We start from the raw sequence: 144,179 nt of genomic DNA, 5'->3' as shown, positions 1-144,179 counted from the left end.
AGTGTTTTCCCAGTTCCTTTCCTCTACTCTACAAATCTCTCTTCAGTTTTCTTGAGATCCCCACCACCAACCTTTCTTTTCCTTTTTCTTCTATAGCTCCCACACATAAGAAAAAAAATATGACCCTTGACCTTGAGTTTCATTTATTTCACTTAACATAATGTTCTCAAATTCCATCCATTTTCCTACAAATGACATAATTTCGTTCTTTATGGTTGGCTAAAACTCCATTGTGTATCTATACCACTTGTTTAAAAAGCCATTCATCCATTGATGGACACGTAGCCTGGTTCCATAGTTTGGCTACTGTGAACTATGCTGCTATAAACATGGGTATGCACGTATCACTATAGTAAGATGACTTTAATTCTTTAGGATAAATACCAAGGAGTGGTATAGCTAGATCATATGGTAGGTCCATGCCTGGTCTTTTGAGGAACCTCTATACTGATTTCCATAATTGTCGTACTAATTTACAATCCTACCACCAGTGTAAAAGTTTTTCTTTTATCCTCCATATACTATCTAGCATTTATTATTGCTTGTAACTGGAGTGAAATGAAATCTCTTGTAGTTTTGATTTGCATTTCCCTCCTGACTAAGATGTTGAATGGTTTTTCATCTATTTGTTAGTCATTTGTATTTCTCCTTTTGAGAAGTGTCTGTTTAGTTCATTAGTCCATTAATTAATTGGGTTGGTATTATTTTTTGTTGTTAAGTTTTTGAGTTCTTTATGTACTCTGGATGTTAATGCTCTGTCAGAAGAGTAACTAGCAAAGATTTTTCTCCCATTTTGCAGGTTTTCTCTTCATATTTTTGTTTCTTCCATTGTGAGGAAGTTTTAAATTCGATGCCATCTAATTTATTGATTCTTGGTATTATTTCCTGAGCTTTGGGGCTCTGATTGAGAAAGTTGTTGCCTATGCCTATATGTTAGAGTACTGACACAACATTTTCTTTTAGGAGTTCCTAGGTCTTTGATCCATTTTGAGTTGACTTGTGGAGGGTGAGAGGTAGAATCTAGCTTCATTCTTCTACATATAAATAACCAGTTTCCATTTGTTAAAAAGGTTGTCTTTTCTCCAATGAATGTTTTTGGCATCTTTGTCAAGGATCAGATGACTGTACCTGGGTGGGTTTATCTCTGTGTTTTCCATTCTGTACCATTGGTCTATGTGTCTGATTTTATACTAGTACCATGCAATATTTGTTACTATAGTTCTGCAATATAATTTGAAATCAGCCATTGTGATGACCCCAGAATTGATTTCTTGTCTCTGAATTACTTTCACTCTTCTGCGTCTTTTGTTCTTCCAAATGAATTGTAGGACTATTTTTTGTTTTTTTGTTTTCTAGTTCTGTGAAGAATATCATTGGTATTTTGATGGGGAGGGCATGGAATCTGTATATTACTTTTGGTAATATGACCATTTTAACAATATTAATTTTGCCTACCCATGAATGTGGGAGATTTTCCCATCTTCTGTATTGTCTTTAATTTCTTTCTTCAATGTTCTGTAGTGTTTATTAGAGAGGTCTTCCACCTCATTGGTTAGATTTATTCTTGATATTTTTTTTGAGCCTACTGTGAATGGGATTATTTTCCTGACTTCTTTTTCAGCAAATCACTATTGTATAGGAAAGCTATTGATTTTTGTATATTGATTTTGTAATCTGCTACTTTGCTGAATTTGTTTATTAGTTCTAGCAGTCTTCTGGTGGAGCTTTTTGGATCTTCTAAGTGTAGGGTTATATCCTCTGCAAGCAAGGATAATTTGACTTTTCCTTTCCTATTTTTATCCCTTTTATTTCCTTCTCTTGCCTAATTGCTCTGGCTAGAATTTATAGTGCTATATTGTACTGAGGTCTACCTGCATCTTTAATTTGAGTAGTGTCTACTATTTCATTTATTTATTTAGTTAGTTTTGTACTAGAATTGAACCAAGGGCTGCTTAACCACTGAGTCAGTCACTCTCCAGCTCTTTTAATTTATTTTGAGACAGGGTCTCACTAAGTTGCTTAGAGCCTCATTAAGCTGAGTTTGGCCTTGAACTTGTGATTCTCTTCCCTCAGCTTCCCAAGACACTGGAATTATAGGCATTCACTACCATGTTTGGCACCAGCTTTATTATTTAGATGGGCCAATATTTGGGCACAAATATTTACTATCATTCTATCTTCTTGTTGGATTATTTGCTTTACTAGTATGAAATGGTAAAATTATTCAGAAGTCTCTTCTAATTAATTTTGGCTAAAAGTCTGCTTTGTTGGATATGAGGGTAGCTAAGCCTGCTTGTTTATGGGCTCCATTTACCCATCCTTTCACCTTCTCCCTGTGACTGTCTTTGCTGGTAAGGTAAGTCTCTTGCAAACAACATATATTTGGGTCTTATTTCTTAATCCCTTCTGCTAGCCTGTGTCTGAATGGAGAGTTGAGACCCTTTACATCCACCACTATTATAGAGAGATGTTTATTTATGTTTATCATTTTGGTTTACTTTTTAATGTTTAATTTGGCCCCATTTCTCATTTGCTTAGCTAATCTTCAAATGAGATTTTTCCATTTGTGAGTTCTGCTTTTTTAAAAAATTTCTTCTGTGTTAAGTATTTTCTGACAATTTCATTTATACCTTTAAAAGTTTTAGACATTAGGACATAGGCCTTTAGTTTGTTCTTTAGTCCAGACCCCACAAACATTAGGGAAGAAACTGTCCAGGAGATTTGTCCAAACTAGAGTCAGACTGGACAGTCAGTGGAGGGGATATCTGGAGCTGAGGGAGAAGCAAGAGTATGTAAAGAAGCAAGTCCTACATGTGACTGCTTGGTTCAAATCCCAGAACAGTCACCTACTAACTGGAATTTTGAGCACTTCTTTCTGTATCTTGTATTCTCATCTATAAAATATATGGATGTTAAAATTGTCTACCTCAAGGAATTGTTTCTGAGGATCAATTAACTCGAGTGTGTGTGTGTGTGTGTCTGTGTGTGTCTGTGTGTGTGTGTTACTGGGGATTAAACCCAGGGCCTCATGAATGCTAGCTAGGCAAGCAGTCTACTACTGAGCTACATTCCCAGCTCCTGTTCTGAGGATCAAATGAATTCATCCTTGTGAAGCACTTACAGCAGGCCTGGCAGAGCATGAGCTCTCAGTACCAAGGCAGTGGCTGTTATGGGGAAAGACCACAATGCAAGAACAGAAGATACTTAGGGGACTCTCAGAAAGCAAGCCTGGAGAATCAGGGAAGGCAGAGAGGATGCTCCCCCACCCTGCACCCTATATTCTGGCAAGTGGGATGGTAAGTGCTCAGTAAATGTGGATTAGAGAAGGATCCTGGAAAGAAAAACTGGACCACTTAACACACTGAACACAGCAAAAAAGGTCAAATAAGGAGAGTCCTTATGAGAGCCTATTGGATTCATAGGCAGGAAATAACTTTAAAACATGTTTCAATACACAGAAATCAGACTACAATAAATTAAAGAGTGAACAGGTAGACACTTCTTTTTAGTTTAGTTTTATAACTCTAGTGGAAATTATACTTTTTAAAAATTAGATGGTATAAGGAATGATAGAGATAAAATAGCAGCTGGAGGGGATGCAAAGTTGAAAGTTCTTTCCTGTTAGAGTAAATGTGGGCAGACTTGTTGCTAAGAGATGGAAACTAGGAGAAGGAAGAGATGATTAATGGAATAAGAATTCAGAAAGATGGGAGGAGATAGAATCAAGAGAAAAAGACATGGGGTTAGTCTTACCATGCCTGAGGTGAAAGGAAATAGGATCATAGATCAGGATATGGAGAAATTTCGAGGGATGATAAGTTGAAGTTCTGAAAGTTCTTGCAAGGGAACTTGAATTTCTGGAAAAGCAAGCAAACATAGCTGACTTGCAGGGAGCATATTATTTTATCTATTGTGACAGATAATCTTAAATTAGCTGGCTCATTCTGGTCCTTGCCTAGGTTGACTTCCTATGAGTTGAGCAGCGGTTGGCAAGCTATAGTCCACGAGCCAGGTTTAACCTACTGCCTTTTATACAACTTTGAGCTAGGAATCATTTTCACTTTTTTTGGTGATAAAATATACATAACATAAAAATTACCATCTTAACCTATTCTAAGTATACAATTCAGTGGCATTAAGTATATTTTGTAAGGTCGTACGACCATCAGCACTGGCCATTTCCACAATGTCATCGTTCAAACAGAAACTGTGTACCCTTTAAACAATAACTCCCCACATCCTCTCTTGTCCCAGTACTGGAAACCTCTTTTATGTTTTCTGTCTCTGCATTTGCATATTCTTGGTACTTCATGTAGGTGAAATGATGTGATGTTTGTGTTTTTGTGTCTGCCTTACATCACTTAGCACAAAGTTTTGGAGGCTTATCCATGTTGTAGCATGTATTACAATTTTATTGCTTTTTATGAATGAAAAATATTTTATTGTCTGTCTACCACATTCTGCCTATCTACTCATCTGTGGATGGAAACTTAGGTTACTTCCACCATTTGGCTATTGACAGTAATGCTGTTATGAACATGACTATACAAAATATCGATACCCAGAAGAGGAATTTGCTGGATCATATGGTGACCCCATTTTTAGTCTTTTTAGGGATCACTACACCGACACTGTTTTCCAGAGTAAGCATACCATTTTACTTTCCCACCAATGCACAAGCATTCCAAAAACTCCATATCATCACTTGTTATATCCTGGGTTTTTAGAAGTTAGGCCAGCCATTCACTGGTAACCATTCTAATGGGTAGGAGGTAGCATTTCACTCTCTGGTTTTGATTTGCATTTTTCCAATGCTAGTGATACTGAGTATCTTTTCTTATGCTTATTGGCCATCTGTATATCTTCTTTAGAGAAATACCTATTTAAATCTTTTAGCCATTTTTTAAACACGTTGTTTTGTCATTGTTGTTATTGAGTTTTAGGAGTTCTTTATATATTCTGGATAATAATCTCTGACTAGATACATGATTTGCAAGTATTTTTTCCATTCTATCAATTGCCCTTTAACGCTGTTGACTGTATAAACAAGAGTCTGTGTGAGCTGCCACACAAGCTCATTGATGTGAGTTTATGTGTGTTAGATGTGAGCTGATACTCCTTTCATAAATCTCTTCCTGCTCAGCAGCCAGATAGCCTCTGTTGTCTTCTACCAACAAGCCTGACTGATACATTCAGTCAAGACAATCATATTTTAGTTGGTAGTACTTCCTCAAAAGGCAATGTTTTCTGAGGAACTCTAAATTCTAATTGTAACTTTTCTACCAGTGGTCATTGCCCATAAACGTCCAATATCTATAAAACTGGTTTAATAGAATTTACTTATCACAAGGGGAATATGATGAGGATTATCAAAGAATAGACACAAAAAGGTAAGACTAACTGTAGTGGTAGTCTTACCTGAAATGGTACGTTTAGATGTAGGAATTCTACTCCCAAGAGACTTGATTTTCCTGCAACTGATCAAGAGAAACAAACCTGAGGTTAAAAAAATAAAAAAAGAAAAAGAAAAGAAATTAAGTCCCGGGAGTCAAACCTCCCAGAGCAAAATTCTAAGAGTATGTCACAAGAAGGAAGACCGTTTATCCCAGAAGTGATGTCCTGACGCTAGCATGTCTTGGAGGAGATGGAGATGGTGGGGTGAGGGGCGGGGCAGGGGGCAGAGGTAATCATTCAGACCCCGCTAATCTCAGTTGCCCCACGTCCACACTAGGTAAGTTACTTCACTCAGAGCCACTCCTGTTTCTTCCAGCCAATGATTATGCTCTTGAAATAACAAAGTGCTCAAATTAGAATGCTTGCTTTATTGTTATTTATGCTTGATTTCCCACACACCATGCGGGTGAGTAATAGTGATCTCATCCTCAAACAAAACACTTTACGTGAACTCTGCCACAGGAACGCACATGTTTTCAGATCCCTCCTTATTTTCCCTATATGACTTATCTCTCTATTATTAGAGATTTTCACTTTTTCTTCCTAATTTGAACATACTGTTCTTGTCAAGAAAAAAAAAATTCTATCTTGCATTCACCATTCCCATTTAAAAAAAAAATAGTTTTTTTCTAATCTTACTCCTTGTGAGACAATTTGGGAGAAAGAAATGAAGAAAACAATTTAAAATGGAATAAAACAAACAAACCACATACACGTGTTAAAAGCTGACAAGATGATTTTTGAAGAAATCAACTGATCAAGAAGCAAGGCATTGAAAGTAGGCCAGCTAGTACCAAGCAAAAGGTGGACAGGAAGTTGCAGATTCTCCTTGGAGAAAAGTGTGCTCATCTTTTCAAGAATCTCTTCCGCACCTGAAGAAACCTCTGCTGCCTGCAGCCTGCAAAGGTAAGTAGGAGTTTTACCTCTGAGGTCCACACCCAATGGATGTGTCACTCACTCCCGCCCCCACCCCGCCTGCCTTTTGTAGGCAAAGAGCAGCCTTTGCAATTGCTTGGGCCACAAACAGCTAATGACAAGCAACATCAGACATCTGAGAAATAATTGACTGCTTGCCTTCATTTTCAGCCTACAATTAGACAATTGCGGGTGCAATTATTTGTGTGTGCCATTTTCCAACGACAAATAATTATGGCTAAAGAACTACCAGCATTGTGTAAGGGAAGTATAATTGGACCCCCTTTTAATAAGCTAGTGCTTCAAATGTAATCAAGTGTATAATCTGATTAGTGGGAAGACACCCAGGACTTTTGTTATGATTACATTTTTATATTTTAACAACTGCTTTCCCTCACCCGTTTGTGGGCCTCACTGCACGGTCACCGGCTTCACACAATCATCATCAAATATAAGTAAAACATGCCACATATATGAAGAGACAGTAATCCCGTCCAGAGCTCATAGATACCCTAAAGCCGACACAGAAGAGGCACAAATAACAGACCCAAAAGTTGAAGGGTGCAGATTATTGCCTCCTGCTTGAAATAGACAGTAATCAACCACAGGGGACAGAGCACAGCACGGTGTACGGAAGACACCGGGTGTTTCTGGACTGACCCCTGCCGACTCTCCCTCGGTGCTCCACAAGTGGGAATCCTGCCCTTCCTCAGGCCCTCAGTCGCTGCTTTTCTGTTTGCTTGTCTGTTTGTCGTCTTTCCCCACTGCCTTTTGGGTTATTGGAGGACACCATTCATTTTCCTCAGCAGATTTCTGCCTCTGGTGGCAGAAAACCAACTCAAATTAGTTTCCATCGAACAAAACCACAAATGACCGGCCAACAGAGGGGAGCTCTTGGCAGGATTCTCTTTCTTTGTTTCATCTCATGAATCTGCCATCTTCAGTGAACAGGCCTCATTCTCTCTACTGTAAATAGGGTTCTCCATGGGGTAGGCAGATAAGCTAATGACTCTTCAGTCACCTGCCCACCTGTCCCCACCACCTATCCAAAGTACATTATGTAAGCTCTTTGAGTCTAGGTTTTCTCATCTGTAAAATGGGGACAGTAATAGTAACAATACCTATCTGTCCTATAAGGTTGTTGAGAAGGTTAAATGAGATATTATACGCAAGCAACTCATAATAATGTCTGACACATAAAACGTGCTCAATAAATATATGCTTTATTAGTATGGTTTATGTTTATGGAAAAAGCAGGGTGATAGGCATGACATAGGCAATTCTAGGCTTATATCATCCAAACTTAGTGAACCCTAAAAGAAAGAGGAAACATTTGTTTTTAATATTTTTTTCAGTACTAGGTATTAAAATACATCCCATTCCTTTCTATTTTTTTATTTTGAGACAGGGCCTCGCTAAATTGCTGAGGCTGTTCTTGAACTTGCAATCCTCCTCCCTCAGTCACCTGAGTTGCTGGAACACAGTCATGTGCTGTGGGGCCTGGCTAAGAGGGAACATATATATCTAAGCATCTATACAAATGACTGTGGAGATTCACACACTATAGGAGATGCTTTCTATGTATCACCTCGGTTAAGTTTTACCACAACTCCATGATGCAAAGACCATTTTAATCCTTGTTTTATAGAAAAGAGAGAGAGAGAGAGAGGAAAAAAAGAAGTTTAGTACAAGAAACCAAGGACTGGCACACTTTTTACTTAAAAAAAGTCAACATTTTAAGCTCTGCAGGTCAGATGGTCTGTATCACAACTCCTCAACCCAATCATTGTACGTTGGAAGCATCCATAGACAACATGTAAATAAACAAACGTGTTCCCAGAAAACTTTTTTAATGGGTAATGAAATTTGAAGTTCATTTAATTTTTGTGTCTCACAAAATATCATTTTTCTTTTTTTTCCAGTCATTTAAAAATATAAAAACATTTTTAGCTTAAGAACTACACAAGAACAGACAGCAACTGGGTTTAGTCCTTGGGCTTTTTTTTTTTTTTTTTTTTTTTTTAATTTTTTAGTTGTAGATGGATACAATACTTTTATTTTATCTATTTAGTTTTATGTGGTGCTGAGGCTCAAACCCAGGGCCTCACATATGCTAGGCAAGGGCTCTACCACTGAGCCACAACCCCAGTCCAATCTTTGGGCTTTTGTTTTGCTCCCAAAACCACATTGTTAAAAATCATGGCTCTCAGTTTCAGGTCCAAGGGTCAAGACTCTAGGGTTCTGCAACTCAGTTCCTACCTTAGCCTCTTATTTTATAAAAATGTATGACAATTGGAGAATTGAATTAGTAATGCAAAAAAATTAAGACTTTGTAGTAAGCAAAAGAGGCTCCTGGCTATCCTTTCAATGGAATGCCGATGTCCCAGTGACATCTGGGGAGGATATTTTGCAACTCTGTAATGTTGGAGTAAACTAATGATGCAAACAATTCTTGACTATAGACATACAAATAAATTCTATCTGGAAATAGACAATGTTCCTTTCACTATGAAAAAGTCAATTTTTGTATCCGTTTGTAAATTTATTTCAATATTCTTGCATATGCCTGTTCTTTGAATTCTCATTTGAACTAATTGTAACACCTACCTGGTTCCCTCTGCAAATAATGAGTTAAATATTATCTTTAACACATATTTAATTTTATGTATGAATGGCAGTTGGGATTTTACCATTTTTGAAAATTATCTTCCAGCAGTTTTGGAGGTCTTCTACTGAGATGTTCAACAGATTCACTGATAGGGTCTGGCAAACTCAATCGATAGAAATGGTATGACTCATGGGTACCTCATGCCCAGGCACATTTGTTCTTGATTTCTAGGAATGAATCCAAAGTGGCAATAGGAATTCATTTACTCCTGTTTTTTAAATTTTGATTTTTAATCTATTCTCTGTTTTGTTTTTGCTTTTGATCTGTTTATGACTGATAAGTTTTTCCCTATTGGTAGCAGCAATGAGTGAGAATTTGGCTTAAGATCTGATTATCTACAAATGAATTTTTTTTTTTTTTTTTTTTTTTTTTTTTTTTTATGGAAAACCAAGAGGAGAGAGATTGATTTGAAAATGTTACACTGCTGGTTCTGAAGATAGGGGAAGGGGCCATAAGCCAAGGAATATAGTTTTCCTCTAGAGAATTGGAAAGGCAAAGAAATGTATTTTCTCCTAGAGCTTCCAGAAGGAATGCAGCCCCTGAATTTTGACTCTTAAGACCCATTTCAGACTTCTGAACTTCAGGACCACAAAATAACAAATTTGTGTTATTTTAAGCCACATTAATTTGGTCATGTATTACAGTAGTGATAGGAAACTAATACAGAGTCATTTAAATTATGTCCTTTTTTTTTTTTTTTCAGGAAAAACCTATTATGCAGCCAAGGTCCGGAATGGCATTTTGAGAATGACACTCAGATCTTACAAGGACTTTTATGGAACTAATATTGACTCTGTGGAGCCAATGATCACAAAGCCCTTCCAAGAAAACTGTCCTGGCATTTGGCTTAAAAGATCCTGGCCTTCCAGATGAAAAGGAATTTGTCCAAATTTATAAAGGAGGCCCATGCAGTCTGGAGAAGAGTTTTTTGGGCTTGGTTTCCTGGCCTCAGATGAGATAGTCTTTTAGAAGTGCAATGGGCTTCGTTAGGAAAGCTTCTGTTATCAGAATCCTAGACCGGAAGGCCTGGCTCCAAAGGTCCCAACAGCCCACACCTGGCCACCCACTCCACTAAGAAGAATTCAGTCAGCAAAGAGACAAGTGGTGATGAAAGGAGAAAGGAATTTATGTCCCTGTAGCCAGCACCTGGAGGGACAGTGGCCTAGGATGTAAGCACTGTCTGTAGGGTACTGATGATAACTGTGATCATATAGGGAAGAATGAGGGCAGGGGCCAAGACGCATGCATTGGTCAAGCTGGGGTCTGCTGTCATTATCTCAGGTCTGATCACACAGAGTTCTGTTGGCTCCAGGAAGCCTGTTACCACTTGGAGAGCAGTTTGTTCCAATCATGGGGTGTCTACCTGCAAGGCACATTGGCACAATTTTTTCTTGGAATTTGGGGAAGAGAAATAACTTAGAGAACAGGCCAGGGGAACAAAAAGGAGTCAGGACAATAATTGGGCCTTCCTTTGCTTCTAGCAAAGCAAACCTAACATGGACTTTATGGTAAATTAACATTCTTCTTGCACCTATATAAATACTTAAGCCAAACTTAAGGAAACTAGTCTTATTTTGTGATCAAAAATAACCTTTCTGGGGTTGGAGGTGTAACTCACTGGTACAGCACTTGCCTAGTATGCTGGAAGCCCTGGGTTGAATCCCCAGGATCACCCCCACTACCACCAAAAAATTATCTATTTTTGAGATATTTTTCTTTTTAGTCAAAAAAGAGGAGACAGTAAAGAAAAATTTAGACTCCAAAATTGTTTTCAAAAGTACTAAATATTATTTCAACAAAATGCTGGAGCCCTCAGAAAACTGATTCCATAGGGATAAGCACTTGTTTCGACTAGGCTATGTTATAATTCTGTAAGTTATAGAAAAGCAATAGCAATGCAAATAATTTTCACCCATAAATATGTAAATAAGTCTACCTAGTGATGGAGGAAAAAAAGTCAGTTTTGCCTCAATATGAAAATTCGTTTCACCTACTAGAAGAAAAAGTAAGCCCAAATCTTTATCATGTCAGTTTAGGAACTGAATTTCTCAACAAGACTCCAACACAGCAGAAGTAAAATCAAGAGTCAAGAAATGGGATGGTGTCAAATTAAAAAGCTTCTTCTCAGCAAAGGAAATAGTCAAGAACATGAAGAGAGAGCCTACAGAATGGGAGAAAATATTTTCCACCTTCACCTCAGATAGAGCACTAATCTCCAAGATATATAAAGAACTCAAAAAACTCACCACCCAAAAAACAAACAATCCAAAAAAAAAAAAAAACAAAAAAACAATCCAATCAATAAATGGGCTAAGGAACTGAACAGACCCTTCACAGAAGAAGAAATATGATTGGTCACCAAATATATGTAAAACATTCAATATCACTTGCAGTTAGAGAAATGCAAATTAAAACTGCACTGAGACCTCATCTCACTGCCAGTCAGAATGGCAATTATCAAGAATACACGTAACAATAAATGTTGGCGAGGTTGTGGTGAAAAGGGTACACTCATCCATTGCTGGTGGGACTGCAAATTGGTGCAACCACTTTGGAAAGCAGTATGGAGATTCTTCAGAAAACTTGGAATGGAACCACCATTTGACCCAGTTATCCACTCCTTGATATATACCCAAAGGACTTAAAATCAGCATACTCTATTATGAACGTCAATGTTCATAAGCTCAATTCACAATAGCTAAGCTATGGAACCAACCTAGTTGCCCTTCAATAGATGAGTGGATAAAGAAAATGTGGTACATAGGCACAATGAAATATTATTCAGCCATAAAAAGAATGAAATTATGTCATTTGCCAGTAAACGGATGAAACTGGAGGCTATCATGCTAAGTGAGATAAGCTGGTCCCAAAGAAACCAAAGGCTGAATGTTCTCTCTGATGTGTAAATGCTGACTCACAATATGCAGGGGCAAGAAGGGGATGGAGTTTTGCCTGGTTGGACAGGGCGGGTTGCGGGGAGGATTGGGGGGATGGAAATGGGAGAAGGACAGTAGGATGAATGGGACATAACTTTCATATTATGTACAACCACAATTATGGGAAATTTACTCCATGTATATGTAATATGTCAAAATACATTCTTCTGTCATGAATAACTAAAAAGAACAAATAAAATTTTTTTTAAAAAAAAGAAAATTCAGTTCAATATTTCCAATTAAGAAATACATCTCCTTTTTGGTTTCTTCTTTGAACTATTTTTATATCCTCCTGATTCTCAATAAATATGAGTGACATTAAATCTTTAATACGTGCTCATTGTATATCTGAATAATAGTAAGGAAATCATGGTGAGAAGTTTTCAAGTCAGATTGACTTGTCCAGGGTTCAGAGACACATCAAATAATTCTAAAAACACCAAGTACGGCTGCAGAAGTGAAGACCTAAAGAGGCATGAATCTGGACCCAGAGGGAGGCTGTGCAGCTGATGCTCCAGGTAGTGCTTGGTAGACAGAGTAAGCACTCTGAGCTGCCTCTGTCGCTCGGGAGCTAGCCTCTCTTGCCCTCTGGATGGATTTTGCTGTCCTTTTGGTCGAATTTGGTGGACCTCTAGAGAAAAAAACTTCTTTCCTTCTACCATGCAAGCCTTGCCACACAATGCACAATAAGTGGTTTTTATTAAAATTTTTAGCACATATCAATTGCACACATTAATGGATTTCACCGTGACATTTCTACACATGAATATATCACGCTTTGATCATATCTACCCTCAAGGTTTCATTCTTGAAAGGAGTAGGGGACTCGGTGAGCATTAGGATTCCAAACCTTGGCTTCCTATTTTCAATGAAGATTTGCTATTTGTGGAACATCTACATACATTTGCATATAAAGGCATTGGGATTACAGAGGAGAACCAGTCTTCCACTGCCCTTGTCAAGCTTACCATCAGCTCTACTCTGGGTTTTCTCCTCCTTGCCAGAACATTAAGTGAAACCATGCACATAAAGCATATAGATGCTTGGTTAAACAGTAGCTGTCATTATTATTGTTGTTGTTGAACTGAATTTAGAGACAAATGACGATCGTATAATAGTCAAATTATACATGAAGTCCATTGTGAATTCACAGGCATGGCCTGAACCCTTATTATGTACAAGACACTGCACCAGGTAGGGAAATTTAGGGTTAAGAAGACATGTCCAAATCTGCCCCTAGGCTCTTAGAAATTGTGTCAGTCAGTTTTGTGTCTCTGTGACCAATACACCTGACAAGAATAACTTAGAGGAGGGAAAGTTTATTTTGGCTCATGGTTTTAGAGATTTAGTCTATGGTTGACCAAGTCCATTGCTCTGGGTTAAAGATGAAGCAGAGCGTCATGGAGGAAAGGCGTGGTGAAAGAGCACTGCTCCATTTATGGCAACCAGGAAGCAGAGCGAGGAAAGGGGAAAGTACCTCGGGAAGGTGAACCCTGCCAGGGCAAGCCCAGCCTGCCTAGTTACCCCCTGCTCAGTCCATTCACACTGGAATCCAATGAATTAGGCTACACTTCTCATAATCTGATCATTTCATTTCTCGACATTATTGCATTAACACAGGAGCTTTTGGGGGACTCCTCATATCTAAACCATATAAGAAATAATTATCCATATCTTTACAAAGGGATTGATTTGTTCCTTGGCAACACCAGTCTAAAGATAAAAAGAGTCAAAGTTACAGTTCCAGAACTGTACTTCTTGGATTCTGGCCCACCAATTCGATTATAGGGTCCTCAGCTCTTCTCAAATTTCTCCTAAGTTCAATATGTCAACTTTGCTGACCAACTCAGCTATGACATGAAATTTCATTCTTTGGTACGCAAAAACAGATCTCCAGATATTAAGCAAAAATCTCCATTTCCTTCTCTTTTGTTCTAGATGCTAGAAGACCCTTTTATGACACCATATGTTCCTTAACTGGTACTTGGTCCAGACAAAGGCCATGAGTACCTCGAGTTCCCAAATAAATGTGTAGGGTCAGAAAAAGGGAGCGATCCCTCTTCTGCCCATCATAAAAGGTCATGGCCAACATCCCTTTTTACAAAAGACAGGTTAGTAAGAGAAAGGTATACTAAATTTATTTGATCATTGTTTTCCATGTCACAGAAGCCTTCAAATTGAAGACTCAGGGTAAGCTGTTGATTTTTATGCTTAGATTCGGTGAAGCATGGACCATATGTAGTGTACAAATGTGACCGGCCATCGAGGAATGGTAGAGTACTTGCCTAAAAAGTCTAATTGAGAAGGCTTGGAGGAGTCTGACTGAAATTTGGTCAAGGAGAGTCTTGGTCACAATATTGTCTGTATAAAGGTGGATCTTGGAACTAAACGATATAACCCAGACATGATCTGACCAACACAGAGCACAGAAGGGTCATGTCCTTCCTTGAGGTGGATGGTGAATTTCTCCAATGTCTACCTAAGGTATCAGATATGAGATTGCTCTGCAACCACAGAACCCCGCTATATGATTGACTCATAATTAGACTGCAGGCAACTAAAACATCAGATCCTCTCTCAGAAGAACTCTCTCTTTCCAATCTATCACCTTGCTGCCCATGTTATCTTCCTCGAGAATAAACCTGAGCTACCTCCAGTTGCCTACCAAATACAACCCATCTACCTTAGCATAGCAAATAAGCCCATGACAGGTAGTTAATTAGTTTGAGTGAATTCCCCCAATTTGAGAACTTCCAGGTCCAATCCAAACCATCTTTCCTGAAGGGGTGGGACATGAGGTGGTTTGAGGCAGTGGGGGTCCTACTGAAAGTCCCACAGAAATCAGGGCACAGATGCCAAGAGGCATGTTCTGGGGGCTACTGAGGTCCAAAGCAGCAAAGTGCATTCCAGGTTGATCAGGTAGGCTGGGCAGAGAGGAGATGTTGAAATGCTAATTCCCAATTTAAAAAGTTTCAAGGAACCATGAGGGAAAAGGGCTCAGAGTATCCATCAAAGCAGGCAGGGACTCTGGACAAATTGTAGAGATGGGGCTTAGCTCCTGCAAAGGTTTTCCCTTATTATTTAAGCGTGAGTTGTACATACAGGAGAGATTTAGTCACAGGAGCTATAATAGTTCTGACAGAATGGGAACTTTGAGTTTTGAAAACTGAAAGGCTGGGAATTAGACTTAAAGAAGGGAGGCCAAATGGGTTTTATCTCATGTGATGGATCACTGGCTGCCTGAAGCACTGAGTTGAAAAGGATCTTAAGGACACATTTAAACTCAACAACGAAGTATGTCCAAATGGACCAGGGACCTCTGCCAACATTGTGAGGCAGAAAAGTGAGGAGTGACCCGAGAACCATACATCATTACTAAAATTGGCTAAGGCCTGACAAACCCAGACACAAATTTCTTAAATAAAAGTTCCGAAGTTGTGTTTCAAGAAAAACTTTCAGAATCCACTCAAGGACCATTTGGAACTCATTTTTCAAAGAATGGACATGCTTAGAAGAGGCCATCTCATTCAGTCAATAACCTTTATGTGACAAGCTCAAAAATTCCCCAGGCAGAAAGTGATAACTTGCCCAGCAAAGAAACATGCCACCTGTGAAGAAGCATGAAGACCATTTATGCCTGTGCAGAAGACCCCTAAAATTCCCCATCTTGTTATCCAAGTGACACACAACCTCTCCCTTCCTATCCATCCTCTTCCCTCCACAGTCCTCCCTGCCTCCATCGCCATCCCCACTACCAGCCAAGGGGAGTCAGATCTGAGCTTACAGCTCCTGACCCGCTTGCCAGTTGACACATGCAAAAGACCTTTTCCTTTTGCAAATTATGGCACCATAGCAAAGGCTTCTGTGCACCTCAGGCAAGGACCCTTGCTTCATATCACTACACCTGCCATGATATAGCCATGTAAAAGCTCAACCTCAGCCATCATCTGCCATTTCCATACCTACTGCCCTCTGTGTCTTGATTTCTAAACGCTTGCTTTCAACTCCAATGTGTTTTGTTCTTAAGTTTTTCTCATATTCTTATATGCATTTTTTTCTTAGATAACTCAATCCAAAAGTTTCTAGACTTTCCTGTTTGTGGCATTCTTACTTTTCTGGTAACCTTTTCAAGGACTCTAGGTCAAAAGAAAAACGTAACAGTTCTATTTATTATTTAGGTACAAACAACTTAATAAATATTTATGTCCTGACAACTTGGTTTGAAAACACATGGATTGAAAGAAAAAACAATTTATTTTATTCTTACTTTATAGAAAGGGTGTGCCTGTTGACACTGCATGACTTTGGACTTAGACTAGACACCACCCCCTCATTCCCTGGTTCACATGACTCTGCACGTAGTACTACAGATTAGGCCACACAGGATCCAGTTTCATACGTACACTATACCACCAAAAGGAAAATGACACAATCTAACCATGACACTGTCAACTACCTTGAGTTAATAGTTTGTGTGATACCTGAGAGAGGTCGAGCACTGCCATGCATCTCTTAAAATTCTAAAATATCCTGCAGCATCCTTGTGAGTCTGCTGTGACACCCCAGGGCACCTTGGTGCACAGGTTGGGAACCATGAACTTGGTAGGCGCTTCAGTCATGTTATACTTGTTTCCTCTTTAAAACAAACCAAACCAAAACAAAAACAAAAACTTTAGAAATTCGCTTCCTTTTTTTTTTTTTTTTTTTTTATTTGAGGTTTTATTAATTGGCCAGAGTCACTTTACTAGTGTAGGACCCTCAGAAAAGCAAAAGCTCAAAAAGAGGTCATTAGAAGAAAATGTAATTAAAATTTTAAAAAAAGAAACTCAGGAAGTCTTAGAAAATGAAACGAAGAGTCACGATCTTATTAAACCATCCAACATATGTCAAAATGTGTCATAAAAGACATTTTTCCTTTTGAATTATAGCCAACTTCTGTTGTTTTGCTTGGACTGACAGCTCTTGGGTAGACAGCAGCAGCAGGGAGTAGGGGGAACTCAACTCCCAGGTCAAAATTTAGGGATTTTTTGTTTGTTTGTTTTAAATTTTAAAAACAAAATTGAAAGAAGAGTGAGAAGGAGAAAGAGGGGAAGAAGACATCATATATTCAGCAAATATCTGTATTCTCTGTCCCAAAGGCAGTCATGTTTGCTTCAGATACTTCAGTGCGGGATGTTAAAGAGGCCAAAGTCTGATCAGAGCTCAGACTAGAAGGCATTAGAATCTGGGCTTGCACAGACAGCCTTCCCTCTGCTTCATTCTGCCCCAGCTTTCATGAGATGCTATTGTCCAGGCCTGTTCAGTTCTTTACTTTGTTCCACCTGATGCACCTTCATGTGCCGATCTCTGGGTCCACAGGACCACAGCAAGGTGAAGCAAAGCTTCCCAGCAGGATGTGGTTGCTCTGGGTGTGCACATCTGGTCAGTCTTCCTTCATTCAGGAAGAAGCAACGTTGCTCTTTACCCAACAGGAACCTTCATTATCCAAGTGAATGGGCCCTCTTGGGTGGTTCCTTAGAAACTCTATGAGTCATACAACAAAACAGAAAAAGCAGATCCTGAAATCTGTAACAGAGTAGAGTTTCAGAATCATGGGTACATTTTTGCATTTGCTTCCAGATTCCTGAACTTAAGTTTCATTCTATTGAAATCTGAGCTGGTGGTAAAAGGAACAAAAAGGAACCCATTATGAGCCCCGTGGTCCATAATCGGCATTTCCTTGCTGCCTCACGGTAGAACAAGGAGCAGTGGTAAGATTTTGTTCTCATCTCACAAAGCAGCTGTGCTGACATTTCAAGCAGCTGGGTCTAATGTCAGCAATTGATGTTTAACACTGATCATTTCAGGAACTGAGTTAAACACAGGCTAGCTCTACGCACTGGCGATAAGGGGAGCCCTATCAAGGCAAATGCCAGTGAAAAGAACTGCCCTCCGCCCCTGGAGGAGAAAGTTTCCGTTTTTTATGAACTATCTAATGGGGGGAGGGATCATATTTTTAAATTACAAATTGGCTCTTTCATGCTGCAGCCAAAAGCCTTATTTATTGGACTGAACATATCATTGTAATGGTTTTGTTTAATGATGTTTGAAAAGTTAAAAGTCTGCAAAGTGAAAGATTCAACTCATTTGCACCATCATTAAGGAGTGAATTAGAGCCATGGCATTTAAGAGTTGAATGTGGTGCTGTTACACCAGAAAGAAGCATCCTTTGAGTATTTCCCAGGGGCCTCGGCAGGCCTCCAGATTTTGGGAATCAGGAATGACTAAGTCAATGCAATTACTAAAGGTATGGAAATCAAAACATCTGTGCAAAAATGTCTCCTTTTACTTTAGGAACTGTCAGTTTCCAGAGCCAAACTGGGGGATGAACATTTTTTAAAAGACACGGAAGAAAAATCATTTGCCTTTAACCATAGCATTAAACAAGCCTAGCCATGAGACCATTGGAATGAACACAACTTCAGTACGAGAGAAAATGTTTAGGCGTATCTGCGACATAAAATGGAGTCTAGTATAGGCTTGTGTAAGGAAGTTAAATTTAGGAACAGGGAAAATGGAAAGATATGGATTCAATACTCCAAATTCCACCAAAGAGAAAACGAGAAAGAAACATAAGAAATAATTAGTATCTAAACCATGCAGAACTGATAATTTGAGAGTTTGTAGAGGAAGCCAGGAACCAGAGTTGTTTTCTTTCAGGTCCAAATGGACCCTGAGCAGTTGCTCAGACACATATTGGGAGGGTGGAGGGAGACAGAAATGAGTAGAATTCTTGGATTTAGGATCACAAGTGTCAATCCTGATAATAAAAGCAATAATAACAACACACAAACTCTTCCCTCCCTTGTAGCCATTGAACTTGCTCTGCCTTCTGTCTGCAGCATGCCCTTGATCTTTACACGGCTAGCTACTTCTCATCATCCCCACACCCACCCACACCGGGAGCATTTCCCAGCCATTTTCCAACTGCCAGTCACTCTCCACCACATCACTCAGCACCTCAAATTCCTTCATAACTTTTATCACCACCTGAATTTGTTTCACTTAATATCTGTGTATTTGTTAATATCTATCTCCCCAGTGGTGGCAAATGTTTAATAACTGATTGGGGAAAGAGAAATGAGAATAAATAAACACAGCCCATGACCTCCAAATAATAATAGAATATGCAGTACTCTTTATTGTAAATTCCACAGTCAATTGATTCTCACAGAATGCCTTTGTTGATTTTTGCCAGATTCTTATACCTATAGCCAAATGGTGGTTGCAGTTCAACTATGGTTTGACGGATGGCTTCCCAATCTGCTCTTTCCTCTATAAACGTATTATCACTAAATCTATTGTCATCTACTATTAAACTATTCCACACCCTTGTACAAATTCTATTCACAAAATTAAAACCTTTCAGCTTCAGCACTACTAGTTTCAAAAATATTAGCTGTAGTTCTAGGTTTTTGTATAGTTGTAAGAAATGGAACATGATTTAATGATAGCTTGCAAATTTCTTGAAAATGGAATAATTTGCTCTCATGGGCCAACATAAGCCTTGTGTCTCTCCTGCTTGGATGGTAGTAAGTGCTATGAGAATAAAGTTGCCTGGAACATATCAAATATATAAATATCTTTTCTTAATACAAAACATACTTATATTTGGTTTTGAATCTTTTAAATCATTCTATGTCTAACTAGTCTTCCTGGGATATAAAGACTTGAAAAAAGAGTGCTATGATCCCATTCAGCTAAGTTTGTCCAGTTACTGAGGATGGCAGTCACCGCCCTAATTATTAGAGGCTAATCGTCAGAAAATTTGGTCAGGCATGAGACCTGGAACTGCTGACATCCAGAGCAACTCTTTTCACTGTCAGACTCCCTTTTTATAGACATTGTGTCATGGGTTTCAAAATTCAGATAGGGTTTTGACTTCCTGACTCACGTCACTTAATTCTGCCTACTCACAGAAGCCAGCAACTCCCACCCAGCCTCATTATAAGAATGGATGCAGTCTTTTTAAGCTCTTCAGATATATAGATATATTCACTCACTAGTGTTACCATGTCACAGTACCACAAACAGTGGCTTAAATAGCAGAAATATTTTGTCTCACAGTTGCAGATTAGAAGTCCAAGATCAAGGTGTTGGCCAGTTTGCTTCCTTCTGAGGGTTGTGAGAGAGAATCCGTTCCATGCTTCTCTGCTAGCTTCTGATGGTTTGCTGGTAATCTTTGGCAATCCTTGGTTGGTGGACACATTGTCCCTGCTTCATGTTCACGTGTTATTCTTCCTATGTGCATGACTACGTTCAATTTCCCCTTTTTATAAGGATGACAAACACGGGCCCAACCTTCCCCAGTATGACCTCACCTTAACTAATTACATCTGCAATGACCCTGTTTCCAAGGTCACATTCTGAGGCACAGATGGTTAGGACTTCAGTGTTTCAATGTATAAAATTTTTAGAAGACACAATGGAACCCATAATGGTAAGTCTTTTTTTTTTTTTTTTTTTTTTCTTGGTCTAACTCTAAAGACCTTTGAACTAAGATTAGATTCTAAAGTAAGAAAATGTTTTATCTATCTAAGAATTAAATTGTTAAGCTTTATGGAATTTTGCCTTCTTTCATAGCTTTAGGATGTTCCAACTGGTATGGATAATTAAAGATATGCCACATGGTTTGATCTGTCTTGTGAGGAGGTCTTCTGATGTGTGGTTTGAGTTGGTAGTGCAGAGTGCTAAATAACACACTGAGAGCATGCATTACATCTTTGCTATCCACTCTGAAATTTCTGTTCTCTTACTTCTGTAATCCCTCTAGGAATGCACTGTAATCGATTCACTATAAGTGATTACTTAAGATAAATCGATTCTATGATAAACATTTCCCCCATGTTTCAACATTCTGAAACCAGATCTGTTGATGATCCTTGGCACATCATAGTTTAATAGCAGCATTTTTTTCTTTTGTTGTATTACATAAAATAATATGATTTAATTAAGGATGTCAGTTTTGCTGAAATACAGTACTATCTGTTCTGTTCAGACACTGCTATACATCTGAAATGCAAAGAATAGTAACAGCAAAGAAGTGCTACCTTCATGGACTCTTAGGAGAGACAGGTAATAATAAACTTCAATATAGTGGTCTTTGGGGATGACTTTTTCTTTGGGGCTCCTGCTTCTCATTTACCCACGGTTCTTTTTATTCACATTGCATTGTAACTATCAGGTTACTTGCCTAATTCTCCTCTCGCAACTTGAGGGCAATTACTTTATCTTAGTCATCCTTATATTCTTACCACCCAGGATTGTACATGGCCCCAGAGTCAACAATAAAAGATTAAATGAATGGATGGGTCTCCTAAGTCTACATTGTGATGGAAAGTCTCACTAAAGAAAATTTAAAATTTAGTTTTAATTACCATGTCAAGCTTCATTGCCTACTCCAACAGGACTTTCAAGCAGAATACCTCATAATGCTATCAAGTGGCTTTTTGCTGTGGTGTGTGTTAGTCAGCTTCTTGTTACTGTGACCAAAATATCTGACAAGAACAACTTAGAGAAGGAAAGGTTCATTTTAGCTCAGAGTTACTGAGGTTTCAATCCATGGCTGGCTGGCTCCATTGCTTTGGGTCTGAGGTGAGGCAGACCATCATGGTGGCAGGAGTGTGTAGCAGCAGAGGCTGCTCAAATCATGGCAGTCAGGATGCAGGGGTCAGGAGTGGGAGAAGACAAATCCTCCCAGAGCATGCCCCTCATGACCTACTTCCTCTAACTTGGTCCTACCTCCCAGTAGTCCATTCACCCACTGGTGGGCTTAGAGCGCTCATGATGCAATCATTGCCTAAAAGCTCTACCTATGAACCTTTTGTGTCTGGGACCATACTTTCAACATAAGACTGTGGAGGACATTCCAGATCCAACCCATAATAGCTGGTAAAAGTTGGAAAATCATGCTAAACTGTACAGATTTCTCTATAATTGGTATTGATTTCATAGCCAATTGTCAGCTAGACTACAATATCATTCAGAAGTGTGAGAGTGTATAAAGAAATGTAATGAAATGAGGTCTTCCCTCTGTTTTACAGAGGAACTCTGCTGCCTTAATGGTCTTGCTGTGCTCCACCTTAAACTTGTCATTTAAGTAGGTAGAAAGAACACTAATCAAGGAACAAAGTAAAATTAAGATTTAATAATGCAAGGCACAATATGAGGCATAAGAGTTAGTTTTCTTTGCTACATAATAAATTATCACAAACTTAGTAATTTAAAACAACAGATTATATTATCTCAAAGTTTCTGTGGGTCAAGAGTCTGGATGTGGCTTAACTAGGTTCTCTGCTTAGTATCTCACAGGTATCAACCGGGCTACATTTTCATCTGGAGGATCAACTGAAGGAAGATTTGCTTCCTGGCTCCCTTAGAATTCATCATGTTGTGATTGTAGGACCAAGCTCCCTGTTTCCTGCTGGCTCTGACCAGGAGTTGCTCTCAGTTCTAAAGGCCACCTGAATTCCTCCCTGTGTGGTTTCTCCATGCCCTTACAAGATGGAGCTGTATTTCTTCAAAGCCAACAACAGAGAATCTGATGTAAGGGAGAGCCCAACATCTGATTGAATCAGGGAAATTCAGGATAATCTTCCTTTTGATTAATACAAAATCAACTGATTTAGGGCCTTAATTACGTCTACAGAATCCCTTCACCTTTGCCATATGCTATTGACCAGAAGTAGGTCACGAGTCTTATTCAAACTCTAGGGAAGGATGTTACATGAGGTGTCATCATCAAGGGGTAGGAACCATTTCTTAGAATTCTGCCTGTCTTGGCATGTACATACTCTCACTGAACTTCAGGGCAAAGCCGTGGAAAAATAATAAGTATGAGGTTAGCCTCACAGAATACCAGGATTGTAAAGGACCTCCAGAGTCAGTCTCTGCCTCTATATAAATAATCCTCAACCTGAAAAAATGAATGCTTATTCTTTCATAGACCTCCAGGAAAAGTGATTCTCTTTGTAATCAGTACTCTATCAATAACATAAGTTAACATTGTCCGGGGGAAATAGATTTCTTATTTCACACCAGGTCCAATTACTTGGTGGTAGCTTTCTAGTTTTCTAGGTCACAGAGTTAAAAATATTGTGAAACCAATAGGTGAGTGAAAAATAATTCTAGGATCAATTGTTGATGTCTGATCAGGAAGGCATAGTGGAGACAAATATATGTATCATTGCCAATGCTTATAGCAAGAGGATTAGAGTAGGAGACTATTATTTAATTCCAGCTCTACTCTACCAGGTATTATACAAATCACTTACCTCTTTTTTAAAGGCCCACCTCTTAGGGTTTTCATGAAGATCAAATGACATGATGCAGATGAAGGTGCTTTGTAATTATAAATTATTAAACAACTATAAGCTATTATTGCCCTCTAACTTTATGAAAGAAATCATACCAGTCCATCTTCTGACGCAGCCTTTGTCCTAAGCACTCTATTTTCACCTTCTTCAAATCTCAAGTGGAAAATATCCTTTTCAAACTTGGACTCGGGAAACTGATAACTACCTGAAATAGATGCCTGGATTTTCATAAGCAGGATAACATCATCATGACTGGTGAGTCAACACTAGTGTCTTTTGACTATATTAAAATCATTGTTCACCCAAAGAAACAAACAAACTGCTCTCCTTTAATATCATGGTGTGAGCCCTGGGGTTGCTACAAGTATGCACTATGAAGATACTGGAGGACAGTTGTGGAATCGGAAAAGCATACACCATCGTGCATGGCTTAATGATGGAGATACGTTCTGAGAAACACACCGTTAGGTGAGTTCATCATTATGCAACCATCGTAGGGTATACTTACACCACCCTGGCTGGGACAGGTCAACCACTCAACGTGGCTTTTGATGCAGTCAAGGGACACAGTTAACACGAGATGTATGAGGCTCCTATTGGTGTAGTGTCATACTGTTTCATAGCAAATGTCCTTCATTAATAGAAGGAGAACACTCTAAATTGATAAGAAAGGCTCTTCCTGCTCCCTGGCTGCCGTGAGCTAAGTGGCTTTCCTCTGCCACGCCCTCTCACCATGACATTCTGCCTCACCTCAGGCCCAGAGCTGTGGAGAAGGCCGACCACAGACTAAGCCTCTGAAGCTTATGGTGCTGGACGCTGAGAGACACAGCAGTGACAAAGAAACACTGTATCTACAAACTCATCTCTCAGACTCTGAATGGTCATTCAGATCTCTTCAGTTAAAAAAAAGGGGGGGGGATAGTCCATTTAAATCTCCAAGAAAATGACTCGCTGACACTTAAAAGGAACAACAGTATTTTCAAGAGGTTTTTTTTTTTTTTTTTTTTTCCTTCTTCAGAAGAGCTACACTGGGCCTATGACTGCATTCTGACCCTGAGAAATGTATCAGAAAAACCCAAATTGAGAGCATGTTCTACAAAATACCTGGCAAGAATCAATAAATGAGATGAACTCAAACTAAAAAGCTTTTCTCAGCAAAGGATACAATCAATAATGTGAAAAGAGAGCCTACAGAGTAGGAGAAAATCTTTTCCAGGTGCACTTCAGATAGAGCACTAATCTGAAAAATTTATAAAGAACTTACAAAACTTTACACCAAAAATACAAAGAACCCAATCAATAAATGGGTCAAGGAACTGGACAGACACTTTACAGAAGAAGACATACAGGCGATTAATAAATATATGAAAACATGTTCAACATCTCTAGTAATTAGAGAAATACAAATTAAAACAACTCTAAGAGTTCATCTTACTCCAATTAGAATGGCTATTCTATCAAGAACACAAACAATAATAGATGTTGGCGTGGATGTGGGCAAAAAGGCACACTTTTACATTGCTGGTGGAGTTGCAAATTGGCACAGTCACTTTGGAAAGTAGTGTGGAGAATCCTCAGAAAACTTGGAATGGACCACCTTTTGACCCAGTTATCCCACTCCTCGGTTTATGCCCAAAGGACTTAAAATCAGCAAACTACAGTCACACAGCCACATCAATGTTTATAGCAGCTCAATTCACAATAGTTAGATTGTGGAACCAACCTAGATGCCCTTCAACAGATGAATGGATAAAGAAACCATGGTATATGTACACAATGAAATATTACTCAGCCATAAAGAAGAATAATATTATGACATTTGCAAATAAATGGATGGAAATGGAGAATATCATGCTAAGATAAGTCAATTTTGAGATAAGTCAATCCCAAAAAACCAAAGGTTAAATGTTTTCCCTGATAAGTGAATGATGATATATAATGGGGGTTGAGGGGGTGGGGAGTGAGAGAAGAATGGAGGAACTTTATATGTAGAAGGAAATGAGAGGGAGTGGGGAATGAAAAATGGTGGAATGGTTCAGACATCACTACCCTATGTACATGTATGATTACATGAATGGTATGAATCTACATTGTATAAAACCATAAAAACTAAATGATGTACCCCATTTGTGTACAATGAATCAAAATGCAGTCTGTAAAAAATAAATAAATAAATAAATAATTTTTTAAAAAACCTGACCAGTATTCCTCAAAAGGTTATCAAAACCTAAGGAAAGTCTGAGACACTGTCACAACCCAGAGGATACTAAGAAAACATGACAAAGAAAAATAATAGAAAAAAGGACTTTGGGAGAAACTTGTGAATCCTGAATAAACTATGGAATATAGTTGATAGTAGTATACAGATTTTGGTTCCTTACTTGTGACAAATGTACCACAGTACTGTAAGAAGACTTGGTACTGGGTATTTGAAAACTCTGTGCTATTGTTTCAGCTTTTCTGTAAAACGACTCTTCTAAATTTTTTAAGTTTATTAAAAAAAAAAGTTGATGATGAAAGTATAGATAATAAATACATAAACCTGAAATAATTGTTTATTATCATCAAATATTGTATCCTACATATAATTGTATGTGCTACACTTGAATGTAACTGACAGTGCTGTGAATTTGTTTTAACAGCACCACCACAAATGTCAGTAATGTATTACTCTATGATGACAGGGTGGATCTGATGCCAAAGGTCATAGGGACTTTTCAGCTCCATTATAATCTTATGGGACCACTGTTGTATATAGGTCCATCATTGATCAAAACATCATGTGTGGTAGATGATTACATTTGCAAAGTAAATGAAATGCAATTTCCCTGGACTCTTTAAAGATAGGGAATGTCAATTGGGAGCTCATGTCTACAGGTTCTGTTTTCTCCCTTCTTCAGAATTGCAGGAGAGGCAAGAGAGGAAAGTTGTTATCCGCTAAACTTTTGCAACTCAAAGTCTGGCCCATGGACCAACAGCACCACCATCACCTGAGAATTGTTTAAAATGGATAATCTTGGGCTACCCGCAAGATGGGTTGATCAGAATCTGTCTTTTAACAAGACCTCCAGGTTATTTGCATGCACAATTAAGTTTAAGAATCCTGCACTGTATTTTCCAGAGCAATATATACCTTGATCCTCACTAAACAGCTCAGATAGCCAGACTCTGTCAATTGGTCTATACTTTACAACAATTATTGGCATTTTAAACATGATCCAAAATTATTGCTCTGACCACTATTTCACTTTGCTGACAGCAATATAAAATCTGATCTCTTACAACTTTCTATGAAAGATGAGAAAGCAAGCACATTATTAGAATTTTATCAACTTATTTTTAAAAGGTTTCACTTGCAATATGTTTGCTAGAAAACTGTTCAATTAGTAGCCAATAGGACACACTGAGTGACAGTGCAGCACTAACTTTATGGTGCTGCAAAGACTAAAACACCAATATCTTGTGTGTGTGTGTGTGTGTGTGTGTGTGTGTGTGTGTGTTTGTTTGTTTACTGGGGAAGCACACCTCCAGCCTTTTTACTTTTTATTTTTAGACAGGGTCTTCTAAATTGCCCAGGTTGGTCTTGAACTTGTGATTCTCCTGCCTCAGCATCCCAAGTCACTGGGATTATGGGCATGTGCTATCATGTCCAGAGAAATGCCAGTAGCCTTACTGGTTATACTACATAGTAGAATTCACACATATCTGACTGATTCATCCAAAGGTCTATGAGGTTCCAGTGAACTGCCCAGATACACTATCATGTTCACATCTAGATGCCTATAGGGCCTCATAAAGTACAGCTGACCCTTTGTATCTTTGGGTTCTGCAACCATGGATTTGAACAACTGGAGTTGAAATACAGTTGAAAAAAAATGACATCTGTACTGAACATGCACAGACATTTTTCTTGTCATTATTCCCTAACAATACAGTAAACAAATAACTACTATTTATATATAATTTACATTGTTGTTAGTTACCTAGAGAGGACATAAAGTATACAGAAAGATATGTATAGTAATACGCAAAAATGCCATTTTACATAGGGACTTGAACAGCTGTGGATTGTGTATCTTCAGGAGTCCTGGAACCAATCCTCTGAGGACATTAAAGGACAACTGTATTTGGTAACAGAAGTTGAATTACTAAAGACCCAAGCTTGGGGAAAAAGGCTGTAGTTGTAGAAAAGAAAGAAAATTGTGGGAAAAGGGAAAAGAAAAAAGAAAAATGTGACCTGGATTTCACTGATCAATGGTCCAGGTGTCGGGGGTCCTTGTGTTCCTTCCAGCTTTGCGAACAGCTCAGTCATCTGCTCCAAGCAAAGGCTCTTCAAAGCTTCAGAGAACAACACTGATACTATTAGAGATTTTTGTGGGCAACAAAAAACCAAAGGCTTGTATTGCATCTTAAACTGCAAACAACCTAATAAAATTCTCCATCAGAACTTTCTGTTATCCCCCAGGTCTGGGCTGCCCTAGAATGTTGCTCTCTCTCAATCCATTTCCCCCTAGACCCCTAACTTTTCCATATCCCTTAATAGTCATTCTTTCCTGTGAGAACAATGGAGCTCTGTCTCAAATCTCCCAATTTTTTATAACTTCTTGTTAGTTATACTATCCTTAAGAAGGATGATTTCACTTTGTGCTCAGGAAACAAATGATCTTCCAGTTGCTGGACTCTACCCTTCTTATGGGCCTATAGGGGATTATAAGTAATGAATGATTCTGCAGTCTAACTAGTGGTGGGTTTGGTTCTGGTATCAAGACTCTGTTTTGTGACCCTGTGTAAATAACTCGACCCCTCAAAACCTTGATTTCTTAGTCTGTAAAATGAAGTGTGGTCCCTGAATAATAAAGATTGTATGTTGGATAATAAAAATAATATCTACTTTATGCATTTGGAGAAGGTCATATTAGATCTTATATGGCAAGGACTTCCTGATCCCAGGACCTGGTACAAAAGGGTTATTATAATTATCAGTATCTCACTCCCAATCTCAACTGTTCAAAGTATTTGAGGATCTACTAAATTGAACTCCAAATAGTGATTCAATAAGAATCTATTTAATGACTACTGTATGCCTAGTACTTAAAAAAACACAAAAGGATATAGGGAATAAACAAACATCTATTGAGAGCCATCCATGTGCCAAACCTTTGACATATATTATCCGAGTTATTCCTGCAAGTACCTTAATGAGAAAGATTAGGGTCCTCACTTCTGTAGATGAGGACACAAAGCTTTGAGAGGTTATATAACTTGCCCATAAGGCACAAATCTGAGTTTGTACCCAGGTCCCTGTGACTCAAGAGCCCTTTCCCATCTATAAATTGCTGTGCCTCGAAAATAGAATATATGTCTTACATTGTCCACATATTAAATTGTAAAGAAAAAGGGTGAGCCAAATGGGATGGAGAGAGGAGAGAGAAGGGTAGGAAGGGGGGAAAAGAATCAATGTTCAGGAAGTGATAAGAAAGCAGTAAAAGCCCAGTATAGTGGCACATGACTATAATTCCAGTGATTCAGGAGGCTGAGGCAAGAGGATCACAAGTTCAAAGTCAGCCTCAGCAACTTAGTAAGGCCCTAAGCAACTTAGCAAGACCCTGTCTCTAAATAAAAAAATAAAAAAAGGTTGGGGATGTGGCTCAGTGGTTAAGTGCCCCCCATACCAAAAAGATAGAGAAAGGAAAGAAAGAAAGAAAGAAAGAAAGAAAGAAAGAAAGAAAGAAAGAAAGAAAGAAAGAAAGAAAGAAAGAAAGAAAGAAAGAAAGAAAGAAAGAAAGAGACAAGCAGGAAGAACCTGGGAGTCAGCTCTCTAGTCCCATCCACTGCGGTGGCTGGTGGTGAGCCAGCACCCTGAACTTATCCTTATCTTCACAGGTGATGAGTCCCTGCCAAGTGAGCCAGGGCCAAGAGGAAATTCATCACTTCTGTGGTTTCCTGACAACTCCAGCTAAGAACAACTGATCCCCCCCGCTTTGGGAAGCTCAGACAGAAGCACTGTAGCCTTCTATGGAGACTCTAACTCCCTGCTCTGTTTGCAGTTTATTTTCGTACTTCCCCAAAGTTGTCTCACATGGTTATCCCAATCTCCAAACCAGACTACAAAATACTCATCACATGCATTTTAGATTACTCTTCTGTAGTAAGGCAGTCATGGATCAGAACACCACTAAATTTCTTGAAATGTTATTAAGAAACTGAAAATGTCCCACAGAGGTTGGGATAGGCACTCATAGATAGTTGTTGGGGTGGAGAGAATTATTTGAAGTAGATAAAAGATTTTAGAAATATATTGCCAGATATTATGGGAATATCTCACAAGTCCCATGAGGGTGGGAGTGACCTTTGAAGGAAATGACCCCTATCAGCTACCCTCAAAAAGGTCAATTCGAGTAGGGATTAGAGGCCCTGGAAGGAGTTCAATATGGTGGAAGGAGATACTTTCTTTGTTCTGGATCTGGCCAACCCTTAGTGCAGTCTTTTTATGGAATTGCCTGGAGCAAATCTGTTGGTGGGTGGCTTTCCTTGTTCCAGGAAGATAACCTAGGAGGGAGGCAGGGGCAGGACCCAGGAAAGGGCCTCAGGCTGGTCCTGATGCAGTAGGTCTGACTCACTCTCTGTGCCACGTATCCTTCATCATCTGCACATCCTGTCTTACGCTGGGTCAGGGAGAGGTCCACACCAAGTGAGGTCAAAGTGATACAGGGAAATGCTGGGTCTCTTCCCTTGGGGTCAGATGGCAACAGGGCTAGGCAGCTGCCAAAGCACTCACTCGTGGTTACCTTGAGCAAGACACTTAACCAAAGCATCATGTCTCACTTCCCCATTGGTAATATGAACAGAAACAATGTCTACCTCTCAGGGTTGTCATGAGGATTAGTGCAAATATATGCAAAGTAACTAGAATTGTATACGTTTGTTCACCTCATTCCACATCTTTGTAACCACTCTATGCCAAGCATCAGGCAGAAGGAATACAGCAGTGAGTGAGACAGAGCAGGGTACAGATCAAACAGTGATCACGTTCTGTTGAGGAGTGGGGCAGACAGAAACTTTTTTTCTTTATCTTTCATTTTCTTTCTTTATTATGTATGTATTTGGGTTTTGGCTCTGGGGATTGAACCCAGGGATGCTTCACTACTGAGTTACATCCCCAGTCCCTTTATTCTTTATTTTGAGATAGGGTCTCACCTCTCACCAAGTCATCCAGGCTGGCCTTAAACTTGGGGTCCTCCTACCTCGGTCTCCCAAGTCTTGGGATGACAAGCCTACACCACCACACCTGCCAGATATAAACCTTTTAAAAATATTTTCCAGCTTCACAACTTGTTGTTTGGTAAACATCATGCAAAATTTTAGGATCACTGTCAAGTTTAGGGGCAACCTCTAAATTTCTCTCCTATATGAACCATAAGTTTTGAAAAGAAGCCCTACAAACTAGTTTCTGACTCCTCACGTTTCAAACTCACTTTCCTCCCATATGTTCTGCATCTTCTGTTGCCTAGTGTCCAAAGACATGTTCACGTTGAGATGCCTGCACATGATGAGAATCAAACGGGATGGGCAGGGAGTGACCAGAGAATTCCAGGGAATCATGGTTGTCCCAGGGTGCCTCAGGACAACATCACCGTACCCGCAAGGGACTGCGAACCTCTTAAATAGTTCCTCTCAACTCAAACTAAATGAATCCCTAAATCAACAACCCCTCCCCCAGGGCCCCCAAATGCCCATCATCCTCTAATGCATGACAAGAAGCATGAGGGAGGGAAATTGGGGTGAAAAGATGCTGTATCCTTTAATTTTAGCTGACTGTGGTTAAAGTATTTTACTACTGCAACGTTTCCCAAAACTCACAGGCGAGTGACTAGATGACGAGTGTCCCTCTCAGGACTTAGAAGGGACCGGTACCGGTGAGGGACTCTGAAATGTAAGCTTCTCGAACTTCATCAATCCACCTCTGTCAGTGAGCCACTCTCTGAGGGCTGATAAATAAGCTGAGAGCACTAAGATGACACTCAGCAAATTATTAGTAATGGGGACTCATGGTGAATCCACTGTGGTCTTTGAAGGCAGAGATGACTGACTCCAACCTGAGACTCAGACCAACTTAGGAAAGGACAGAAATATAGCACTTCCCCAGGAAGGCCTCTAAATAGAAGTTGCTTGCGTCAGAACCTCCTGCCCCCAAAATTACCCTATGGTCACTGGCCACTCATGCACACAGAGGATGAAATGGTAACGGGGCGCCTCTGCAGCACTGTTGGAATTAGTAAAAGATTTAAAATCAGCGCCTTGTTCAACTGTGATTTGTTGTCGTTCTTCTTGGTCTAGCTCTGGGTCTCTGAGTGAGGGAGTCCCTTGTGCCTGCCAGGTGTTCTTGATTAGAGAATGATTCTCCCAGTCTTGTCATTATTTGTTTGTTTGCCTATCTCATTTGCAAAAATGAGCTGTGCCAGGGCAGGGGCCCGTCTCATTTCTGTTTGCATCCTCAGGGTCTGCACACAGCCCAGCAGATAGACAACAGTAGATCCAAGCTGCCAGATGAATACATAACTGTCCATTCAGGAGCATTGTTAAGAAGGGAAAAATCATTCTACTAGTTTCTTTATTTTATCTCAGATTCCCAGTAATAGGTAAGTTCATTCTTTATTCAATTTGGTCAATAATATAATGCTTGACTCTGAACTACTTAAGAATATTTCTGATTTTCAGGTCATCTGCAGAAAGCATGAGCAAGTTTACATAAATAATTGTCATTGTCTCATGGCTGCATTCACAAAATAAAGGAGAAATAACGTACAATATGCAGTTTTAATCCTGATTACACTGCACCAAAATATGGGACAGATTCTCTTTCTTATTTTTGAGAAGGACAAGAGAGCTGCTTGTGCAGAATCACTGTTCCCTTTGTCAATAAATAAAAGGTCCTTGTGTTTGCAAAGATTTCACATGATGTACTATAAAAAAAAGAGAGAGAGAGAGAGAAAATGAAAAAGGCGTGTAAAGTTTTTTCAGAGCAAGTGTGCTTGCTGAATTTGGTTAAACCTCCTAATTACTGAGATTCAGGGGCAATCCACTTGTGTGCAGTACTATTAGAAAGGTCATAGATGTCTGAGTTTTTTCCTCTGGGTTACCTCTTTCCTTTCTAGCTTTCATAGATTTAAAAACAAAACAAAACACTTATTTTTAAATTAAAGCTGAAAATTTAAAGCTGACTTCCAAGGGACTAACAATATCTGATATCAAGCTAAATTAATAGTAGGGAAAATTTTTCCTGTATTTTAACTACCAACGGTGTTTAGCAACAGCAACTTCAATCCTTTATAAAGTTTTCAGAATCCTCAAATAATCACTGGACTAAGATAAAAGTCTACCTAACTCCAAATATGTTAAAGGAGTGAAGTAATATAAATATTTCCTTAATAAAATCTAGACAAATCCGAAACTAGTAAATGAAGATTAACTCTGGATATTTGGAAAAGATCAACACCTGTCAAATATCTATGTTTGTAAGACAAGAAAAGTCTTACTTTATTTATTTTGGTACCAGGGATTGAACCCAGGAGCATTTAACCTCTGAGTCACATCCCCAGTCCTTTTTAGTTTTTATTTAGAGACAGGGCCTCGCTAAGTTGCTTAGGGCCTTGCTAAGTTGCTGAGGCTGGCTTTGAACTCGTGATCCTCCTGCCTCAGCCTTTGGAGCCGCTGGGATTATAGGCATAAGCCAGCAAGTCTTACTTTTATTAATAAAGGAATAATAAGGGCTGGTAATTTTCTTTATTAAGTTGAGGTCAAGGGAGTGGGGATGGGAATAGGAAAGACAGAATGAATTGGACATAACTTTCCTATATTCATATATGAATATACCACCAGTGAAACCACATCATACACAAATATCCTAATTGGAGTAAGTTATACTCCATGTATGTATAATATGTCAAAATACACTCTAAAAATAACAAAAAAAATCTTTGAAAACAACAATGTTTTTTCTATAATGGTTCTGTTATTAAAATACTGATCCAACCAAAAAAAAAAAAAAAAAAAAAAAGGTCAATTCATGTAGTTTCAGGTGAAGTTGCTCTAACTCACTGCCCTATTTCTAAGGATAATTTTGAGTGACATTGGAAGTTTTTGTCTAATTCCCCTTAACTATTTCTACCCACAAGTCTACTACATATGTGAAATTCCCGGCATCTACCTCATTATTGGGCTCTGCTAAAATACATTAACTTTTATCAATCACTAACACCTTAAGTTGACATTTGCACTGGGAAGGACGTGAAAGAAAGAACAGCATGTTGGCAGGTGGGCTACAGGGTCAGGAAAGGGGACACACCCAATGGTGTCCTAAGACCAGTAAAAGAGACCATCTCTAGGAAAGAGATATCCCCTCCCTGGGTGGAACTTACAGAAGGAGGGGGTCCAGAATGACTACCCAGCCTGTGATCAACTCACACAAATCAGGCCTTCCAGAAGGCTTTCCAGGAGATGACAGATACCCTTCTCCAGGGCCTGTGTTTCCTTCTTTCTCAATGTGGTATTATAGTAGCCAAACCCATGGACTCTGCAGCCAGACTGAGATTCAGTCCTCAATCACGATTTCAGCTCTATGACCCTAGATGAGACACATTATTTAATTATTTGTTTTTGTTTAAGCATGCCAGTCCCATTAAAGTGTAACTTTATGAGGACTTTTGTTCAGAGCTATAGAAGAGAGTTTCCTGCACGATAGCTACTTAATACTTATTACTCGAAAGAATAAATGAACAATAAGTGAATGAGATGGAAGGATGAAGTGCTTAATCTCTCCAGGTCTAGTTTTCTTGTTTGTAAAATGAAAACAGTAATAGTACCCAATATGACATCAGCACAGGTAGCAACCAGTGTCAGAATGCAGGAATGGGCTTAGCTAGCAAGGGGTCCTTTATGTTCTTCCTGTTTTGGGAGAGCACAGTTTCCAGATGTGTAGCTACTGACAAAAGGGCAAAGGTCGAAGCAACTGCAGGTGGCTCCTGTTAGGCACCTTCTAATTGTGGCTATTCGGAAATTCACCCCGGCCTTTCAAGGAGAGGATTCGGTCATACAAATGTCCTTAGGTTGCGCTCTTATTTTTGTTTCCATGAAACAGTCATTTGTATTTAATGAAGTGAAAAATGATTCAAATAATATAAGATTGAAGAAGGAAGGAAGGAGCAAAACTTTCCAGTTACTGCTCATAGGTCTCCTTTTCATTTGGCCTAATAACTTCGGTAGGAAAATATTTTTAGAATACAGTATGCTCAGTTATAAACTAAGTGTAGAAACATTGGCATCTTTCCTACATATGACTGTGTTCAATTGGAAAAAAATAATGGATATAGTTTTGCAATGCCATAACTAAATATTAAACACTAGTGGATAAACTTAACGAGGAATATAAAGGCCTGTATAAAGGATGAAACTTTACTGACAGACATAAAAGAAAATAATGAAAAGACACACTTTTCATTTCCGGATAAAAAAATTCATTATTTGTAAAGCCATCAATTGCCAAATTATTTTACAATGTGAAAATTTCCGCAGCATTTATCTTGGACCTATTCAAAGCAATTTTAAGCATCATCTAAAAGACTGAACTTATAAGAATAATCAATATTACTTTTAATAATTAGAAGAAGATGGTTAAAGGAGAATTTGTCTTATCAATTATTAAGTAAAACAAATTATAGAGCTGTGATACCTGAAAGTATAATAATTAAGGTTGTTAATCATGATCCTCTTCAGTTTATTTTATAGCCTACTGAGGGCTATGAACTGAAGTTTGAAAAACAATTCTTTATAAATAGCCTCAAATGAACGATTTGGTTATATGTATTATAGTGTAGTCACAATGCAGAATATATGTAACTATTAAAAATAATGTTGTAGAACTATATTTATTGGTATGCAAAGATGTGGACAATGTTGGTAACTAAGTAATTTTTTAGAATCACCCATTTTGAAAGAACAAAATACCATATATGCTTATATATGCAGATAAAAAGAATATAGACAAATGACTTCCAAAATATTAACAATGGTTATAGCCCATTTGTCTCTAGATGCTAAGTACATGAATGAGTGAAATCTTTTTACTTACCTGAACTGAATATGTATTAATAATTCAAATATAAATGTTAAACATTTTAGATTGTTATATAATATATAAATTCTGTTTATTCTTTTTAGTCTAACTTTCAGGAAGAAATGCAGATTTGACCCTTAATACATAATTAATATTTATTACATGATACCCTATCAAAGATATAGCTTCAACAAAAAATTTAATACAGTCAGCAATTCGTAACCAAGATAAACATATTTTTAGTTGCAAAATAGAAAGCACTTTTCCCAATTCCTGCCACAGAACTTCTCTAAGAATAATACAGCTGCTTAGCTACTCCTGCTTTAAGGGAAAAATATCATCATTCAACTGCTGTTTTGCCTGTATATTCAAGTCCAGTTGCTGCTATGCAACACTGCCTCCTGTCATGCTACCATGCTGCAGTGGTCCAGGCTTACAACTGGTAGAACTCAAGATTTATTTATGCCAGGGCTGCTGAATAAAGCACTTACTCATGGGGACATTCTGACTCCAGGACAAGTACCCAAGGCAATGGGAAGAAGTCACAGACAAACAGTCTGGAGCTATGTGTTTATCTCAGGAGAACAGACACTGAGAGAAAAGACTGGTTGCAGGTTTCCAATGACATCTTTAGCCTGGATGATTAAGTCACCTACATCATTGCTCTTGCCTTCTCTCACTGCTGCCCTGAATTTTACCCATTTGTCTGCTCTCTAGGATAACAGGCTACCGATCATCACCCAAATCATTTGCCTTAAGTTCAACGGAGTCTGGAAGAAAGCTGATTGGTAGTATAAGGTCAATTTCATGCTGTCTTAAACTAATGACATTTCCAAGGGTAAAAATTGATTTGTGAATGAGTTTCATAGATCATGTCTCTAAATCTTACAATTTCACTATATTCAGGAATGCAACTGGAAACAAATTTTATACATATACGAGGTTTCTCTATGGAGGCACTGAGTCAGGACATTGTCTGGCAAATAGGAAGTTCTGTAAGATGGGGAGATTCTCTATAGATAGTTTGTGTCCTGTTTTATTGCTTTACATTGCAACAGTATGCAGTACTCATAATATCAATGTGTTGACAACCTCTTCTTAACAGCACAAGTAATTCTAAAATGTAATTATGCAATTATTATGTAAATCTTACTTATAATTTTTATATTATTGATGATATTATGATTACTAATGTAATAAAATTTTTCCCAAATTTCACAATAACCCTAATAAAGTCCCAGAAATGGAATTATCATAATACATTGCAAAACTGTTTTCTAAAAGGGTTGTAACAATGTTCATTTCTATCAGCAATGTATAAATGACCACTTCCTTGTACTATGACTTATTTTCGGCATCTCATTTTTAAAATATGAATAGATATGATACTTTTTAAAAAGTATTTGCTATTTTGATAGATTAAAATTTTGTTCACTGCTATTTCTAATTTGTATTTCTTTCTATTTACAGTAAGACTGAACACTTTTCCATATGCTACTTAGTCATTTGTATTTCCTCTTTTGTGTATTGTTGTACATGCTTTTGCCTGGACTATTTCCTTTGCAGTAATAATGAACATTAACTATTATCACAATTACTATGACATAATTCTTTTCACTCCCAGATAACATATTTTTCTATAATCTCATATCAAGATTCAGAGTCTAGGGCTGGGGCTGCAGCTCAGTGGCAGAGTGCTTGCCCAACATGTGTGAGGCACTGGGTTCAATCCTCAGCACCACATAATAATAAACAAATAAAATAAAGGCATTCTGTCCATCTGCAACTATAAAAATAAAAATAATTTAAAAATAAAAAGATGCAGGGTCTAGAATCTTCTCTTATCTGAAGTGCTACATTATCATACCCTATAAATTTATTGCAATCATTTATTGACAAAAATATTGTTATGCTGATACTTCAAATTTAAGGACTTTTAAATTTCCTGTTTTACTCTAAATGTCCTTGAAAGTAATTTTAACTGGTATGTTTTAAGAAATTGGATTTATACATCATAATTTTTTATGAACAACACTGAATAAACAAGTTGTTTCAGAAAAAAAATTGAATTTTGTTGTGTTTAATAGACTCCCCCCAAAATAAAATATAATAAGCTGAAGAAGCTGGAACTAACTCTTGATCTATTTTCAGTCGTGGACAGAGCTACCATGAAACCTTCAGAACATACTCGCAGTGCCATGGTGAAGGCAGTCATTATTTTGTTTCCATGAGCTGGGTATTTTATTAAATAAAGGAACTTAAAATCAGTATTTTTCAAACTGTGAGTCATGATCTATTAGTGAATCATGAAATCAGTTAACTGGGTTAGATTGACTTTTTTTAAATGAAATAAAGTGAAAGGGAAAAGAAAAGGGGAAAAACAAGAAAAGAGCATTGTCTATAATAAAGATATTATTTTATGTGATTTTATGTAGATGAACAGGTTGCTATGTAAAATGTATCCATATATGGGCTGTGGTCAGATAAGTTTTGAAAGCACTAAACTTAATAGATTGTGCTCTTAAAAAAAAAAAATGCTACATTAATTTTATCCTCACCCCAACAGTTACTCTCCATTATCATTGGCCTTTAATAACTGAAATTTATTTTACAAAGGATTATTCATTTGCATCTTCCACATGCTTGGAGCTACTCTAGGCATTGAAGACACAGTGTGAATAAACCAAGACCCCTGATCTCCTAGAGCATCCATAGAGTGGAACTCAGATGGAATACATGCCAGACTTGTGAGGGGGTCCTATGAGCACAAGGAAAAGAAGGGAGAATCAAGGGCCAGGGACTTGGGTGCCATTTTATACCGGGAGTTCCAAGAAGGCATCACAGAGAAAGTGACATTTGAATAGAGTTCAACATTTTGTAGTCTAGCATTTGAAAGGCTGTTTTAAAATTAAATGAGGTAGAGTGCTCACTCGCAAGCATAAGGCCCTGGGTTTAACACCCAGCACTGCAGAAAAAAAATGAACAATTTAATAAATAATAGCAATTGCTGAGATTTTAAAAATCTACAAACTATATAAAGCCCTATTATGATGCTTAAATTTTGTTCACTTATTTAAGTAATTTACTCAACATATATGTATTTTATGCTTACTCAGGACTGGCCTCTGTGCTGGGTTCTGGAGACTGAACTGAGAAAAAGACAAACTTAGTTCCTGTTTTCAGAAGTGTCCAGTCTAGTGGGGACTACAAAGAGAGAGAGAGAGAGAGAGAGAGAGAGAGAGAGAGAGAGAGAGAGAGAGAGAGAGAGGATGAAAGGGAAGGAAGGAAGGAAGGAAGGAAGGAAGGAAGGAAGGAAGGAAGGAAGGAAGGAAGGAAGGAAGGAAGGAAGGAAGGAAGGAAGGAAGGAAGGAAGGAAGGAACTAGGTAATTCCCATGTGGGAAGTTTAAGATGGGGGAGTACAGTTTGCAAGTTCCCTTCCTGGGAGATCAGGACAGGCTTCCTGGAGAAATGATATAAAACTTAGATATTTTTGGATACAACCTCATTGTAAATTGTAGTTAAGAGCACAGGTGTTTCAACTGTGCTTAGTAAGAAAACTGGGGTTGTTACAGAAATGGTTTTAACATCACTGAGTTAGTCATTACCCTTTGATAAAAAAAATTGACAGAAGGAGTTTAGATAATGTTTGCACACCTGTTGCCATTAAATTTAAGTTAAATCTATAATGATTCTGTATCTCATAATTATAAAATTAGATTTCTCTCTGTTCAATAAGAAGGGCAAAGAGTTCCTATAATGTTCTGAGGTGTGTTTTTGTGGTTGGAAGGCTGTTGTGCTGTAACCTAGAGACCAGGAGTGCCTGTATTGCAGAACTGTATCTGTCTGCTAGAGTGTTGTAGAGAATCGTGTTTGCTCACTTGAGGTTGTAAACTGTGTTTGTCATATGAGGCCAAGTTTTCTCACCAACCTTGTGAAAATTGACCAGTAATGAAACTGGAGTTTGAGAGGAAACTAGAGTCTCTGCTTAAGCTGGCAGGTGAGGTCTGTGTAAAATGCAGGTCTTTGCAGCTGAGAAAGCCCATTTAAGTGTTAGCAGCTAAGCAGAGCAGAACTGCTGGTGTTAGTTCCAAGGGTCACAGATGGAAAATTCTTCTCCATTGCTATGGAGTAACATGTTACAGCTCTTAATGACAGGCTATGTCCTCCATTATCACAGCAGACCCCAGCACTCACTGCTAATTTCCTTCTGGGCTCCTGTCTTGCAAATTCAAAGAATGAAATCCACAAACAACATTTCTACAGATCATTTTCATAAAGTGGTCTTTACATTAAAAAAAAAAAAAAAAAACTTTCATTGGGGCCTCTTACTATCTTACTCAGTAATATCTCACTGTGGCTGATACATTGAACACAACCAGTATAAAAGACTGAGTTTTCTTGGGGAGAGGAAAATAACTAAAGCTTTTTCCTTCTTGCATATTATGAGAAAAAAAATTAAATAAATAAACAGGTAAAGCAAAACTAATTAATGTTAAGTATGACCCCAAATCTTGTTCTTCCTTAGACATTAATGGGAAAGGTGGAGCCAAGAGTCTAATGTTCCAGATCAAGGGAATTGAATACAGTCAATGACTGAAGGCCAGAACCAGCAGGTTAGTTAGTTTCAGGAACTGAAAGTAGTTCAGATGGAAAGCTTCCAGGTGAAGAGGGCGGATGGAATAGACACATGTTATCTTCCTCCCATCCAAAATTAATCCACTAACACAATACTCTCCCAAAACACATTTCATAACCACCACCACCCAGTTTTCATCCAAAGTGTTTATTACTTTCTAACACACTATGTATTTTATTTTCTAACACACATCCCCATTAGAATGTAAGCTCATGAAGATCAACAATTTTGTCTATTTCTCTAACTAATATGCCAAGATAAGGGCAGAAGACTAAAAACTGATTGGAACTTCAAAGGTTTGGTCTATTAATTTTGGTCTTCATTCTAGGTCCAGGATGGCATGGGTGGACTCTGTGAACTCTCTTCCTTCCCACCTCTAACCTCTTTGGGGCTTAGAATTTCCCTGTTGGGCTTGTTAGGAATTTTTCAAAGAAGAATTTTCCAATCTCCTGCCTGGAGGGTGAGATCTGACAAACTGTCATATTCTGGGAGTTAAGAGGGAAAGAGGTCTGGAAGATTCTGCATCATGGGCAACGGTGCGTAAGCTTTCCACAGAGGGTGCCGTCCCTTCAACTGTGCTTGGGATCTCCACAGAAAATAAACCTCCAGTCTTCAAGGGACCTGAGCCACCCAGAGGTCTGCAGTGGGGCAAAGGATAGTCTGAAACACAGTGGGGGGAAAAGTCACCTTTTTCCTTCTTTCACAATGAATCTAACCCAAAAGGAAAGCAGTTCCATGTGTATTTCTATTTTAAATTGTTAATAGACACCTTGCCACATTAACCAAAGCCAATGAAACCCAGGGAAGCCATTGCTTTACATCCATTAAGAGAGAAGAGCTCCAGCTGCCTTCATAAACATTTGCTTCTTTTGATGTGCTTTTTAGGGCATGATAAATAAGAGGCCTGTCGTGAGACATTAAATACTAAGCTAAGCATTTCATTAAAACTTGAACCCATAAACACAATGGGAGGTGAAGGGTTTGGTTTACATGTTTGTTTGACATCTTACATTTGTACAAAATTGATAATTACAGTAATTATATGTCTGATGGCACAATGAAAAAATTCTATTATCTGTGTTTAGGAAATAGTTGTGAATTGCTCTTGATAACCCATGTTTCCAATTCTCTGGGGAGCACAGAGGAACTAAAAAAATATAGCCACTCCACTTAACAGTTGGCCTGGGGATATTTCTGAACAACCTCAACCTTTTCTCAGTCCTGGTCCTAACACTTTTTTTTAAATTAATTTTTGTTTTGGTTGTAGATGGACGCAATAACTTATTTCATTTATTTATTTTTTTATGCGGTGCTGAGGATTGAACCCAGTGTCTCACACTTGCTAGGCTAATGCTCTGCCACGGAGCTACAGCCCCAGCCCCCCAACACCTCTTATAAAGTGATACTATTTAAACTAAAAGTCTACTTGATTCTTTAGCCAGAATCTCCCATTGCTTGAAGTCCAGGACCTTGGTTAGGTGTACTCACTATGAGGTGAAAATATTCATAGCTGCAGCTGGAGAATAGGGTCCAATGTGTTTTGGAAAAGCTTCCCAAACCAGTAGATCTTAGTGTAGCTGTGTTTCCTGTCACAGTACAGTCCACACGATGCCTGTCTCACTCTACGTGCCCAGAGAAGCAGCAGAACCCAGAGTCCTATTCATTGGCATTCAGCGTATTTTTATCAACTTCTCTACATTGCTTTCTAGACCCATGGGAGCAAACTCACGTCCAAGCTAACTCAGCTCTAGACATGAAGCAAAAAGCTGATTATTTGTCCTGTCTTCCCATTCTATGCTTCCTACTTCTGCCAGTTTCCTTCAATAGTCTGCTGTTCTTAGTTAGGTCCTATACATCAACTAAAATATTGAAGTACCACATGTCTAACACTTAGAGTCTATAACAGGCTCCATTTAGATCTCTGATCTGAGACATCACTTCTCTTTCTTCATTGTCTTTCTACTCCAAATTAGTCACACCTTCTTATTTAGGACAGGAACTGTCCTATATAGGAACAGGACTTATTTCCCTTACACAGGAAACCAGAAGATTCACACAATAATTGAAGGCACATGTATTTCTGATCAGAGAGGATGAGGTGAAGGTAAAAGTAAACAAAGGAACTGACTGGAAGCCTGGGAGTTCCATAAGCAGCATATCCAGGATATTTATGGAAAGTCCATGAATTTCCTTGACTCTATCATATGTACAATAAAGGGTCTATCTGAGTTTGATGAACTTGATCAAACTCCATGCAGTCAAATTAGCAAGAAAAATGGTCTTCAAAATCAAGTCCTTCTTTGCCGAATCTTCCATTAGTTCTACTGGTTCCAAGTTGTAAATACAATTCAAGAGCACTATTTAGCCAGTAGTTAGATGGAAGTCCCTGGAACACTTAGATAAATGATGACACCTTTCTCAAACAATAGTTCATTTTTTACCTACTGATGGTTTGTCTTGCCTTTTAAAAAATTATTTGTTTTTGATTTTAAAGAATTTAAATTTGTTCTAATTAGTTAAGCATGACAGTAGAATGCATTTGACACATTGTACACAAATAGAGCACAACTTCTCATTCCTCTGGCTGTATATGGTGCAGAGTCACACAGGTTGTGTAATAATACACGTACATAGGGTGATAATGATGGCCTCATTCCACCATCCTTTCCACCCCCACACCCCCTCCCCTCCCCTCACTACTTTCTGCCTAATCCAAAGTTCCTCCATTTTTCCCTGATTTGCCACCCCCCCCCCAATATGAATCAGCATCCACTTATCAGAGAAAACATTCAGCCTTAGATTTTTGAGGATTGGCTTATTTCACTTAGCATGATACTCTCCACCTCCATCCATTTACCTTCAAATGCCATAATTTCATACTTCTTGAAGGTTGAGCAATACTCCATTGTGTGTATGTACCACATTTTCTTTATCCAATCATCTGTTGAAGGGAACCTAATTTGGTTCCATAGTTTAGCTAATATGAGTTGAGCTGCTATAAACATTGATGTGGCTGCATAACTGTAGTATGCTGATTTTAAGTCCTTTGTGTATATACCAAGGAGTGGCATTGCCTTTTTTTCTTTAAACCTTGAAGTCAAAACAATCTGCTGTTGATAACAATGGAGAAATTTTATTCAGTAGAATTCCATTTGAGAAAAGCACCACACTTATTAAAAAAAAAAATCTCCATAAACCATTTTGAAAGTACAAAACAAAAAAATAGCATCAAAGTGTCCATCAATGAATGAACAAATAAATGAAATATGATGACAGAGATGAGAACATGCCATCACAAAATATGTCACTTTGACAAAAGGACTATTTTGAGCTGAAGACAATGAAGAAATAGATGCAGAAGAAAACTCTCTACCTTCCCCATGTCTGGTCCAAAGCAGGAAATGATCTCCATTTGTAGATGGAAAGTCCTCTCCCTCTCTAGGACATCTCTCAGCCACCAAGAGAGCAATAGATCTCACTGAGAAGAAGATACATACCAATCTTACTAAACCACCCTCTTCTTCCTTGAATTTTCCCACATATTTCCCTTCCCACAATTTACCATTTCTAGAAACCTCCCCTTATCCTTTGTTTTGTCAAAGAATGTTTCTCTCACCTCCCTTAGGACTGTTCCTGAACTTCTGACCTTTGTATCCCGGTCCTCCTGACCACTGTTCTAGAGAATTCTGTTTGGAAATGATTATTATCACCCTACCAAGGTGACATTAACAAACTTTCCAAATTTTTGCCAGAGATGATAGTTTTCAAAAATAGTTGTGTGACTTTCACTTGTCTGACTGGGTCTAGTAAAAAGTCAAGGTTGGGCTGGGATTGTGACCCAGTGGTAGAGCACTTGCCTAGCATGTGTGAGGCACTGGGTTTGATTCTCAGCACCACATATAAATAAATGAATAAAATAAAGGTCTACCAACATCTAAAAAAATTTTTTAAATCAAGGTATTTTATTCATCTCCTCTTTCTGTCTCTCTCTCTCTCTCTCTTTTCTATACACTTTCCCACTAGGAAACTGGGCCCAAGAAATTCCTGTTACATATGTCTGCAGTAAGCCCAAGAATCTCTACTTTTTAAATTGTCCCCAGGCATTTAATGATGATCTTCAAGGAAAGGGAATGACCAGACTAGATGGGAAGTATTAAAATATTTGCATGGAATACTCAATATATAGAACTATTTGGGACTGATATTTGGAAGTGTTTCCAAAGTTCTTACCAAAAGAGTTCCAAATTTAAACTAGAAGGTTCCCAATATCCTTTACATTAGAAACTTGTTTTAAAGTTTTATTTTCTCTTACTTGAAGATCAAAATTATGTAAAAACTTGATTTCCTCCTTTGTCATAATTAATTGAAAATGTATTGGTCTTTTTACCTGTTCTGCAGATAGGGAAAGGGAAGTTCATGATGATTAATCACCTGAACAAGTCATACTAAAATGGTGTGGAACAAGAACTGGATGGGGCGAGTTCCCTGGGCTTGAGACCTGTACAAGGGATCTTAGGAGAGTGATGCATTTGGTTAAATGTTCTGCTGTTGCCATTTTGAAGTTCTGAATATTTATTTAACAAGGAGCCTGTCTTATTCCATTTTCTATTGCTAACAACTCAGTACCACAGACTGGGTAAATTATAAAGAAAAGATTTGGTGGGGGCATAGTTCTAGAGGTCCAAGGTTGAGGGACATCATCTGGGGGTGACCCTCTTGCTGTCAGAATCCCAAAGTTGTGCAGGATATATTATGCAGTGAGAGAGAGAGCAGGGTATGCCATTCTATACAGACCCACTCTAGGGATAACCCATTAGCCCATTAACCCATTAATCACATGAATGATGAGTAGATTAGTCCATAATATCTCATAAAGGAGAGTAAATTTCAATGAGTTCTGGAGGGGACAAACCATCTTCAAACCATAGTGAGGTCTCATATCTTCATTTTGCACTAGGCCCTGCAAATTATCCCTGGGATTTGGGTCTCTAGTTCCACACTATGATGTTCTAGGTTGAGCAGGAGAAGGGTCATTTGAATAAAGAAGCAACATTATCTCTTTTACGCAAGATTCTAAGTAGCTATTTCATATAAATTTTGTCCTCCTAGTTTTGCAACACTAACACCAACACCCACATTTAAAGAGAAGCTGGAGCCCACTATAGTTACATCCAGTATTTGAAGAAAAATCTTCACAAAGATGGATCTCATTTTCTCATAAATATTTACAAGTTTCAAATAGTTGGACATTAGTCACTGTTTATCTTGCAGTCTCCTTATGAATGAAGCCCATCCAATGTCTACATCTGATTGAGAAAAATCTGTGAAGCTAATGCAGAAAGAAGAACCAAGAGTGCCAAAAATAAACGTTTCCATCCTGAGCCAAAGAATGAATCGCTTGTGCATTCACAAGTTATAGAAAATATGATTCCTTTTTTTCCAGTTTTACAAGCCCAACACCTATCAGAAACAGGAATTCTTACTTTTACTGATTTAGTCTAGGTCTCAAAAGCCATAAAAAGGCCGTTCATGGAAATGAACAAAGAATGTGTTTGTATCTTTATCTGAGAATTCTTGTCAGAATTCATTTTAAATCAGCAGAGTAACATTTGCTTTTACATGTAGATGTTTTAGTGAATTTTATAAACCCTAAAGTTAAAAGACTTTTGCTTGTAGAGAAACAAAACGACCTTAGAAGACTGGGGATATAGCAGAGTTAAAATGTTTGTGCCTTATTTATTAAATATGTTTGCTCTCACTCAAAATCACCAGTCTTCTCAGAAAGTTCTAAGGTGAAGAGTTTGTGTTTCACTTCTTCCTTATTCTAAGTCACCCAACACAATGCTAGCATGCAGAAGGGACTTGACAAACCCTCTCTTCAGCCTCAGGTAATATTTTGTACAATAACAATGATATTTTAAAACAGCAAGCCAATGGAATGAGTCTAAAAGCTGGAATCTCTCACTAGGCCATGGGGATTTTTTTTTTTTTTTTTTTTTTTCCTTTTTTGTGGTGCTGGGGATTGAACCCAGGGCCTTGTGCATGCGAGGCATGCCTTCCTACCCACTGAGCTATATCCTCAGCCTGGCCATGGGGATTTTGCAACACCTCTGATTCTCATTATTTAAGCGGCAGCCTATGAGATACTCATTCCTTCATTTATTCAATTGTCAAACAGGTCCTGAGGACTTCCCTTGTGCCAGGGAATCCTTGCTGCGGGTGCTGGGAACACAATGTTGAACAAGATGGCCAGGTCCTCGTTCTCATTCTAGGCCTGGGGTGGCGTATACAAACAGATAATAATACAGCATTTACTAGTAAGCACTGTGATGAAGATAAGACATGGATGTACAGACTGCTGGAGGCTCGCCTAGGGCTACAGCTGAGTGGCAAAGAAGTCCCTCCGAGGAGGTGAGACCTGAGTGATAAGAAGGAACCAGACTTCCATGGGACGGTCCAGAGGAAGAACACGTCCAGGACAGGGTGGAGCCCAGGACAAGGCCCTCAGAGAGGGCAGCTCCTGTGCTCAGGGTGCTCTGTGGGTGGAATGCAGCATTGCCAGGGAGGTGAGGCTGGGGAGAAGGCGGCGGCTGGTTCCTGTGGGGTCGGAGAGGCCGGAAGAGGCTTTGGGTTTGTTTACTGAGTGTGACTAGGAACCACTGGCGTGGGAACAGAACGTGCTGCTCGTATTTAAAAACAATCTGCTGGCATTTGAGCTGTGACTAGACTATGGGTGACAGAGAGGAAGCAGGGAGAGGATTAGGACAGACAGGACAGTGGCTTAGGCCAGGACTGCACCAGTGGTAGTCAGCAGGGAGGCAGAGCCAACAGGACCTACTGAGGTATTACACATGGAGGGAGGTGGGGGAGGGCAGGAATGAGCAGAGTCAGAGAGGACCCCGGGATTCTGTTTTAAGTAACTGGATGTATGATGGTGTTATTCCTGAGAGTGAAAGGCTGGGGGCTGGGAGTCAGATGGAACTGGTATGGGGTTGGGGGGAGCAAGAGTTACGTTTTTTAAATTTTGTATTTATTATAACTTTAATTTTTGGTACCAGGGATTGAACCCAGGGTTGCTTGGCCACTGAGCCACATCTCCAAACCATTTTTTTAATGCTTTAAGAGAGCTACATTTTTTTAACTGCTGAGTTTGAGATCCCTGCTAGACATCCAAGTAGAATTGTCAAGTGAGAATTAAATATGTCTGCCCAGAACACAGAGGAGAGGTCAGGGGGTAAATATTTAAATCACTGGCATATTGATGAAAGTTAAAACTATTATCTAAAGATTGTGAATGGAGAAGCCAAGGAATCAAGAACACCATCTCTTCCGGGAGAAGTCAGCAAGGGAGCTAGAGAAGGTAGAGTTTTCAAGAAGGGAAAAAAAATTCAGACTGTGTAGCTAGGCTTGGTGGTGCATACCTGTAACCCCAGTAACTGAGGAGTCTGAGGCAGGAGGATCACAAGTTCAAGACCAGACTCAGCAACTTAGTGAGACCCTGTCTCAAAATAAAAAATGAAAAGGGCTTGGGATATGACTCAGTGGTTGAGCACCTCTGGGTTCAATCCCTAGTACCAAAGGGGGAAAAAAATTTTCAGACTATGTGTCTCAGATGCCAAAAGAGGGTAGTGCTTCAAGGTGAGGGAGTACTTTGAAGTATTCTGTCCAGTACCCATGAGAGGTTTCACAGGAGGCAGATAGTGACCCTGGAGGTCTTTGGCAATCTTAACAGGGCAGTTGTAAAGTGATGGGAAGTGGGTGAAGGAGCAGATACCACACTCTCCAGATTGGGCATTACCCCAAAGCTGTGCTAGACCTGGAGCATAAGACGATCTTAAAGGCTTTTAATTTTTTCTTAAAAAAAAAAAAAAAAAATGGCACCCAGAAAATACACAACAAAAAATGCTATAAAATTTTCATTGCCATCCATATAGCTCATAAATCTTGAAATGCCATGAAAGAGCTCCTAAATAACAAGCATTAATAATTTTATGGGGTAACTCTCCAAGACATCATGAAGGAATAACTAATAAAAGCAACTGTAAAAAGCCAAGCAAAAAATAGAAAAACTGGTTGTGAATAACTCATGCTTGATGAATTTCTGTGTTGTAATGCTATCAAAGCTATCCTAAACACAGGACAATGACTTTCGTGGTTAAGGCATTACAGCACATCCCACAAATGGCGAAACATTCGTTTAGAATTGTGACAGACTTCTCTTTCACTTGTTCACAAAGTGCTACTGAAATGGTATCATTTCATTCAACAAAAATTTTTTTTTAGTCCTAGGGATTGAACCCAGGGATACTCTGTCACTGAGCTATATCACCAGTTCTTTTTATTTTTTGAGACAGGGTCCTGCTCAGTTGTTGAGGTTGGCCTTGAACTTGTGATCTTCTTGCCTCAGCGTCCTGAATCTCTGGACGTAGCTCAACAAATATTTTTATTGAGCAGAAGGAAGGAGAAGCTTACTGCTGAGGGAGACACAAAGATGAGTCACAAATGGACCTTGTCTTCAAAATGCTAACAAGAATTCCCTCTTGCTGGGCACAGTGGTGCACGCCTGTAATCCCAGTGGCTCAGGAGGCTTAGGCAGGAGGATCCTGAGTTCAAAGCCAGCCTCAGCAACTTAGTAAATAAGCAACTTTCTAAATAAACTCTCTACATATTTTTTTTAAAAGGTGTGGGGGGGGTGCTGGTGATGTGGCTCAGTGGTAAAGGGCCCTGGGTTCAATCCCTGATACCAAAAAAAAAAAAAAAAAAAAAAAAAGAAAGAAAGAAAAGAAAAAGGAAAGAAAGAATTCCCTCTATCATCAGTCTGCTACCACAATAAGGTCAGCGACTCTATAATAATTTCCACTGTCACTCAATACCTAGATGTAAAAGGGACTCAGTCAATATTAGTGAATAAATGAATGAATTCAAAATAGAGAAAGATAAGTTTATCTAGTACATAGTAGATGCCTAATAAATTACTGAAAAAAATCTTAGAATATTATGATTTGGATATGAGGTGACCCCCAAAAGCTCCTGCATTAAATGCAGGAATGTTCAGAGGTGCTATGATTGGATTGTAAGAGCTGAAACCTAATCTGTCCATCCTAGTTCAAATGGAGTGACCAGGTAGTCACTGTGGGCAAGTGGGGCATGGCTGTAGGATGTGGCTCACTGGGAATGTGCCCTGGAAAGGTGCATCTGCCCTTCCCCCCTCTCAATCTCAATCTCTCTCTCTCTCTCTCTCTCTCTCTCTCTCTCTCTCTCTCTCTCTCTCTCTCTCTCTCTCTTTCTCTCTCTACTTCCTGGTCAACAGGAAGTGAGCAGCACTCCTTTACCAGTCCCTTCTGTCATGATGTGCTGCCTCACCTTGGGCCCAGGGCAGTGGAATCAGCCCACCCTGAACTAAATCTCTGAAACTGTGAGCCAAAATAAACTTTTCCTTCTCTAAGTTGTCCTTATCAGATATTTTGGTCACACTGACACAAAGTTGACTAATACATATATAGAACCAAATAAGCAGGAAAATCATAAACAAAGGGATACGGATACAGACTGTCAGAAAAGATTTTATAAAACTCTTGCCACTTCTAAAATAGGCCTTGAAATTTAGACAGAATGCCAACAGGTAGAGATAAGGAAAGCTATTCCCAGCATGGAGAAAGGAAAAACCTGCTTCTATAAGATTTTTAACCACAAAGGAAGTGCTCAGATTCTCCCATTCTTGCTAAATAAAGGAGAAAAGGTCTACATGCTGAAGAAGGCCCTTTTTAACTAGACTTCTGGCAAGTGCTGTTTTGAGTTCATTTTCTAATATTGGGCCAAATATTCTGTAGGAACAATTTACATGTGAGTATCTTGACGGGGCCTACAGTAATAGTACCCAGAGAATGTTTGTTATGGTTTGGATGTGAGGTGTCCTCCAAAAGTTCACATGTGAGACAGTGCAAGAAGGCTCAGAGGAGAAATGATCTGGTTGTAAGATCATTAACCCAGCCAGTGAATTAATCCCTGATGAGATTAATTGAAGTAGTGGGGTGTGGCTGGAGAAGATTGGAATTGGGGCATGGTTTCGGGATATCTATTTTGTATCTGGAGAGTGGAGACTCTCTCTCTCTCTACTTTCTGATGATGTGAGCTGCTTCCCTCTGCTATGCTTTTCCGCCATGATATTCTGCCTCAGCTTGAGCCCCGAGGAATGGATCCAGCCTTCCATGGACTAAGACCTCGGAAACCATGAACCCTCAATAAACCTTTCCTCCTCTGTAATTGCGCCGGTCAGATTATTAAGTCACAGCAGCAAAAAAGCTGACTAAAATGGTGTTGTTTACTATGAGTTAGCTGGTTCCTACCTCCTCCCTTGTCTGATGTTATCTTCTTGAAAAATAGAGGCAGTTTTGGATAGGTCACCTGTAAATTTGGAGTGAAGATAATCTGTCATCCACCCTCAGCAAGAACCATGCAGGAGACCAGGATATAATGTAGGCAGCAGAGTTCAAGTACCATGTTTTCCTGATCTGCTGTGAGTATGGAGGAGGTATCCATAGTTAGCCATAGATGGCCTCCCTCTCTACTTAGCTTCATGAGGAAACCAAGGCAGGCATCAAGGCATCAAGGGCTCCTGCAGGACTAATGGACAAGATGGCAGCTTCATGGAATCTTGCTCTGTCTACCCCATTCTCAGCAATTGAAAGAAGGCAGAGAGTCTGGGGGACACCGGAAAAGATGATACATGAGACAATCTACAGAAAAATATCTATCTCTCCTCCTTTCAACTGGAACTCTGCCTTAAAAATTCCCCAGACATGTGTTGGAAAGAAGAGGGGAGAGTCAGCATCGTAGTTATGAGAGCTGCACAGTCATTTGGGGCCCTGGGTTTCACAAGACATCATATTTGGTTTAATGTTCTGCTATCATGATCTTGAAACTATTACTAATTTAATTTTTCCCTGGACCAGTCCTGGAGTGGAAGTTAGCAACAACCAGCCTTCAAGCTAAGCAAGCTCAGGCCTGACTCTCCTGGGCCTTGATCTGGTGCTGCTTGACTTTCTCCTCCCAAGTATAACCACTGGCAGAACAAAGGGGACCTCAAACTTAATAACCTGGATCTGAGGGAAGAGCAGGAAGCAGCTCTCCCCAACGAAGACATTTCTTTGAAGGCTCGGAGTTTAATGTTAAAAAAAAATAAAAAATGATATTTGTGTCCTATTCTAAGATATAACTGTTGGTTATATTTTCAAAAGATAGGCTTTTCCACTAAAAGAAATCTGTAAGTAACACTGAAGCTTCAAGAAGACAGTCTCTTCTGGCCCCCAAAATAACCTCGAATGCTGCAGCAGTGGGAGGTGGGGAGGGAGAAGAGAGGAAGGTCCAGGTCAGCAAATACTCAAAGGATTTCAGCTTCCTCTGCCCTTACATGGTCCCCCCATGGTGTTCCCTGGCACGTTATGTAAGTCATGGCATTCAGCTCCCTTTTTTTTCCCCCCCTACTTCCTTCCCCTTTTTCTTACAAATTCACATTGACTTGCAAACATAGCCCTAAAGTAGGTTCCTATTTGCGCTCCCAGCCTAGGGATGCTCTCACAGAAAATCTGGCTGGCTTCTGGCGAGGCCTGCTGGCTCCTGTTGGTGCTCGGCTCTCCCAGGCGTTGCCGTCTTGCAGTCACCACCGCTCCTTGCTGCTCTGGACATAAGATCCATTGGTGGTGGGAGCTGGCACGACCAGGATTTGCTGGTACAAATGCTATGCTACCTGAACTCTAACAACCATGAGAAATGTCAGGGTCCCTTACCTCTCAGGTTTGATTGCACAATACCCTCTTCCTGCCATGATGGAGGAAGACTCCCACCTGTCCTCAGGTCCCAGACACAAGAGGCCACATATGAATGATTCCATTTGTATGAAATATCCAGAAGAGGCAAATCCATGGAGACAGAAAACAGATTCATCCTCAAGAGCAGCAGTTATAAGTTGTCCTCGTCCTCAAAAAGCTAACAAGTCGATCTGTGTGGATAGTCATCCAACATCTGGATATAAAAGGTACTCAGTCAATGCTAGTGAACAAATGAATCAATTCCAAATAGAGAAAGATAAGTTTATCACATAGTAGAGCTAACATTTTAGAATATGTTACCAAATAGACAGGAAAATCATGAACAAAGGGATATAAGATGAGGACTGTGCCAGGCACGGTGGCTCGCACCGGTAAGCCCAGCAGCTTGGGAGGCTGAGACAGCAGGATTGCGAGTTCAAAGCCAGCCTCAGCAACTTAGAGAGGCCCTAAGCAACATAATGATACGTGGTCTCAAAAAAAAAAAAAAAAAAAAAAAAAAAAAAGCTAAGATGTGGCTCAATGGTTAAGCACACCTGGGTTCAATCCTCCTTGGGGAAAAAAAAAAATGAGGACTATGAGCCTGTCATCAGCCTATGTATAGGGCAGGTGGCATCATAGTCAGATGATTCTTCATGGCCAGGGACCTTCAGGCTTCCCATTCCTGGGTTTGGCAAGACAGGAAACCCAGAGAGTTAGAATAAGTTATTTCTGTCCTCCAGAGTCCCAGAGTCCACTGGGAGTCACACATTCACACATGACAAATTGGGTCAAGATAGAATGTGACCAAATGTCCTGAGAGAGGCTCAGGAATCACAAGTACTGAAGGAGGTCTGGCAGAATCTGAAGGGGCTGCTGCCCATGCCCACCAGATGAGCCAGCAGAGCAGTGACGATGGACACAGCTCCAATGGCTCTGGGGCCCGGCACCGACCTTCTGAGCATAAGTAGAATAAGTGCTTCACTCCCGTCTTCCAGACCTTGGGCAGAGCGTCCTCCTGACCCGGTCAACCCACTGCTATGCAGGGAAAGGAATTCTGGGAAACCCAGTTCCAGTTTAGCCAAATTGACACAATGTAAATCTACCTGGCTCCCTCTCCCAGTTGTTTTACTGTTACAAGTTACCAAATGATATTTCCACTGCCTAAAACCCAATGTTTATAACATTAACATAGGGCATGTTAGAGTGTATTAATGCCCTCAAGAACTATTTCCATTACCAATTGCTTCCCATAAATCTCAAGAGAGGAGATCAGTTCTCTCGGTCAGTTCTGATCTTATGTGTGATTTTTCTGGGGCCCCTTCTCCCAAAAAATAACTTGGACGAGTTGTTCCAACTGAATGGGCTGACCCAGAGTGGTTCTCTACATCTTTCAGAACTTGGATCTTATCAAAGAGGAACATCCCCTCCCTCATATCATTGCAATCAAGAATTTGGATTTGTGAAGAGCTCAAGGGATGTAACAGGCCACTATCTTTTCCTACACACTAGTGATTCCCCTTTTTCTAGAACTTGTTCTTCAGCGTGCCCTTCCTCCACTGTCAGTCAATCTGGTTTGGGAATAACTGTCCCCTCCTCCACCCACGCTAGGGGTGAGCACATGGACAAAACCCAAGCCAGTGAGTGCAGTGCCCCCATGGGCCCAGGCACAGGGTCCCCATCCCCAGTATTCAAGCCAGTGAGACTCAGCTCCCAAACACTGAATTGAGTTGGAGAAAAGCAAACCCTTTCACCCAGGTCTTGGGCCTGGGGAGGGCAGCTTGCCTAAGAATGAAGCCAACATACCGAAGGCAGAGCCAGGACAAGAGATAAAAGAAACATCAGCTGATCCCCTGGTGTGCCACCCTGAGCCAGCCTTCCCCAGAATTTTCAGCTGCTGCGCTTACCTGAGTTCTCTTGCCTGAGCTGCAGCAGCATATTCAATAACGAAACAAGCGAATACACTTTTCTTGAGCACCTACTGCACAACCCCCACTAATAACAGCCAGGCACACTGTTGAGCACTTCATGTGGACGATTGCATTTAATCCTTACAATAGCCTTATGAGATAGATGCTATCAATTATCTCCTTTTATACAGGAGAAAACTGAAATAGAGGATTAAAATCAAGGTAGCAGATGAAGGTGGAATATGTGGTAAGTGGTAAATATGTAATTACGACTCTACATAGCAAACCCATGGTCATGTCCAAGTCTCAGGATTTGAACCCTTACCTCTTTGACTCTAGAACCTGTTCTCACAACACCCATCATGGCTTGGTGTGTGTACCAAGGGGTGTGCTTTTACCTCCCCTCCAACCTGCCTCTGGCTGCTGAGTAATGGCTCTAAGGTTAGAGCATCACATTTGGCCATAATGTCCACCAGCAGCTTACTGAGTTGTGTGGCAGTGATGAATGGTCCCTGAACCAAAAGATGCAGGACTCGGGCAATACTGTTTTACTTCTGGGGCAATCCATGGCTTCCTACTCCTTCCTGAATTACCCTGTGCTGTAATTCCTCGTTACTGAAATGTTGAGAGTCTAATCACTAAGACTGTTTGCTACCAGCTCCGCTGCTGCATGCCGGGAAACAAAACTTTATTCAGGTTGGGAATTACACACTTCCTCAGATTTCAAAGCCAAATTCTGGAATTCAAGAAAGAAAACTTGATAGAGCACCCACACACCCACATACACACACACACACACACACACACACACACACACACACACAAATCCCCAAACAAGGAAAATTTCCCTAAAAAATAGCCATTAGAAACTAAATAATTGGATGGGCTTGATCGATAATCCACTAGTTTTATATCCTGAATATTTTTCAATTCCTTTCTTATGCCAGCATTTCATGTCAAAATCTTCTCTAGATGTAGTGTTGAGCACCTGTAATCCAAGCTACTTGGGGGGCCAAGGCAAAAGGATCCCTTGAGCCCCAGAATTCAAGGCCAGTCTAGGCAACATGGCAAGATCTTGTCTAAAAAGCAAAAAAAAAAAAAAAAAAAAAAAAAAAAAATTTAATTCTTTTCTCCCTAAGGCCCACAGAATTACCCCACTGGGTCCTCTTCCATCCCCCACACACTGCTACTTCCATGTTCCCTCGTGAAGGATCAAACATGGTCATAAAACAGTTTCATACTTTCTGTGTAAATTCAAGGAAACGAATTTACAAGTATTTATGTGATTCCTATATTCTAGCTGTCATAATAAAATTCAGGGTGCTTGGAAGCACAGATCAAGGGCAAAATCATAAACTTAAGTTTCAAAGTTTCTGTTGATCCTGGAGAGGTGAAATTGAAATGGCTCATTGGTTGTTTGATGATTTTCCCAGCAGGAGTCAAATTAAGGCCCACCTCAGCAAGGCTCAGAGTCCCTGGAGGGGCTGGTCTATTAATACTTTGGGATGGGAGAACAGCCACAAGATTTGTTTGGAGAATGGGAATGTTAGAAACTGATTAAAAATATGGCATTAGTATAAATCTGTCTTAAGATGAAATTAGCTATTACCTTGATGTTGTTTCTAATGTGTATGAAGAAATATAATAAAAATTGCATGGATTTATAAAATAAAGCATACTATCTGCTCTGCTTAGACCCTCCACTTCTCCATCCTTTAAGTTTCCACTTTCAATGGACATAGCTTCAGGAAACTTCTGTGACCTACTCTTAGGCCCTCCTAATCCTTTGAGTGCTTTCTGTTAGTGTGTCTCCTGATGTCCTGAAATTCCTTTTCTGTAATGTGCTTCAAAATGATACCTGAATGCTTATTTATCTCAGTCCTTCCCACAGAATGCAAACTCTACTAGAATGATGACTATGTTTCTCTTTTTCACTATGATATCCACAATGCTTAGTATATTACTAGTTGCTCAATAAATAATTATGAACAGATTGAATGAGTCGATCAATCATGAGAAAGTCAGAGAATTTGTTTTGAGTGTTGTCTAAGTACATTTACAATCGAAATTTAAGGATACAGACAACAATGGAGGTTATTGTTAAATGGTTTGTTAAATGATTTAGGCTGTTTTCAAAGGGGTCATTGAAAAGTAAATCACCACTGAGAAGTCCAAATTTGAGAGTCTTTATTAAGCCGGCTGACTGACTATCTCACACAATGCCCCAAAAATGGCTATTGGGAGAACAGCCCTGACTATAGGGTTGTAGAGGTTCTTATACCATAGATCAGTACATCAAACATAAGTGTCTGTTGCTATGATTCAAAATTACAAACTAACATCATGGGATCTGGAATCATTAGCAGAGGGGTAAGTGGATCAAAATGACCTTACTTAGGTACAAACCAAAGAATGGTTACTAACATTGAAACAATCACTGTTGACATCACCGTTAACGTGGTATATTGTTTAGGAACCTAGGAATCAAAAAGAGAATTATTTTTCATTATACAAGAATTGCCATTTCATCATTTTGTATTACCAAACAAGTCATGCTAAGCAACTGTTGATGGGTACAGAGGTGGGGTGTTCCCATGGGAGAAGCCTTTCCTACATAACATGGAGTCTAAAGGTAAAATGGAGTCTGTTTAGTCATTACCCATAAAACCTGGCCTATAACATTTCCATGGAGTCAAATATGTCAACCCGTCACACAGGAAGCTCTCAAATCTATTGTACATATATTGTACAGCAGGAAAAGTGGGAATCACTTTTATACTCAAAGATCATGCATTAAGGGCTGGGGAGATAGCTCAGTCGGTAGAGTGCTTGCCTTGTAAGCATTAAGGCCCTGGGTTCGATCCCCAGCACCCAAAAAAAAAAAAAAAAAAGATCATGCATTAAGAGAAAAAGTCACTATTTTAACTATTGCTCCCTAATAGTGGCATCACAATTTATTGTCAATAATGGTCTATTCCACCTTGGGAATATTTTGGAAGGAGATAGAATGTAGAAATAAAATAAAAAGAAGCATATACCATCAATGGTATCCCTTTCTGTCTTGTTCATTTCCATTATGTTGTGGTAAAAATAATAATCATTTATTTTGGGGGACTTATAAAACAATAACAATATGCCAGACACTATATGTTCTAGGCTCTTTGCATATATTAATTCATACATTCAACCCTATATGATTCCTGCAACTCTAAAAAGATCTATGCCATGATTTAGTCCTATTTTCTAGATAAGGACATGAAAGCACAGAGAGATGAAGTAACTTGCTCAAGATCCCTGTGAGTGACAGGTGGGGTATAAACTATGGCAGTGAGGATCCGTAGATTTTGCTGCTAGCAATATTCTACCATAGTTATTATGTATAATCTACTGAAGCTACATCCTTCCTAGAGTAACAAGTTTTCAGTAATGTGCTTGTTGGCTTAAACATTAATCAGTGCCTAGGAAAGTTTGCAGTGTGATAAAAGGACTCTAAAAGAATGTGATAATGAAGGAAATGGAGAGTGGGAGCTGGGCACTTCCCTTATCTCCAATCTGTAGGAGAGGATCTAAACAGAGTGACCTTGGTTGTAAAGCAAAAGAATGTACTCATAAAACATCTGAGGAAATCCACCTGCACAGTGGGCAGCAAACTGTATTCCCCCAGCTTGTAGGCAGAGCATGGCCCTCCACTGTATCTAGGCCCACTGTCATTGAGGAGTAAGTACTCAAATGTCTAAAACCTCTACACTGACTCCTCCACGCTCTTCTTAGAGATTGGTAAACAGTAGGTTTGGGGCTGTTTGCAGCCCTGAGGCCGAATAGCACTCTTTTAATATCCATGCTATATCTATATCCTTCCTATAGTAACAACTATAAACTAGCAAGCTCTGACCTAGAAGTCCTGGGGGAAACAAAACAATATAATGTGATGCCTTACTCAATTTGCGGTATCTTCCTGAACTAAATCAAATTTCACATTTGTTTAGATTTTCCCTGGCAGTGGTTCTCAGCTGATGTTTTTGGACTAACTGTCAGAACAAACTTGGACCTGGTTAAAACAGGTCCACCATCACTATATAGAGTGCTGAATTAAGGTCGTGCAAGGCAGTCTAAAATGTGGTGCAAACCACTGAGAATAGACAGAAGAGGCAGAAGGTCATGCGATACCAGCGCTCTCCCCACAGGAAAGATGGCAGATGTCTTAGAACATGTGAGATTCTCCAGTGGAGAATTTTGGCTCTGGTAGACTGTAAACCACATGAAGGCAGAGATTTGGCCTCTTTTGTTCACAGTTGCATTCCCTCTGAGCTAGTGCAGTCCCTGCCACAGAGTAAGCAATAAATAACTGATAAATGAATGAATGGATAAAAATAAGAGAGTGGGGCACAGCAGAATTAGTATTATTCCCACTGTGACACAGTACAGAAGAGGGATAATAGAAAGTCATAATGATGGTTGCTTTTAAAATCATTGCTGTATATTGTTATTTTCTTCCAGGAACAATGTTGTTTTTTTGATGACTTGGATAGCATTTTATTTACCCCTTTTAATTCTTCCTGTGTGCTATCAAAAGTTCTAGGATTTAGTTCATCAAGAACACAAATGTGTCCACAAATCCTTCATGAATCCCCCAATGGAATGCTAACATGTTTATAGTTGTACACCAAAAATAAAAGAACTATTCTGTTTGGATTTTGATGGACAACTTGCAAAACAAACAGAAAACACAGTCACAATTTCTAGAGAAATGCTTATGAAAAAGACACATAGTTCTAAGAAACTAGGACTATTAATTTTTTTAAAAAGGACAAATTTTTAAAAGATGTAAAACATAGACTACAGAGTCCTTGTTTTAAACAAAGAGTGCTTGAGTTGAACTATGTTCTTTCAATTTCAGGGTTCCACTGCTTAGATATCACTTTGGGATGTTCTAGGGGAAGGATAGAATCTTGGGCCTTAATGAAAAACATGTAGCTTTTCACTAACAATTTCCATACCCCTGGCTAAAAATAGCAATCCTTTTATTCTAACGCATTATGAAATCAATTTCTTCTTTCATTTTTATCAAGAACTAACAAAGCCTATTTTGGTGGAGGTATAGATCTGATTTAGGAGAACTAGTTTGGAGGAAGTAGATACAGTAATGAGGGTGGGATCAGGTGAGACAGGCTTAAGATAAATACCCAACCTGTCCCGCATATGTGGAAGCAGCCGGTGATAGAATCATTGAGCAACACTACAGGCATTGTGTTCTGCATGTTAAGTTTGTTTTTTTTTTTTTTTTTTAGTTTTAAAATTCCTTTTTTTTTTTTTTAATTGTAAACAAATGGGATACACGTTGTTTCTCTGTTTGTACATGGAGTAAAGGCATACCATTTGTGTAACCATAAATTTACATAGGGTAATGTTGTTTGATTCATTCTGTTATTTTTTCCCTTCCCTCCACCCCTCCTACCCCTCTTTTCCCTCTATGCAGTCCTTCCTTCCTCCATTCTTGCCCTCCTCCCTAACCCTAACTCTAACCTTAACAGTAACCCTCCACCCCCCATTATGTGTCATCATCCACTTATCAGCGAGATCATTCGTCCTTTGGTTTTTTGAGATTGGCTTATCTCACTTAGCATGATATCCTCCAATTTCATCCATTTGCCTGCAAATGCCATAATTTTATCATTCTTTATGGCTGAGTATATTCCATTGTATATATATACTACAGTTTCTTTATCCATTCATTATCTGAAGGGCATCTAGGTTGGTTCCACAATCTGGCTATTGTGAATTGAGCAGCTATGAACATTGACGTGGCTGTATCTCTGTAGTATGCTGATTTTAAGTCCTTTGGGTATAGGCCGAGGAGTGGGGTAGCTGGGTCAAATTGTGGTTCCATTCCAAGTTTTCTAAGGAATCTCCACACTGCTTTCCAGAGTGGCTGCACTAATTTGCAGCCCCACCAGCAATGTATAAGTGTACCTTTCTCCCCACATCCTCACCAACACCTGTTGTTGCTTGTATTCTTGATAATCGCCATTCTAATTGGGGTGAGATGGAATCTTAGGGTGGTTTTGATTTGCATTTCTCTTATTACTAGAGATGTTGAACATTTTTTCATATGTTTGTTGATTGCTTGTAGATCTTCTTCTGTGAAGTGTCTGTTCATTTCCTTAGCCCATTTGTCCATTGGGTTATTTGCATTCTTAGTGTAGAGTTTTTTGAGTTCTTTATGGATTCTGGAGATTAGCGCTCTATCTGAAGTATGATTGGCAAAGATTTTCTCCCACTCTGTAGGCTCTTTCTTCGCATTGATGATAGTTTCCTTTGCTGAGAGAAAGCTTTTTAGTTTGAATCTATCCCAGTGGTTGATTCTTGCTTTTATTTCTTGTGCTATGGGAGTCCCGTTGAGGAAGTCTGGTCCTAAGCCGACATGTTGAAGATCTGGACCTACTTTTTCTTCTATAAGATGCAGGGTCTCTGGTCTGATTCTGAGGTCCTTAATCCATTTTGAGTTTAGTTTCGTGCATGGTGAAAGATATGGGTTTAGTTTCATTCTGTTGTATATGGATTTCCAATTCTCCCAGCATCATTTGTTGAAGAGGTTATCTTTTCTCCATTGCATATTTTTGGCCCCTTTGTCTAGTATGAGAAAATTGTATTTATTTGGGTTTGTGTCTGTGTCCTCTATTCTGTACCATTGATCTACCTTTCTATTTTAGTACCAATACCATGCCGTTTTTGTTACTATTGCTTTGTAATAGAGTTGAAGATCTGGTATTGCGATACTCCCTGCTTCGCTCTTTCTACTGAGGATTGCTTTAGCTATTCTGGGTTTCTTATTCTTCCAGATGAATTTCATAATTGCTTGCTCTATTTCTGTAAGGTATGTCATTGGGATTTTAATTGGAATTGCATTGAATCTGTATAGCACTTTTGGTAGTATGGCCATTTTGACAATATTAATTCTGCCTATCCAAGAACATGGGAGATCTTTCCATCTTCTAAGGTTTTCTTTAATTTCTTTCTTTAGTGTACTGTAGTTCTCATTGTAGAGGTCTTTCACCTCTTTGTGAGATTGATTCCCAAGTATTTTATTTTTTTCAAGGCTATTGTGAATGGGGTAGTTTTCCTAATTTCTCTTTCTGAAGATTCATCACTTATGTATAAAAATGCATTGGATTTATGAGCATTGATCTTGTAATCTGCTACTTTACTGAATTCACTTATGAGTTCTAAAAGTTTTCTGGTGGAATTTCCTGGTTCCTCTAAGTATATAATCATATCATCAGCAAATAGGGATAGTTTGAGTTCTTCTTTTCCTATTCATATCCCTTTAATTTCTTTGGTCTGTCTAATTGCTCTGGCTAGAGTTTCAAGGACGATATTGAATAGAAGTGGTGAAAGAGGGCATCCCTGCCTTGTTCCAGTTTTTAGGGGGAATACTTTCAGTTTTTTACCATTTAGAATGATATTAGCCATGGCTTAGCACAAAAAATATGGAATGCTTCACGAATTTGCGTGTCATCCTTGCGCAGGGGCCATGCTAATCTTCTCTGTATCGTTCCAGTTTTAGTATATGTGCTGCCGAAGCAAGCACTCTGCATGTTAAGTTAACTTGTCTTTTTAAAAAAGTTAACTTGTCTTTTTAAAAAAAAAAAAAAAAAAAAAAAAAAAAAACAGGAAAATACTACTTAAAATTTTTTTCTGTACATATTGAGTGAATTATTCCTAAGTAGCAGGCTTTAAAGTTTGACAAGACTGAGTTTCTGTCCTGACTTCCATTTTGTAACTGAGTGACCATTGGCAAGTTATTGAAGTTCTCTGAGCTTCACTTTTCTCATCAAAAGAAGAGAAATAAAGTGCCAGAGACGTTCCTGTTGAGTGTGGATTCCACTGCTGTGCACCCCTGACACTTTCTCAACGTGCACTCCCAATTCCTTTTGGTTCCGAGTCCAAGATGGCAAGTCTCAAGGATCAACTGATTGTGAATCTTCTAAAGCAAGAACAGGTCCCCCAGAATAAGATTACAGTTGTTGGGGTTGGTGCCGTTGGCATGGCCTGTGCCATCCGTATCTAAATGAAGGACTTGGCAGATGAGCTGGCTCTTGTTGATGTCATGGAAGATAAATTGAAGGGAGAGATGTTGGATCTCCAGCATGGCAGCCTTTTCCTTAGAACACCAAAAATTGTCTCTGGCAAAGACTAAAGTGTGACTGTAAACTCTAAGTTCATTATTATCACAGCTGGAGCATGTTGGCAAGAGGGAGAAGGCCATCTCAATTTGGTCCTGCATAATGTGAACATCTTTAAGTTCATCATTCCTAATGTTGTAAAATACAACCCAAATTGCAAATTGCTTGTTGTTTTCAAACCAGTGGATATCTTGACCTATGTGGCTTGGAAGATAAGTGGCTTTCCCAAAAATCGTGTAATTGGAAGTGGTTGCAATCTGGATTCAGCCCCGTTCCATTACCTGATGGGGGAAAGGCACTGATGCAGATAAGGAACATTGGAAAGAGGTTCATAAAAAAAAGAGGTGATTGACAGTGTTTATGAGGTGATCAAACTAAAAGCATCCAGGGCCATTGGACTGTCTGTGGCAGATTTGGCAGAAAATGTAATAAAGAATCTTAGGTGGTGCATCCAATTTCCACCATGATTAAGGTTCTCTATAGAAAAAAGGATGATGTTTTTCTAAGTGTGCCTTGCATCTTGGAACAAAATGGAATCTCAGTTGTTGTGAAGATAAATCTGACTCCTGAGGAAGAGGCATGTTTAAAGAGTACAGATACAGTTTCAGAGATCCAAAAAGAGCTGCAATTTTAATGACTTCTAACATCATACTAATTTCACTATCTAGGGCACAACAGGATTTTAGTTGGAGATGGTGCATGTTGTTCTTTTTATCCGATCTGTGATTAAAGCAGATGACCTGGGGAAAACATCAATTTCCTAAAATTAGAAATAGGAATGGCTTATAAAACCCTACAGATATCCCAATGCTGAATGGTACTTGTGTAGTTCTAAAATAGTTCAGATAAAGTAGTTCCAGCATTTCTGAGATGCCACTGCCAATGTCGTACAGGCTCTAGTTGCCCTTCAAACCAGATGTGTGACATATAACTTCATCAACCACACCTAGTCCAACTTTTTTTTTCATTCAGTCACATTCTGGGATCCAATGTTAAATCCAATATTGCATGTCTTGAGTATAACTGTTCTAAAGGATTTTATTTTGTGTATTATGTGTATCTGTAGTGTACATTTCCATATAATGTAAAAGGAAAGATCTACAAAGGAACAATGCAACCAGCTATCCAAGTGTCATACCAACTGAAATATCAAATAAACCTTGAACAATGAAGAAAATAGGAAAATAACAATCTTTACTTTCTAGGTTGTTAAAAAGGTTCTATAAGATATATCTGCAAATCACTTATCACCTGACATATTCATCTAACAAGTACTTGTTAAGCACCTGCTGAACATCAGGCAGTCTGTTGTACACAACACACAAGAGTAAGGAAGACAATTAAATTTCTTTTCTTGCAGGGCTTGGAATCTAGTAGGAACACTGACAAATAGGCAGATTATTACTTTGTCAGAGTCTGAGATTTTACCCTACTTGTAAGCTAATAAGTTTTCCAGCTAATGTATCACAAACGCTGGCAGAAGACATGAGATTCCTGGATCGGAGACAGAGGACTTTATTACTCATTGTATGATAAGAAACATAAACTTTGTTTTCTTTGGTTTCCCTTGCTCCCCAAGACCAGCAGGGCAACTTGGAGGGGCCCACATGGATATTGCAATGTGGCAGCTTTGTGTAGTAGCTGAGAAGCACCGAGCTTGGGAATTCATGGCCTTTATCATGAGCAGAAACTGGATTATTCTTTGTCCTAAAGACATTATCTCATCTCAAGGCTACTCATGCAAATATAACCCTGATGAGTGGCAGTCAGGGCCTTGAATTCTTGATATACTCTGTAAGGATTTGCAGTGTTATAGCTGGGATATGAGGTGTCCCCCAGAAGTTGTGCTAATGCAGGAATGTTCAGAGGTGAAATGAGTAGATTATAAGAGCTGTAACCTAAATGGTCCAGCCTAGGTAAATTTGTCCCTGATATTGAATGTAATAGTCGAGTAAAATTCCTTCTTTGCCTATTGAGTTCTCAAAATGGGAAAGAGCCATAGGGTTTTGCTACCATTTTATTAAATGTGGGCCTTACAAAAGACAACTACCAACCACTGTAATACTCATTAAAAGTCTCTCTCATACTATATTAGCCAAAGCAATCAATTCAATGTAACCACTATGAAACCCCAATGGTATTTTTCTCAGAAATAGAAAATACTCCTAAATCCAAATAGGTAAAACAATATTGCTAAAGAAAAAACAAAACTGGAGACTTCCTGACTTCAAAACATTACAAAGCTACAGTAATCAAAATAGTGTGATACTGGCATAAACATAGACATACAGACCATGAAACAGAACAGAGAGCTCAGAAAGAAACTCCTGTGTATATGGTTAATGATCTGTGACAAAGATGCTAAGGCTACACAGTTGGAAAAGGATAGTCTCTTCACAATTGATGTTGGGAAAACTGGATAGCCACATCCAAAAAAAAAAAAATGAAGTCAGACCTCTAGCTTATGCCATATACAAAAATTTACTCAAAATAGATTGAAGGCCTAAACGTAAAAGCTGAAACTGGAAAGTTAGAAAAAAATATAATTGAAAGCTTCATGGCATTGGATTTGGCAAGAATTTCTTGTATAGGACATCAAAAGAGCAATCAACAAAAGCAAAAATAGGTGAATGGGCTGCATTAAATTTAAGAACTTCTGTGCAGCAAAGGAACAATCAGCAGAATGAAAGGCAACTTAGGGTACCAGAGAAAAGATTTGCAAATCATATATCTAATAGGGGGTTAATATCCAGAATATATAAAGAACTCCTAAAACTCAACATCCCCCAAAAATAGAAACAAATAACCTGATTAAAATATGGGTAAAGGACTTGACTAGACATTTCTTTAAAGAAGATATACAATTGACCAGCAAAAATATGGAATGATATAACATAACTAGCTATTGGGAAAATGCAAATTAAAACCATAATAAGATATTTCTTAGCCATTAGGATGGCCAGTATTAGAAAATGAAAACAAACAAACAGAAAATAACACATGTTGGTGAGGATCTGGATAATTTAGAACCCTTATGTAACTGTTGGTAGAAATGTAAAGTGGTATAGCTATTATGGAGAACAACATGGAATGTCTTCAAATAATTAAGAATGAAATTATCCAATGATCCAACAATCTCACTCTAGGTATGTATCATAAAGAGTTGAAAACAGGATCTTGAAAAGGTATTTGCACATGTATGTTCATGGAAACATGAGTCACAATTGTCAAGAGGTAGAAACAACTTAAATGTCCATTGGTGGATAAATGGATAAAGAAAATGTGGCATACACATACAATGGAAAAATATCCAGATTTTTAAAAAAGGAAATCCTATCACATGCTATAACATGGATGAGTCGTGAGGACATTATCCTAAGCAAAATATTTGTCCCCAAAAGACAAATACCACATGATTCCATTTATATTAGGTATCTAAAGTAGATAACTCTTAGGAACAGAAATCAGAATGATGGTAGCTATGTACAGGGTCGGGGAAAGGGAAAAGAGGAAGTCCTCACTCAATGGGTACAGAGTTTCAGTGTTGCAAGAGGTGAAAAGTTCTGGAGCTCTATTTCAAACAAGGTGCATACAGTTAACACTATTGTACTGTTAAAATGGTAAATTTTGTATATTTTATGCCACAATAATTTTGAAAATATTTAAGAAGGGTATGCTCTCAGAATATAGAGCAACCTTTTCTAAGAACAATTTGCAATCCATTTTCAACATAGTTTTAAAGTGGTCTCTTCTTATTTCATTGAAAACTACTAAAAATGTCAGTTTTAGTGTCTTGAAACCTCTTATTAGGTAAGAGGAACCTCAGAATGCCAAGTCACCCAGCACTACTCATTTGGGGAATGGTCAACTTAAGGGTTTGGAGAATAAAGTTCCACTGGTAATAACAGTCCTTTGCCTGGTGCTCTGGAACTGTTCTCAGGACAACCTTTCGTGGATAAGGGTCAAGGATTTGGAATCCTTGGTCCCAACAGAACAGTGTCATCACACAATTAATATATACCTCACACACAATATGAAAGTAAATTCTAAATGTATGAAGAACATAAATGTAGCCGGGTGCACTTGTAGTTCTAATCACTTGAGATTCTGAGGCAGGAGGATTGCTTAAGTCCAGGAGTTCATGGCTAGTCTGGGCAACAGTGAGACTCCATTCCAAAATTAATTAATTAATTAATATGGGGGAGGGAGAGAAAGATGAGCAGGTACAGTACAGGGAATTTTTAGGGCAATGAAACTATTCTGTATGATATTATAATGGAGGATACATGTCATCTTATATTAACCAAAACCAATAGTTTGTATAACAAAAAGTTAACCCTAAATTATGGATTTAGTAAATAATTGTAATGGTCAATCTGAATCGTCAACTTGATTGGATCAAGAGATGCCAAAGACTAAGAGGCTTCTGGTTGTGTTGATGAGGGTGTGTCTAGGAATGATTGGCAAGTGAGATAGTGAACTGAAGTGGAGCCCCTCCCTAAGTGTGGGCAGCATCATCCAATAGGTCATAGACTTGGATGGAATAAAAGTTGAAAGAACAAGGAAGCAGTAGCAAATGCAAGCTCAATTCTTCAAAGAGTTCTTTTTTTGGTGGGCAGGGGGCAGGAATTGTAGCTTTGCTTTACATAATAAAGAATAAAGCATGCAAAGACAATTTTAGGAATAGTATTGTATCCTGTATATTTTGTTTTGTGACTTCCCAAATTCATGTTAGTGGGTAAACTACAGTACTTATGCTTGCATGTAGGTATTTACTATAGAGAAAATACACGCACACGCACACGCACACACACACGCACACACACACATATATCCTTAGCTCATTTAGTTTTTGTTCTTTTTAGTTATACATAACAGTAGAATGTATTTTGACATATCACACATACATGAAGTATAATTTCCCACTTTTGTGGTTGTACATGATGCGGAGTTACACTGGTCGTGTATTCATATGTGAACATAGGAAAGTAATGTCTGATTCATTCTACTGTCCTTCCCATTCCTCCCTTCCCCCAATTCTCCCCTGTCCAATCCAGTGAATCTCCACTCCTTCCCACCCCCAACATCTCCCCACATTATGAGTTGCATCCACTTATCAGAGAGAACATTCAGCCCTTGGTTTGAGGGGATTGGCTTATTTCACTTAGCATGATAGTCTCCATCCAGTTCCATCCATTTACCAGAAAATGCCATAATTTGAAAGGGTTCTTGATTGCTGCTGTGGTTGCCTGAGGACATCAGACTCCAACTCCTTCACTCTTCCAAGTGGACTTTTCCAGTGATTCTCCAGGGAGTTTCTGGAAGCCTTTGGTCCTAGACTGGGGTAGCAGCATTGATCCCTCTTTTTCTGAGGTTTCAGCATCTTGCACTGCACAGCTATTCGTTCCTCCAGCTCTCCAGCCTGCAGAAGGCCATTGTGGACTATCCAGTTTCTGGTTGTGTAAGCCAATCTAATAATACCCTTTTTATAATCATATATATATATAATCCTGTGGTTCTGTTCCTCTATAGAACCCTGACTAATATAATATAAAGTATCAATATGGGCTCATCCATTATAACAAATGTACCACATCAATTCAAGATGTTAAAAATAGTGGAAGTGTGTGTGAGGATGGGGTTGGCAAGAGGGTATATGGGAACTCTGTACTTGTTACTCATTTTTCCTGCACATTTAAAACTATTTTAATTTTTAAGCAAATATCATCATATGTATATATTGTTATAAAAAACCAGAATTAGAAAAAATGAAGATTTAAAATATCTCCTTGAGGGAGAGAAGGTAAGAGAAGAATGGAGGAATTTTGGATTGTATAGAGGGAAATGAGGGGAGGGAAGGGGGGCAGGGTAAGGAAAGACAGTGGAAAGAGACAGACATCATTATCCTATGTACATGTATGATTGATTACACGAATTGTGTGAATCTACATCATGTACAACCAGAGAAATGAAAAGTTGCATCCCACTTGTGTATAATGAATCAAAATGCTATCTGTAAAAATAAAAATAAATTTAAAAAAATTTTCCTTGGCATAAGAAATATGTCTGCATTTTCCTCCAAACAGTTCAATGTTAGGGTATAAAAAAGTTGATAATTACTGGGGGAAAAAAAAGTTAACTTAAAAAATGAGACAGAGAAGATGGAGGGGAGTAAATGTGAAACAATGTCAAAGAACTAGAAGGAAATATAGATTAATAAATGAATAATTTAATAATAATATAACACAAGAAGGAAGAAACTATACACTGCTTGAAAAGTGAGCAAAAGATATGAATAGACTATTTTTTAAAAGAGGAGCAACAAAAGGTCAACAATATACATTTGAGAGAATTCAGTTTAAAATTATGAGATTCTATTTGTCGCCTATGAAATTGGCAAATTTTTAAAAAGAGATCATAGGGATGGTGAGGAACCAAACAGGCACTTTCAGATATCACTGGTAAGGACTATAAATTGGATTCGCTTCTGTAAGAAAAATGACCCAAACCTTGGCAAGCCAAAATACAATTGCATAGTTTTTGTTTTCATGGTAGGACACTATCTAACAGGTACACCTAAGGGTCAACTGACCCTAGGCAAATAAAACTTTGACTTGTTAGTTATTATTGATTTATATAGTTTACAAGTATAAATGTAGATGTTAATCTAAAAAATGTAAAAATGTTTTAATGTAAATGTATAAAGTAAGATGATAATTTTTGTTCAATAAAATATAAATAATTTTTGACTTACATAGATGAAAATTTTTTCTGCTCTGCAAAGAAGATAGTAACATAGACAATGATTTATTGTCCTGTAGGACATTAACCAGGTTTACATCTAGTTTAATAAAGGTTTAGAATAATTACAGTATTTTCTTTTTCCTTATACTTTCTCAAAACTTTCTTTAAACCAGTCTTGTTATTCCGGTTTCTTCATTAATGAACTAAAATAAAACTTAACCTAGGTTTACTCAGTGTTTGTATGAGAATTATTTGTTAACAGTCTGAACATTATACAAGAGTATAATTTGGCCAGATACTTAAAGTCTTAAAAATGTACATGCTCTTTTCTCTTTTATTTAGTGATTTCATATGTAAGAATTGCTCCTAAGAAGATAAGAATGCGCTCAAAGATTTAGCTGAAAGAATGTTGATGAATGCACTATATCCATTAATAGTGAAAAATCAGAAAGAAATATGCAACATTAGGGATCATTTAATCCCTAAATGTGTTCCTGGAAATGACTTGGTTTCCAAGTAAGTAAAATCTGCAGGTTTTTAAATTTCCTTTCATCTTGTTCACATTTCTTGTGACACTTTCAAAAGAAATAAAGTTTGAAAATCACAAAGTCTAGTTATGTTGTTTTTTCCATTCCTGTTAAAGTCCATTGAGATATTTAGCCCCTGGCTGTAGATCTTCCCTCTGTTCCTATCTCAGGGAACTTTACCATCTTTAAGCAGGAATGAACAATTCAACACCTTACTTTTCAATGCCCTAATATCCCATTTTTCCAGTAAAAAGAAATGGGGTCACTTCTGTAATTCACTCCAGATGTCTTAGATCCTGTCTTCATTCAGAACTTTTCATCTCCTATGTTTCTGTGGTTTTTGCTCTGCTTTGCTTTTAGATTAAAATGCCTTCATTGCTTTTTTTTTATTAAAAAATAACATGTTTATTGGAAAAACTGTTCAGAAAATACATATTTCTTAAAAGAAAATTAAAACATTGCAAACCAAAGACTGTCACTCAGCATATTTATAACCTTTGAAACTCTATGCTGGGAATAGTTTTTATCTGTTGTACCTAAATGAGAGCCTGCTACTCATGTTACTTTTATTATCTGCTTTTGTCACTGAATGATTTTTCTTACCAAGGTAATCAGTACCATTCTACATCATCATTATTATAGCTGAAAAATAATTTATTGTATGGCTACAAAATTTTTTATCCAACTCAGGATGTCTTAACATTGACACAACACTATTGACATTTTGGGCTGGATAATTCTTTGCTGTGGGAGGCAGTGTTGTGCATTGTAAGGTGTTTAGTACCCTCCTTGTCCTCTGTATTTGTACTGGATACCAGCAGCACCTTCCCCCAAGTCCTGACAATCTAAAGTGTCTCCAGATTTCTCTACATGTCTCATGCAGACAGTATTTCTCCAGCTGAGAACCACTGATCTAACCCAACCTGCTGTTGTTTGACTTTTAGGTTTTATCTATTTTGTTGCAGTTTAAAACAGTAACACTTGAAGCTTCTGATATACAGAATATAAACTCAGCACATCTTCAAATGATTTCTATAACTTATACTTACTAAGGAATAGGGCATTTAAAACTTTTATGTCTATTCCCAGATTGCCCTCCAGAAAGGTTCTATCAATTTATAGTACCATTGAAAGAACATAAATGTCATTTCCCCAATCCTGTACATTTCCAGGTATTATCAATCTTTTTAGTCATTCTTAGTGATAAATCAAAACAAAATATTACTTTGTCCTTTCAATTTGCAATTCTTTAATTGCTTACCAGGTTGGTAACTTATAGTAAGTTTATTGGCTATTTATGTCTTAATATGCTTTTATGAACTATTAATGTCCTTTGCCCATTCTTGATTTTTTAAGAGCTATTAATTCTGTCCTCCAATTTATTTTCTTGTAACCTGCATGCTGGGCTTTCTATACAGAAGGCATACATTTTTATGTTGTCAGATTATTAGCATTCGTTATGATTTTACCTTTAATGGTGTCATGTTTAGAAAGATCGCCTCTGAAATGTTAAACTCACATTTTACTCTGTTAGCCAAACTCTCTACTTTTCTCTATTTTTCACTCTTAACACTGAAGCCTTTTTTGTTTTTTGTTTTTTTTTAATCTCTAGACCAGAGCATCTCAAGCTTCAGTGTTTGGATGCACCATTTGAAAAATCCTATTAAGATGTAGGCTTGAAGAGGGGAAAGGATATTTTTTCATTTCCAACAAGGTATTGTCAATATCCCTGGACCACAGTTCGAATCATAAGGTTCTAAATCTTCATACCTCAATCCTCTGTATTCCCTATTCCATTCTTTGTCTCTCTCTGAATGTGCTTCCTTTCTACCTAGTATGTGCAACCCAAGGGCAGCAATTTCAACTATAATTCACCCCTTTGTTTTTCTGGAACAACAATCTGGCAATCTCCACCCCAGAGAAGCCATCATTTCTCCCAGTTGCCAGTCACAGCAAGTCACAGAGCTTCCACTTGCTTCTGTTATAAATGTATGATTTCTAAAGTCCATTAGCAACCATTCACTTTGTTCCTAGTCACTTCCCTTTCCCATTCCTTGTAGTAACTTTGACTAAATAACTAATTTCCTCAAGACCTAGTCCCTTTCTCAGGCCTCTTAGTTAATGAAAAAATGAAGAGAACCTCTTCAAACCATCTGGTGAAAGTCACATTAAGCATAGTAAGTACTATACACTCATAAAAATTCACTCAAAAACAGGGTCGTATTAAGATTTTTCTGACACTTAGAAAATTACCTTTAAAGGTTTATGGATTAAACTGGATTGTTTATTTAATAAGCATCTCAGTTTTTACGATGTGCTTGCCGATCTTATTTAGGTAATTACAATTATAATTTCCATTTTACAGACCAGGAAACTAAGGCACAGCGGATTGACACGGTCACTGAGTGTCAGAGCAAGGACCAGCACCAGTCTGAGACGCCATGTTTCAGCTCTTAAACTCCTCAGCTCTGCTGCCTGAGCAGAGTCACAGGGGACCTCAGGGATCCCTAAGAGCTTGGTTCCAGGAACAGCATCTGAATCTGCAACAAAGGGCCAGGCAATCATTCTGGCAGTTCTCAACTCTGGAAGGCACATTGGACTCACTCATGACCGTCTTTTAAAATACCGTTTCTTAGGCCTCCCCAAGAGACATTCTGCTCATTCAATGGGGTGGGACCCATTGAATGAGCAGATTTAAGAGATTTTAATCTCTTAAAGAGGAATGTTATATCAAATCAGTGACTTTCAAACTTTCTGTACTTTCCTGATCCTTCCACATGTCCTTAATACCCTGACAGGGCTCCTAAAATCCACAGATGGTGTAATCCCTTAGGTTAAGGTGGCCCACGACACAAACCACCTGAGGTTTCAGTGGTCTTTATTCCCCTTAGTGCAAAAGGATCACCCATTCTTCTAAAAAGCAGCATATTTGGGAAGAAAGAAATGAAAACAGCCTAAGGAATATGGGTGAGTAGGATTTGCAACAGTGGCTGCTTTTTTCAATTTGAGTTTTAAACTTAACTCTGATTTGGTCAGATCCCATCTACCAAATGAAATTTTCGGAAACTTTCCTGTACTCCACACTTGGTGACACCTAAAACTCCTATACACAAACAAACAAGTTCTTCTTTCATAGAGGGCAGGCAATTGCAGAACGGGGCTGGAGAGCCTGGTGTGACTTTCAGTTGCGGTCCGGACTCCGGGTGGGCGCGGGAGCCGCCAACCGCAGGGACATTCGCCACAGCCTTGGACACTCCGTGGAGCGCCCTGGGACCTGCCCTGGGGTGCAGCCTTGGCCGAGGTCAGGGCACACTTCCAGGCCAGGCGCGGGATGCCGGGGCTGAGTTTCCAGCAGCCCTCCGCCGCCCACCTGCGCAGTTGCCACACCTTGAAAGCCCGCGAGGCTCAGACACCAGTTCTCCAAGGTGCGAAGGCGGCCGAGGCCCCGCCCAGAAGAGACCTGCGCGGCGCCCAAGTGGGCTGGCTGGACGTCCGGGGGCGGGTCCCTGATGTGCCCGCCCCCTGACCGCGCTATAACATCGGGCCCCGCCGGGCCGCCGCGGGCGGGTGGAGACGCGCGCCTGAGCCCTGGTGAGACTCTGCGCGCGGGGCCGAGCGCAGCTGCTGCAGCTGCTGGACGGCGGCGGGTGGTGGAGACGCCTGGAGGAGGAGCGGGAGGGGCGGGTGGCAGGGTGGATGGCAGCGGAGCTCCTGTGCTCCCGGTCACCGGTTGCACTGCTAATGCGCAAAGGTGTTGCTTCCAACTTTCCAACTTTTACCTCCCTAGGAAGCAGAGAGCGTGTCTGGAGACCCTGAGAGTAGAGGGCTGAGCCGGGGCTCGTAATGCCCCCGCCTTCCTTCGTGTGTTCTCAGCTTTATTCTTATTCATCTCCAGAACATGGACTTCGCGTGCCTGTGGCTAGGGCTTCTGCTGCCTCTGGTAGCTGCGCTGGATTTCAGCTACCACCACCAGGAAGGGATGGAAGCGTTTTTGAAGAGCGTTGCCCAAAGCTACAGTTCTATCACTTACTTACACAGTATTGGGAAATCTGTGAAAGGTAGGACCCGTCTCCTGCACACTTTCCCAAATCCTCAGCCCTCCCTTTTATTCATTAAATATGCCTCACCTGCTTGTCCCCTCTCCACGAAGCTTCTCTGACGGGCTCCAAACAGGTAAACCAGTGTCTTGCAAGTTGGTGGGTTTCTGGTTTCGTTTGTTGATTTGCTTTGTCGGTGGTGTAGTGGGAAGAACTGAATGTTACTGAGCTTCTTCATTGTAATTTAGTGTCACAGAGTCCTTTGCGTTTTGGGTGCTACGTCGTTTTGAATCATTCAGAAGTTGTTTATCTAGGATGTGGGTCTTGGTTCCTTTTCAGGATAAAACGTCTCCTACAAAAGTCCATTTATCCATCCCAGTTTTCCGTTTTGTTGGTTTTTTAAAATATGATTTGGACTGTTAGTATCTTTTCTTCAAATCTCTTTTAAACTAAATTAGCACAGTTTATTGGTGAGCTTTCTATGGTATGTATAATTAGCCCTATGCTTTAAAGTTATGCAAAAAATAAAAGTGGCTCTATGACTATATGCTGTTTTTAAAATGTATCCATTTGAAGAAGACAATTGCTAGATAATAACTACGTTAGCAGTGACTGAACTCTTACTAGCATTTTCATGTTTATCGTTTGTTTTCTGGTTTTCATTTAGAAACTACAGGTAGTCACATCTCTTTGTAAACAGCAAGTTGGAATTCACAGAAAAAAATTTCTGTGAATTTTAATTAAATGTTATGTTCAAACTCACCCAGATGATGTGGATTTTATAGCCTGAATTGTCATTTTGGACAAGGCAAGTAATTTTATGAGGTGTTATTATTTTCTAATCTTTTTTGTTACACTGATACCCCCAAAGGGATTACGAGGAAACTTAAATTCTTGAGTTCAAAGTTTCATAAGACTTATGCAATTTAAATCCCAACTCTGTAAGGTGGGTTCAAACCCTATCTGTATTTTAGCTCTGAATTTTTTAGTCACTTGGGAATCTCTTAATTACCATATTCTTAAGTAATTATTTTCCCAAAAAAATTGAAGTCATAGTTCTTATATTAAAGAAAAAGTATTAAGATGCAATGCAGAATGAAAATCCTTGGTTGTACTAGTACCTCTTTTTTTAAACAGAGTTGCCAAAGAATTGGTGCCAAAATTACGCTATATTGCTCTAGAATCCAAAATCATAGATGTGTAAGAAATCATATCTTGAATCAGCATATGCATTTAACCTTTTGAACCATTTCCCCCTCAGGCTATAATAAAGCAATTTGAAAAGATCTAAGAATACTAATTATATTAATAAAGGGAATATAGAGCACAACTAGCTTGGGTTATTGTTCAGTCATCATTTAAACCACAAGATGATGAGGATGTTGTTACTTTTTAAGTACTAAATGATTTGGTAAGTTTTATATTTTCAAGCAGAAAGTGCTTGTGAAAGACAGTTAGGAACCCTTTCCAAATGTGAACCAGTCATTCTGATCTATCTAGGGAGAAATCAAACCACAGGAATGGTGAAAGCCAGCAGGCTTAATTTTTGTTTACCTTGTAGGCACTCTTGTGGTTGAAGGCTGAAGGGTTTATCATGTAAGAATAAAATCTGACACTAGCAGTCAAATGTTTATGTATGTTGCTCAGAATAATTACTCGGATTAAGAAAAATTCCAAATCTGCCATTAGGTTCCAAGTGGTAAATGAAACACCAGCAACTGGGAGTCGATTGCCAAAGTATTGGCATATTAGCGTGGCAGTTGAGATGATGTTCCTTTGTTGGTATGTTTTTTTTTCATTCTGTCCTCTGGTGTAGGATAAGATTGTGAGCAAATGAGATTTACTGTAAGTGTTATTTGTTTGTTATTATAATTGGCACCCATACCCAGAAGAGAAAGTAATATTCTTACCTGGCCAAATACATTTTTGCTGTTTGTAAATAAATATTACACATACTTTTGCTGAAACTGTGGATTATATTCTGCCTTTTTTTTTTCCATTTCACATGATTTCATTGCAAATTTCCAGTAATTGACAAAGTCTGCAGATGTGTATTAGTTGTTATACAGCATTTTATCTTTTTAATGGTGTGATTTTCTTAGTCATTTACCCATCTGGGGCATAGTGTGATTTCTGATTATCTGTTACAAACAATGATGATAGAAAACCATTGATACCTGGTAACATGATCCATGATAATTGCCTTCTATTATAGTTGGTGATTTTTTTCCAACTTTTATTTTGGAAATTTTGAAACCCATACACAAGTTGAGCACACTTACTCTTTTTGCCCAGATTTAGTCACAGCAGACCATATTTCAGTTGAACCCTTTGGAGGAATTCCCTCTATCTGGTGACATAGTAAATAAAATCTTAAGTGAAGCAAGAGAAGCAACTCAAGAAAGAGACTGGTGACTGAGTCGAGGAAAACCAAAAAAGATAGAGTTCATCAGTTCATTCATTCATTCCTTTATTCAGCCAAGGGAGCACCCACCTTTTCGTTAGCAACTCCTCTGTCTAGAAAGACAGTTAGGAACCCTTTCCAAACTGGAATATCTGGAATAAAATTAATATTCTATATCTGATTATTTAATGGATTGAATATTTGCTGAACAAAAGCTGTGGGAAGCAAAGAAAGATGTGAGCTGTCTGTTCCCTGCCATCAGGCAACCCTCCCCTTTCAAATATAAATGTATTTATGATGAATTTCTCAGGCTAGACTTTACACACACACACACACTCAAAACTCTGCCTAGAAATAGTTTATTATTTTTTTTTCTTCCCCTCCTTGTGCAGAGGACTGACTTCCAATAGTTTGCAATGAGAAAGCTGCTGTGCTACATATGAAATGGGTTTTCCTCCCATCTCTGTTTTAAGAATCTTATCTTGCCTCCTGCTCAGTCTAATCTTCATTTTATCCAACTATGGAAGAATAAGGGAAAGGGGTCAGTGATAACAATCTTGGTTATCCTGTGCTTTCCATGCATGAGGTGTTTAGTAGATTATTTCAATCTCAACAACTCCAAGTAGGCATTATCCTCATTTACACACTTACCAAATGAGGCCTGGAGAAATTAATTAACCTGCTGAACATCCCATGGCTAATAAGAATTAGAGGGAAGATTCACACTCAGGTCTGCCAATCTTCCATGCTTTAGAGAAACAACTTGCTACCAGTGGAGATAGTTACGTTGCATTTAGTTTGTTTCTAAACTTTTCCTGTGTTAAGCAATGCTGTGGTGAACATCCTCCTAGCTAAAACAGCACAAGTTGTCTGAGCAGTCTTTGGAACTATGGTGCCCAAGTTTAAAATCTAGATATTCAGCTTTGAGCTGTGTGATCCTGAGCCTTTAGAACAGTATTGGGGACACAGCAAGTGCCACAAGAGACCTGCTATTAATATTATTATTATTAGAATGAATCAAACAACATTACCCTATGTAAATTTATGATTACACAAAAGGTATGCCTTGACTCCATGTACAAAAAGAGAAACAACATGTATCCCATTTGTTTACAATAAAAAAAAATATTATTGTTGCTATATTTCTAAAAGGAAAATACTGAGTTGAAAGCACTTTTAGGAATTTGATGCATATATCAAATTCCTCTGAAAGGGTGTATTGATTTATAAACTCTCAGGAGATTAAGTAGAAAAAACAACTCTTCTAAAACTTATACTAGTTTATACTAAGTATAACTAGTATATTAGGTGTAATATCTAATTCTGTTACTAGTGATTTGAAAGATGACTTTATGTTGTTAGGTTTAGCGTATAAGGGAGAATGTATTTTTCATGCTTCTTTCTCCATGAACACTCCCTTTCACATTCCTTCAACAGCCAATTATTGAATTTCCCTTCTAGGAGTCTTCAGATTGTCTCAGCTGTTCAAAATTCTCCCTAGAATTGACTTAGATACTTGCCCCTAAAAGGCATTTACTGTGTTCATGTATACCCATCTCTCAGTCTCTGGCCCTTGACTAGATAGATTTTAACTAGTGATTTACCCTCAAGTCACACTGTATGTAAAATTTGGGTACAATACTTAGTTTTCTGTCACACTCTGCTCATTTCCCAAATATGGTCCTATTACCAATTTGCTTGAGATCCTGTATAAAATGCAAATATCAAGAAAATCATTAAAATCTAGGAATCTCAGTCCTAATATACCTGTTTGTATTGTAAAGTTATATACGGTTAGCAAACCTTTCCTTTTTGATACAGAATATAAAGCCCGTGAGACATCTAACAGATTTTTATTCCAAATTTTAAATATCTCTAAACAGCAATACTCTAGGGTCAAGAGACATTTGAAACTTTTATGAAATAATAGTGACAGCATTAAGTGAATTTTACTCTTTGCCTTGCACTCTACATGTTACAATCATTCCAACAATAGTATGAAATACCATTGTTACCACCCTGATATATATGTGAAGAATTGAGATTAACTAAATTATCCGTTGTTCCAGAGATTGAACTGAAACCATAGCCTGTCTCGTGACAAAGACAGAATCATTAAGTCCTTTTGCTATCAAGTTTCTCCAGCTATCTTTTTCTCTGTTCTTATCCCCACCCTGCACCTCCACCTCACCCCAGGCAACTAGGAAATGGTCTGTATTAAATGTTCTTTTTGTGCTGATATTCTCCCATGGAATTCTGTGATCCCTTCCCAATAAATTCAAAGTTGTTTGAATTTCCTCTCTTGGTATGGAGTTAGGATTCCCCATCCCACCCGCTCCATATGCAAAAGCTCTTTGATTATGAAGCAAAAGGAGAAAGCTTACTATGATTTGCACAGGTATCCGTACTCCCCCCAGGCTGACTGCCATCTTGAGTTGTAAGATATTGAGCTGAGAGGAAGGTTCTCATCAAGGGCAGTACCGCCCCCTAGGGGGAGGTTTGGGTAGGTGAAGGACCAAAACCAGACTGTTTTGTGCACAAACACCGGTTTATATGTGTACATTTATTGAACTTCCAGAAATACAACTGTTTGTAACCTGAGAGAAAATTACATTTTGTTTTGCTCTTAAGGTGATTGTGAGATATTTCATGTTCTGAAAATACTGATGCCAATGCCCAGAGCCAAACATTTGTGCATTTGTAATCTGTGCCTTTACTGTGACCCTTGCTTGGAAATATAAGCATCTAACTTTCTCATTATGTCTCTGGTGGGGTCATCCCCGAATTTTTACATTCTGATACCATATTTTATGTAAATTGCTCTATACTCCATTTGAACGTTATATTGATCTTCTGAAAATTATGTTTGTAAATATGTTTTCTATGAATCATATGCTTGCATGGTAAAGTAGAAGTTGCAAAACATTGGATGTATAAAAAAAAGAGGCATCATCTTTAGGGTTAAGAACTATTGATCTAAAATCACAAACAGAGCTGATAAGGACCCACTTCAAGTTAATGTAGCCAGAATCCAAAAGGTACTTGTTTCTGTTCCTTTTTTTTTTTTTTTTAAGTTGTTGATGGACCTTTATTTTATTCCTTTATTTATATGTCGGCTGAGGATAAAACCCAGTGCCTCACACATGCTAGGCAAGTGCTCTACCACTGAGCCACATCTCCAGCCCCTTGTTTCTGTTCTTAATCCATGAACGTGTGCATCTGTTAATATTGGTGACAACAGTATCTAAAGTTAAGAGATGCCGTTAATTCTGTTTTCTCCTTTTAGTTTGCTTATTTAGAATGTCCTCTTCTCCAAGATTACAAAGAAATTTGGAAAGAATCTTAAAATGAAATTGAGTTTTTAATTTTTTATTATTTTTTTAATTCATTATAGGTTATATCAAATACCAACATGTATTTGGGTAAAGAAATTAAATCTAATCAAATTTTCTCATCTAGTGATATAAAGCAATTGACATTCTTTCTACCTCCCTAGCAATTAAATATATCAGCAATTGGCTAAGAGGCTAGTGAGGCCTAATTTGAGTTTGTGTTAAAATACAACACAAGTTTTACATTAAAAAAGGTTTTCTTATCTCTGGTCTCCTTCTTTCTTTTTCTTTTTTTCTTTTGATCCTGGGGGTTGAACCCAGGGTGCCACTGAACTATACCTCTAGTCCTTTTTACTTTTTATTTTGAGACAGGATCTCATTAAATTACTGAGGGAATAACTAAATCGCCCAGGCTGACCTCCAACTTGTGATCCTCCTGCCTCAGCCTCCTAAGTCAATGAGATTCTAGGTGTGTGCCACTATGCCTGACCTCATCTCCATTTTCTAAGGACTGCTTCTTGTCAGATGTTTAAAAAGTACAAATGTTCTGGTCCATGACATAAACCTTCACATACATACCTCATTGATCTCAACTGGAGGTTTAATCCCCTCTACATTAAAAAAAAAAAAAAAAAAAAAAAAAAAAAAAAGTCATCAACTTCAGACAGCTGCCTCCTCACTGGCTACCCAGAGGTGAATATGGCAACCTCCATGTAGGGAGGCGAGGTGTTGCCAAAACCCTCAGAGAACCCTATCCCAGAATTCAGAAGAAGCTAACTAAATCATCTTTCTGTTTGTTTAAATAAAGAGCTTTCCATAAGTTGCTCATCTGGTTTGCAAATTCTTCTGATAGGAACTTCTCTGTGAAAACTAGAATCAAATTGAAAGATTACAGGTAAGGTCACATGAACTGACAGGCATCCAAAAACCTAACTCCTTTCCTAAAAAATACACAGGTGTGTTTATGACAACTGTCAGGTGAAACTTAGTTTAACATCACATTTTTGGAGCAAGTGTTAGAGACCATTGGATCATTTGTTCAATCTGTTCAAACTTAGTTGAATTCAATTCATCATTTCTTCCTTGGAGAATTCTTCTTTCTATTCCCCTGAGCTTTCAGGATCTTCCTTACTCCTGTCCCTGAGCATCCTTCCATAGCTCTGTCTTGCACCTGGAGGCCAGCGACAGCTTTGTTCTGCTTTCTACCCTGGGCCCTAGCAGTGCTTGGTATGTAACAGGCATTCTGAGGGACAAACTGGAAGAGATTTTCCGTTATTATTAAAGTAGACATAGGATTTTAAGGATACTGTTATATAGTATTATGAAGTACATAACTATAAAGGATCTATTTATGTACTTTTATTTAGAAACATGTATTATGTATCACTTTATATTCCATTTTATAATTACTTATATATATAAGTACTTCAATCTCTCAGGAAATGAAATTATTTTCTTGTACTATAACCTGTTTTACTAAAACTCATTTTATGGTAAGTAGTATGTTAACTTAGGTGGAATTGGAACACCACAGTTATGTCTCACCCCACGATAAGTCACTGGAACCCAGGCGCCTCAGGAAGTCAGTGTCCCTCAGGCCGTGAAGGATGAACTGGCTTATTCACTGACTAACCTGAAGTGGTTGGTTCTACTTGCCTCCCTTGCCCTCAGCCCCCCAAACATTAACCAAATGTATATTAGGAGAAGAGAGTAAATATTTACAAATCCCCTAACTGGGGGGTATACTGTAAAAACGTAGACACCTAGAGACATTTGGGAAGTGCAGAATCATCTTAACACATGCTGTTCCACAGGTGTTTTTCATTATTTTTAAATAAGATTTATTTACACTTTACTAATGATACCAGATGTACGTAGACTTAGATTGCAGACACAGGTTGCCTAGTTGGGGAAAATAATTTTTTCTACTACTCCTGGGGACTCCAGTGAATAACAGATAGAGATAATATGGACATAAGCTTAGTTGGTTTATCTTTTATTACAGGTAAGTGCCTTTCTACACGTGAAGAAACAAAGTTGGGGGAGGGAACATTCTAACCTTTTAGGAAATGTATATAAAAATACATTTTCAGACTCCGTGGTATAAAGGTCCAGCATGGCACTATGTTAGTTGCAGAGACTTTCAAACTTTTAAAATAGAGCTTTTGGGTCAAGTGATTCTAGCTTGGACGTAAACACCAGTCTCTCTATCCCAGGCTGTTTATTAGGTTAGGGATGTAGTACAGAACAGCCTTTGCTCTGACGTTTCTTACACATGCTAATAGGGGTGACAGACAAAAGCAGAGCAAGCGCAGATTTTAACTGCTGTGAAGCACATAGTTTAATGGAGATTAACATCACCCTAGAATATAAGTTCTGTGAAGACAGGGATTTTATCTTGTTTATTACTATATAGTAGTCCCTCTGTATCCATGGTTCCAGCTACCCACAATAACTGTGGTCTGAAGATATTAAATGGAAAATCCTAGAAATAACTCATAAGTTTTAAATCGCACACCATTCTGAACAGTATGATGAAATCTCATGCTGACCCACTCTGTCCAACATGGGATGTAAATCATCCCTTTGTCATATCCACAGTGTATACTACCTGCCCTGTAATCACTTAGTAGCCATCTCTGTTATCAGATCAAGTGTCATGGTATTGCTGTGCTTGTGTTTAACCCTTGTTTTACTTAATTACAACCCCAAAGCACAATTGTAGTGATGTGCAAGAGTACTGTAATAAATTACCACCCCTCAGATAATGGGGAGTTACTGTATTCTCAGTGCCTCGAACATAGAGTTACTGTTTGAGAGAACGTTGTATGGAAAGAATATGATACTGAAAAGATCGTAGGTTCAAGCTGAGATCTGAAAGGTGAGAGGGAGCTAGTTCTTACAGCCTAATTCAGATTGCTCAAGGTACAGAGGCCTCAAGTGGAATCGGTTTGCTATATTCGACAGAAAAAAGTGAGAACAGCTTAGCCAGAACATAGTGAGCTGCAGAGAGAATAATGGGAAACCATCAAAAAGGGTTTTAGGCAGCAAATGATGTAATCTGCTGTGGGTTCCAAAAAGATAATTTTGACTACTAAACAGAGAATTCATTATAGAAGCAGAGAGAATAATCCAATTATGGAAAGCCAGGCAAATATTGATGATTTTGATTTGGATTAAAATGTTACATTAGAAATGGAGAGAAACAGAGGGTTTAGAGATTTGTTCTGGAAATAGAACCAACCATGTTTGATAATGGATTAAGTTCAGGAGGAGATGGGTGTGAGGAAAACAGAAAAATCAAATCCCGGCTGGGGATGTGTAAGTGCTTGCCTCGCACACGTGAGGCCCTGGGTTCAATCCCCAGCACCACATTGAAAAAAAAAAAAAAAATCAAAGATGTTTCTTAAGTTTTGTGCTTTGGCAGCTCAGTCTATGAAGTGTTGTTAACCAAGATGGAAAAAAAAAAAAAACTGGAAAAGGACAGAGTAAAAAATCAAGGGGTAAAAAATCAAGAGCTCTGATTTAGATGATTTTCTTAAAATTTTGAAATCTTTAGTTGATACCCAGCTGAGATGTTCAGTGGGCAGTTGGGTTTATAAGTAGAGTGTGGCTGTAGAGATACACGTGGGAGCCATCAACATATAGACTATATAAAATAACAAAAGAGTGGAGATAAGAAAAGGCAGAGATAAAAGTGGCAATGAAGCAGGAGGAGAATGAGCAGTGGTGTCTCTGGGGGGCGGGGGCCTCTGGAGGATGTTTCAGGGGCCCCACCGCCACCACTAGCGATTGGCTGGAAGGACTCACAACTCAACACAAGTTATACTCAAGGCTGAGTGCAGTCAAGGATACAGTGCAAGAACAGTAGGATAGAGATAAACAATGGCAAGGGACTGGGGAGATAGCTCAGTTGGTAGAGTGCTTGCCTTGCAAGCTCAAGGCCCTGGGTTTGATCCCTCCAGTACTGCCAAAAAAAAAAAAAAAAAAAAAAACAATGGCAGAAACTAGAGAGGGCAGTGTGGGCTCCTTGTTTGCCCTCTGCAAGGATCCATCCCACATTTTTCTTGGGGGATCCATGTTTCTCTCTAGCTGTGAACTGCAGAGACACATGCAAAATGCCCCACTCATGGAAGCCGACTTGAGTCTTGGGAGTTCAAAGTTTTTTTTAAAGGAACTGGTCACTTGTCAATATGATCAGCCAGAGTGCAGACCCCTAACTGGGTACCAGGTACACATCACATCACATGATGCTTCCTGCTACTTTATTTATTTATTGCAGTGCCAGGGATTGAACCCAGCACCCTATGCTTACGAGGCAAGCACTCTACCAACTGAGCTATCTCCCCAGCCCCATGCTTACTTTAAACAGAGCTTTTGGCTTGTTACATCCTGACCCACTGCCTTGGGGTTACCAAAAAAAAAATCACTAATTAGTATACAGTTCAGGAGTTTTATGCTCAAGTTTTGTTCAGGGTCATTGCCATGACTGTAGATGTCCCCAGAGATAAGCAAAGCCTGAGTTGAGTAGATTGGCTATGGCAACTCTTTCCTCTCAAGGTCGGGGTTAATGTTGAGTGTTGGCTGGAAGTCAAAACAGAGCTACAAAGTTAAGTGGCATATCCCAAATAATAGTTTATGAAATTCTGTTTCTCTGCAGATTCATTCAATTTTTTGGTGAATGTTTATTTTGAATGCTCCTTGTTGGTGTGAGCTAGCATAGGAACATGAAGGTAAAGAAGTTAGATATGGCCTCTGCCCCAGTAGTGTTGGGGTGAACAGGAGAAGAGAAACACATGTGATTAGCACTGTGGGAATGAATGGCAGAGAACTTAGCGTGGAAGACCTAAAAAGTAAAGAGAAGTCAGCCATGTGAAGAGGAAGGAGGAGGCCAGGCGATAAATAGCATCTTCGAAGGCCTGGAGGCAAAGGAGCACCATGAACCTGAGGAACCAAGGGGAAAGAAGAGAAAGGGAGTGGGGAGGGAAGGAGGAAGGTGAGCATGGAGGACTTGTCCACTTCACCTCGTTTTTTCCTTCATCTTAGGGGAGACACAATCATCCTAGGGATGTACGCCTGATAGAAAAATGTCAGATTTATTTGCTTGATTGGGAATTTCCTGGTAGTTTTATAATTTACTTGATATTACAGTAAAGGTTCCCTTAAAGAAATATGGCCAAGGCACACCTGTAATCCCAGCAACTCAAGAGTCTGAGACACGAGGATCAGCAGTTCAAGGCCAGCTTGGGAAACTTAGCAAGACCCTGTCTTAAAATAAAAAGAACTGGGGATGTAGCTCAATAGTAGTGCACCCCTGGATTCACCTCCAGGACGAACAAAATGAAAAAACAAACCAAAAACCTCTATGATAAGTTATTTACATTCCTATTTTATAGGTGAGAGCAAACATTTTATTTTCCCCTACCCACTCCCCCATTCAGATTTTGTACTTGAAGAAACTGATGACCCAAATTTTTATCTTAATAACAAATAGATTTGGTTCATTAACCCAGATCTTTTAGTAATTCATTTATGTATTCATTCAACAAATATTTCTTTATTGATCTGCTGTCTACCAGAACTTTTGTGGGGATATACAAAGAATGGGACCTGGACCTTTCCCTTTAGGAACTCGATCAGGCACCCTTACATTCAGTCCCCATAATGGGAGAAACATTGTAATAGGGCTGTACTCTACCTTCTGGCCTCCAGAGTGCTTGGTGAAGCTGGCAAAGGCCCATCAGGGAAGCTGATGCTTGAACAGTTTCACCATTTTACCAGAAACACTGGTGAGAGGGTCGGAATTCCAGGTAAAGTGAGTGGGAAAACACCTCACTTGCTTGTATAACAGGGGCTGTCCACAGAGACTGAGTGGAATGGGTCTGGGCTGCTGGGGGCAGCAAAAGCCCTGTATGCTAAGGAGATGGGATGTCTCTTGAATATATGATCCAGGATAAAAATTTGGTGGCAATTTATTCTACTGTATTTTAGCATTAGAATAGTTTTAGAAGACTTCTGTCATTGCGGGTTTTGTTTTTGAAAACAGACTATTCAAAGAACAGTGATAAGTAAGGAAAATATTTTGACCCACATAACTTCTCACTAAAATTGGCAATATTTGTAGTCCCTGGAGGACTACAATTCCATAGGACATTCTGTTCTCTGTCTTTAGGAAACTGTCCTTTAAAAAAAAAAAAAAAAACAAGTAAAAAAGGGGCGTATTTAAGGATCAGTAATAAAAGTTGTATGCTTCATTGGCTGCTTCTTACTGTGTACTGGTCCTTTTCTATATTATTTTAAATCCTGACACCAGCAAGATCATGTTCTGCCTGTTTTACAGAGGGGAAAACTGAGGCCAGGAGAAGTGACTTGCTTGAGACAACTTAGCTAGTAAGAAGAAGAGTTGGCAGTTCAAACCCACTTCTGTCAGGATTCAAAGCCCCAGTTCCAATTTCTAAAAGGGTCTTTATGGCTTCCAGGCTTCTGGGGCCCCCTTCCTTAACCCAGAGTGATTCAGCTTCAACTTTTATATATACATCTACATATATATATATATATATATATTTTTTTTTTTTTTTTTTTTTTTTTGGTACTGGGGATTGAACCCATCAGCTTCAACTTTTTACCTTGGGTTCCCACATAAGCTCTTATTGGAATAAAAGTTTCCACTACTGGGTGAGTAGTATGAAGTATCTTGCTGACCCTGGTACCTTTGCAAGAGTAAACTGAGGATGTGCCAGCTAATGAGCAAGACTCTCTGTAGGGTGCCAAGGAGTATTAGTCCCTTCTTTTGGAATGTAGCATTCTAGTTGAGACATTCACTTAGGTGACACTTTACAAAGGTTCAGAACACTCTGAAACAGATCAAAATGATAGTAGAAAATGTTGAATGTATTCTGTTGATCAAGCCAAAGGCTATGAGCTTGTGTAAATAACAGTGTCTTGGCTGATGACGCGTAGATCGGGTTAGGCAAAAGATCCCACCCCTGACCCTCTCTACTCCCACTGTGGCTATGTCCTGGCAGACAGTCTCTCTGAATCCTCAGGAACATTAACCACTATCCTGATTCAGGAGCCTCCCTCCTCACAACCAAAATTCAGATTTGTACAGATTCCTTGGAGGGACAAGGTGGAATGAGAGGGTAGGGGTAGGAGAGAAAGGACAGAGTCTGGCTTTCAGGAGTCTAGACTTTCCAGTGCACTCACACTGAGATCCCTTGTCTGCTTCAGGCCTCTGGGGGAAGACTGCATAAATCAACAAGGAGTCTAATGGGTAGGGTAGACAGCATCCCTCCCTTCTGGAAGGAGGAGATGCCAGAGCAGTGTAGGACACTTGGGCCTGCCCTGAGCAGCCTCAACTCCTGTGCATTTGGGGAAGAATGGTAGAGTCACACAAGTTGCTATGTCTTTCTTCACCACAGGGGTCCCATTTGCTAGAAGAGAAGGCTTTCCCTTTGTGCTGCAGATGGAGACAGGAGCAAATTAAGAAAGGAAGACAAAATAACCTTGTGTTGGGTAGATTAACAGAATCCCAGGCGGCCATAACACTGAGCCTTGTGCAGTTAACAGCCCAAACTCTATAATCTCTAAGGACATATTATGAGCTGGCATCTGGGTACAGGCAATCTAGTGCGAAACCATTTGATTCTGAGGTAGAAACTTGGAGGGAAATAGAATGAGTTAATGGAGTGGAGTGTAGGTATGAAAAGCAAGCATTTGGGTACCAAAACCTATTAGGCTCATAGCTCACAGTGTGATCCTAGAGGTCATAAGTGACCAATGAGAACTTTAATAATGGCTTCTCTTATACTCCCTGTATATCCTTTATAACAAGGTATCAATTGGTCATTTTAAAAATAGGTTTCTAGGAGCTGAGTGTGGTGGTACATGCCTGCTGGCCCAGCTTCTTGAGAGACTGAGGCAGGCGGCTCTCTTGAACCCAGGAATTTGAGGCCAACCGGAACAACATAGACCTTGTCTCCTGAAATAAATAAATAATTTAAAAAAGATTTCTACATTCAGTGGTATGGCGAAAATGAAGTGTTTGGCAAAGTCATTTCAATTTTTAAAAACTTGGTAAAAAAGAGATCTTAGTGTCAGATATTGATATTAAGGAGTTATCAGAATAGGGAACAATATCATATTTATACACTTACCCATAAATACACAGATATTTATAAGCAATAATAAGGTAGCTTAATAGTGGTTAAGAACACAGACCCTGAAAAGCATAAATTGCCTGTGTTCAAATCCTGGCTCTGCTATTGAATAGCCATGATCTTGAACCAGTGTCTTACCCTCTCTGTGCCTACTGCCTTTTTTGTAAAATGGAAATAATGATACCCTCCTCCTAGATTGTTGAGAAGACTACATATGTTAGTCAATGTAAAGAGCTCAGAATGTAAATGGCACATAACAAATGCTATTAGAAGTATACTTTCATTGCTGTTACATAGATGGTAATACTTGGCAACTTTGAAGCATGGCACTGACACAAGTTTTGATGCGTAAACCATTTGAGATTGCTGAGAAGCCAGGTAGCATTCCTGCTTCCTCATTGAATATGCACGGCCCCTATGAGGCAGGGAGCTAAATTTGCAACTTTAGAGACTGACTTGCCAGTGGTTAAGTAACTTGCCCTGGGCCAAAGCAAGTACCCAGCAGATTCAGAAGCTCCAAGTCTGCAGAGCTTGGCTCCTGCCACAGCTGTAGGTTGAAGCTGACCTTGTTCCTGCTGCAGAGTGCAGCACACTTTGGGACCCGGGCCACACTAGTTACAGCATCCTGGGCTGACCCTGTTGTATAGAGAGAAACCTGACGGCATAGGATTAATTGAATTGCCAGAGGTCAGACTCCAATCAGATTGTGATGTCCAGATAAGAAACCAGATCTAACACTAGAGTTGTGTCTCTCTCTGTAGGGTCTAAGTGGTTGTGGTATGTTTGGCAAAAATGACTCAGGATAAGTTGTCAGATACCGGATGACACATTCCATTGGCATCTAGCCTATGTATATTCAGATACCAGGTAACAAAGCTTCCTTTGCTTTAATTAGCTTATACTTGCATATTTGGCAGTGTGAATGAACATAAAAAAAAGTTGTGTGGGTGTTTCCCCCCCACTTTTGCATTACTTTGGGAAATCCCCTCTTTTAAAAGTTTAAAATTATGTTTAACAGTAATGTAGTGATCTTAGGGAAAGGCCAGCCCATTTTTCTCTTATCACCCTTTATATTTATCACTATCTCTCACAAATGAACTTTCTACCCTATGAGAATATTTGCACCAAGTATATATGAGAATGTAGATTTGCAGCATTATTTATAATATAATGAAAATAACCTAGCCATCTAATTAATGCCACTGAATTGTGCTTAAAATGGCTAAAATGATAAATTTTGTTATATGGCTTATCATAATACTTAAAAAAATAATAATATCTACTATCATGTATATCTAAAAAGAACAAATTTAAAATATAGCAATGCAATGTACCAAAAACCATTGAACTGTGAATTATATGGCATATGAATTATATCTCAAAGATTTAAAAAAAAAAAAAACATACATTCATCAATAGGGAATTGGTTAGATTTTGCCAAGTCTGATCAACAAAATATTATACCACCTTTACAAAAGAATAAGGTAGATTTGTATGACAGGAGATGTCTAGGATCTATTGTGAGTAATAAAAGTTCACAGTCAAAATTTTTTTCTGTTCATTTTTATGTATACACATGCCTAATTTTGTGGGTTTCATTCTTTAAAAAAAAAAATACCTTTATTTTGTTTATTTATTTTTATTTGGTGCTGAATATCGAACCCAGGACCTCACACGTGCTGGGCAAGCGCTCTACCACTGAGCTACAACTCCAGCCCATGGGTTTCATTCTCTCAAGTATTTTTGTGCAACTTGCCTTTTTCACTTATGTATGTTGGAGGCCAGTAAGTGTTGAGATCCCTCCTTGTTTTAAACTACTTCATACTATCCTATGGTATGATCATGTGTGCGCGTGCGCGTATCTATGTGTGTGTGTGTGTGTGTGTTTGGTGCTGGAAATCGAACCCAGGGCCTCACACATCCTAGGCAAGCACTCCTGCCACAGAGGTACACCCTTAGCTTTATGGTGTGATTTTTATCATAGTTTATTTAACCATTTTCATATTCATGAAAATTTAAGTCACTTGCAACTTTTAGATACTTTGAATAATATTGCAATAGATGTCTTTGAATAAGCACCTCAGCCCAGTAAATTTCCAGGCTAAGCATTGCTAAATCAAAAGGTACATGCATTTTTGTCCTCAGTGGATACAACTTTCCCTTCATAATGAGATATATACCCAACATCACATGAGTATATATGAGTATGTACATTTCCCTACAATATAACCAACAACTTTGAATTTTTTCTAATCTGAATAGTAAAAAAAACAAAAAAAAATCTCCATTTTAAATTGAATTTCATGATTGAAAATCAGAATGAGCATGTTTTCACATTTATTCAACATTAAATAAACACTGAGGTTGCTGGATCAGACAATAGTGAACAAACAAGTCCCTGGCCCTGTGAACCTTGCATTCAAAGTTTATTGGCAGCTTATATTTTCTTGAACCTTTTGCCTATTTTTTTACTTATTCAAAGACCTTCTTAGATATTTTGTTATCTATGTGGCAAATGTTTTCACCTGTTCTGAGACTTATCTACTATGTTTTCAATGTCTTTCCTACAAAAGTTTTTAATTTGCACGAGGTCATGTTCATCATATTTTCCTTAAAAACTGTCATGTTTTATGTCTCATTTTAAAAAGCCACCTTTACCCCCAAGGTCATAAATATATTCCATACATTTTCAGTACTTTTATAGTTTTAGTTTTTAGCACCTAAATTCATCTGGATTCTATTTTTGAAAGTGGAGTGTGTGTGGATCGATTTCACATTCTATAATAAATATTTTTGAATGTTCAAATTTTGAAGTATGTATGACTTTTGTAAGCAGAAAGAGCCTTGAAGAGTTTGAAAAGACAGTCAGGAAGTGAGGTTCAGAAGAGAAAAGGGAATGTGATGAGGGGAAAGGCCATGGAGTAGATTCAGGTCATGACGATCGAGGCAGGAAGAAGGGCCCCTGACTGGCTTTGTGTCCTGAGATTGACATGAACTACATGAAGCATCACAGCTTCACACGCAAACATGAATCAGCACTGGATTCTTTGGCATTTCTCCTTGTAATAGAATTTTTATTCCATAGTTTGGGACAAAAATGAGTTTGAGATAAAGCCCTATTTAAAAATAACCCAGCCCTGAATGAATGATTGATTTTTCCAGTCATTGTAACTAGCAAAGGTAGTGGACTACTAAACTGTATAGTCATGTTAATTCACATTCTTCAGTTTCAAGAGAGAATACTGTGTGACTGAAGTATGGTTAACAAATGAGCAAGACTTCAGTGGACAATTCTTTCAAGGAAGAGTGGGGTGGGAACTTCCCTGAGCTAATCAATCAAATTGCCGCATTACCTTCCTTCCTTTGACATCAGACCCTTATGATCCTTAATATCTGTGACACTGATGAGTTTAGAAATACGTTCACCTAACAAGCACATGTTTTCTTACTGCATATGTGCAGGCCCTGCTCTAAGCGCTTTCTGTATTTTAGCTCCTCTGCTCTTTACAGCAACCCCTTATGCTACTGTGATGAGCCTTATTTTACACATCAGGAAACTGAGGCACCATCAAATTACAGTCACACCAAAAGCAGCAGTTTCCATATGAACCCAAGTCTTCTGGTTCCAGATTACCATAACCCTATGCCATGATGTCTAATGAAGTGACTACTTCGGTAAATGCAATAGTCAGGAAAGAATTAAGCTCCAATGAGCCTTCATGAAGCAGAACTGAAAAACCTGTGTCAGGAAAATATATTTATAATGCCTCCCTGGTTAATCAGACCACCCTGGAAGGAGCCTCTTTAAAGTTGAAAAGCAGAATGCTTCTTGGACCACCTGCACTTTCTTCCAGACCTGTCTCCAGTTACAGTGAGTTCGGCAGCTCCTGGCCAAGGTCTGCTTCGGGGTAAAAGCTGAGAAGAGTGCCTTCAGGTGTGAGACGTCTTTTCACACAGGCATGCGCTTGGTCTGTGCTTCATTTGGGAGGGTGGTGGTTTGCAGTTTGGTTTGCGTTCCCCGACAGAATACTATGCAGGCCTGAGAGAGAAAGATTGACATGCACACTCAATGCTAGGAGTGACTCCACAGTCTGAGGCACGAGGGTGCCTCTAGGTGCTGACAAGTATGTGGTTTATAAAAACCCACTGGGAGCTGCATGGTGTGCAGTTTTCTATGCATCTTATAGTATGTGTAGTCATTGTATTGCATCCAATGTGCCGTGTTCTGTGTATATTCTATTTGACTAAAGAGTTTTTAATTTTTTGTGTGTGGTGCTGGGATCAAACCCAGGGCCTCCCACGTGCTAGTCAAGCACTGTGCAATTTTAAGAAATACCTCAAGTAATTCTGCTATGGGTCATTGAGAGATATACTTGTAAAAAATGCAAGGATGCTGCTGACCTCATCTTCCTGTTGATCTGCTTAACTCTCAGCAGCAATAGGACTATATATGTAGAGCAAACAGAGTATCCGAGAATGACTACAACCCATTGTAGGATATATCATACATTTTTTATTATGATTAAAAAGAAAAGCATACAAAAACACAGAGGCACTACATAAAATGCCTGCAACAAGATTCCTCAGAATAGCTATAATGAGAGCTGTTTTAAAACCTCCCTGTATTTTAATGCAAGGAGGGGTAAATGGCAGGCCTGGCCACATCCCATCAAACTTTATCTCCATATTAGGCCGAAGTCATCCCTATATGACTATCACATTGTACATTCTCTGTTCCTGCCTCCCATTCCACCCTAATGCAAAAGCTGTCGTTGTAACTACTCCCCAGCTTGCCCCGGGCCTCTATCATGCCATTTCATGCCCGCGACAAGTGTGTTAATGAAAGGGTGGCTTGAACAATACTTATCGCTGGTCTTCAAGAGCTCATCTCATTCTGCGTGATGGTTGGCATGTGTTGAGGTACTGCCCTTACTGCCCTGTTAGTAATTGTTGCTGAGCATGGCTGACTTGTTGAGCACTGAGAAAACCCTAGCAAATCTTGTTGCCCCTTCTCCCGTTAGGAGTGTGTCATCCTTTCAACCCATTTGATCGAGTGTGGTGAAGTAGATGACAGCTTACATAATGTCCCCATGTACAAATTTCTTAGACACAACTGAGGTGAGTAGAGGTACATTATCAGAAAGGATAAAGGCTGGCCACATGTACTGCAAATGATGGGTGCAAAACTGTGACTGTCCCAGCAGATTTAAGATAAACCAGGGTTCCATTGATCTTCCGTGATAAGATACTTAACATAGTCAAAAAGTGTCTCTGGGCCAGGCATGGTGGCACACACCTATACTCCCAACTTGTGAGACAGGAGGATCACAAGTTCAAGGCAAAACTTGGCAACTTAAACCCTGTCAAAAAAAAAAAAAAAAAAAAAATAAGGGCTGGGGATATAGCTCAGTTGGTAGAGTGCTTGCCTTGCAAGCACAAGGCCCTGAGTTCAATCCCCAGCACCGCAAAAACAAACAAACAAACAAACAAAAATAATAAGGACTAGGAGTATAGTTCAGAGGTAGAGTGTCCCTGGGTTCAAACCTCAGTACTGAATAACAACAACAATAATAGCTGGATATGTAGCTCCATGATAGATCACTTGCATAACATGCTCAAGGTCCTGATTCCCAGTACCACCAAAAATAAATAAATAAAAGTGTCTCTGGAATGGCTCCTCATACTTATTCGCACATTCTGCTAAGGTTTTGGTGTCACAGCCTATGGAAAAATAGGTGCCTTGCAAGAGTCCTGACTGGTGTCACATATGCATGTGCATGAAATCAATGTGAGACCTTTGAACATGGCATGTTGCCCACTCTTTATTGAGAATACTTTGCCATTAAGCAATGTGCTATGTGACCATGCTGCCTCCTTGTTCTTCATGAAATTGGCAGGGCATAAATTGTTAATTAAATGAATACAAACTAAGATCAAGATAAGATATGCTTTAAAAGGGTGGATAAACTCAGGTGGCTTATTAGCAGCTGCATTTCCTCATGCTCCTTCTGAAATGGGCATTTCTCAACCTTCATTTTAAGGTAGGAGCGGGATCTAAGATGCAAGCTAATTATATAGTTTGATGAAGCCAGAGTCGGGCCTGGGAGATATTTTTGACCTTAAAAATTTCTGTGGAGGTAGCCCAGGTAATCTTGGGTTTGGCAGACAGTTCAGAGTTTTGAGCAAAAACTGCAATTATGGGTATAAGTTGTTTTTTGTTGTTTGTTTTTGCAGTGCTGGGGATTAAACACAGGATCTCACACATGCTAGCCAAGTGCTCTACCACTAAGATATACCCCAGTCCACAAGATGGGATTATTAAATCTTTAATTTTCAGTGCAGGAAACACCTGTGATCAGGCCATTGTAAATGCACAGTTGGGAAACTTAACCGATTTCTGAAATAAATTCTCATTTCTTTGTAAAATATGCATAGACCCATTTCTATGTAAAGTATGCATAGACCCACTTTCCAGATAACATTGACTTTAAATTGTAAGAAGCATCTAAAAGCTCTTACAGACACAAAAGAAAATAAAACACAGGACATTCCAGAAAGCAGCTTCTCATTGATGAGTCTAATGCCACTATTGGTAAAGTGACACTAATCACTGCATTTGTTGGGTAGAGAGAAAACTGTGAGAAATGCAGCTCTTGTTTGTTTTGGGAGTTAGATGCCTCAAGATCTTTGTCCTAAGAAGGGTAAACATCAGTGACATCTAAGGTGGTAACCGTACTTTCTATTATACCTGGGAAGAAAAACATTAACTTCACAGTAAACAAAACCCAGCCCAAAGCCCAGCAGCCTGAACCTGTCCCTTTTCTGTAAAATGGGGGTGATAATACCTGCCTTCTTTAGAAATTATGTAAAATTTCAGTTTTGCAGAATGATTTCCTGAAATCTTTGAGTTCTTCCTCTGACTCCATGACTATGAATGACATCATTTAGACATGTTCTCCCCTCTACGATCGTAACAAAGTTCACTGACACACTCGCTGTACAGGTCCAACAGCAGTAGAAATTACCACTGAAGGAGCTTTCCCATAATCAGCCCCGTGGGTGATCATTGTTAGTAGGTCTGCAAAGAGCATCATTGTCAAATGCTGTGACAAGCTTGAGTAGTCTGTTGAGAATTTCTGGTGGTAGGTATGATTGGCAGTGGTATGATTGCTTGGGCACAGGTTTTGTTTTATTTAGTAAATATTTGTATTTGTGGTGACTTTGCAAAAGTAGTTACTGAAAATTTGCTGCTTTGCTACCGAGACTCCTTTGTTACCTGTTACTTTGGTACAGAAATTACTTAGCACCAGCTAAGTTACCTAGAATTATAGTGTTAAAGGATGTTCATATTCTTCTTGCCTATCTTAAAAATACAAATAAAAACAGGAGTGTGAATATTTAGGCATTCCTGGAAAGATGTTGAATGATTGTCATTTAGCTTCTTAATCTTGTTGACAAATATACACTGTGATTTTTGTGAGATGATAAATTGAAACGATTTTTGAAAGTGACACACAATTCTGTATTGATTTAAAGTTTGAAGAAAAATTCCTCTGAGTTCACAGGCTGGGTGACATTCAGCAATTCTCCTACTCTCCTTCCCAGCAGCCCTGTTCCTCCTCTGCCTCAATACCTACTTTCTTTCCTCTCTTGTAACATTCCTGCTGCTTTGTTCTACCCAAAGACTAAAGGGGAGTGGTGATTAAATTGAGGCAGAAAAAATAATTCCAGTTACTTACAGTTTTTGTCCCCTGACCCAAAACCCAATCTTGAGGAAAATGTGGAAGTCATGATTAAAACTGCCCAACCCATACTTTACTGATTCCTTTTTCTCTTTCTTTTTATGGGGGTGGCGGGGGGAATTAAACTCAGGGATGCATTATCACTGAGCTAAATCCCCAGCCCTTTTTATTTTGAAACAGGGTCTCCCTAAGTTGCCCAGGCTGACCTTGAACGTGTGATCCTCCTGCCTCAACCTCCCATGTAACATCTTGACTCCTTTTCTAGTATAGTTCATGTAGTTTTGCGATTTCATCAGGAAGAGCCACCTATGAATTCCTCACCTTGGGGGCTCCACTCTCACTCCTCATGGCTTCACCTTTCAGATGAATAACCCTGATCTCCTGACCCCACTTCCCACCTTCCCTAGGCACCAGTGAATTCGGGCCTGGTTTCTTACCTCTTTTTTACACTTTTGGCCCCAATGGCTCTTTTGTTAAGTGTTTTTAAGAGCAGTTTTAAGTTCACAGCAAAATTGAGCGGAAGGTACAGAGAGTTCCCACAAACCCTCATGCCCACGTGTACACAGTCTCCCCAACTGTCTTTCACAGTGACCACACTGTTTTTCATTCTCATCAGCAGTGACTGAGAGTTCCCGTTGCTCCACATCCTTGTGACTTTTGGTGATGTCAGTGTCCCAGATTTGGGGCATTCTAATACATATGAAGTGATGCTGCATCTTAATTTGCATTTCCCTGATTACAAGTGACAAGGAGTGCCTTTTCATAGGCTCACTTGTCATTTGTATATTTTCTTTGGTGAGGTGTCTGTTAAAGTCTTTGGCCCACTTTTTAATTGGGTGGTGTATTTTCTTATTGTTGAATTTTAAAGAATTCTTTCTGTACTTTGGATAATAGTCCTTTATCAGAAGTGTACATATTTTCTCCCGGACTCTGGTTGTCTTAATTCCTTCAGCTTTTTACTGAATCATTAGAGTTGGTAGGCAGCATGCCTCATCATCCCTAAATCCTTCAGCATGTGTCTCCTGAGTGTAACTTCTTCCTACCTAGTCACAACATGCCATCAAGGAAGGTTCCTCTGCTTTTTTTTTTTTTTTTTAACCTTGGCCAATTCACAATGAACCAATTTTATGTCATTGGTTTATTCCTAACACACCAGTTCACAAGCTCTGGGTTGTCCACTTACAATAATAAGTTAGAATCTCTCCACCACAGCCTAACTGGAAATTCTTAACATGGTTTCCAGTTTCATTAGCATTGAGATGGTTAAAATCTGTGGGATGGCCGCAATCACTTTGGAAACAGGCCAAGTAAGAAAATGTTGTGAAAGAGGTGTTTATGATCAGTGGTTAGCAGAGGTAGCTTGCTTCCTGCCCTGCCCTCATAGCAATGTGTATGTGCTGCCGCTCCCAGGTTGGGTGCTGTCCTCTGGCATCATGCCCTGGGGATTCTGAGTGAGATTCAGTCCTCAGACTTAAAAAGTAAATTCACCCTGATGCCTGGTGGTATGAATTTTTGTGACAGTCTTTGTGCTAAGACATTTTGAAAGATGTGTTATCTCCAAATAGCCCTTCCACTTCATGAATCCATACTCCATTTTTTTTTTTTTTTTAATAAAAAACTTCAGCGAGTGTTGGTCGACCTATCCAAACCGACCTACAGACCTTCTGGAACCTAAATTTCTACTGACTGATGGCATAAGGTCTCTATCCATATGTTATGGACACTTATATTTGCAGTTTTTCTTTAATTGTTCTGATGCTACATCATCTGCTAGGGTCTTTCTTTCCTCAGCTAATGTGTGTGTTTGAGACCCTCCAACAAACATGCACTTACTATATTTCAGGGGTGGTGGGGGTGATTGTTTTGTTTTTTACGATGCTGGAGATGAACCCAGGGCCTCATGCATGCTGGGCAAGCATTCTGCCAGTGAGCCACACCCTTAACCCACTGGCACTGTTCTTAAAGCTTTGGGGTTAAATTAGATAACACAGCCCCCTGAGGGTAGGTACCATCAATCCTGTAATGTAGATAACTGATTCAGATTGATCAAGCAGTTGGCCCAATACCACATGGCTAGTAGGTGACAGCTTGATTCAAGAACCTGTGCACTTCATCATTATGTAAGGTCCATTAAAGGAACTGTAGATCTCTAAGAAATCGCAAGTGTTTTTAGGTGGCAGATAGTGTGTTACTAAAATACTAGTTTTGATCACCTTATCAAAGCATTGATCCGTTTGTGAGATTCACATGTTATGTTGGTGAGGGCAGTGAGAAACCCACCTTTGTTAAGCCCTCAAGTGTCCTAGATTTAGTTCAAGCTCAGTCCTTGAAGAAATCTCATTCTGGCAGCTTCAGACCTTCTTCAGCTACTGTAAGCTCAGCATACTTCATTCTGGACTCTGACCTTGCTTCACTTTAGAATAAAAGCCTTTTAGGGCACAAACTCAGGGAGTAGGAAACCTGAAAGTAAGTCTTTCTTTTCCAAAGAAGTTTATGAGAAAACTAGTAAATTAATTGCCATTGTTCCTTGCCAATAAAAGATGAGTTCCTATAGTAGTAATAAGGATAAGCAGACCTCCAGCAAACTTTTTTGGGTCAATTGTTCAAAATTAATCTCATGATAAATTATAGCAGTGTGATATATATAGGCACTGGCAAGAAAGAACAATACAATGGACTGGGGTTGTGACTCAGTGGTAGAGTGCTTGCCTAGCATGTGCGAGGTGTTGGGTTCAATTCTTAGCACTGCATACAAATAAATACCAGATGAGCAAGGTGGTACATGCCTGTATTTCCAGCAACTCAGGAGACAGGGGCAGGAGGATCACAAGTTCAAGGCCAGTCTGGGCAACTTAGCAAGACCCTATCCCAAAATATGAAAAGGGCTGGGAATGTAGCTCGGTGGTGGAGCACCCCTGTGTTCAATCCCCAATACTGGGGGTGGGAAGAAGAGGAGGAGATAGGGAGTAAAAATGTCCATGTGGTAGGAAGAGCCATGGCCTCAACACGGAACCAGAATGTCCGTGACACACCATAAAAGAGAAAACCCAAAATGGACAGTAGCCTTGTAGTAGTAGCTGTAATGATTGCATCTTTAAAAATAACATTTACCGGGCTGGGATTTACCTTGCATGTAGAGACTGTGGTTAGCATGTACAAGGTTGTGGATTTAAAAAAAAAAATTTTTTTAATTTAAAAATTTAAGAAATATTTTAAAGTACTTGTTTGTACTCCAGGGTAATGCTCTATTTCACATTATTATTGCCAAACTGTCCTTCTGAAGATGATCTGATTATGTTGAGCTATCCCAAGGGACCAAAAAGGGAAGTTCTCAGCTTTTTATAGTGTGGGGCCTCTAGGGATTTTCACTCTGGGGTTTTAAAAACAAGTTTCCTGTCTCTATATGAAAAAAAGACTAGAAGGGGACATAGAGAAATTATGGTGTTTGGGACATGAGAATTATGTCTATTTTTTTAAACTGTTTTTAAACTGTTTTAAAATTGTCTTATACTTTTATAATTTATAGTTTGAAGCACTTAGAGGAAGGGGAACAGATGCATCAGCCTCTGACCTGGGAGTAGAGTAGGAGTCAGAGAAAAGATGGGGTTGTCAAGAAGGAGGCGGGGGAATTGCCTCTGATCTTCCTGTTTGGGTTGATAGTTGGTGATTGGTGAGACAAGCTGCTTTTTCTCTGGGAGCCTTGACTGCCTTGAAATTTAAAAAGAAAAAAAATCTTTACAACCTAATATATCTTCAGATTTCTTTTTTCTCTCCTTTTTTCAATTAAAAATGGAAAGGTCCCTGATTCAGGAATTGAATCCTCAAAGCTCCCCATTCACCTGTTCAGGAAGAAATGAAATGGAACCTAACATCTCCATATCTCAGATATGATATGATATCAACACGTTACTGCCAGGCGGATAAATGTGTAAGCAAATAAAACCCCATCTCCACATAATATTGGAAGAGTCTAACTTGAAGCCAAATATTTGGTTTGGATCTTAGCACTCTCTTGTATGGAACTACTCCAAGAAGGTCCATCTACTCTAGAACTAATCTAGAAAATTGAGTTCTTTCCAGAGCTCACCCAAGATGGCACCTTGTAGACCAGTCACAGATTATTCCATCAATACTGGAAAACACATTCATCACATTTCTGGGCTGGAGAATGACTCCTGCTCCAACTGGACTTCCTTTGGTTTGTTTGTTCATTTAGTCATTCATTTATGCAGCAAGCAGTTTTCAGTCATCTACTCTGTACGTGTCAGGACTACCCTCAATTCTGCAAGCACAGAGATACACAACCCTTGCCTACAGGAGCCCTATGGTTTCAGTGAGGTTAGGAAAGGGGTTGCAGAGGTACTATGCGAGTTCAAAGAGGAGCATCTAAGTTGGGTTGGTGAAGGATGAGACTGAGCAGGAGAGGGGTAAGAAAGGTGTTGGATGGGCCAGGAATTTTCCTTGAGCTTTAAAAAGGCAAGTGGAAGTTGGCTCCTTTGATCAGGTGAGCTAAGGACTCTTCACACATAAGAAAGAGCCTGCACTGAAGGGGTTGAGACAGAGGGCTGGCTCCCTTGGGAGCTACACACGATTAAGGAATGCTCGACCTGGTATGTGAGACCATGGGCGGAGACCTGCGGCCAGACAGGACAGACCATGAGATGTCTGATGTGCTGCTGAAGGATGTGGGTTCTGTCTTGTTGCCATGAGGAGCCACTGCAGGAACAGCAGTGGAGCGTGTGATCCATCTCACGTCTGAGTAAACCCCAAATAACAGTTTATCCAACATGCTTCATTTGGACTTCACTTTTTTAAATGATGAAAATTTTGTCTGAAATAGAAAAATCACTGTTTTCCAGGACAGTTTAGTGATTTGCATTTGTTTGAGCTGACCAAATGCTAGGCTCAGGGTAGGCATCTGTAAATTTATGTGTCAGATGAATAAATGAAAAGATGATAGGTTAAGCCATTGTGCAGAAATGGTTCTTTACGATAGACATGTACCTGATTTTTTAAAAGCCCCTACCAGGTCTGCATCTTTGGCAGCTGCATTTAATGCATCAAGGCTGCAGTCACAGGCCACAGTACAAACTGCTGCTTCAACTTGGTCTCATATCTATGGCTTGGCCAAAGTCTTTGCTGTCCAGTTCCTGATTCCTAAGGTCAAGCCAGCTCATGGGCCAGCAGCTTACTGACTATCATTTCGTTGGTGGCTGTGCTTTCCCGGCATTCTCACAGAACCTCCTCTGCTCGCCTCGCTTGAAATTGACCTCCTTTACTTACCACATGGCAACTATTTAGACCCTCTTGTTTCCCTCCATTCATGCTCAACTTGGCACTATTAGAATTCAAAGTGTTACTTCAGTTCTGGAATCATATCCATCTACCTACAAATATTTATTGGTACAGGGAGCATAACCAACAATACTTCTTATGCAGGGAGTATAAGAAGATATAATAAGATAAGGAAACAATTCCAAGAGATAGACTTTGCCAGAAATGCCTTACTATAGTGTTCCTTTTTGATACAGTGTTAGCAATGCATTGAAATAATATTGGTTTTTGTTTGTTTGTTTGCTTTGGCTGTCCACTGCCAATCAGCAGATACTCAGAGGCATGACATCTTTTGGTGGTATAAAAGCAAAACTGTATAACATGTTTAAAAGTAGATAATTTGGATTGAGCAGTTTTAAAACGAAATCTCTAAACTCTAGGTCACTTTAACAAAATCTTATGGTCTGGGAACCCCTGTCTTCAAAGGCACTGGGTATGAAAATCAGCAGTGGGTATGAAGAACATTCAGCCAAGGGAAAGGTTTTGGCTTGGGCTGTTTGGAGAAAGAATGTCAGATGGGATAGGTTAGACAGTCCTCCATAAATTAAAGACCCCCTTCCAAATCTCAGTGGTCTGTACAACAAAATTAAGGTTTAAATCTCATTACATTTCCTTCCTTGTTTGGTTGTGATTCTGTCATCTTTCCAAGGACCCAAGCTGACAGAGCAGCCTCTATCAAAACACTGCCTGTCTCATCTCATGTCAGTGAGGAGATGGCTACTGTGCATTGGTTCTTAAAAACTTCTGCCCAGAAGTGACACATCATGTCAACCCACATTTCATTGATCAGAGCAAGTAACATGACATACCTGAGTTCAAGAGGGCACCAGTAATACACCCTACCTCAGAGGTCTTTGCTAAGGTGACCTAAGCCCTGGTGGATAACCATGGTACACCGAGGGAGGTACCATAGGGGAGCAGAACAGGATGGTTGGGGTAGCACTGATAACATTGTTAAAAGCAAGACTCACCCACATGAAACCTTGTGGAAATTGACTGAAGGGCAGATTGTTTTGCAATGACAGGTTTTATGATGCCATATATTATCAAAATATTTTGGTGAGTCAGAATACTCTGGAGAAATTTCTTAGAATTTGTGTGTTTTTTTTTTCCCCCTTCTTCTTCTTCTTCTTATTTTTAATATGTAGGATTTGAAAAAGCAGAAAATTCAGCAGAGGCCATCTTAGGCTGAGAGACACAGATGGGGCAGCCAGATCCCAGAAATACTGCCACCCCAGTTTTTTACACATTTGGGGCAAAGAAAGTTATTAAGGCTTCCTGTAATCCTTAAGTGGAGAGAAGTTTGAGGAACAAAACAGATAATCAAAACAGAACCAAAAGAGCAAACAACATCCATAACATTTCAAACTGTCCTCAGGTACCCCTCACCTTCCTCCTTCCGTTATTAGATCTCCACAGAAAGAAAAACATCTCTACAACAGAAGCTGGGCACACAGCAACCTTGGCTCATAGGTTTATGTTCCTTTGATTCTTTTTCTTCCTTGATTTCATTGTATATACATGCAATTTCCATCATTAGCATTGTATCACAGTGGTTAGCAACAGAGCAGAGGCACTGTGGGTAGGCCTCCCAGGCCTTGTTCCAGTGGTTTTGAAACTTTCGTGTGAAAGAGAATCATCTGAAGAGCTCATTAAAACACAGACTGCTGCTGCTCATGTCCAGATCAGTACTCACTGATCAGCACTTCTGGGTGGAACCCAAGATTGTTCATTGCCAACAAGTTCCTAGGTGTTGCTAATGCTTCTGGTCCTGGGACCACACTTTGAGAACCACTACCTTATGAGGTTAAGGAAGACTGTTTCCTCATGTGTGGCAGCAACTAATACTGCTTATAGTTTTTAGGGTTAAATGAATGAGTTTATGCAAAATGCTTTCAGTTTTAAATGACACTACATAAGCATAGCCAATCTGGAAACTTGTCTATGCTTTTTGTCTCTGTTTTGTTATCATCTGCTAGTTTTTGTGTTAGTTTTTGTTTGGTTTTTGTAAGGACCTGCTTTAACTTCTTTTCCTCCATTTCACATCCAGAGGGCATTTGAACTGTGGAAATGGATTAAACTGGTATGATTAGTGTATGATATCCACTCTTCTGTAGACTCATCCATTATTTGTGTGCCAGATGTGATCAGCTTTGTGTGTGTGTGTGTGTGTGTGTGTGTGTGTGTGTGTGTGTGGTAATGGGAATATGTATAAGGAAACTGAAAGTTTGGTGTCATATCTGTGGACCATTCTTCTCAAAGGTAAAAGGAACTCTCACTGTTGATAAACCATTACAGGGTTTATGCAAACAGCCTTACAAACAGCCTTGCCAAGAGAGCTGTTATTCCCATTTATCTTTGAAACAGATGCTCAGTGCATTGGGCAAGCTCTCTCAAGCTCTGACTTAGGTCAAAGGTTACTTGTTAGGATACACAGAGAAACGTGCAAGTCTGAGAAACCCACAGTTGATCCAGCACTCTGGGTACGAGTTCGTGTGTCTGGCCATGTATACAAGTCTAGGGTCAGGGCCACCCAGGGTCTCTGCTTTTCTCTGCACATGTTACACTGAAACTGTAAAGGTAGAGGTAGTCTGATGGTGTTCTTACATCAGCACCCAGCATGGATTGTGCCCGAAATTTAGCCTTTGATTTGATTATCTTGTCCTGGATGGAGCAGTCAGAGCCAGGTAGCAGGCAGGACCCTGTCCCAGGTACAAACCATAGCAACACAACACTGAAAAAACTGCCTGCAGAGTTCTTCCTGAAATCAGAGCTCCAGCCTATCCTTCCTATTCCTAGGAAGATTGAGGCAGCATGGTGTTATCAGAAGTACACAAGTCTTGGGCTCAGATGGGTCTGGACTTGAATCTGGTGCTGCCATTTAACTCAGCTATGAATTGTGGCTTTCACCCCCCTATACAGAGGTGTTATGAAGATCCAGCAGCATACAGCATTTACTTAGCAAAGTGCTTGTCCATAATATCCAAAATATATGAATGATAAAGTATGATATTTTAATTGTTCTGTTCTTATTTTTTAAAAACCAAGAAAAAAATTTTAATTCTTTTAATTTGAAAAACCGAAAGATGAAAAAGAGAAAAAAAATCACTTGGTTTTTATCACCCTCTCAGCTCCTTATCGCTGACATGTGCTGTTTTCATCTCTTATAGGGACTCCTCCATTGTTTAAGGCTTTATTTGCTGTGGTGCTATATGTTTTTAATGAATAGCCTGTTTTACATGTTTTGATGTTATACAATTTTACATTGATTTTTCTCACAATGGAAATTGTTTGATTTATTTCTTTGTACTGAGGATTAGACCCAGGAGCACTTAGCCACTGAGGCACAACTCCAGCTTTTATTTTTTATTTTGAGATAGGGTCTTGCTTATTTGCTTAGAGCCTCACTAAATTGTTGAGATTGGCTTTGAACTTGCGATCCTCCTGCCTCAACCTCCCAAACCTGCCTTAGAAATATTTTTAATGTTAGATTCTGTACCTAATTTTAGTGAACATAGCACAGTTTGCATAAAATTACTTCTTGGTGGACCCCTAACAAGAAAGAACTGGTAGAATAAATGGAAGTGTGCTCATACAACTAAAAGGAGCAAAAGTATATTTGTTAACATAGAAACAGTTTTATCATTTTATGTAAAGTGAGATGGTTTTACCTAAAGATTGGCTCCCAAATCTATCTGGACTATACACTGACTGTTTCTTTTAAACTGTAATAGCAATGGGCAGGGAGGACGGTAGAAGTTCACTGGATTAAACAAAGGAGAATGAAGGGAGGACAGGGAATGGGAATAGGAAAGACAGTAGAATGGATATAACTTTGCTATGTTCTTATATGAATACACAACTAGTATATCTCCACATCATATACAACCATAACAATGGGAAGTTATACTCCATGTATGTATGATATGCCAAAATATTCTACTGTCATATGTAATTAAAAAGAACAAATAAAAAAAATTTTAAAAGACTGTAATAGGCCTCAGAATCACCAAAGGGACTTTTTTAATGTCTCAGACTTTACCCGTGGAGTTTGAGTTAGTAGATGGAGGTTGAGGCTCAGGAATTGGCATTCAGGGAGGACGGGGGATGTGATCAGTGACAGAGTGTCTGCTTAGCATGGTACAAGGCTCTGGGTTCAATCCCTAGCACTGCCAAAAAGAGAGAACTTAGGAAATCACCTTTTTTTTTTTTTTTTTTTTTAAACAAGGATCCCAGGAGATTCTCGTGTGGAAATGGTACCTCCTGTACCAACCCGTTGAAGCTTACTAATTTTCCAAGCTTCTCCTCCTTCTCCTGAACTCCTATGTACATTGTAGCACTTCCTGTCTACTTTCTTGTCTTGTGTATCTTAGTGAATCATAAACTGTAACCCTTTTCCTGATCTTCTGAGCAACCCAATTTGGTACCGAGGGCCCTGGGTTTGTGTTAAACCCTGAGTGAGTTAGTAAGCTTAGTAAGCGTAGATTCTGAAGTATCTGGAATCCAAATTTAATTTACTTTGTAATGAAGAGAAAAAGGCAGAATACTTTGGAACTCTTTATCACACCTGTCACCAGCTAGAACTTCAGAGAATAAAGGTAGTCTTTCCAACCTTAATAGAGGAAGAAAAACCTTGCTTACATTACCCTAGTTTTGGCAATCAGGTTGTTGAAAGTAAGTGGTTTGTCTTTTGTGCACTTCCCCTGGTCTTAGCCAGAGATGGCCAGCGTTGGTTGGAGGGGCGGGGAAAGCCCTTCAAGAGGCAGGTCCCTGCAAAAGGATTGTGTGTATCCTCTAGGTTGTGGGTTGATTTCATTCTCAGACTTATTGCCGCTGAAGTCATTCAAGGTAAGTTTCTCATCTTGCAGTTCACTTAGAGGTCATTTGTGCTAAAGTTGGGATTGAATTACCCACCAAAGGACTTCTTCACTTGGTTTGATCAGTTTGATTTCCTTCCCTCCTTAAACTAAGTAATATTGGATGTCCACATCAGGGGAGATTTTTGCTGTCTTTTCCTGTCTTTTGTGTAAAAAATAGACTCAGAATTGTAAATTAAAATTGATAAATATTATATTGAGATGATATTGAATTTTCCCCTTTCCTGTAAGGGGACAAAAACCATACTCAGTACAAATCTGTGATTATGCTAACTTTAAAAGCATTAATAGTTGCAGAAAAGAATTCCCCAGAAACAAACCAAAAAAGCCAAGTTTAACAACTCACTCAAAAAGTTCTTCCTTGTTTCATATGAAATGTTAACTTTGTAGGATTGAAGTTCCAGATGACTATTGGGGAATGGCGGGTTCTGGTTAATCAAATGCTTCTGGTGGGGAATGACCAGATGGAATGTACATGTCTACAGAATGCTCAGAATCCTTATTCCCCACCCCCCTTTGATGCTGGGGATTTAACAAAGGAATGCTTTACCACTGAGCTATATCCCAGCCCCTTAACCCTTTTTTTTTTTTTCGACAGTGTCTCACTAGGTTGCTTAGGGCTTCACTAAGTTTCTGAGGCTGGCAATCTTCCTGTCTCAGCTTCCCTGGTAGGTGAGATTACAGGCATGCATACCACACTCATCCAGAACCCTATTCTGAAGCATCATCTGTAAAACCCTATATCTATAAAGCGTTTCATGATTTCCCCTCTTTGGAAAAAGGTAACCATTTCTTTTGTTCTATACCTATGACAATACCCTACACACATTTCTGTGATCATGTGTGTCACACTTTAGTGTGTGCATGTTGTTACTCTGGACTAGATCAAAAATTCAGGAGTGGGGGGTATAGTTCAGTGATAGCTCACACAATTAGCTTGCTGAATTTAATCTTCAGCATCTAAAAAAACATCACTGGGCATGGGGCATGTCACTGATCCAGGTTGAATATCTGGATATAGTAGTAGTCAAATGTCTCTTCTGCAAAGAGAACTCTGCACTGAACAGGGACCATCAGTCAGACAAACTACATTCTGTGGGCATTTTCTGAAAATTTCTAGTTACTGAATTTAAAACATCAACCTGTTATGACAAATTTCCCTAAAAAATTATTCTAATAATATCATGAGTAAATGTTGAAAAAGACAAATCCGATATTGGCTTCTCCCTCATCTCCTCATTGCCACTGAGTGCTCCCCACTCTGTAGGATCCCTGATTTGAGGAACTAGATCAGAAATTCTGTAGAAACCTGCTTAACATTAGCCTGTTAGTTGTTGTTAAATTCCTTTCCTGGGCTCTTAATCTCCACATGCAGCTGAGATCATTTGAACTTTGTATATACCTGATAGATATCAAACACAAGCCCAGTCTCCAAGTTTATATTAAAAGTGCCAGCCAATTTTAGAATTGAAAAGGACTTCTTTGCTTGCACTGGTTGGGAAACCAAGCCCCCTGAGAGAAGGGTAGTTTTTATTGGTGAGAGGAACGCTAGAATTGAAATCAAATAGACAGGGGGCTTAAGTCATGATCTCCTTTTGCCTGCATAGTCATAAGAAGTTTACTTAATATTTTTGAAGATCAGTTTTCTCACTTGTAAAGTTTGATCAATAACTCATCTCAGAGGGTCATGACGGGATTGCTTGAGGTGATGTGAACCAGGTACCAGATGTAATATCTGCACAGAGGCCATCCTCCGTGATCTTGTTTCTGCCCGTCCAGTCTAAGGCAGAGCTGGGACTTAGAAGTTTTCCTTGGCATTGTTAGGACAGGTTGTGGCTGCTAGTTTATTTGGCAGAACTCATGCACATCAAATATACAACTGAAGGGGTTTGTCACTGCAGCATTTGAACACAGGATTCAGGATTTTTCACTTTAAAAACAATCTCCCTCCTGAGTTACATGTCTTATTACTGTTGCATTTTTCACTTTGCACTGCAACTTATGGCCCCCTTCCAGTCAACCATCAAATGTAATTTAACTTTGTTTAATTGTGCGCCTTCTCAAGATTGTTTCTGTGAGGCTTCAGGTTCTCCAGTGAAGTATATAAACATTTCGACAAAATAGATCTGTGTAACCTAATAAGTGTTCAATTTTTAAAAAATCACGTCCTAGAATAATAAATATCTGTGTTAAATTGAAAGGGTTTCCCTAAATTTTGGCAGTAAATGAGAGCATTTTAAGCACAGAAATGTTAGTCATGTGAACTGAAGTCACCAAGAAATGTTAAAGTAATCAGGTGGGAGAAATGGCCTCATTGGTCTTCTATTCTCATTCTTCCAGAGTTCATTTGTCATTTTAAGAGACAACTTACTTTTCTCTTTTTCTTCCCTATAAAGGTAGAAACCTGTGGGTTCTTGTCGTGGGGCGGTTTCCTAAGGAACACAGAGTTGGGATTCCAGAATTCAAATACGTGGCAAATATGCATGGAGATGAGGTACGTACGTGGCATGAATTTCTGCAGAGTCACCAGACACACATCCCCTCAGGTCTCTTGAACTTGGTATAAATGCTGGAGAGGACACATGGAGAAGAGCATACGTTGCAACAAGAAGCAAGGTCTTCCTATGAGACTTTCTGAGGGAGTTTAAGGAATTGGGGTCCAACAGCAGCACAGCCATTTGGTCATATACCTGGTACCCTGTAAGAGGAACCTGAGCTGCTTTTGTGCTTAAAACTACAAGAATAACAGTGCTTTGAACTCCTGCCAGCCAAGACCCGCCGTCCTTTCCGGGTTGATTGTCTGCTCATCCAGGTCAGCATTAAGGTGACCCAGCAAAGGAGCTCCATTTATTTGAACTCAGAACAATTAGAAGATTCCAAATAGCCCATCCAGACTCCTAACATCTGGCTTGGAATACTTTTGTCACTCTCAGTCTTATACTCGGTATTTTCTTTCTTTTCTTCCTTCCTTTCCTTTTCTTCTTTCCTTCCTTCCTTGGATTGAACCCAGGAGTGCTTTACCACTGACCTACATCCCTAGCCCTTTTTATTTTTATTTTGAGACAGGGTCTTGCTAAGTTGCTGATGGCCTTGCTAAGTTGCTGAAACTGGTCTTGAACTTGGGATCCTCCTGCCTCAGCCTAGGATTACAGGATGCACCGCTGCACCTGACACACTCAGTGTTTCCAGTGTTTATGTTTAGGTAGCCACACAGAACTCTCTCAGATGCACCATTCAACAAATACTGTCAAATGCCACAAGAGTGTCTGACCTTTTTTTTTTTTTTTTAAGTTAGAAGAGATGAGCTCTTTTTATTTTGTTTCACAAAATGCCCTTTTATCACTCTTACCTGCCCAGCCATTCTGGCACATGGTTGAGGATGTTCATTCACCTCCTTTTCTTACCTTACTTCCTTAGAATACTGAGAACATGAAAACTGTAGTATTTTCTACTTACCAGGACTCCACAAGGCTGGGCAGTCAAGTGAAAAAAGGTAGTTTCCTGTCATCACTGTAAAGAAATAATGCATGAGAATGTGCAGAATACCCTATAAAACACTTAACTTACAGGAATTTCAGTGTAAATGCATATTCCAATAAGTGCAACCTGCTGACTTGTTGGAACACTCCAGATTTGCAACAGCCTGGGTGGCTTGCTCTCATCAGTGCTGTGCTTCCTGACCTGGCTTCACCCTCCCCGAGCCCAGACTCCAGTGGAACTGGCTCCACCCCCATGACACGCACAGCCTGCCCTTGCCAGGCATGCTGCCCAACCTGCCTTGCTGAGAGAGGGTACTTCTTGCCGCCAGAGCAAAGATGCAAACATCTGCCTCTCAAAAATAGTAGATATTTGAACCTGATTTGGGGGCACTGAAGTTTGATCCATCTGTGACTTTCTGAACATAACAGATTGTTTCTTAAAAAAAAAAAAACAACAACTTTCTATTGCCAGGAGTCCAACCAAAGTTGCTTTTAATAAAACAACTGTTAGAGTAGCCCAGACGTCTTTCCCTTTTGCTCTCCAGTCTATTGATCAAGGTCCCTTGGAATCCATTTTTAGTAAGAGACAGGTGGCACTCTTTGCCTTCAGTAGTTTATTTATTGAATTGCTGGCATTTCATCTCAGAAATTAACCCTTAAAACTGAAACTTCCAAAGATAAGAAGAAATGTTGCCCCCACCTACACCCTAATTTGCTTATTCTTTCCATGCAGTTTCCCAAATTTCTGGGGTCTTTCTCACTGGGTAGTTAATGTGTCCCATAATGTCAGGTCTCCTGAGTTCACCCTGATTCTTTAAGGAATAGTGAGGACTGAGATCAGGCAGAGGAAAAAGGTCTCAGTGTGTTTTGGGGTGGGGATTCGAAGCACTATAAACCCCTTTCATGTCCCAACTGGTAGCAGTGTCTGTGGGCTCCACGGGGCTGATAAGAAAGTTGTTATTTTGAATTTGAGGTCTTTAATATTCAGCTCTGCTGGTGCCACAGGGAGCTAGAGAGAGCGATGGCCTAATCTTGGAGCAGAGGAGTCACTTGGCACAGGGTCTAATTCCCACATTGATCCTCACTTAAATCTTTTGGCATTGAAAGCATTCTCAATGATTTTCTGTCTTATTAAAAAGCAACATAGTCAGGTATGATGGCACACTCCTGTAATCTCAGTGGTTTGGAAGGCTGAGGAAGGAGGTTCGTGAGTTCAAAGCCAGCCTCAGCAAAAGTGAGATGCTAAGCAACGCAGTGAGACCCTGACTCTAAATAAAATGAGCTGGGAATGTGGCTCAGTGGTGGAGTGCCCTGAGTTCAATCCCTGGTACCTGCTCCCCCACCACCACCAAAAAAAAAAAAAAAAAAAAAAAAAAAAGAAAGAAAGAAAAGAAAAAAGCAATGTAGTTAGTCATTTAGGACATCAACCCTTAGCCTCCCCAGAGGTTTGCCTTGTTATATTGGTACAAACTTGGAGCTCTGACCTCAGGATCTTGGAATCTTCTGGGAATGTATGGACCTGAATATGGAATATGTGGACAGTTCCTGCAGGAGGCACATACATACTGAGGGGCAGGATAGACAAAATTGGCCACACAATTAAGATTTTTCTCTCTCCCAAGTGTGTGCATGTTACCACTTGATACCAGTGAGCAGCAGCATCAGGAGGACCCAGTTTGGCCATTTCCCCCCATGAATCTCCAACTCCTTACATCTTGTTTTAGAATTGGGTCTTTTCCTTATTAAAAATAATCTGTTTAGTTTTCTACTATATATCCAAAGGGCTGGGGGAGGCAACCTTGAGCTTTGTCTGATTATGGCAGCCAGGACTGAATAGAGGAAAGCACAGAGAGAATTTTTGCAACTCAGGAATAAACTGAGAAGAGCCTTTTTACTCCAAAGAAGAACCTACAATTTGAGTATATATAAGTAGCGTTGGAAAGTGTCCTCTTCCACCTTCACCTGGTTATTATACCTTTAAAATAAAGGTTAATTTTTTTTTTTTTAAATAGTACTGGAGATTGAACCCACGGATGCTGTACAACTCACTGGGCTACATTCCCAGACCTTTTTGTTTTTATTTTGAGATAGGGTCTCACTAGAGTTGCCCATGCTGGCCTCAAACTTTCTGTCCTCCTGCCTCAGCCTCCCCAGTAGCTGGGATTATAATTGTGCGTGACCATGCCCAACTCCAATCTATTTTTTTAAATTAAAGACAAGACTATGACGCTTCAAAAAAAAGAAAAAAAGATGTTATTGTGGGCACGGTGGCACAGCTCTGTAACTCCAGCTACTCGGGAGACTGAGGCAGGAAGATCACAAGTTTGAGGCCAGCCTGGGAAGTTTAGCAAGGTTCTAAGGGAGTCCAGCTTTGAATTTGCAACAAAACTGTCTGAATCTGAAGCCTGAGCACTGAGCTTTACCCAGTGAATCTACCCCTTTTAATCTCTCCACTGTCCCTGGGATGTTCTATTTTTACTGTTTTAGTGTTATATATAGATATTTGGTCTATCTCAAATTAATTTTATCTAGATGGATACTCAGTTGTTCCAGAATCATTTAATGAGAACACTTGGGCTTATTGATCACATGAAAGAGAAACAAGCTCTTAGGAGCAACACTGAAATAGATTTCTCCAAGTTACCAATCTTGGTCCCTTTTGTTTTCGACTTCCTACTTGCCTCTCCTGATTGCCTTTAGCATGGGAGGAGATTTCTGAGGTTTCACCTTTGTTAGTTTAGTAAGACCAGCAGGTGTTTTTCTAGTTCATCCAGGCCCTGGTTTACACACATATTGGAACTTAGAATTATAAAGCCCCAATTCTAGGTTTAATATATGCAGCCTCCTCATTGACACACCTGAAGTTTAGTCAGGTTTTCTAATCGGTAGGACACTGATGGGGTTCTACCCTTCCCTTACTCCACAGATACTCGGACTATTTGGGGTTGGGATTTGTGTCCCCCTCGCCTTCCTCTACCACCTCATTCTGCTACTCTCTTGCTTAGTAGACACTATAACCAATAATCTAAAATTGAGCTTTACTTAAAGCTGTGGTCATGTCCTGACGCTGGGAATATACATAACATCCTTGGCCTCTGTGTGGTTGCTGGAGCGCCACCTGGGAGGGTCTCCAGGCCTCTTTCCTTCCTAAAGCTCTCTGCACTGTTCTGTGCTTTTTATCTGTCCTCATCCCCCACCCCCTTTTTTTTTCTTTAATAGAAAAAGCTATTTTACTTGGGCAATTGCTGGTTTGGTTAAGGCTTCTCTAATTCCTCTCTAATGGAAATATTGAAGCGAGGCATGACTATGTTTTTAAGAATTCAGTGCCTAGAGTTTTAAGCTCACCCAGCAACAGGCAAAGTACAAGTCAGAGCTTGGATTCCAGCCCCAGTGGCCTTGACCTCAGGGCCATGTCTTGATTACTGTAGGAGTAGGTATTCAATGTGTTTCGTAAGTTGAACTAAATTGCAAATATGATTTTTTTTTTTCTTTTTTGGCTAGGAGTTTAAATTTCTGTTTCTTAATGTCAGTTTTTACTGTGATTGTTTATTTGGGTTTAGACTTTTGAAAAATCCACATCACATTTGGAATCTCATATTTGGTAACATTTGTTTATAGTTTATTGTATTCCAGATATATAGGTTGAAAGGAAAAACATTTCCTAGAAATAGTGAGCATATTTTTTAACCTAAAAATAAAGGACGTATGACTTTTACACATCTGAGTATAGAAACAGTTTATGAAATGTAATTTGTATGTCTAAATGTTTGTACTTAGAGGATATTTTAATGGTTTATGCAGACGATAGGACATACTATCTGAAATTGTGTGTGTCTTAGAAAGTCTGGAATGTGTAGTCAACATGAGATGGAGGTGCCAAATTTATTAGAACAAAAATATAGAAGCTGTCCTTCTAAAACTTTCCTCCACCACTATTCTAGATAGCAAACTGTTCTCAGTTATGCAGTGTGGCTTTAAATAATGAAATTCTTTCTATCTGGATTTAGACAGAGCTAATGGTTATTCCAGGTGAAGTGTCAGATTCATTTTTAGCATGTAGTAGATTCCTCAAATAGTGATCTGTTTCTCCAGCTCTTTGGGGGGAGACTGAGCCACCAGTGTGACCATACACTTAGATTTCTTGTCATAAGCAGAATTGTCAGCCCCCACCCCTGTAAATTTTGTTCAGTACCAAAAAAATCGATCACACAAAACAACTCTCATTTGAACATCTCTGCTTCCTAAGCACCTTAGGTCCTCATGTTTTCCAGAAGTTCTTCCTCAGGATGGTCTTGACCTTGTACTGGATTTGGCAACAGTAACTTATTAACAGTTAAGTACTGAATACACGATACACTGGAAGCTATGTAAGATGTACACAGAGGAAAACCGTTCAGACCCTTGCTCTCAAGGCTTAGATGGTGGAGTGGGGAAGGGGTGGTCAGCCAGGTTAACCGTAATCTACGTGAGCAGTGTTAGATAGTGTGGGCGTGGAGTGTGCAGGGGCCACACAGGCAGGTCGCTAAACCCAGACCTGGGAGGCCAGACCAGTATGTTAGATAATGTAATATATAGGCTCACTAGTTGAACAAGGATTAACTAGGCCATCAGACAAATGAATTAAATCTGTAACACACCATTGTGGAAGCCCAGAACTGAAATTTCTGTTTATGTCTGCGCCTCTCTCTCTCTCTCTCTCTCCCTCTCCCTCTCTCCCCACCTCTTTCCCCCTCTTTTCTCTTTTTTCTCTTTCTCTCTCTCTCTCCCTTCCCTTTTCTCTCTCTCCCCTCTTTTCTCTCTCTCTCTCTCTCTCTCTCTCTCTCTCTCTCTCTCTTTCTCTCTCTTTCTCTCTCTCTCCCTTCCTCCCACTCTCTTTTCTTTCTTTTCTCTCTCTCTCACCCTACTAACTGTGTTGCGGATTGTTCCTTCAAATTTTTCCCATTGTGTTATAAAAACATCCTGTGGAGATCTAGACTCATTTTTATCTATCTGGCAAATTCCAGTTTGGCTGAATTGCACTAAACCTGATGGAGACTTGATTCTCTGCCTTCTGGGTTATTGCCATTTTAACAACCGCCTGAATCGCCAGTGAAAAGCTCCCGAAGCTGTGTATGCGCCCTGGGCCTCCCAGGCTCTTACTGGGGGTCTTTTCATGAAGTCCACACTCTCACAGAAAGGAAGTGAGCGTGCTGGATGAAAGGCTGGGTAAGCTAAGGGAGACTGTTTTCACCACATTCTTTCTTAAAATTTGAACTCTCCAAGGTTTCATAGTCAAAGACTTAATTCTGAAGTCTTAAAATTGGGAAGGGAGGGAAGTTTATACATAAAACATGAGTGAATGTTTGAGACATTTATATTAAAGTTGGGAAGAATTAATTTGAATAATATTTGGCTTAAATCTGCTGTTACAGAGGCAGCAAATATGGCCCAACCAAAAAAAAAAAAAAAAAAATTTAACTCCCTCTGAAATTCCATCTGTTTGCCTCAGCATTTTTTAAATTATCTGACTTAGTTGGTTCTTTATCATATTCCCAAGGTTTTTTTTTTATACCCTCTCCAGTTGGGAACTTGTGTATTGTTGTGGGATGTTGAGACAAACAGAAAATACTTTGATTACACACTTTCATATCTGAAAGGATCATGACTTTATTGTTTTTATAAAAATGACATAAAGATACTAGAAAGTATCTATACTAGCAAAATAAGAGGTAATAAGTCATTCAGAATGCTATCACCCAGAATAACCTTTAATATTTCTGGATCACCATCCTAAACATCTATATATTTCTTAGTTAAAAAATGAGAGGAATTTTAAAAATATAAAATAGAATGTGTTTCATATTATGAATGTTACTTTTAAGATGTATAAAATGTAATCTTTTAATTTTATCTAAGTATGATTACATTTAAATCTTTAAGTTTATTTGTTTATTTTAAACTATATTTTTGGTTGTTAATGGACCCTTATTTTTATGTATTTATTTATATGCAGTGCTGAGGATCAAACCCAGTGCCTCACACATGCTAGGCGAGTGCTCTACCACTGAGCCACAACTCCAGCCCCTAAATCTTTATGTTTGATCCCAATAAATTTATTAGCAGAAGACTAAAACTGAAATGAAACTAAAAATAACTGGTTAAATTTTGACTGTAAAAATAACTGGTAACTAGTTCTACTATTAACTGAATTCTTACTCAACTCTAGCCTTTTAATCGTAGCTTTCTTTGCTTTTGGCTAATGAATTTTGTTGTCAACTCCCCTGACTTGAATTTTTTTTTTTAACTATCTTCTGCTTTTATTTTTTATTTGTTCTTTTTAGATATACATGACAATAAAGTGTATTTTGACATATTACACATACATGGAGTATAACTTATTCTAACTAGGATCCCAGTCTTGTGGTTGGTTGTACATGATGTGGAGTTTCACTGGCCATGTATTCATTCTACTGTCTTTCCTGTTCCTGTTCCCATTCCCTTCCCTTCATTCTCCTTTGTCTAATCCACTGACTTCTATTCTTCCTCTCCCGAACCTCTGTTGTTGTGTGTTAGCATCCCCATATCAGAGAACATTCATCCTTTGGTTTTTTAGGATTGCTTTATTTCACTTAACATCTTAGTCTTTAGACACATCCATTTACCAGCAAATGTCATAAAGTCATTCTTTTTATAGTGGAGTAATATTCCATTATGTGTATATACCACATTTTCCTTATCCATTCATCTGTTGAAGGGCACCTGGGTTGGGTTCTTATCTTAAGCATGGCTCAGATAGTTAAGAGAAATTCCCATTTGAACAGTGTGGGGATTTCCTCTGTACTTGGGACCCAGATCCACCTTGGGTTTAAAAGCATCCTGTGGTTTCTAACCACCCCCTGCCCCAACACAGGGGACTCCTGGTCATCACCTCTCCCTTTCCTCTGCCTGTTTCTCTCCCCTACTGCCTTCGCCTTCTGCAAAAGATCCTCAGCCAGTTACTCGTTTCACATACGAAGTCCTCACCTCCCTGCATACTGCCGTCATGAACGTCAGTGATTGCTTGGGCTTCTAAAACTATAATACCCAGGATTGGAAAGCCAGTATGAGGCATATGTGACTTCTTCGGTTATTACCTTTTAAGGGCTTTTTCTAGTAATAATCCTGACCGTAAAAACAAAAGTCAAAGTCATAGAAGAAGAGAAAAAGGAGTATCTGAAATCAGAATTGAATATATTTCCACTCTGAATTTTATGACTGTGTATGAATAGATAATTCACATATATGGTATTTTCTTAGTCCCATTTTCACTTATGCTATGTCTATTATGATAAAAGATATGATATGTGGTCTCTATGTGCCAGAGAGGTGGATAAGGTTGGAAATTACCACATAAGGAGTGCTCAGCCTGGAATGATGAATTCCTATCATGGAGTACCAACTGAAAGCTCTTCGGAGGCCCCATTAAATTTTTTCCTGTGCAGTGTCTCCATTAATGTTTCTGTAGCATTAATCACCTGCTGTCCCTGATTTCCCATTTACTAACACTCCCAACAACAGCTGGTCTTCAGAACAACATTCCTTGAGCCTAGTATCATTAGGAGAACTTGATGTGGTCTAATGAAGTCTTCCTGTAAGAAGTCTGAAATGTAAATTATTTTTTGTTAGATAAGAAAAATAGAAAATCTCTCTCTTGGGTAGTATAAAGCAAACTCTCACAGTTCTTCAGTTTCTAAGTCTTGGTGGTACAGAAGATAATTTTAGGTGGATATGACAGTTTTTTTTAAGTATTAATAGTCATGCTTTTACTTAACGTGTGTTAGAAATAGATGGCTCTCACAAATGATAATGATGCAAAGTTTTATTTTCAATGTTAGTAAAAAAGTGAACATACTTCAAGAGAATATAGACAATAGTATACAGATAATATGTAGATACAGCAAAAATTGTGATGAAGACATAAAAATAACCAAAGTTTCAGAAACATGAGAATGTGAAAATCAGGAATACACAGATATGGCAGATATTACACAAATGTGCAAGAGGAGAACTTGTAAATAGAAAAATATGGGAATCAGAAACCTATTTAAATAATGCTCATTGAAATCGTTAATGTTTAAGGTAGTGGTATGTATTGCTGCATTCTCATGAAGATACACAGTTCTCCTGCTTTCTACCTCTGCCTCTTTCTCTACCAGTTCAGAAAGTATTGGGATGGCAAGCAAATGAAAAACATTAGAAGAACCTTTATTCTATATCTTCGTGTATGATACTGGCGATTGAATCCAGCGGTGCTCTCCCATTGAGATACACCCACAGCCCTTCTTTAAATTTTATTTTGAGGCATGGGTCTCCTTGCTGAGTTGCCCAGGATGGCCTCAAAATTGCCATCCAAGATCCTACCTTAGCATTCTGAATAGCTGGGATGACAGGTATGCACTACTGAACCTGACTCTAATTCTTTTTTAAAATAAATTATTCTGGGTTCAATCCCTAGTCCCAAGATAAAAAGTAAATGATTTACAAATGAGTAATTTTGAGTAACAAATGCTTTCCAGCACACCCTGGGATTGATTGCCACTTGCCAGACTGCCCTGTGCTCCAGAGACTAGTGGTCCTCTGGACTAGTTTTGATCTAATATATCATGCGATCAGGCCCCTGCTGGGGGATTTGTACTCTGGACACAGTTTTCCTTATTGCTTCTGACCTAAAACACCCCTTTCTCCTCCGCCACATAGACTGTCGGGCGGGAGCTGCTGCTCCATCTGATTGACTATCTCGTCACCAGCCACGGAAATGACACTGAAATCACGAATCTGATCAATAGTACCCGGATACACATCATGCCGTCGATGAACCCAGACGGATTCGAAGCTGTCAAAAAGCCTGACTGTTTTTACAGTAACGGAAGGTAAGATGGACTGGTCTCACTTTATTTTAAAGCAACACAAGATAGGCTCCCATCAGGTACCTGTTGGCCCCGGAAAGAGGGGTTAGATAACAGTGAAGCACCCCAGGGCCAGCAAACTGCCGAGGTGTGCTGGAACTCCTGCCCACTGCTTGCAGGATGAACCATGAAATCCGCAGAACTGGTGTCCATCTGTCCTCTCCACCTCCACTGGCCACGCCCCCTTGCACCCTTGGCTTCAGCCTCTGGGACCCTCCTCCCTCTCCTCCCACTACCAACTGCTTTCTGGGCTCAGGCATTTGACACCTCCACTTCCCTCTCTTCACCTCCTCCCACTGCTGAGGTATTATTTCCTCAAAGACTCCTTCCCCGATCTGTATCATACTATTGGCACCCTGGTATACTTCTAGGTCACCCAGCTCTTTACCTTCATAACACAATTTTTAGGGTCCAATTTCTTGTGTCACATCTCTCTCCCCACTGAAAAGCAAGCTCCCTGAGGGCAGGGATACTGTCTGGTATGTTCATCGCTGTGAGCTCCCAGCTGCCTGGTATAATGCATGCCCTCTGTCATTAGGGGTTGGTTTATTAAGCCAGTGATCTAACCACAAAGAAGAAGCAGTCTTTTGTTTCAAGTTGTCTTGGAAGGTTTAGAATTTCTCAGATGTTTAACATACATTTATATTTGTGCAATTTATAAATATTTTGTTTTGCTAAAAATAAAATCTCACAACTGGACTCCCTTCAGTTTTAGGTTTTCTCAGCATATTAAACATGGCCACTTTACTTTTTAGAAATATAAAGTAGCTCACTCACTCGTGATTCTGCTACATAAGGAACCATCCTTAATCTGGTGATTGAAACAATAGCCTCCCCCCACACCCCTAAGTCGGGAGTTAGGGCAGAGCAGAGCAGGGGTGGCCTGTCTGTGTGCCTCATCTGGGGCCTCATTCTGACAGTCCCCTGGGCTCTTCATTTCTCCATGTGGACTCCCCATGTGGCTACCATTGGAGTCTCAAGGCTACAAAAGGGGTTGTTCTAAGGGCCAATGTCCCAGAATGCAAACACTTATCAAAAGCTTCTGCTTGCATTATAATAGCTAATGTTCCATTGGTTGAGAGCAGGTCACACAGGAGACTGCATAGGGTGTAAATGCCCAGTGTGGTCTGTTGGAGGCACCAAGGCCATCATTGACCACATGCGTATCATATTTGGGAACACCTGAAGCATAAACCAAAGGTCTTTGCGCTCCAAGAACCGACTCCCTTACTCACCATCAATGACCCCTAAAAAATTCTTTCTTTTAAAGGGAAAATTATAACCAGTATGACCTGAATAGAAATTTCCCTGATGCCTTTGAATATAATAATGTATCAAGGCAGCCTGAAACTCTGGCAGTCATGAAGTGGCTGAAAACGGAGACATTTGTCCTCTCTGCAAACCTCCATGGTGGTGCACTGGTGGCCAGTTACCCGTTCGATAATGGTGTTCAAGGTGAGCAAATGTGGGACCCACTCCGGCTTTCTAAGTGCAGCCCAGAGCTGCAAATGCCTCTAAGTGAGGAGGAACTCTTCTTCCACCACTTAATTCTCTGGCTGGGTTGGAGCCTTATTTTCCCAACCCTGAGCCGTCCTTCCTGTAGTTCTCAAACAGTGACTGGGCAGTGCGCCTGACCTGAAGCCAGTAGTGTGATACTATTTCATTGGTGAAATAGTCACATCAAACTTAAATCATAGAACAAGAGGCAACATGGCTAAAAGAAAATAAAACTAGAACAACTTAACTTTCTTTGCTAATCATATGAATGGTGATTGCTGACTCCTTTAAAACTCAAGGACTTTAAATATTACTGGCTTCCTCTAACCTAAGGAAAGTTTGCTGACCTCCAGAAATTAGCAAGAGTAACTAAGAAGATGTCTAATTTTTAAGTTGATTTAGGAGAAGTTTAGATATGTATCTGACTTCTTTTGTGAGATATCACGTTGTATTTGTTATTAAAAAGTGGAAAAAAAGAATAGAGGGAGCATTCATGGAAATGGGTAGATCTCTCCATGCGAATGAGAGCATTTTGTGCAATGTGGTTATGCAGTTGCTAATGTCTTACTATAAGTAAATTGAAAGGTCTTGGCGTGTCTTTCAAATGCAGCAACTGGAGCATTGCTCTCCCACAGCTTAACTCCTGATGATGATGTTTTTCAACATCTTGCACATACCTATGCGTCAAGAAATCCCAACATGACAAAAGGAGATCAGTGTAAAAATAAAATCAACTTTCCCAACGGAGTTACAAATGGATACTCTTGGTATCCACTCCAAGGTGAGTTTCTCTTCATTTCTTCCATTCTCCTTATTGCCTTCACCCAGGGGCGCCAGCTGGTTTGTGCTGACCCAGCAATTGTGAAAAGATCTTTAGGCACAGTGCAGTCCCTTAGTCTCTCCATCCACTCATGTCACAGAAGCAGTGGAGGTGAGAGACGCTCAGACATGTCCCTCACTGCCACGGGCCTCCTCATTCATTCAGGCACTTACTCAATATCTGCATGCTATGAGCCAGAACTGTGCCAAGAAAGATGAACAAGACACAGCCCTTACCCTCAAGTTTAATGCAAATAAGTCATTTTGATTGTGTAATTAGAATAAGGATGAAGAGTTAGAAAAGATACCGTGTACCATCGGGGTATACAAACCAGTAGATACACAATAGATACACAAAAGCCAACACACAATAGGAAATTGTGAAGACCTTAGAGAACTGCAATGCTTACTCCCCTCTCACAGGGACAGCTGATACTTAGATCCAGCTAATTATTGCCATGCAAGAGTGGAGAACCACTATAGACAGACCTTCCCATTTTAAAAAAGCTGGATATCAGGAAGAAGTACCCTGCTTATAAAGCTACTTATTTCACAGGCTAAACAAAAGGGCTCTTGAGGCAGGACACAGCAGGAAGGGTCCTCCAGTTTCCACACGTGGAATACAATGGCAGGAAGGGAAGGAGGGAGATTGCCACCTGGGGCACATGGAAGGAAGATATTCTTGTGGGAAGGAGTACTATAAACAGAAACCCAGGGGTACCAGGGAACTCATACTAGTATGGGAACTGAAAAGTGTTAGGAGGGCAAAGGGCAGAAGACCAGAGGGGATACAGTGAGCTGGAACTGAAAAGTATTCCCTTCAAGCCTGGTCATCCTGACCCTACCAGCTACACTTCTGCACGCAGGCCACTTCTAAAGGTGCCTTCCCCAATTGTCACGTTGGATGCACAGGCTGCCAATAATCTTGGACAAGCTGGTACTTTTGTGTCTGGACAGCTCGTTGACAGCTTTCCAGATAATGTAAATGAACATAGATCATAATTGAGGGTGTTTAGCCAGCAGGTCCAGCTAGACACCTCAATATCCCAAACTCTCCCTGCCGTCCAATATAGCCCGCTCCACTCACCCTAGGTCTCCGGCATAGTCTTGTTCTTCCCTCTTCAGAGCTGGGAGAGGCCCCCACTCCTGCTCAGTGGCAGGATTATCCTTAATGTTCACTCAAGTTAAGACAAATTCAAATGTGTACGAAATCAGCTAGAAACCCAACAGTTGCTGTTGGAAATTTTTCCCAAGTGTGTATATATAAGCTGTGTATCCTTCTCAGAAAATAAGCAGGCAAAGCCAGCTGCCTTGAGGAGTTGCAGCGAAGCTTCTGGCTATCCTGCAGGTTTTGTGCCAAGCCTGACTGGCTTAATCCAGAACTGCATACACTGTCCATGCTTGGTGTTTTCAATTGGAAATACTTTGCTGGAGATTTTTTTTTTTTTTTTTTTTTTTTTTTTTTGGTACCAGGAATTGAACCCAGAGGTGATTAACCACTGAGCCACATCCCCAGCCCTTTTTTGTATTTTATTTAGAGACAGGGTCTTGCTGAGTTGCTTAAGGCCTCACTAAGTTGCTGAGGCTGGCTTTGAACTCACAATCTTCCCACCTCAGCCTCCTGAGCTGCTGGGATTACAGGTGTGTTAAAGCATACCTGTTTTACCATTTAAATTCCTTCTACCTGAGACATACCCATCCAGTCAAAGGCTTCGTTTTCTTTCTCTTTTCCTTGGTTTTTTTTGTTGTTGTTGTTGTTTTTGTTTGTTTGTTTTGTTTTTTGTTTTTTTGTTTTTTGTTTTTTGTTTTTGTTTTTGGTGAAAATGAATTCAGGGAGAAATACAAAACCTATAAGGTAGGCTTTTCCTGGCTAGAATCTGGGCCTGCACAGTTATTACTTGATATCTGGTATTTTGATATAGTATTTCGATCATTTTCTTGAAATCAAAGTATTTTTCTGCTTCAGTACTTCCCAAATATCCTGATAGAATTGAGAATACATATTTTCTTTTTTTTTTTAATATTTGTTTTAGTTGTCAGTGAACCTTTATTTTATTTATATGTGGTGCTAAGAATTGAACCCAGTGCCTCACACATGCCAGGCAAGCACTCTACCACTGAGCCACAGCCCCAGCCCCAAGAATACATATTTTCTTATGCAGATATCAAGTATAGCAAATTAAAACCCACTTCCTTTAAAGTTACTGTATTCCCATCAAATCAAAGATGCCATTATGAAGCACAATATACCACCAGGAAAGGGAAAAAAATGTTTTTAGTTAAAAATCACGATTTTTTTCAGGCATGACATTTAAGACACATCTCAATTCAGAGAGATTAAAATATGAAAAGATTTCCATCTTAGAAAATGAAATTATAATAAATCTTTGAAAAGGTAAGAAATGGAAAGTTAACATGAGCACTGGCAACCCCAGAAGCCACAGGGTTCTGGATACTTTTCCTCCTTAGAGTCAGTGGCATTCTTTCTCTGACCCCCTGAAGTACCTTGGCAAAATGGGTAAGAGCACAGGAGCTCAGGCTGCATGCTGTGGCACTCAACTAATTCCCAGTGACTTAGGCTGAGGCAGGAGGATCACAATGTTGAGGTCAGCTTTAGCAACTTAGCAAGACCCTAAGCAACTTAGCAAAAGATCCTGTCTCAAAATTAAGGGGGTGAAAAAACAGCTGGGGCAAGGACACTGGGGATATAGTAATAAAGTACCCCTGGGTTCAATCCCCAGTACCAAAAAAAAAAAAGCTAGTACAAGGTGGCCTACACCCCAGTCTCTGCCATCCACAGGCAGGAATTTCTGGACACATGACCTAACATCTGGGATTATATTTCCTCCTCTGTATAAAGTGGTAATAATTGTAATAAGGATTCTATAAGTTAATACCCAGCACTTTGAATAGTACCCATCAATAGTGAACACTAAGTAAATGTTAGCCATTATTATACCCTTAAAACTAGCATTCTTTGCTTCATATAATTGAATTTATAAATGGTTGTAGGAATATTCGAAATCCTAGTTTATATCCATTTAAAATGTAATTCAGGGAAGAAGTGGAATTTGAAGAATCCTTTCATAATGTAGGACTTTAAAAAATAAAAAAGGACCCTTCCCCTAACCCCATTTAATTTTGATGCACAATTGAACTTCAGTCAGCTCTGAGCCAGTTTGCATATGGGAATATTTAGGTTTACCTAGTTATGCCTAGTCTTGTCAATCCTTGATTTTTCATGCTAATATGTCAAATTCATCTTTTCCTGTTTATGTGTATTTCCCCTTCATCTGTCTCATCCACTCATCCCCAAGGCCTGTGATACTTGGCTTCACTCCAATTTTAGGCCTTAACAAAAACGAAATATGTTTGTTTTCAGGTGGAATGCAAGACTACAACTACGTCTGGGCCCAGTGTTTTGAAATTACTCTGGAGCTGTCATGCTGTAAATATCCTCGTGAGGAAAAGCTGCCATACTTTTGGAATGATAACAAAGCCTCCTTAATTGAATATATAAAACAGGTGCACCTAGGTTTGTAAGATTTTATTATTCCTTGTTAACACAAAATATAGCATCTGGCAGGACCTTTAGGCTGAGCAAATATAAGCCTTTAATTATGTGTTCCAGGTACAGCCTCATTTCAGTACCAGAATTCTCTCTGTACGAGTTTGTGCACTGTGAGAATACAGTGTTCATTTAGCAAACAGGATGCTACTCTTTTATATTATCTCTCTATGAGGAAAAAGCCAAGTTTGCTTGTTACTTGCCACATGATATCGGACATATAATTTTGCAATTTTTTCCAGAAATGAAGTGGTGATCTAGCACATAAGCTTCCACCCCCACCCCCACTCCTCACCTCTACCAAATGACCTGGCACTAGAAATCTTCCCAGCCTGTTTTCTGAAGGCCGTCCAGCCTTTATCACAGATGAACAAAATTAATGTGGTAAAAGAAAAGTAGCTCCCAAACGTAAGCATCAGGCTTACAGGGAGACAGATTGCCAGGCTTCATCCCAGAGTTTCTGATTTCATGGGACTTGAATTGTTAACATCTCCCCAGGTGATGCTGCTAGTCCAGGGAAATGCTTAGAAAATCCTTGCACTAAAAAAACACATTACTTATGATGGTGGAATCACGTGCAGTCCAAGTTTGCTAACCAGTCGGTGTCTCTTTGGACAGGGTGTGGAAGACTCCTCTGTATGGCCAGGGCCACGGTTACTTTCTCAGTTCCTAATGACTTGGGGGAAAGAAGCATATTAGGGATTGTCATAATAGTTATGCTACCACATCCATCCCAAGTAGAGAGTGAGTGTGTGTGAAGAGGTTTGCTGCATGGACCTACTGAATTTCCTGCACGCTTCACACACTTTCTACCTGTTGAGAGTAGACAGGGAAAGCTGGGGAGGGGGAGAGCACAGGGCAGGGAGCTGAGTACAGGCATCATTAAGACCCTCCCTTGACTGCACATCCCTAAAATGCACGCCTCTATCCGCTTTCTTACTCCTGTCCCAACCTCCGACCCCAACCTGAATAGAAGTATACAAAGAAGGTTGGTGAACTCACAGAGCCGTGTCTAACTGCTCAGTCAGATGACTCCCTATGTAGTGGATGTTACAAAATGTCACCTTTTTCACCAGCATCATCAGGGTTATAAACAGATCACTGGATTTTTCTCCTTCATTATGTCATGAAACTTGGTTTTGGGTCTTCTTGTTTAGGGTTCTGGCATTTCATTTTCACTAGCTTTCTCTTGTGAAAAATGGTTTAATTTAACCTTGGTATTCTATTTCCACCCATGTTGACCCTTTATAGTGTGTTACTGTGTATTCTTTTCTGAAATTCATCTTTCATCAGTATCAACATGGGAATGAAACTGAATTGAAATATATTCTTATAACTGTACTACTGTTTTCAGAATTTCAATCTAATTGTAAAGATTCACCAAGCACTAAATTAAGGTAGGCTTCAAAGTGTCGTGCTGACAGGATACTGCCAGCGAAGGAGCTTTACCAACCATAAATTGCCATAGAATTATCATTATTGAGTTGGAGGACTTACAAGTCCATTTACACTTGGTTGTGTGAAGAATATTTATCTACCTGTCACTATAATCAGATGTGAACAACTCCCTTAAAAATATAGAGAGAGATTAAGAAATTGTGGTGCAAACACACATAATGGAGTTCTACTCATCCACAAAAAAAAAAAAAAAATGAAAGTATGGCATTTGCCATTAAATGAATGGAAATGGATAATATGCTAAGTGAAATTAGCCAAACTCAGAAGATCAAAGGTTGAATGTTTTCTCTCATGTGAAGCTACAGTAAAATAAAGGAAAGGTGGAGAGAAGGGCAGGATAACATAAAGAACCAATTAGATACAAATTAATAGATGAGCAAAGGGAAGTCTAGTAGAGGAAGGAGAAGTGGAGAGGGGAGGGAGCAAAGAAGTTAAAAGGCGGTGGGGTGTCATGAACTGAAATCGATCTCCATGCACATATAAGCTTGTCAGGATGAACAAGCTGCTGTGCATAACTATAAAACTCTAATTTAAAAAATAAATATATATATATATATATATATATATATATATATATATATATATATATATATAATCAGCACATCAACCCTGCCCCCTTGTGGTTTAAGACAGAGGCATTTTTTTCTTAGTTTAATAATGAAACCATATTTCAAAACACTGATACAGTGTAGCTATTACCACTTAATAGAAGTTTCTCTCCCCATTGGTGTCCAATAAGGAACCAAAGAATATTTTTGTTTGTAGATGATGGGAACAAACACCCTTTATTGATATTGCTCTGGTTTAAGGAAATTACTGGTATTTGTCAAACTCTGCTGCTTTCACTGTTTCAGTTCTCCACTTGCTTGGATGCTTCTGAGACTCTGAGATTTTTGATCCACCCCTGGAAGCCTCTGTTTGACCTGACTTATCTGGAAAAGAAAGGTCTTTTGTTTCCCACCCCCCATGCTGGAGATCAAATCCAGGATGTCTGCACACTAAGGCCTTTGCTTTAATGGAAGGGTCTGCCACCAGGTCAGGCGCCTGGGTAGATCCCCAGCTGTTTTGTCATCTTTGAAACCTTGAGCAAGCACTTCTCTGGACCTCAGCTTAGTCAAAAGAGCTGGGAGTAATAGCGTTGGCCCGGCCTCACACCAGCCTCTTCCAGGACTCCAATGGAGTTTTCTTTCAGTCAGCTCCCTGAAGACCTCAGTCTAACCATGAGCCCTATGGTAATGTGGTCATGTCTGGAGGTGTGGCTTGGGATAAGGGTGTCTGCAGACATTGAGGCTAAGGTAGCAAAGGAAGGCAAATCTGAATTCTAGGCCTAGGTTGTCCTGCTTGGCCCCCATCCCTGGGGAGAAGCCAAGATGCACAAGATGCAGTGTCACCTGCTGCAGCCCTGTCTCTGCCTTGGACTCTTAAGGCAGATCCACATCAAGACGTCTGGGGAGTGGCTCACAGCACCCGGGCACCTGAGCAACTGCAGCATCTAGCATGTGCTGAGTTCCAGAAACCTATGGGACACAGACAGGGATCTTTCACCAGATCCCAAACAGGTGGCAACTGTGACCTTAGGTGGGGACATAGCACAAGCAAGCAGTCTCCCAAGTGCTGTCCCAGTTCTTACCCTAGATTGTGACCAGGAGAGTCCCCATTCTTGCCCAGCAAGGACTTGTCATTCATGAAGCTAATGCCTGAGGAAGGAGAGTTTATCCTTTCTCCTCACATCTCTAGATGTGGCCTCAGAATTTAAATCTCAGGTTTTATATGTCTTTTGTTTATTCAAAAATCTTATTTTTTGTTCCTGATATAACTTTCTCTGATTTCTTTAGGTCTACTGGTCTTTTGGCAATGTTTCAACTTCAGCATGCCAAGTAGTAGGAATAAAAAGTGAGATTGTAAAGGGGACATGGGGAGGCAAGCTGGCATGGTGGCACACACCTGTAATCCACCCCAGTTACTTGGGAGGCTGAGGCAGGAGGATCATAAGTTTGAGGCCAGCCTCTGCAATTTAAGGAGACCCTGTCTCAAAATGAGAGATAAAAGTTGCTGGGGATGAGGCTCAATGGTAGAGCGCCCCTGAGGTTCAATCCCCAGTACAGCAAAAATAAATAAATAAAATGAGAAGAGGGTCTGTGGTATAGCTCAGTGGTAGAACACATCCGTAGAATGTGTAGGACCCTGTGCTCAATGCCCAGCACACACACACACACACACAAAAGTCTTCTCCTAAAATTTTGAAGTGTGTATATGATGGGGGTGGGTAATAGTGTAATGGATTCAGTGTGGGCTCAGGAGATGACTATAGGCTTACATCTACACTATTGACTATGTGTGACTGCAAAAGTTATTTTAATCACCCAAAGCCTCTCATCTGTAAAATTGTGATTGTTGTATTTGTTTTTGTTTTGTGCTGCTGGGATTCAAAGCCAGGGTCCTACATGTAGTAGGCAAGTTCACTACCACTGACCCACACCCCAGCCCTGTAAAGTTGTGATAATAAGATTGTGTGCCTTGTAGAATGGATGTGAGGATTCTATGAGAAAATGCACACTGAGCACTTAGCATAGAATCTGGAATATACTAAGTGCTCAATAATGCTGTCTGCTATTATTAGTAATAAGAACCCATCAATTAATTCCATGCTTCAAGCAGATTTTTGTAATTTTGCTGTAAATTCCTTGTATAGATAAATATCTTTTAAATTAATATACTAATGTTTTGCTTAGGATGTTATGGAATCCACTGATATGGCAGTATAGCTCAGTGTTTGAGTTAACAATTTGGAAATGACAGGATTGGATTTTGGATTATGTCATCTGTGTTCTCTCATTTTGATAGGTGTTATAAATGGAATATTTAGCAACCAACAATTTTCAAGTTATACATCAGATTAGTAGTTTGACTATAATTTGTAGTAATTGATTTTTTTCCATGTGCCATAAAATGTGGTATTTACATTCAGTTTTATTTTTGTCCTACAGGTGTAAAGGGTCAAGTTTTTGATCAGAATGGAAATCCATTACCCAATGTAATTGTGGAAGTCCAAGACAGAAAACACATCTGCCCATTTAGAACCAACAAATTTGGAGAGTACTATCTACTTCTCTTGCCTGGGTCCTATATAATAAATGTAAGTATGCAATCCTGGTTGTTATTAAAATACTACAGAACTCTCAGTACTCACCTAGACGGAATCTAGTATAAATCTGGAAAATCCACAAGTAAGTACATCACAGCAGAAAAAAATGACATCATGCCTGCAGATGGCAGGAGGCAGGAACAAAAAGAACAAACCAGAAAAAAATATATATATATATGTTTTTTTCCTAAGTGGCAATGTTCCTTTTGAGTAGTACTGGGATTGAACCCAGGGCCTCACATATGCTAGGCAAGAGCTCTTCTACTGAGTTTTATCCCCAGCCCTTAATTTTTAAAGTAAAGCCAAATCCCATTTTGGTGAGAATCTTATATAATTAAAAAATGCAACCTTGTTAATAGGAAGTATAAAAGGGAGCCAAGATGACTGAAGAGAGGTGTCTTGTGTGTGACTCTGCCACAGGGTCAGGATAGCAAAAGAGAAACTCTTTCAAGAAATGTGAGGAAGAACTTTGGAAATTGGCAAGGAAGTGAAGCCTACACAGCATAGGACTCCAATCTAGAGAAAAGAAAGCAATGCAGAGCTCCAGCCCTGGCTCCCAGCAGGGCAGTGAGGAACCAGCACGTGGGAAGGAGATGCGCTGGAAGTACCAGCAACCATGATTGTAGCAGCAGACCAGCAGTCCTAACTGCTAATCCCACAATCCTTACAAGCTTTAAATCTAGTCTGGAGAACTGACTGGTCTAAAAGTGACTCTTCTCTGAAGAAAGTGCTCCTTTTGAACCTTCTCCAACCCCCAGAACTCAAATTAAACAGCCACTGCTAAATGCCATCTTGGCTTGGGGCTGGCATCCAAACTCTTGACCTGTTGGAAGCCTTGGTGCACACTTCACTGGGAGGAAGGCAGCCCCCTCAGCATCCTGCAGCTTCAGGACCACCAGCTGCCTGTAGCCAAGAGCCCCACCCACATTTGCCCTGCAGGGTCAAGGGAAAATGTTCTCCCAGCCCACAGCCTTAGGACTATAGCCACTGATGCAGAATCCCAACTTCACCCACACCTGTGGGTGTAGGGTTCCCATAGCTCCAGGAATTCAGCTGTGGTAGCCCCAACACCTGCTTGACATCTGCTCACCTGCTCATCTAAGGAAAGTCTCTTTCTCAAGTCCTTGGGATTGCAACTACAGATGCAGAAAGACTCGGCTTCACTCGAGGTTGTCCCTGGATCAGGCGAAGGGCCCATCTCTAGGATTGTTACTAACAACTCTACAAGCTTTGTCTCCACCAGAGTTTACCCTGAGAACATCTTCACCCATACCCTGAAGCTTCAGGACTGCAGATACCAGCACCACTTGTGCTCAACCTAAAGGACCTAGGGAAGAGCTCCCATAGATACCACACCACAAGCCCAAATGCACATGCCCTGGGAAACCTAAGGAACACCATCATCCACAGACTTCAGACCATAGCACTGGTACAAAAGCCCCGTACCACCTTGTGCTTGTCCTCTGGGATGTAGAGAAAGCAACATCTCAGTCTCACAACTCCACAAAAGCACTTCACAGCACTACAAGCCCCAGCACCAACTATAAATCACCCATGGGACCTAGGGAAGGTGTCCTTCATGTTCCAAAACCTAAATTTCACGGTTTCCAGTGCCACAGACCCCAGCATCCACCTATGCTCATTCTGTAAGGCCTTGGAAAATCCCATCCCATCCCATGACTTCAGAACTGTGGCTGCTGGTATTGCAGGCCCAGGCATCTCCCCCATTCATCCTGAGAATCCTGGGGAAGGCTTCCTACACATCCTGTGGCTTAGGGACCATGGTTGCTGGGGCTACAACTTTTGATGTCTCTTGTGCTTTCCCTGAAGGACCAGAGGATAGGCCCCTCCATATTCTACATCACCAAAACTGTGTCAGTTGCCACCACTAGTTGTAGTGCCCTAAGGGCTCAATTCTGTACAGCCCAAGGTCACATACCTTTTGAAGCCATGTCCACTGCAGTCATACAACTACCCTTACAAACTGCTACAGTCTAGACTACTGAGATGCCCTTGGACTCATAAAGCACACAAAAACTATGCTCTTAAGTTCCCCTGTAACCAAAGTACCTATCCAAATGACAGCCTTTATCCCATATAAGCAAAAAAGAAAAAAATATATATTTTCCTACCAAAGTTATTTCATAAAACTGGAAGAAATGAACATTACACCAGATGAGCAGACATCAACATAAGGACACAAGAAATATGAAAGGAAATGTCACACCTCCAAAGGAGAATGACAATTCTCCAGAAATAGACCCCAATTTGAAGAAAATCTATGAGGTACCTGAAAAAGAATTCAAATGATGATCCTAAGGAAATGCAATGAGGTGCAAGAGAATATAAGAAAAACAATTCAGGATATGAATGAGAAATTAACTGAAGAGAGAAAAAAAAAAGAATAAGATATCTTGGAACTAAAAACTTCAACCAATGAAATGAAAAATAAAATAGCTTTCACCAGAGACTAGAACAAGCAGAAGAAAGAATTCATAAATCTAAGGACAGGTCTTTTGAACTTGCTTAATGAGACAAAATAAGAAGAAAAAGATGGTGAAGGAGAAGGAGGAGGAGAAAAACTTAAAAGAATGAGAAAAGTCTATAATACTATGGGACACCATTAAGTGATAAATATTCTCATTTTGAGAATTCTCAGTGAAGAAAGGGGAAAGGAATTGAAAACTTATTTCACAAAATAATAGCTGAAGATTTCCCAAACCTTCAATAAGATATGGACATTCATATTCAATAAGCTCAAAGGGTCCCAACTAGACTCAACCAAAACAGACCTTCATGTTTGGCATATAATAGCCAAAATGTCAAAAACATAAGACAGAGCCTAAAAACAGCAAGACAAAAAGCATCAAGTCACACCCAGGACAATGTCCATTAGACTTCTAGCAAATTTCAAAGAAATCATATGGTTCAGAAAAGAATGAGAGGATATATTCAATATACTGAATGATAAAAACTGCCAACCATGATTATTATACCCAAAATTATCCTTCAAAACTGATGGAGAAATAAAGTCTATTCCAGATAAACAGAAACTAAGAGAATTCATCACCACCAAACCAGCCCTTTAAGAAATACTTTAGGGAGGCCTGCACTAGAAATAAAAGAATGAAAACTACCATCATGAAAACACATGAATATATACCACTAACTAGAAGAACAGATACACAAAAAAGAATCAAATCATAGCATGACAGAAAACTACCAAATCACACACACACAAAAATATATATATGATGGAAAGAAACAAAAAATAAACAGAATGCAATTAACAAAATGACAGGAGGAAGTTCATACCTTTCAATAACCCCTTGAATATAAATGGATTATATTCACTAATCAAAAGACCAACTGACCAAATGGATAAATAAGAGAAGACCCAACTGTATGCAGCCTATGAGAAACTCACTTCACTGGTGAAAATACACATAAACTAAAAATAAAGGATTAGAAAAAGATACATCATGCAAATGGAAACCAAAAGTGATCAGTAATAGCTATACACACATCAGATAAAGCAGAAGCTTAAATTTAAAAACTATAAAAAGAGACAAAAACATTACATATTGATTAAAGGATCAATTCAACAAGAAAATATAAGTTGTAAACATATATGCACCTAACACAGGGCCACCCAAATATATAAAGAAAATAATTGATCTAAAGGGAAAGACAGACTCCAATACAACATTAGTAGGGATCTTTAATACTCCATTTTTCTCTATAGATAGATCTGCCATATAGAAAATCAACAAAGAAATACATGCATTGAACCATACTTTGGCTCTACAAACATTTATATAACATTTCATGCAACAGCAGTAGAAGACGTATTCTTATTAGCACATGGAACATTCTCCAGGATAGGTCATATGTTAGGCCACAAAACAAGTCTCAGTCTTTAAAAACTGAAACCACATTATGTATCCTCTTAGACTGCAATGGAATAAAAATACAAATCAATTAGAATGGAAAATATACAAATACATGGAAACTGAATAATATGCTCCTAAATGACCAATGGATAATGGAAGAATTTAAAAGAGAAATCAAAAAATTTCTAGAAATGAGTGAAAATGATAACATAACTGTATACCAAAATCTGTGGTATACTGCAAAAATAGTACTGAGAGGGAACAATAAATACATATATTTAAAAAATAGACCTCAAACAATCTACCAATGTACCTCAAAGACAGAAAAGGAAGAACCCAAACCCCAAGTTAGAAAATAAATAATAAACATCAGAAAAAAATAAAATTGAAACAAACAAACAAAAACAATGAAACAGTTGATTTTCTGAAAGGATAAGCAAAAATTGACAACCTTAGGCTAATCCAACCATGAAAAGAGAGATATTTATAAAATAAATACAATCAGAGATGAAAACAGACATTATAATTGATATCACAGAAATACAAAGGATCATAAGAAACTACTGTGAACAATTATAAGCTTAAAAACTGGAAAGCCCAGAAGACATGGATAAATTCCTGAACACATACAGCCTACCACAATTGAAACAAGAAGAAATAGAAAAGTCCAAGCAGGCCAGTAAGGTTTAATGAAATTGAAGTAATTAAAAATCACCCATCTGAAAAGTCCAGAAATTGATGACTTTACTGATGAATTCTGTATAACATTTTAAGAACTAAAACCAATTCTTTTTAAATTATTCCAAAAAAATTGAAATGGAAGGAACTGTGCCTAACTCTTTATACAAATCCAGCAGTGGTACCATGACATCAAACCAAATATAAGAAAAAAGAAAAAATTACAGACCCATATCCCTGATGAACACAAATGCAAAAATTTTTAATAAAATACTACCAAACAAAATTCAACAGTACATTAAAAGATCACATACCATGATCATGTGAGATTCATCCCAGGAATGCAAGGATGATTCAACATACACAAATCAATAAATGTGATACAACATATTAGCATAATGAAGGACACAAATCACGATCATTTCAACAGATGCAGGAAAAGCATTCAATAAGATTCAATGTCCTTTCATGATAAAAACTCAACAAATTAGGTATAAAAGGAATGCACTAAAGGCTATCCATGAAAAATCCACAGCCATATCTTACTGAATGGGAAAGAGCTGAAAATATTTCCTCTAAGTTCAGAAACAAAGCAAGGATGTCTGTTGTCACCACTCTTGTTTAATAAGGAGTACTGGAAGACTTAGCAAGAACATACAAGAATAGGAGCATTCGTATATGCCAATAGTGACCTTGCTGAAAAAGAAATTAAGAAAGCAATCCCACTCACAGTAACTACCAAAAAACATTTTTAACCAAGTTAGTGAAAGATCTCTACAATGAAGACTGTAAAACACTGTTGAAAGAAATTTTAAAGGACATGAAAAAAAAAATGGAAAAAGACAAACAATATCCATGAATTGGAAGAATCAATATTATTAAATGGTCATACTACCCAAAGCAATCTTATATTCAATGCAATTCCTATCAAAATTCCAATGACTTTCTTCACATAAAGAAAAAAAAATCATCTTGAAATTCACATGGAACTACAAAAAGACCCAGAATACCAAAGCAATTCTGAGTCAAAAAAAAAGAAGAGGCATTACCTTACCTAAGTTCAAAATATTCTACAAAGTACAAAAGTACGGTAACTAAAACAGCACAGTACTGGCATAAAAACAGATACACAGAACAATGGAAAAGAATAGAGAACCCAGAAATTTATCCACCTTCATACAGCCAATTGATTTTTTACAAAGGCTTCAAGAACTCTGAGTAAGAAAAAGACAGTCTCTTCAATAAATGGTGTTGACAATATTAGATCAGCATATGCAGAAGGAAACTAGATCCCTTCCTTTCAGAGTTCCCAAAAAATCAACTATAAATGGATCAAAAAGATAAATATTAAACAGAAACTGAAATTACTAGAAGAAAATGTAATGTAAACAATTCAAGACTTTGGTGTATGCAGTGGAGTTAAATCAAACCAAGGAGCTACTGCACAGCAAAGGGGGAAATCAATAGAATTAAGCAGCAGCCTACAGAATGGGAGAAGGTATCTGCAGACCTTTCATCTGACAAGATATTGATTTTCAGAATATATAAGAATCTCAAAAAGCTGAATATCCAAACAACAAACCAATTTTTAAATTGGGCTAAAGAACTAAGCAGACTTCTAAGATGACCTACAGATGGCCAACAAGCACATGAAAAACTGCTCAATCTCACTAATCATCTAGGAAATGCAAATCAAAACCACAAGATGTTATCTTACCCCAGTTACAAGAGCTATCACCAAAAACTGACAAATGCTGTAAAGGATGTAGAGAGAAAGGAACTCTTACACTATTGAAGGGAATGTAAATGAACAGTCATTATGAAAAACACTACAAATCTAAAGGAGAAAATATTATACCAAAAAGATACTTGCACTCCCATGTTTATTGCAATAACATTCACAACAGCTAAAATATAGGATCAGCCCAGATGCCCTTCAGTGGATGAATGGATAAAGAAAATATGTATATACACAGTGGAATATTATTTGACCATAATAAAATCCTCTTATCTCCAGCAATGTGAAGGGAACTGGAGATCATTATGTCAAGTGAAATAAGTCAGACAGAAACTCAAATACCACATGTTCTTGCACATTTACAGAAACTGACAAGTCAACCTTGTAGAAAGGGAAGTGATCACTGGAGACTGAGAAGTTAGGAGTGGGGTGGGAAACAAGTCCAGTAAGAGGCACCAAAACAGTGGAGGAATCACTTCTGGTTGTTTTGTACAGTAGGGAAACTATAGGCTGAAAATCTATATTTCAAAATGACTAGAAGAGTACAAAATCCCCACACATAAAAGTGATCAATGTTTAAAAAGATGAAAATGCATATTACCCTGACTTGATTGTCATATACATGTATCAAATTATAATATACCTCATAAAAATGTACAAATGTTATATCTCAATTTATAAAAACAAATATTGTAGTAAAAGTACTTCTAAACTTCATAGAATACCATTTAACACCCATTCCATAAAGTACAATTTCTATCATGAACAAAAATAATTGAGTGATCGAGCACGTGTGTAATATGCACAGGGCCCTGGGTCCAATCCCCAGCACTGTGGGGAAAGGGGACAAAAAGATTAGAACAAGTTCCTTAGAACAAGTTAAATTTGATCCACAAATTTTAAGTGTATGAAGCAAGTCATAGATATAGTTTTCAGTCCTTTTTCCAATCAATGGAAGTAAAATCTGTTTTTAATTCCATTATGATGTATGTTTGAGTCATTTCTTCCTAGGACAAGGAGGCATGGTCTAATTTAAGTCTAGGTAGGCTTATGAAAATGAACTAAATGAATAAGTACCTGATTTTGTTGGCTCAGTGGTACTTTTACCTCTTTGATATGATTTCCTCCAGAAAAATCAGGATTCTGCTTTGCTTAGTGGGACTGATGCCAACCATAGCAGTCATTTTGTACAGAGCTATTCCGAGAAGGCAGTCATCTCTTCAGTAGTAGTAAACGGCTTTGTATTTTATTATCTCATCTTTAGAACATAATGAAAGACATGGTTTTTAGTATTTGAAACTAGATTTGAAAGGCTTTTCTGCTGCATGTTATCCCCACAATGCCCAACAGTGGGGCTCTGTGGAGTTAATCCTCTTCCTGTGAATCCCTGCTGCCATGGAGAAAATGAAGAGAGCTTGGGAAAAAACTTCAACTTACTGTGAATCTTTGTCTTAAAAAGTCATTTATTTTCCTTCTATTTACTATTTTCCATCCTATGAAAGAGTTTCTCTTACAGTGAATCTTATTTTTATGCAATCTCATTAATAAGCCATACCTTTATAGACTAGTTATGAATTGCTTATTTTCCTTTAGACTAATACAGTACATGTTAGCTATAGGTATTATTTGTTCTAGGACAAGACTGGAAGACAAGACTTTAGAAGTTGAAATGAATGGTAAAATACATACCAAATAGTGGTTCTGCGAATGACATTGTTCCCCAGTCTTTGCCTTCTCCATCAACTACAATAAAAGCATTTCTCGGTGGACATAGCCTGTAGTTAGTTAGTTTAGCATTTGTCATGTTAGTTTAGCATTTTTCCTGTTTTTTGTTTGTTGTTTTTTTTGGTACCAGGAATTGAATGCAGGGGTTCTTAATCACTGGGTCACATCCCCAGCCCTGTATTATATTTAATTTTGAGACAGGGTTTTTGCTGAATTCCTTCAGCCTTGCTAGACTGCAGAGGCTGGCCTTGAACTTGTGATCCTCCTGTCTCAGCCTCCTGAGTTGCTGGGATTACAGGCATGAGCCACTGCACTGGGCCTTTCCTGGTCATTTCTTTCACTGAAAAAACAAATCTAGCTGAAGATTCAAACTCATATGAACAAAATCATATCTTCCTGAGAAAGCAGTAGACTTGTACACTTAGATTAATTGCAGAGAAAATGAGAATGAATTGGGAGAATAATTCTACTTTTAATAATATTGATATCCAATGAGGACATTAAATACAGACTCAGGACAAAGGAAAACAATCAACTCTATGTTTGCACACCATGAAAATGAGAATCAGTCTACTGCTTCCCTTTTTTCTCCTGACTTACATCACCAGATAAGGCACCTGTCTCTGTTTTTATTATTTCATTTTGTAACTCTTGGCAACAGCATTAACTATGGCCTATAACAATAGGCATTGGATAACTCACCAGTTACTGGCCTGGAAGGTCAGTGGATTGCTACCTGCATTTCACAAAAGCTGCATTTTGGGGGTGGCTATCAGTGTTTTTTTTTTTTTTTTTTTTTTTTTTAGTATTGGCACCACAAAACATCTGAAATCACTCTTACAGTTGTTTCTTTTTCTTCTCAGATTACAGTCCCTGGACATGATCCATATCTCACAAAGGTGGTTATTCCAGAGAAATCCCAGAACTTCAGTGCTCTTAAAAAGGATTTTCTACTTCCAGTCCAAGGGCAAGTGGATTCTATCCTACTATCAAATCCTTCATGCCCAATGATTCCTTTATACAAAACATTGCCAAGCCACTCAGCTGCAACAAAGCCTAGTTTGTTCTTATTTTTAGTGACTCTTTTGCACACATTTTTCAAATAAAGAAAAATGTGAAACTCAACCCCCATCACCACCTGGAATCAGGGATTACTCACTCCAGGTTACTGCAACTCTAACTCCCTCATGGGACCTCAACTGGATAAACTCCAGTCTTCCCTAAGAAGAGAAATGGATATTTCCAAGTTCTGCAATAAGCAATATGTGGTGATAATGAAAGGAATGATTCAGTCTTGAATGATGAATGGAAGATACCTGCCTATCAAGTACTGCCCATTTACAAATTAATCTTTAAGTCATTTTAGAAATTTGTAATTTAAACTTGAAAGGTAAAACAGAAGTTCCTGCAAGGAAAAATAAAAAAGAACTAGTCATCTATTGCAAGAGCCAGCTGATTATAAACAACAAAAATGAACATTTATTAATCACTTACTGTATAACAGATCTTGCCATGCTATTTGTAAAGGTAGTACTAAATACAGAAGAAATAAGACAAATAGTTTTGCTGATGTTCTAAAGAGATGTGAGAAAATAGGTAAACATGTCTCAGTGGCCTAAGAAAATACAGTCCTGATGGGATGAAAGGTATGTCTACAGAGTCCCAAAGAAACACATCAGTTGAGGAAGTGTCTCTCCTTCCGGAGTTGGTGTCCCTGCCTTTCTGCGCCTGGATGCCACAATCCTGTTATGACAACTACCCCCAAATGTGTAACACTGGTCTCTTGCCTGAGCTTCAGATGCACATTCAACTGCCCACTAGACATATTCACCTGGATGTGACCTAGAGGTGCCTCACATTCATCATGTTAAAAATCGAGCATAATTTTTCCCCGGGTGCTTTCCTTCCTGCTACCTTCTCCATCTCATTTACTGGTGTCACCATGCCAGGAATCTGAGAGTCATCCTCCATACTTCCTCTTTCTTCCTCATCTCCTACATTCAGTCACTAAAATTATTATCAACACTAATTCCACCCTCTCCTGTCCATGACGATTAATGTTGCAGTAAGCCCTCTTATCTCATCTGCACTACTGCAACAGCTTCCCCATTCTCAGTCCATCCTACACACAGCACTGAAGAAGGGCGATACTTAAAGTTCAACAATCAGCTGCTTCTATTTCCTAAACATATAAGATACTGTACTGCTCGTGTTCCCTGTATCCAGAATATCATTTTGACCCACTGCATTTTAGTTCCTACTCCTCCATGAAAACTCCAATTATCAACTCCACCAGGAACCCTTTAGTGACCAGAATCTCACAAAATTCCATTCCATACCTTCCCAGGCCATCTGGGGACAGAGACCTTTCCTCTGTTGTGCCCCAGGGTAAACTAGTTATCTCTATTATTGAATTTACAACACTGCAGTGTGATCTTCTACTTCGTTTGCTTTCTCCAGTAGAGTATCTTTTCTACTTGTTTGAAAAATTCATGTTTATAGCCTCAAAGCTTAGCACAAGATAGAAACTTAAGGAACAAACGAACAAAGGGTTCCAGCAACCTGCTACTCCCAGACCCTTCTAGAAACTATAAGGCTTTTCATCCTCTTAGGAAACTACATCTTATGGCAATCTCTAGCTCACTGGTAACAATGACAAAAACATTTTCATGTATATTTCAAGAAAATTCTAAATACAGGACTTTTACTTGTATTTATTGTAAGGTTTGTAGTAAGGGTATTTTGTTACTTGTTAATAACACCACAAGCTATATTTTCTTACCAGAAGACAAAATTTTTGCCATTAGCAATCCATTTTGAAGCTACTCTTCTTTACCATGAGAGTTAACCTATCTTAATACACAAGAACTAAGGGGGAGGCAAAGGATCCAGCAAAAATGCAATCACAACTCTGGTGGGCAGATGTCTCAAGTGTTGTGTATTGCTCATGAAAAGTGAGTTCCCTTGTTTTAAATTGAAAAATCTGCAATATCTGAAAATGAAACCACACTGCACTTGGTACATGGTTAAGGCTTGAGAACCACAAAGAATTGAGGTGCTACATGGGCATTTGGGTGCCAAGCTTATTCTACATACACGAAATCATACATGCTAATAACAATAGTACTTGTAAACTTTTTAACTACTTGTAAAATCTGGTAATAACCTGAATATCTTGATCATTTTCATTTAAGCAGTAATTTATTACATACTTGAAAGTATGCATTAATAGTACCAAAACTGGTTTTGGTATACTACATATAAAAGCATGTAAGACTAAACTTATCATCAGACCTCAAAGTTTTCCTTTTTTTTTTTTTTTTGTGCGGTGCTGGTAGAACCCAGGGCCTTGGTTTGCAAGGCAAGCACTCTACCAACTGCCCTATATCCCCAGCCCCAGACCTCAAAGTTTTTCAGGGCATTCTAAGCTATAACTTTTTCTAAGATCACAATTTTTAAAGGAGCATAAAACTAAAATCTGAAGTAGTTCATGACCCTTAATGTAAATTTCTTCTGAAATGTTTACATCAAAAATTTATATCAAAATCAAATTTTAAATCATTAAAAGACAAACAGGGCTAGGGGTGTGGCTCAGTGGTACATACAGCATGTACTCAGCACACATAAACCCCGGGGTTCAATCCCCAGCACGCCTCCCGCCAAAAGACAAAACACCACCTGGCATTCTGTGATTAGACCAGATCCCCAAACCTCCCTAACACCTTTCCACACTGTTGCCCATACTCATAGACTAGTAAATATGTGCCTCAAGCTCAACTATAATCCTATAGAAAAAAAAAATCAATGTGATAAAGGTTCTCAAGAGAGGAGAAAAATGCAGGAGTGATAGGAGCCCTAAATCCACCACACGTGTGGTTACCTAAACTAGACCCCTGCTTGACAGCCAAGTGGTAGGAGAGACCATACTCTGGTGTCATTTTTGGTGCTTGTTCAGGTGGAAGAAAGATAATTAATATTCAGGTGGACAAATATATTTTGAAGGCAGCATAATATACCTTATTAAAGGCCAAATCTTTGACCTGAAAACCAAAATGTTCCTAAGAATGACCATCTAGTAATATGTAAGGAAGCTTTCATGAAGTGTCATAGCTTTCTCATGAGTCTGCTTAAATTGATCAACATTAATATCTATCTAGATGGTGGGGGATATTTTAGAGAAATGTTAAATCCTTACAAATGTCAGTGTTGATTTTGGTGCTTAATTTATCATATTCAGATAAGCTGCTGAATGTATCAGAAATGTTAAAAGCCTCAACATTTCTGAAAGTATTTCTAAGAAATTCATGTTGTGTTTTGTTCAAGAAGCAAATTTGTATTTGTAATATATCTCAATGATGTAAGTTAATTTTATGTTTAGAAAGTATAAATATCTCATACTGAATATCTTTTCCTAGGGAATTCAGAAAAATAAGCATAGCATATGGTCTTATTGCAACAGGGTAAGTTGCTTATTGACAAGTTTGGTTCTTAGTCTGTATTGTAACTGTACAGTTGATGTTTATGACAGATCAGGCTTGTATCTTCCTGACTTTAGGTGGGGGGAGGGGAAGAAAATTATGAGGGCCAGACTGGGTAAAGAGCACCAAGAGTTCCTAATACCTAAAATAGAAGACTGGGTTTGCTATAGACTTTATCACTAATTAAGCAGGTACCATATGTGTTGTTTGTAAACCATTTTATCATATTTTAGCTTGTGAAACTACACAGCCCTCTATAGATGTTTCATAAGAGCTTTTATAAGTGTTCTCTTTTATACTATAATCAAGAATTTATTAAAATACACAAATTGTCTAAGACTAAAGTTTATTGGGGAGGGGCCATGACTACCTCTGAGTTTAGTAAATTTAGAATATTTGATTCTCAATAAAGGATATATTCACACAGTAAATGGTGTCTCTTTCCATTATCTTGAAAACAAATTGTTTGCAAGTGTAACAAAGTCCACATACTAGAGAAAACTGATTACCTCCAAATAAACCCTTGAGAAAACCAAATTTAATGCACTTTTCTGTGGCAGCCCACATGGTCCTTCTGGAAAAATTTTTATGTTGTTTATATTACATATTCCAAATTAACTTGTTAGACTGAGGCAATGTGTTCCACCAATAAAATGATGGGTGAAAAGTGCAACTTCTGGTCAAAAATTTGGGGGCTGGGAAGTAGCTTAGTTTAGAAGCACTTGCATGGTCCTGGGCTCAATACCCAGCACAAAAGAAAAAAAAAAAAAAAAAAATCACAATTCACATTAGTGTAGTAAAGAATCTGCAAAATTATGCAGGAAAAGAAATGGATTTCCCAAATATATTTTAGCATGAAACCAGCAGGTACAATTGCTTTGAATTTTCCCACTACTTTTTATTGTAGTGTTTGAACCCTGGGCCTCATGCATGTAAGGGCAAGCACTCTCACTGAGCTACATATACCATCAGTCCCAAGGTTTTCCATATACTACTGCTTCTGTAAGAAAAGCAACTGATTTACATAGAACCTCAAATTTTATACCCACCAGTTTATATAAATGACTGTTAAGCCTTCTCACATATTCTTTCCAGAGTATAATAAAATAAAATTTTGGCTAAAATATTTTTTCTTATTGTCTGTCCTTCAGCATTGAATAATTGTATTTTTATGCAATTCTTTTTTTTAAACTACTGACAACTCCCACATTTCTTTGCTCTCTAAACTAGTAATTTCTTTTCTTGAACCTATTCTCTCAGCACTTTCAGGAGTCTACCACTGGTGGGTACCTGACTTCAGTCCTCCCACTGTGATGCTTCTGCCTTGTCATCAAGTGCTCAACTCTGGAGATCTACTTTTCTTGTATGCTTATGATTAAAAAAAAAAAAAGACAGAAAAAGTATTTTTCTACATACATATTTTTAAAAACGCTTTTTAGTTGTTATAAGTCTGACACATTATGAATTCTTAAAGATCAGTCTCCTTAGATTGCTTTCTCAATTTTTCATTACACAGCTTTTTGACTAGCCATGAAAAAATTTTCCTCTTCAAAAATCAGAAAACTGCATGGATTTTTCACTGCCAATCAACATTCTCTATTGAATGCTTATGGCATACAGTACATTTTATCTAGTCCTTAGGGGAAAGTCACAAAAGGATGTCACAATCTGTTGTAGAGAGAAAACACAAAGGAACATATTGTGAACAAAGTTGAGAGAGAATGTATAAAAAAGGGTTAATTCAAGGTTACCTCAACTGGATTTTGGACATGACTAGGTCAGGAATGGATGCAAGAGAATACTATTAATCCACAATTTATCACAAATGCCTATTACCTGCCAGATCCTATTCTAGGTCTATATGTTTATTATATAGATATCTATATAATAGACAAATCATCTGTAATTTTGAATTTACCTTTCCCACTAAAGGAAGCTTATGAATAGTGTTGCAGCAAAAAAGGGTAAAAGACAGTACCCATTTTATAAAGCTCTAAAAGTCTAAAATGATCAAGCAGAACATCATATATAATACCCAACAAGCAGTCTTTTTCAGTAATTAAATCAGGGATGTGATATCACAGTATCTATAAAATTATCTATTTACAAAAATGGGGGAGATAAAAGGCATTGAAGTAGGCTGAGAACATGCCAGTGGTAGAGTGAATGCTTAGCATATAAGGTCCTGAATCAATTCCCAGCACCCCATGCCAAAAAAAAAAAAAAGGCATTGAAGACTTGGGGAGATGTTACTATGACCTTGAAGGAAGGCCCAAATAATAATGGGTGGCAGCCTCAGAAGTTGTGAACCAAAAATAAACCCACGCACAAGTATTAAAATTTAACTCTTAAGAAATCAACAAGGGGTTGGGGTTCTGGTTCAGTGGTAGAGCGCTTGCCTAGTACACGTGAAGCACTGAGTTCAATCCCCAGCACCACCTAAAAAAACTAAATAAACAAAATAAAGGTATTGTGTCCATCTACAACAAAGAATATTAAAAAAAAAAAAAAAGAAAAAAAGAAAAAACGAAATTCATCCATCCAAAATGATGGTAACTTTAAAAATTTAAAAGATGAACTTTTGGAGTTAGGAAGGTGAAAGACGCTATTTTGATAAGTTGACACTAAGTTCTTAGGATATTTAAGTAGTACTCTGAAAGTCAGAGATGTGGGCTTGAAATGAGAGGAAAATTTTGTTGTTGTTGTTCTAAAACACCAGTTTTTTAAAAAAATCAATCTTTGAGTTTAAAAAAAAGAAAAAGCGTGGGATTCAAGTATGTTTCCGTATCATCTCTTCCCTAAAAAAAGGGAAAAAAATTATCACTGTCCTTTGCCCCAAATACTAAATGATAGTAAATACATCATCTCAGATGCATTATATTGAACCTATGAGGTCTCTCATCTGCTTATTGCTTCACTGTTTTTGCTCAAACTTATGTTGCTTTTAATTTTATAACTTGTTAAAATATTCAATGCTTCCGAACACCTTCTATATGCAAGTGCTTTCAGAAATTTATCTTTATAATGCCTTATTTGTAAAAGCAAAAATTCCATATCATAAAGGCTGCATATGTCGCTCAGAGGTCAATATCCATCCTCACCACCATACTCACAATTCCTATGAAATAACTGAAAGCAAACAGAGTACTAGAAAATATGGTCACAAATTTTTCCCCCCCCAGTGCTGGGGACCAAACCCAGGACTTCCAGCAAGTGTTCTAACATTGACCACACCCCCAACCTGCATGAACTGGTATTTTTTAAGCTGAGGAAATTTTTTGTAAACATCAAAACCAAATTCAGCATCCAACTATAAGCAACAATCAAACTTTTCACAATACAATGCCATGATTAACTTAGTCTATAGATGGACACACTAATTAGCACCTTTAAAACACTTATTAAAAATTACAGGGGCTGGGGAGATAGCTCAGTCGGTAGAGTGCTTACCTTGCAAGCACAAGGCCCTGGGTTCCTGGGTTCGATCCCCAGCACCCCCCAAAAAAAAAAAAAAAAAAAAAAAAAAAATTTACAAAAATCTAAACTAAATGTTGCCAAAAGCTATCTATCCCTCTGGGTGTGGGATCCACATGCTCTTGCTTTAAAAGCCAGCTTCAAGATTCAGGTCCCAAGCATTTAATAAATTCA

The 144,179-nt window shown here is 39.0% G+C and overlaps 1 protein-coding gene and 1 pseudogene across 3 annotated transcripts; both read left to right on the top strand.

Annotated features, from left to right (window-relative positions):
* The first annotated feature begins 61,687 nt into the window (after nt 1-61,687).
* LOC306661315 (L-lactate dehydrogenase A chain-like) lies at nt 61,688-62,731 on the top strand (annotated as a pseudogene). Its single transcript has 2 exons — nt 61,688-61,982; nt 62,157-62,731. The product of its transcript is annotated as an L-lactate dehydrogenase A chain-like (transcript).
* Nucleotides 62,732-72,764: 10,033 nt separating this feature from the next.
* Nucleotides 72,765-139,348, top strand: CPM (carboxypeptidase M). 2 transcript variants are annotated; one of them, XM_079139184.1, is made up of 9 exons: nt 72,765-72,835; nt 73,140-73,302; nt 107,526-107,623; nt 117,324-117,496; nt 118,803-118,987; nt 119,640-119,810; nt 123,231-123,383; nt 127,862-128,010; nt 136,917-139,348. In XM_079139184.1, the coding sequence occupies exons 2-9, from the start codon at nt 73,143-73,145 to the stop codon at nt 137,157-137,159; spliced, it is 1,332 nt and encodes a 443-aa protein (XP_078995310.1). In that variant the 5' UTR covers nt 72,765-72,835; nt 73,140-73,142; the 3' UTR covers nt 137,160-139,348. The 2 variants fall into 2 exon arrangements, with proteins under 2 accessions (XP_078995310.1, XP_078995311.1); XM_079139185.1 differs by lacking the exon at nt 136,917-139,348 and adding an exon at nt 128,379-130,595.
* Nucleotides 139,349-144,179: the final 4,831 nt, after the last annotated feature.

The sequence above is a fragment of the Sciurus vulgaris genome, assembly GCF_902686455.1.
Source record: "Sciurus vulgaris genome assembly, chromosome: 5".
In the NCBI taxonomy this organism is placed as follows: Eukaryota; Metazoa; Chordata; class Mammalia; order Rodentia; family Sciuridae; genus Sciurus; species Sciurus vulgaris.
The sequence above is the reverse complement of the archived record's forward strand: the minus strand, read 5'-3'. Positions and strand labels throughout refer to the sequence as shown.

Bases quoted from the DNA above. Each gene is read 5' to 3' on its own strand.
- CPM (XM_079139184.1), top strand. From the start codon at position 73,143: ATGGACTTCGCGTGCCTGTGGCTAGGGCTTCTGCTGCCTCTGGTAGCT. The intron at 119,811-123,230 runs GTGAGTTTCTCT...GTTTGTTTTCAG, and splicing joins CTCTTGGTATCCACTCCAAG to GTGGAATGCAAGACTACAAC. The intron at 128,011-136,916 runs GTAAGTATGCAA...TTTTCTTCTCAG, and splicing joins CTGGGTCCTATATAATAAAT to ATTACAGTCCCTGGACATGA.